General features: G+C 36.2%; 7 protein-coding genes and 1 pseudogene across 9 annotated transcripts in view; 4 read left to right on the top strand and 4 right to left on the bottom strand.

The window, feature by feature from the left end:
- Window positions 1-182, bottom strand: part of LOC126705633 (rop guanine nucleotide exchange factor 1) — a 5,432-nt gene extending 5,250 nt beyond the window's left edge. Inside the window, exon 1 of the mRNA XM_050404736.1 lies at window positions 1-182. This exon is cut by the window's left edge and continues 410 nt beyond it. The gene's annotated coding sequence lies outside the window, so the exon portion shown is untranslated.
- Window positions 183-24,552: 24,370 nt separating this feature from the next.
- On the top strand, window positions 24,553-27,940 carry LOC126707505 (uncharacterized). Its single transcript, XM_050407192.1, has 3 exons — window positions 24,553-25,238; window positions 26,587-26,706; window positions 27,571-27,940. Exons 1-3 carry the CDS (start codon window positions 24,678-24,680, stop codon window positions 27,580-27,582), a joined length of 693 nt encoding a protein of 230 aa, XP_050263149.1. The 5' UTR covers window positions 24,553-24,677; the 3' UTR covers window positions 27,583-27,940.
- A 2,450-nt stretch (window positions 27,941-30,390) lies between these two features.
- On the top strand, window positions 30,391-77,760 carry LOC126707508 (probable serine/threonine-protein kinase PBL21). Of its 3 annotated transcripts, none has more exons than XM_050407197.1 (7): window positions 30,391-30,885; window positions 30,975-31,084; window positions 31,159-31,951; window positions 32,237-32,464; window positions 32,543-32,692; window positions 32,874-32,951; window positions 33,062-33,140. In XM_050407197.1, exons 1-6 carry the CDS (start codon window positions 30,637-30,639, stop codon window positions 32,910-32,912), a joined length of 1,569 nt encoding a protein of 522 aa, XP_050263154.1. In that variant the 5' UTR covers window positions 30,391-30,636; the 3' UTR covers window positions 32,913-32,951; window positions 33,062-33,140. The 3 variants fall into 3 exon arrangements, with proteins under 3 accessions (XP_050263154.1, XP_050263152.1, XP_050263151.1); XM_050407195.1 differs by lacking the exon at window positions 32,874-32,951 and adding an exon at window positions 77,503-77,760 and having other exon boundaries at window positions 30,394-30,885; window positions 33,062-33,230; XM_050407194.1 differs by lacking the exon at window positions 32,874-32,951 and having other exon boundaries at window positions 30,394-30,885; window positions 33,062-33,742.
- LOC126707509 (GDSL esterase/lipase At5g03820-like) lies at window positions 34,205-37,011 on the bottom strand. The gene is made up of 2 exons (XM_050407198.1): window positions 34,662-37,011; window positions 34,205-34,580 (listed from the first exon to the last, which is right to left on the bottom strand). Exons 1-2 carry the CDS (start codon window positions 34,929-34,931, stop codon window positions 34,410-34,412), a joined length of 441 nt encoding a protein of 146 aa, XP_050263155.1. The 5' UTR covers window positions 34,932-37,011; the 3' UTR covers window positions 34,205-34,409.
- Window positions 37,279-61,823, bottom strand: LOC126707507 (disease resistance protein RPV1-like). The gene is made up of 6 exons (XM_050407193.1): window positions 61,637-61,823; window positions 59,513-60,049; window positions 40,832-41,969; window positions 39,806-40,090; window positions 38,778-39,547; window positions 37,279-38,664 (listed from the first exon to the last, which is right to left on the bottom strand). Exons 2-5 carry the CDS (start codon window positions 60,013-60,015, stop codon window positions 38,792-38,794), a joined length of 2,682 nt encoding a protein of 893 aa, XP_050263150.1. The 5' UTR covers window positions 60,016-60,049; window positions 61,637-61,823; the 3' UTR covers window positions 37,279-38,664; window positions 38,778-38,791.
- A 15,342-nt stretch (window positions 77,761-93,102) lies between the features above and the next one.
- LOC126705845 (L-ascorbate oxidase homolog) lies at window positions 93,103-98,725 on the bottom strand. The gene is made up of 8 exons (XM_050405062.1): window positions 98,436-98,725; window positions 98,222-98,331; window positions 95,902-96,172; window positions 95,581-95,683; window positions 94,724-95,069; window positions 94,098-94,463; window positions 93,721-93,799; window positions 93,103-93,623 (listed from the first exon to the last, which is right to left on the bottom strand). Exons 1-8 carry the CDS (start codon window positions 98,580-98,582, stop codon window positions 93,411-93,413), a joined length of 1,635 nt encoding a protein of 544 aa, XP_050261019.1. The 5' UTR covers window positions 98,583-98,725; the 3' UTR covers window positions 93,103-93,410.
- Window positions 98,726-109,926: 11,201 nt separating this feature from the next.
- Window positions 109,927-114,831, top strand: LOC126706830 (cucurbitadienol 11-hydroxylase-like; annotated as a pseudogene).
- A 15,863-nt stretch (window positions 114,832-130,694) lies between these two features.
- Window positions 130,695-132,178, top strand: LOC126705239 (uncharacterized). The gene is made up of 4 exons (XM_050404140.1): window positions 130,695-130,967; window positions 131,010-131,399; window positions 131,480-131,905; window positions 132,011-132,178. The coding sequence occupies exons 1-4, from the start codon at window positions 130,695-130,697 to the stop codon at window positions 132,176-132,178; spliced, it is 1,257 nt and encodes a 418-aa protein (XP_050260097.1).
- Window positions 132,179-144,179: the final 12,001 nt, after the last annotated feature.

Consider the following 144,179-nt stretch of genomic DNA (forward strand, 5'->3'; position numbering starts at 1 on the left):
CAGTGGAAAAAAGAAAGCAAGGAAAAAAGAAAAAGAGAGTTCGCTCGCGTGGTTTCTGAATTCTGAAATAGTAAGAGAGTTTGTAGAAGTGGTGGTGGTGAGGGATAAAGAGAAAAAGCAGAAGATACTATTGTTGCTTTTTCTTGTGTCTCTTTCTCTCTTTCGCTCTCTCTCTCTGCTTTTATATGTGAGAGAAATGTATAAACTGAATATTTGTGTTTTTTTTTTTTTAAGAAACTGTATGGTATCTGTAGACTGTAATGATAGTGCCACACTTGTATTACACAATACTCATGTTACACACTTACCGTACACATATTGTTATGTAACTAAAGTCGTATTTTTATTTCAAAATGCAATGAGTATGGGTGTCTAATAAGATTTTCCAGATTTATAAATACGAGGGTAATAACTAGTGCACACACAGTTGTATATGAAGTACACACCTACAAAATTTTGCAAAATCAAGACTCAAGAGTTTAGTGCAAAATCGTGTGATCTACATATTTTGTGTGTGTGAAATAAACACCATTCTAAATATAATAGTGCTATAACTTTTTTTTATAGCTATGTTGACATTTTAATGTAGAGAAAATGTTATGTTATGTTCATAATACTTTCAAAATAAGTTATAAATAGTAGATTGTTTCAGGTTTTAAGTAAGGAAAAAAATAATTTTAGTAATAAATTTAAATTAAAACTAATAACTGCTGACTACTTATAATTTTTGTAAAAGTATTATGAAAATGTCGTGAATATAACACTTCACTTTTAATATATGAGACTCGCTTCATAATAATTGGTTTTTATTATTAAATCAAAACACTGGTTTAATTTGAATATTTGTTGAGTTCAAGATCTAAATGTCTTATTCGTCGACAAAACAGTTTATCAATTCAGCTCACGGAAACACAAGTCACTTTAGTACATTATCGCTAAGCTTTTCTCAAAAAAAAAAAAAAAACAAAACAAAACAAGCTAAGCTAACTACAACACAAAGACAAAACTCTATTCCTATTTGTGATCATAAGTTGATTTGATAATGAGGCAAACTAAAGGCGAAAAAAACAAAAGGCAAAAAAGACTAGGAAAAGAAAGAGACGGCGTCGTCTTCTTCTTCTTCTTCTTCTGGAGTGTGGGTTGTCTTTCCGTAACAGCTGGGTTTAGCACCCGACACGGCCTTTTTCTGTGGGACCCACACAATACTCTCTGTGATATTGTAACGTACTAACTAGGCGAGTGGCTGACGTGGACAAAAACGGATTAGGATGGCCGTTAATTTTTGCTAGTGGGAAAAAGACGAAACGGCGGTTAATATTTTTATTTTTGTTTTGGCGGGTCAGGGTGGGGAGGTAGAGTTACGAAGCGGGTGTTCTTAGATTACGTGCCGTGGGCTCGCCTTTCTAAGCGTGGTTTTTGGAATGTTGATTAATTTGTTTTATTAAAGTTTGTTTTGGGGTTTTTATTGATTTCATCATTTTCAGTGCAAAGTCATATGCTTTTCTTTTTTAATCAAGATGCTTTTCGGTGCAACTCCATTTAATGCGAATTAGAAATTTGCTTTTAGTTAACAATTTTTTTGAATTTTTTTTTTTTGGGATTAGTTGATCCGAGGGCATAACTTTTATATAAACAATAGAGCAAACAAATACTGTTTTTTTTTTTTTTAAAAGGGCAAGCATATATTGGAACTTGGTTGATAATTTTTTATCAAGTAAACGTAATAAATTATAGTTAAAACTTAAGAAAAGTTTAAAATGCTGTATTAGGAAGGGATCTTCTCTCATTTAAACTCTCTAATTTTTTTTTTCAATTTAATCTAGATGTAAGACGCCTAGAACTCTTAAGGTCTTAAAAAATTTATTTAAATCACACAAAATCAAATAAATGTTATGTGTGTCACATCTAATTAAGAAATTTAAGGTGTTAAATGAGAGTGCATTTATACTACAACTTATGCTCTTCAATTCAAACACATAACTACACTAACCAATGTCCAACGCTATACTCTTTAAAAATAATTCATTATAGTCATACCTTTCAAAAAAAAAAAAATGTAATCACTTATTATAAGTTTGAATTTAATTAATGGACCTAACGTCTAACATCTAATAAACTACCACTATATTTTACCCCTCCTCCCTCCCCACAACCAGCCCCACTGACACACCTGTTGGGATTTAACACTTTTAATGTTTTGTACCATCTATGTTTTATCAATATAATATTTTTATAAATAAGATAAAATTTAAACCTTTAATGTCGTTCACAGTAGGACACTAGTAATGAAATTCTTTTTTGTAAAAATGTATCTAATGAAATGTTTATCATATCTCTTAATTGGATATTTATTTTCTATTATTTTATGTGTCTGTTTGAATATCACTTATTGTTAAAAATTAAAAACTGAAAATATTATAATAAAATAATTTTTAATAATGTAAATAGTGTAGTAAAACTCAATTTGAATTTAAAATTTACTGAATTTCGTATTTATAAATCTCATAAATAATGCACAAGATTCATAAAAATAAATTTAAAAAAAAAAAAAAAAAACACAAACACATTGCTATCCAAATGAACAGTATACCTCATAAAACCCTTGTTACAAACCGTTGGTACAATTTTGGACAGTCGAAGGACATGGCACGCTCACCAAGTATGTGAGATACTTTGTATCTTATGGACAGCCCAGGTCGGTCCCACTGGACTTTCCAGTTCCCACTCACCGTGGTCTCTCTGAGATTCTGAGTACTATTGTTGTTGTTTCAAAACTTTAAATTTCCCATCAGTTTGCTGATAAATCTGACATTGTGTAGAACACAAGTATTCTATTCCCCCTCTCTTCTGTTTACGTATAACAATCGTTCCTACGTACGTTAATCACTTTTTTTCCATATTAAGCTTTCAACCTGATGTGTGGTCTCAGATTCAAACATGGCATTATTAACAGGTCTGAGGAATCTCATGCTATTAAGCTGATTATTTTATTAGATTTTGGTTAACACAATTAATAAATTTTTTAATAATTAAATAAGACATTCAAGATTTAATCTTCGTTAATCTGAAAAATTGAGTAATATTTTAGACTGAAGATAAAGATAAAGAGCGAACGCTTTTAAGTTGAAATTTAAAAAAAAAAAAAAAATTGCAAAAATGTCTGGCCCAAAACAGATCAAATGGCCACGTGTCACGCCCGGACTTCACTGATTTTTTAATGGATCGGAGGGTTGAAATTGAGTTATCATAGTTTTAATCCTCGAGCCTACTTGTGGGGTCCAGCTGCCTATGATTATAGATTAGAAAAGTCCAAAAGAAGGAGGTTTTTTTTGGACTATTTGAGGACCACCATAGAGGCCCATACACGTGATGAAACCAACAGGGCTATTAACTGTAGGTCGGCTGGTCGGGTGTGCGATTATTGGATAATTTAGGCATAGTGTAGTGTGTCTGTGTGTGTGATGGTACGTGTGTATTATTTTCACTCAGAACAGAGAAGAAAGATACTACAATTCAATCATCATTTATAATTTATAAATTTATAATTGAGTACATATAGGACGAAGTTAATTTTAGATATATATCATTATAAGTTTTTTTTTTTGAATTTTTTTAATGTATTAAAAATACTTAATATTTAAAAAACAAAGTTTATAATTAAGAATGTAAGCCAAAAAAATAGCCATCCAACAATATGTGTAATTTTTTTGTAATTTTTTTTATTTTTGTGTCTATTAGACTTTCTTGGGAAAAAAAGTCTTAACGTTTTTCCAAAAAAAAGAGAGTCTTTAATTCATTTTCACCCAAATTGTTGATGTATGCCACTGTAATTAATGAGCAAGAGTTGTTAGGTCCATATAATTAGTTGTGGGGCATAGCTAATTTCTTAACTTATTAAATTTGTGAGATTGTGAATGATCAACTAAAAGTAATAAATCCATGTAATTAGTAATAGACAGAAAATATATGTCACTCACAATTGTACAAATCAACAAGTTGTGAAATTTGGAGTGTGCTTAAAAAAAAATTATTAGATGGCTATAATAACGTGATATTTTCTTCTCTTATATTCATGTAGATACTATCATGAATTTAATTAGTGGAAAAAGGCTAAATATTAGTACACACTTGCTTATTGCACTTAGCCACACACACTTCGCATTGAAATTTGTAACAATTAGTTAGGGAGGGTAACCGTACGCACACAAACTTTACTTATACTAATATTTCTCTAAGGCTACGTTTGGTTCAACTAAAAAATTTTATGAAAAATGTTTTATAGCTTTAGGAGTGTTTGGGTGGACTAAAAACATGGTTAACCTAAATTCATTTCCCTTTGACTGTAAAATAGGGCCGGTTTTGGTGTAAAATGAATTACACTTTTATTTTCATACATGACATTTTCAACATCACTTCTCACTCACACTTCTTTGAGAGAGAGAGAGAGAGAGAGATGAGAGTCTTGAACATAAATGAAGTAGCACATAGAGAGCAAAAAGGAGCCACTTATCAACTGATTGGACCATCGTGACCCAATCGAGTGATCCACCCATGAACTGATCAAACCACCATGACCATGAATCGATCAAACTACTGTGCCCAACCATGGTTGTCAAAATCGTGATTTGAATCATAGGATCGCATGATTTTATGATCCCACCTCACCAAAATATTTAGAATCACACAAGGATCGTAAATATTATAGGATCGCATGTAGGATCATATAAGATCGTAAGATCGTATGAGATCCTACCGATCCTACCAAAACATAAAAATCAGTTTTTTTTTTTTTTAATTTTTTATTTAAGTTTATCTTCATAAATGTATCAACTAAATGGTGGGACTCATATGGAGATGACTTTCTTGAATTAAAAATTTTTGCTATAAGAATATTGAGCTTAACATGTAACTCTTCAAGTTGTGAAAGTAATTGGAGTACATTTGGAATAATAAGACCAAATGACTTTGGAATATTATCCCCCAGTTGAGAATTCTCTATTAAAATTGGTACAACTTTAAGTACACTCAAAAAGGAGAAAATTGTTTAAACCAAAAAAGAAAAAGAAAAAAAAAAAAAGAATGAGTTGGTATTTGTTATGTAAAACTTGAAGATAAAAGAGAAAATACCTAAACCATCAAGTGCAAAAAAAGAAATTGGTTTGAAGAACTTGTCTTCGAATGATGAGTGGTTTGCAAAGGGTGTCGACCAGAAGATGATGGTATAGATTTTGATGAAGATAATGAAGTAACAAGTCTAATGCCTTCCTTTATAGATTTTTTTTTTATCTATAAAAAAAAAAAAAAAAAAAAAAGTTACATGTGTATAGTGTAAATGTGTGATCACTATTGTATCATTTGGTTATCAATGTTAGGTGATGATAAAGGTTTAAGAGCTGCTACTGAAAGAAAAAGTTTGTTAGTATTTTGGTACTTGGTTGGTTTCTAATTAAATATTCACTGAACTTTTTAAATACATTGTGTTAAAACTTAAATATATTTATTTCATTAGTATAAACGTAGCAATGTAGGACATGCAAATTACATCATATGATCAAAATCTTTATTTTTTTAATGGAAAATTCATAATTTACGTGATTATTCAATATATAAAGTCACTATCAATGTGTTTTTTGCTTCAAATTTGAAAATAGGTAGGATTTTAAGATCCACGATCCAATCTTACGATCTACGATCTTACCTACCTCTTGTGATCCTACGTAGGATCCCGATTTTGATAACCTTGCACCCAACTACTAACACCGACCACCCACCCCTAGATGTTTTCGTCTCTACATCAATCTTGTCACTACCACCTCTACATCAAACCACCATGTCCAAGTCGCTACCACCAAGCCACTACAGTCATCCGACCCACCCATGAACTGATCTCTTTCTTTCTCAATCTACCTCTCTCTCTTTCGCTCAGTCTCTCTCTCACTCCCTCTCTCACAATCAATTTGGTTTGAATCTCTTATTTTTTGTATCTTTTTTTTTTCCTTTGGATTTTTATATTATAAATTTTTAATTATAATATTTGTTTGGAAGTTAGGAAAATGTGTGTTTTCTGGAGCAAATTTTTGGAATACAACCAAGTACTTTATAAATATTTTCACTAGAAAACATTTTACTGTCAGAAAACATTTTAGTAATTTTAAATTGAACCAAAGGCAATCAAAATCACAATTTCAATATCAAGTGAGTTCAACCGCTAGCTATTATAAAAGGGGGAAAAAGAGTATAATATATTAAGTTGCGATCTTCAGGTTGAATCTTAGCCTGTGATCTTTATTGGGGCCCACGACCACAGAATAGTTGACCTCAAACTCTGAGTCTTTGTGCTTGGTTAATTAGTTTGTGAGTTACAAATTTTGGAGCAGCTGCTGCTGATTACGAAGAGAATTAAAGAATTAACAATCCCAACAACGTTTACGGGAATAATGTGAATATCACCACAGTTGTTGATTAATATGCATGATGCACATCTATTCAGCAAAAAAAAAAAAGGCATGATGCACACCTAACGTTGTTGGTCAATGCATGCTTTAAACTCTCTCGTGATCATGGATACAAAAACTAATCTGGGTGTGCAAAGTGCATGCCTTAGTATATTAATTATCACATGCATGCTCTAGTATTTTAATTATCACATTGATTAAACGAAACTTTTACTCAATACTCTACTAGTATTTTATTTCTCTAAGTTTTTTTTTTTTTTTTCATTAATGAAACTTTTACTTCTACTAATATTTTGTTTCAATAACAGTAACACCCCTTTGAAATTATTTCGTTTCATAATCCTTTCCTTTCTTGAGGTTTATTTTTCCTTTTTTTTCTTCTCTTTGTTATTTCATAATTCAACCAGTACAAACTTACAATAAAGGAAAATATATTCGAATAATAAATGTTTTTGTTAAAAACTTCAAAAGATGTCGGTTAAACTATAAAACTAATAACAAAGTTTAATTTTCTTACTTGTTTTATATCGTATAATTTTTAATTACTTAAAATGTATATTCTAATTTTTTTTAAAGACTTAAATTCTCTATAAAAAAAAAAAAGAAGAAGACTTAAATCTTTTGAAAATCAGCTTCAAAATCTTTTACTTAGTTAATTGAACTTTTTAAAAACCATGTTGATAACAATATGTATGAGCGTAACTAATATCTTGAGGGTACATGCATATACTTGATTTTGCTGGCACCCTTCTATTGTTGATAAATGTAGGTTTACACTACCTTGACACCTAATTAATATATTATTAATTAGTGATTAATGCATAATAAAAATTCATATAAAATAAATCTATATAAAAGTAATAATGTAATATTATTCTCATCATAAATTAATAATTTAGCAAGGTATGAAACTGTGTGTATCCAAAGATTGTTTTATAGTTTAGTCTCTCCCTTAAAAAAAGAAAAAAAAAAAAAAAAGAAAAGAAAAATCTGCATCTATCTTTTTCTCTCTCTTAAATTATGCAAGATATATATTAACTATATAATTTATATATTCATATATAGCTAGGCACGTAATAGGTATATAAATATTGCTTGACTATTAGCCGTTGCCTATAATGTTGCTCTAGGGGTGCTGGCAACGTACGCCTATGTTTCGTGTTGCGCGCAGTAAATCATTGAGCAGATAAGCTTTTTCTTTTTAATGATAAAATTAAACTTCCATTAATTAGCAGAGAGGCTAGCTGCAGCTTTCTTGGTAGGGAACATAATAATTATTGCTTGTTATGGTAATAAAAACTAAAAATATATGGCAGTGGCACTATAAATATGGAGGACCATTTTTTAGAATCTTGGTTGTTATGGTTAATCGATAAATAAATATATATATATATATATAGTTCATCAGAAAAAAAAAAAAATATATATATATATATATTAATAGTCAAAATTAAGAGAAAATTCAATTAAATTCTAAATTAGAGTCTAATTTTGAGCAACATGTCTTATTTAATTTTTAAATTTTTGTTTAAAATAAATTATTATGTGCAAAAATTAAAAAATCTAAATTTAATTAGATTCTAAATTGAATTTTAACTAGAGTTCAATTTTACGTCATGTGTCCCATTTAATTTTTTAATTTTTGAGATATATGAATTATTGGGTGCAAAAACTGAAAAAATGTATAAAATGAGAAACCATTACATATTTTAAAAATTCATAACTTAAAAAATGTGGAAGTTGTAATTCTTACACTAAGTTTAATTTGAACTCACATATATATGTAATTGTAATTTTTTTTTAAATGTACCAGTGTATGTGCATGGGTTATATACTAGTGTAAAATAATTAACAATGGTAACTGTAAGGGCACGATTTGTTTAACGGCCCAAGATTGACGTTGGGCTCACATGCAAAGGGCCCCAACAATATGATTTGTAGAGAGTGGGCTTGAAAGGCATGACCTTGGGCACAGGTGAACGGTTTGATCGTGGCGTCTATGGAAATTCTTGTACAGGCGGGTCTGGCTTGACTAACTAGGCCCTCCATTCGTGAGGTTTTTAGGATCCCCGTCCTCGGACGCTGTCCCCCCCTTTTATACTCATGTTTGTTTTCCTCTTCAGAGTCCACGTGTAAGTTTCACTTTTCTGGGGTGCAGACCTGTCCTGTCAACCCATACCCAGTATGGTTTGGGGTCGTTGGGAAAGTTAAAGGGTATGGTTTAAAGTATGGACTTGTCAGATACAGGGCTTGGTATTATGATGTTGGTAGCTTTTTCCCTTACCCTGCCCCTGAACTTAGTTTCCCCTTTTCTTCAGGCATTTCGTGAGGTGCCGAGCAAGGGGTTGTCCTCGGCAATGGCTCTCCTCGGCTTGGGCCCAAAACCCTGGGCCCCCATGTAGAGTGGGACTGAGCCGTGAATTCACTAGCCCCGCAATAGCCCCTCAAAATCCTGCTGCCCGACTTTTAGTTGGGGATGAGGATTTTGATAATGCTGGGCCCACATCACAACTAACTCAGACTATGTACTTTTTGATGTTTGGGTTTTTCCATTTGCATAGGAGATGCACTGGATTAAGAGGCATTACTTTAGTTTTTAGTCACGCGGTGCCCTTTGACGTTCCAGTGTTCGAGATGCGCCTTCACGAGAATCCTTTAATCTTATGGTTGCAGGTGGCGTTGGGAATTGAGCCGAAACCATTTTGTCTGTAGCGTTCCTTGGAACTCTGCGTGAATTAAATGTCACCTCCTTGTCTTTTAAATAAATAGGGTAGAAGGTTGCTCCACTTACGCACAAATCCTTCAGTTTTCTCCCAAACCATAATCCTTCAGCCATAATCACAGCTTCCATATCCGGTGTTATCCACCCTTAGTATAATATGTTTGAGACGCGAGTTGGGGTGAAGGAACTCCCTCCGCCACAGAGGCGCCGAGTCCTTCCGAGACTCAAGGTAGCGTGGTCTGGGCAAGGGAGGCACAGATTCAAGAAAATACTCTGTCTTGACAAAGGGGGAAATGGTGTTTCTCCTTCTTATAGTCAAAATCCGAAGCAGGTACTGGTCGCACCAGATTCTTGGTGTGTCAGAAGTAAAGTTTTCCGCCATCAGCGCCGTCTGCCTTGTCGCAGGCAAATTTTTGTGTAGGCTCCTCAACTTCCGGCTCTCTGCACCTTTTCTTCAACGGTGTGGGCCTCAAGTTAGGTTCCCTGCACCTTTTCTTCAGCTGCGCTAGTCTGAAGCTGGGCTCTCTACACCTTTTCTTCAATGGTGCAGGCCCCACGTTGGGTTCTTTTGCTGCCTGAGTTATGGGCATATAAAAGTGTTGAGGAATGATTTTCCTTGAACAAAGTCTTGAAGCAGCAGCCAACCTCTCCTCTGTACTACCTCCTCGGCTTTATCTTATTCTCTTGTATCTTTCTTTTCGATTATATAGTTAGGTTTAATATAAGCTGATTCCAGTTTTTCATTGTACGCTGTACTATTTCTTTGTTTTAATAAAAGGGGAATTTATTTACTTGTTTTGAATATTTTCCTTTTTTGCAACACTACTTTGTGAATGGGTGTGCTCCATGTGTGTTTTTCTTCAATGATACTTAGAGTAGGAAACCTTGAAACATAATCCAACTAATTCTAATTTACCGACATTACCAGGCATAATAACGATAATTCACAGTAAATTAAACTTAGGAAACTAACCGAGATAACAGCTGAATATTCTGTAATAAGTGCGAGGAGACCGTCCGAGAACGATAAACTCTAAATAATTCATCTGAGGGGGTAACTGAGCAGTAAGGGACTCCGATTGTGTTTTTGGTAACATATTACTCTATATTGCATCAATCCCTTTGGTACTGAGGATCCGAGAGCAGACTTGAGAATCCATGCAGTTTAGGAATTAACCCAATTGTTAATGGAGAGTTCTCCTCGGATAGATTCTAAGGTCCATGTAATGTAGTTTTTCTTTTAAGTACTTGACTTCCCCATTGGCTTGAGTCCGAGGACCATGCAAGGCCTTGGTTCTATCCAAAACTTGTGATTTTTCTTTTGAGTACTTGGTTTCCCCCTAGGCTGGAGTCCGAGGACCATGCAAGGCATTGGTTCTGTCCAAAACTTGTATTTTTCCTTTAAGTAGTTGGTTTCCCCAGAGGCTTAAGTCCGAGAACCATGCAAGGCCTTGGTTCTGTCCAAAACTTATAGTTTTTCTTCTAAGTAGTTGGTTTCCCCAGAGGCTTTAGTCCGAGGACCATGCAAGGCCTTGGTTCTGTCCAAAACTTGTATTTTTTCTTGTAAGTAGTTGGTTTCCCCAGAGGCTTGAGTCCGAGGACCATGCAAGGCCTTGGTTCTATCCAAAACTTGTAGTTTTTCTTCTAAGTAGTTGGTTTCCCCAGAGGCTTGAGTCTGAGGACCATGCAAGGCCTTGGTTCTGTCCAAAACTTGTATTTTTCCTTTAAGTAGTTGGTTTCCCCAGAGGCTTGAGTCCGAGGACCATGCAAGGCCTTGGTTCTGTCCAAAACTTATAGTTTTTCTTCTAAGTAGTTGATTTCCCCAGAGGCTTTAGTCTGAGGACCATGCAAGGCCTTGGTTCTGTCCAAAACTTGTATTTTTTTTTGTAAGTAGTTGGTTTCCCCAGAGGCTTGAGTCCGAGGACCATGCAAGGCCTTGGTTCTGTCCAAAACTTATAGTTTTTCTTCTAAGTAGTTAGTTTCCCCAGAGGGTTTAGTCCGAGGACCATGCAAGGCCTTGGTTTTGTTCAAAACTTGTATTTTTTTTTGTAAGTAGTTGGTTTCCCCAGAGGCTTGAGTCCGAGGACCATGCAAGGCCTTGGTTCTGTCCAAAACTTGTATTTTTCCTTTAAGTAGTTGGTTTCCCCAGAGGCTTGAGTCCGAGGACCATGCAAGGCCTTGGTTCTGTCCAAAACTTGTAGTTTTTCTTGTAAGTAGTTGGTTTCCCCAGAGGCTTGAGTCCAAGGACCATGCAAGGCCTTGGTTCTGTCCAAAACTTGTAGTTTTTCTTCTAAGTAGTTGGTTTCCCCAGAGGCTTGAGTCCGAGGACGATGCAAGGCCTTGGTTCTGTCCAAAACTTGTGGTCGTTCATTTATTTATTTATTTTCCGAAGGTTAGCTCTTCGAACAAGGTGGGGGGAGCTAGCTTGATGTTTGAAGCCCCTAGAATTGCCCATGCCATTGGCACTGCGAGGCGTAGCCCCTAGTGGAAATCTATGTCGGAGCAACAACAGCACGTCGCTGGAAATGGAGGAACCTTCACAGACGTCGCTGGAAATGTAGGAACCTTCACAGACATTTGCTTGACAGAGGCTCAACTCCACCGCCACCTGCGCCAATGCGCCAGCCTTTCCCACAGACGGTGCCAATTGTAAGGGCACGATTTGTTTAACGGCCCAAGATTGACGTTGGGCTCACATGCAAAGGGCCCCAACAATATGATTTGTAGAGAGTGGGCTTGAAAGGCATAACCTTGGGCACAGGTGAACGGTTTGATCGTGGCGTCTATGGAAATTTTTGTATAGGCGGGTCTGGCTTGACTAGCTAGGCCCTCCATTCGTGAGGTTTTTAGGATCCCCGTCCTCGGACGCTGTCCCCCCCTTTTATACTCATGTTTGTTTTCCTCTTCAGAGTCCACGTGTAAGTTTCACTTTTCTGGGGTGCAGACCTGTCCTGTCAACCCATACCCAGTATGGTTTGGGGTCGTTGGGAAAGTTAAAGGGTATGGTTTAAAGTATGGACTTGTCAGATACAGGGCTTGGTATTATGATGTTGGTAGCTTTTTCCCTTACCCTGCCCCTGAACTTAATTTCCCCTTTTCTTCAAGCATTTCGTGAGGTGCCGAGTAAGGGGTTGTCCTTGGCAATGGCTCTCCTCGGCTTAAGCCCTAAGCCCTGGACCCCCATGTAAAGTGGGACTGGGCCGCGAATTCACTAGCCCCACAGTAACTACTAGCTAGTGTGGTCATAGGAACATGATTAATATTTTGTTGGCCTATCCAATCTACGATTTTCTATGTTTTAGACTTTAGCAAATATTTTGTTAGTTATAATTTTAAGAAATAAATAAATATAGGAACATAATTAATACCATATAACTTGACAAGTTTTTGGGTAAACCGAGCTAAGGTCTTTCCTGCTCGTTCAAGACTATCCCAAATTGGGTTGTCTTTGGTGAGTTTGTGGTCGAGCTAAATAGGTAACTTGGTGAAAAAGGTCGAGCTAGCTAGTTAGATCCAGTGGACCAGGTGTTAGACTGTACCCGTACAAAATAGTATCTTTGGGTTGCAGATAACAAGAAACCTATCTATTTGAACACATCTAGCTCAATAAACATTGCTAGCTAGCTTTGTTCACTTCAACAAATATGGGCTCTGGATTGAAGGCCTACAGACATTATAGAAAGTTCATGAAAAATAAAAATGAAAGTTCATTTCTTTGGGGCCCAAACTCAATGAAGGCTTGAAGCACTTCCTGGTTCTATAAGAGTGTCGATCATGACTAATCATCATAAATTCCATAATCCTGAAAACCAAAAGCTAGCCCAATATCTCACTGGATATACCCTTTGTATAAACAAGAACTCCAATCTCATCCCTGTTCACAAAAACCTCACTAAAAATATTACAAATTTTTTTTTTGAGAAACAAAATATTACAAAATTAAATGCAAGAAAAAATCAAGTAAAATGAACATTGAGACACATTATACCATGATAATCAAAGAACTAATGGCATCCAAATAATGCTCAATTTTTTTTAGAGAGTTTCAACCTATGGCGTCATTTTTTGATGATAATTCTTTATCATCAAATTAAGACACCAATCGGTTTTTGGTATTGGTAGAAATTGAACGTAAATCTTTTATACAACCATAAGAGATATCACTCGTTGAGCTAATTAATTCAAAGCATCAATGTTTAGACTACGATCATTACAATTTACAAGGTGCCAATAGCTACTGCTTTGAAAGGGCTCCTTTACTATTTGGGCTATAGATCCACATCATGGGTCCATTTAAGTTTCAACCATTATAAAAATAAAATAAATAGATGAAAAATATTCTGTTGGGTTGAGATCTGAGTCTATGCCTTTCCTTCCATAATAATTTTATTTTTATTATAAGGGATAATTCGAATTTTTTGATGCAGACAAGATTTAAACTAAGGTGATTAGAGTCTTTTAGAAATGTGATTACTATATGAATTAATTGCTTTTTGGGTAAGTCCATATTAGGTCATTCTTGCTCTTTCATGACTTTCCCGAGTTGGACTATCTTTGGTGAGTTTGTGGCCAAGCTAAGTAGGTATTATGGTGATAAGGTCTGGTAAAGCTGGGCAGATGACCGGTTCTGATTTGAACATATAGTTCAACCATATTTTATTTTCACATAGCAAAAGAAGAGTGTACTTTGGTCACTTTTGCAAGTATGGACTTTAGATTTGAAAGGCTAGAACTATTTAGAAAATTTATGGGCAATAACTTTTCCTTCTAGTTCTATAATTTAATTTTATCTAGTGTATCAAAAAGCTCATAGAATTAAAGTTAATTTCTAGAAGGGCTTGATAACAACACATAAGCTCATGGAAATTGGCTTGATGCGGATCCTTCCAAGAAGGCTTCTTGGACATGGAAAAGTGTGGAATCAGTCAGGCATATTCTTATGGCTGGAGCTTGTAAGCAAGTTAACAATGGGGAAAGCATTCTCACGTGGGAAGATCCTTGGGTCCCGGACCTTCCTAACTATAAACCGGTTCCATTGTCTCCTGATAAGCTATCTAGTTGCTTGGTGGTGTCTCAGATTCTATCACCAGATAAATCAAGATGGGATGAGTCGAAACTCTATGATTTATTCACTGTAGAATCAGCCATGGCTATCATGAGAATTCCAGTCAAAGTGAGTCATAGGGTGGACAAATGGGTATGGGTTAAATCCCATAATGGCAAACTTTCAGTGAAGTCGGCATATAAGGAACTTCTTGATCATTCTGAGCCCAACGAGTCTGACCAGGTGAAGTCAAAAATTTGGAAATCAAAAATTCATGATAGACTTAAGATGGTTTTATGGAGAGTGGCTTCAGATATTCTTCCAACCAAGGAAAAATTGGCAAGATTCTTTCCAGCCATGGATCCTAAGTGTCCCCTATGTGATGCCTCACCCGAATCCTCCTTACATCTATTTGTCTACTGTCATGCTGCAAGATTTTTGTGGGCTGGCAATGAGTGGGGCTGCAGACCAGATGCATTGCAGTTTGACTGCCCAGGTCAGTTTATAAAATTTCTCTTATCCCCCCAAGTCTCTTCCCATGGCACTTTTGACAAGGAGGGTTTCCTTTTATTCGGGGCTTTGGTGTTGGAGAATCTGTGGTTTGCTAGAAATCAAGCTATTCACAAAGGAAGTAAATTCTCCCCAAATAAAGAAATCCAAGTAGTCTTAAAATTTTTTTTTGAACACCATGTTGCGCTCACTGATGTCCCCTTAGTGTTGCCTAGACCTTTTTATTCTTGGATCAGGCCTGAGCAAGGAGCTGTTAAAATAAATTGTGATGCAGCGGTGGGGCTAGATCACTCAGTTATTGCCATTGTGGCGAGAGATTGGAGGGGGGATTTGATTTTTTCCATGTCCAAACGGGTGAAAACCAACATCCCCATCCAAGCATAGGCTGAAGCCATTAATTTGGCGACTTGTGTTGCTGTTAACCGCGGGTTTGAGTTTGTTGTGGTTGAGAGTGATGCCAAAGCCTGCATTGATGCTCTCAAAGTCCCCTTTGATGAAGTGCCTTGGAGAATTTCATCCATCACAGCTGATACTCTTTTGCTGGCATTCCATGGTAAGAAGTTTGTTTTCAGGTGGAGTCCAAGAGAATCAAACAAAGCAGCCCATGTTTTAGCTTCTTGGTGCCTTGGGAAAAATGTATCTGGATGTTTTGGTCAGGGTTATGCTCCTAGCCCTTTTTTAGATGTAATTAATTCTGACCTCTTAGCAGCTGTAGCTGCTGCCTAGCCTTTGTTTCTTTTCTTTTTCTTCAATAAAATTTTCTGTTCATCAAAAAAAAAATAAGCCTTAATTTCAATCAATATAGAAAAGAAGTGATATAATATTTCTTTCTTCCTTTCTTGTTGCTTGTCAATGCAGAACCATGGGCACTTGGCAACTCACTCGTGGGGCATGATATCCCAAAATTCCTAAAGTACTTGCTGCACTTCCTGAGAAAGAAGTCGTCAACAGTTAATCCCCTTCAAATACTTACCCAGTAAAAAGGCTTGAGAAGCACACCTATAAGCCTCATCAATCAATCCTCTTCGATTTATGTTTGATTCTGTTCTCATGTTGGTCATGTCCTCCATTTCCTATAACAAAATCAAACAAACGAATACAGATTCCAATATCAAATCAAGATGATAATCGATATTTATCCAAATCAACAATCATCACCTAAACAGACTCTTCAAATACCCAAATCGGTTCACAACAATAGCAAAATCTAATATATTCCCCCAGGGCCCCAAATATATATTCATTTCTCCAATCATTAGAATAACAAAAGCGCCAAACTTAATGGTTTTGTCCCAATTTGCTGAAGCCCAAACTATTGTAAAAGAGCAAAGTGCCCCATGTCAACTAATGAGGGCTACGTTTGGCCCACATTGCAAAAATTCTGGACTTGGAGCATCTACATGTGTAAATTGTAATAATTAAATCCAATGATAAAGGAATAGCAAAGAAAATGAAATAGTGGTAACAATAAAAGGGCGGTTTTGTGTATTTCATTTAACTCAACTAGTAAAGTTTATGATTGTTGAATAAGAGATCTGAGGTTCAATCTCTGCATATACCAAAAACCGATTGATGTTTTGGTCTGATAATAAAGAGCTATCATCAGGAGCGAATGCCATAGGTTGAAACTCTCTCAAAAATAAAATAAAATGTTAGGGTCATATTTTGTGTAATTAACTAATTCTTTAACAAAATGCACTTTACTTGTAATTGGGTAGATCTAAGATAAGTTTAGTACTTCAAGAAACCTGTTGTTCAAGTCAAGTATTAAAGACATGAAAATCGGTCTAAGAAACAAGTGAAGAAATGCTGTTTATTAAGTCTCGACAGATAGCTCGACAGATGCCTACTATCGAGACTTAATGTGAAGCTCGATAGATAGCTCAACAGCAGCTCGATCTATCGAGAATTACGAATTCAGAAATTTCAGATCTGAAATTCAGCCCAGTCTTGTATATTTGTTTGGGTTTTCTTTTCTTACAACCCTAGACATATATAAGACTTATTTTAATGTCATCTCACAAGGATACAGAGACCAAGAGACTTATTTTCTCTATGTGAAGTTATTGTGTTTGTATGCTATAGGATTTTGTAATCGAGTGCTTCCGGATCTTTATTGTTGATGAAGTGAAGAACTTTGCAGCCAACATCTGTTCAAGTTACTGGAGTTAGTCACGTACTTAGGATCTATGCAAAATGGTTAGTCACAAATTGGAGGTTTGTGCATTAAGGGAAGGAAGGCTATTACAAGATCAAGTTTAATTGAGTATTGGAGCAAATGTTCAACTGTAGGATGGTATTTCGGGATAGGCCAGATTCCTTATACTTACAACCGCTTAATTGTTGATTGGTGGATTTTTGAGAGTTGTGACCTTAAAATTACTTGGTAGGGTTTTTGCTTTGCGAGGTTTGCCCCATTTGTCAACAAATTATCATGTCAAATTTATTTTCTGCTGCATTTAGTATTTTTGGTGATTTGTTGGTGCCTCCACAATTTGCATGCAATTGAACCCAATTAATCAACTTGGGTATTTAAATTAATTAATCGGGTTGAAGAAATCTTAACCCAACAAAAAATAAAAGTCCAGTTTGGTGTTATATATATATATATATAGACACACCATAGTAAAAAAAACCCTAATTATCCTTAAACTTATTAGTTGTTTCTACCTCATATAACCCCAAAGAGAATATTGCCTATGGATTCCAAGAGGACTGGAGGAGGCTTGAAGATTCTTGAAAATCTTGAGAATAATTTGGAGTTTTCTTCGGGAGTTAAAGGAGTTTTTTACTAGGTGTAGATTTGTGTAAGTGAACATTTAATTGACTAGTATAAAACTGTTATTTATAAAATATATTATTTTTCTTGCAAAATTTGATTCAATAATTCCAACTATTTGATTTAAGAAATCAACTATATTGCATTCCTTATTGAAATATTTGAATGAAAGAATATTGTCAAATTTTCTCATTAAAAAATTCTGCATTTTTTCAAAATTGATAATTAAAAATTTCGCTTCCCCAAATAATGGTATATAATAATTAATGATTCATTGGATATATGATACAAGTAATGTGCGGGGAGAGAAAGAAATAGCTAAATCTTCCTATAATGGATTTATAATTATTTTGTAATAAGGTATAATAATGTAATATACAAAATGTAACATTTGCTTCAAGCATTGTCCACTTTGGTCCTATTTGGTCATTTATGTCAATTTTGGTCCTATTCGGCTCATATCGGTCTTATTCGGTTTAGTGTGGTCTTATTCGGTCTTATATTGATCCACTTTCTTACTATTCAGTCCAATTCAATTTATTCTGTTCTCTTCACTCCAATTTGGTCCTATTCGGTCCAATTTAGTTATATTCTGTCCAATTTGGTCATATTCTCCTATTCAGTCTATTATTTCTACTTTGGTTCAATTCGGTCCACGTTGGTCCTATTAGGTTCAATTTAGTTCTATTCGGTCGAATTTGGTCATATTCGGTCCAATTTGGTCATATGCGGTCAACTTTGCTTTTATTCAATCCAATTTGGTCATATTCGGTCCTATTCTGTCGGCAGAGTCTTAAGACTTCATGCAGCAACCAGCTCTAGATTTCACATCCCATTTGATTGTTTGAATGATGCTCTCTCCAAAATTTATTTGCAACCATATGTGATGCACAGAAGCTGCCCAAGCCACCTTGCAAACAAAAGAATCCAAGACCCTTTCCCCTCAAAGCTTTGAAAACCCAACTTAAGATTTCAGACCAGCACTGCCTCTACAAAAAGCACTTATAGTCATAGACTCATATAGTCATATTAGTCTATCATGGGTTATCAATTTGTTTCTAAGTGCCAAACAGCATATGAAAGCATGTCTTGGAATAATAGGAAAATTCCATACAATCCTCCACGAATCAACTACTGGCTGCTTTGATCTACTAGCTTCTAAATTTTCTGCACAAATGAATGTACCAGATTACCTGATGCACTTTAATTTGAATGTTAACTAGAGCTTTAGATCTTGTTGACATCGAACACCAATGGCCATAAAAGATAACACAACAGCTCTAGCACTAAGGTTGCTCCCAGCATTATAAACAACCATGTAGCCTTATTTTGGATGTAGCATTATATAAAATAATGGGGTCGGAGTATTAACCGAGTTGGACTATCTTTGTTGAGTTTGTGGCCACTAAGTAGGTATTGAGAACAACAAATATAAACCTTATCAGTCAATCCCCTTCAAATGCTTACCTAGTAAAAAGGCTTAAGAACAACAGCACCTATAACCCTTATCAATCAATCCTCTTCATTTACTTATCCAGCAAAGAAGGAAAATAAAAAAATTACTTCTCTAGCAAAGAAGGAAAAGAAAAGAAAAAACAATAATGATAAAAAACACATAATTTCGCAACATATTAATGCAATTGATTGTAAGAAGTGGTCATCTTTTGTCTATTTTCATTTACATGGACCAACCACTTACACTCAATCACATCAACATTATATAAAATTAGACGTGTTTATAATATTCTTGAAAAAACAAAAAGGTAAATTTCATTAACCTACTGTTAGGGTAAATTTTTTTTTACACCTAATTTTATTTAAGTACTACCTATTTATTTTCAAACACCACTAATAAGTTATTGGGCTTTCACAGATATTTTTTGCCCTATTATTATGTTAACCACAAATATTTCATATCTTATTATCTAAATTGGGTCATGATATAAACTATCACAAAAAACCTAAAAAACTCATATCTTATCCAATTTTATTATCATTATTTAACTAAGTCCAATTTACATTGGTACTATTAAAAGCCCAAGCTAGCTACTTGGCACTATATAGTAAAAAGCCCAAGGTTATCAATGCTTGGAAAAAGACTATATCATAAGTATTTCACTTAAAGTCCAATGATAAACTATGCTTTAAGTTCTTAATCTCATTACTATAATATTACAAGCCCATGGAACCTATCTTTTAAAACTTATAGTAACAATTTATGTTACGTAACACTATTCTTTTTTCCAAAACCCATGGCAAACATATATCAAGCCCATGGAGAATTATGAATTTGTATTACTAATATAAAAGCCCATGAAAAATAATGATTATTTATTTTAAACCCATGACATTTATTTATTTCATACTATATTATAAATCCATGGTAACTATTTATGTTACGTAACACTATTCATTTTACCAAATCCCATGGCAAACATATATCAAGCCCATGGAGAATAATAAATTTGTGTTACTAATATAAAATCCCATGAAAAGTTCTGATTATTTATTTTAGACCTATGGCATTTATTTATTTTAACCATATTATAAACCCATGGAATTTATATAATAAGAACCCATGGTCACTATTTATATCACAACATTCATAATATTTATTTACAAAACTCATGGCGATTATTCTCCTTACAAACCTGTAGGGACACGGTTTTCAGCCCCGGCCCAAAATGTATGGGATACTGGCCCAGTGAACCCAGTACAATAAATTTGTAGAGAGTGAGTAGAAGAACTAGGCTTTAGTGAATGGGATAGCAGTTATAATGAGTCTCCAAGGCAATCAAACGGAAACGAACCAAGTTTGTACAAGAAAGTTTGTCCTCGGCACAATCCGAGGAGCTCTGTTCTAGTATATATTGGATGATAATGGTTATAGGAGTTCTTGAGATTTTTACAGTGCTTTCTCCCTTAATCCTCGGGCCTCCTCTCCATGGTGAGTCTCTCCTATTATATAGTCCCCTTTGAACGATCTTGGCCTTCCACTTGTTGATCATCCAAGCCTATACTTGAGTGCCTGTCCCATCAGACACCCTCTCTGGCGTTCTGTGAGTTGCGGTAACCGAGATAGCACTGTTCAAGGGTCTTGTCCACATAAATGCGGTGTTAGCAACTTTCCCTTAAATATTCCTGAGTTCCTAACCTTTAGAACTTCCTAGAAGGTCGCTCTGACTATTTAGGAATTATATCTGACCGTGCTTTAGCTGGTCCGAGGATATATTCCTCCTCGGACTTGGACTACCACGCTCTCGGCCAAAGCCTCACGCCCCATTGTATGATTTTTAGCCCATGACCCCACAAAACCCATTATGATTATCTATAGAAAAACCCATGAGAATATCACATTATTCCATTGTAGTGGTTGCTATCATATTTTATTTGAAACCCATGAATATTGCCTCTATTAAAACCCATGGTAAATATTATTCACAAGAAACATTGGAGGTTACTATTTAAAAGCCCCAAAGAAAATATCATTTACAAAATAATGCATGGCAAAAATGATGAGAAACTATACAAATTGATATTGAAAGCCCATGTAAATTAATACCCAAAATCTATCATAAATATTTATTAAAGCTCACAAATACATTTCATTTTTACTAACAACTAAAACCTATATGGAATAAAAATCCATGGCAATATATGATAGCTTTGTCCATTTTATAGGGCTCACAATAAGAAAGCAAAGGGATAGGCCCAAGTGAGAGAACCACCAAGTCAAAGGCCCATCGAAGTACTCAGCCCTCATGCCCAAGCCCAACATGAAGTCTCAGCCAAAACAGCCCATGTGTGCAAACTAACTCAGCTGGAGAACTCCATTTAGTTCTGTCGTCCACTAGAGATCACCTCAAGAAGAAACCAAGCTCCCAAACCAAATTAGGAGCTGGCCATTTGTTCCATCAACCTCTTTGCCACTACCAATTCTAACGTAAATAGTACCAGAGGCTAGGCTGACACCTAAAAGCTAATGGGTAATAAGTACCATTCTTCTCTAAGTTTTGGTCACAACTCAAGGAAGTCATAACCAAGACTTCCAAGCTCATGAAATCTTCAACTAAATAGTTTATTTTATTACTAAAAATGTATGTCATTGATTCATGAACCAAGCCCATGAATCCCAAAAGGGGAAAATTAGGGAAAAGTGGTTTGGAGGGCGTAATGGGGTGTCTAGCAGAAGCTTCCAACAAAGGTATCAATGGTTGACGCCTGGCTTGGAGTGTCAACCAACCCTCTTGAGCTCTGATCTTAGTGGCAGGAAGCAAGATCTATAGTCCTCATACTTGTTCTAATCCTATTTGACGAAATAAATTTCCAAATCCCAACATTTAATACTTAGATTAGGAGCATCTCAGCCTCCAGCTGCATTACCCAAATAAGCAAAACACCCAAAAAGCAAGTCTCACCATTTTTGGGCTAAATCTTAGAAAAGATATTCTAGGATTTTGTTGTTGTCAGACTTGGTTCTTTCTATATTTTGCTAATCAATCCTTTAAGCTTCACTATAAAAGGGAACTACCATCAGCTCATAGAAGACAACAATTTTATCATAAAATTCCCCACCCATCATGCTATTTTTAGCCAATAAGTCAGTCCCTTAGTTCAGAAACTAGCCTTTAGTCCATAAATGCTCATATACACATACCCATAAACATCACATTCCATCTTTTCAGAAAATTCCAATACCTTAAAATAGTCATAAACAATCCCTCTTTACACCATACCCGAAAATGGCTAAACACCACTTCATCTCTCTTCCATATTTCCATATATTCACTCATACTTTCCATAAAGTCATTCCCATTACTTACTATACACATATATTCATCATTATGGGCATGATATGGCACATGGAGATCTTGTTTAAACATTTGCTGCACTAGATGGACACTCTCTCTCTCTCCCTTCATTCCATCCTATTTTTTTCCTCTTTTACTTGTAATTATAAACCATTTAATCCTTTTTTATTGCTATTATAATGAAGACTGTAATGTCTTAGATACTATAAGAGTTTTCTCTTATGTTGACTTTGTTAGGTTCTAAATGTTTAGAACAATTGGTAAATCGTGAACACAAACTTGTCTAGATATAGATCTTAGAGTCTATAGGTTTTATTAGACAATGCTCAATATGATTCAAGTCAAAATTCAAGAACATACAAGCTTGTCTGGTTCGATCGATCGAAAGACAGGCTTGATCGATCGAAAGTCATATCTGCAGAATTTTAATTAAGCCCAAACAGCAGTTTAAGCCCATTTAGGATTAGGGTTTCTAATCTACTTCTCCCAGTATATAAAGGAAACCCTAAGCACATTTTTGTGTGGCTTTTCAGAGAGAAAAGAGTGTGCCTCTTTTGTATTTAGGGTTTAGTTCCTAAAAAGCTCTCTTATGTCTTCTACCGATGCTATTCATTGAAGAATCTCAAGATCCGGTATTGTAGAAGTTGCTGCCTTCTCTTGTCATCAAAGGTGTTGATGATCTAAATCTTCAAAGGTGGTCTTGGAGTTACAAACAGGAGAGTTTGTGTTGCTAAACCTTTGAGGGGGATCTCAAAGTCACAAACGGGGGTGTTTGTGTTTTGCAAAGGCCAAAGAAAGAAGGAGTCCGTGGATTCGGAGTTTGCACGTGGTCATGTCAGTAAGTTCTACTAGTGGGTAGCAATAAGAAGTCGAGCGTGAGGGCTTGTAAGTCTTATTGTATGAACTTCGATTCTTTCTAGTGGATTTGCTTTTTACCTTGAGGATAGCTAGGTTAAATCCTCCCCAGGTTTTTTTTACCGATTTGGTTTTCCTGGGTTATTATATCGTTGTGTTATTTATTTTTCCGTTGCTTTGCATGATATGATCTTTGTAATTGTGATAACCTAGATTTGTTTAAATTGGACTAAGTAACAACTTGGCTAATTACCTAGGTTAAATCAATTGTGTTTTAAGGGGTCTAAAAACTAACAGACTTAATAATAATGAGGAAAATATATGATTTTTATCATGTAAACACATTTATTAATTAATCAGACGTTACTGTTGTAAGTCTATCATATTCACTACTTGACCATTTTTCCTTTTGTGTACTTGTTATAATAGGCTCATTTTTATATTAACCGACTAGGGAGGAAATGCATAATTTTTACTATGCAAATACATTTATCAATTTTCCAAGTATCTATTGCTGGACGTTTCTCTTGTTTACTGCTAGATTATTATCTAAGTACTTATTGTGGTGGGCCATCCATTGTACTAACTTATCTTTGCAGGAGATATTTTTGGAGCCTTATTATGATATTTATTGGATACAACCCAGACCTTGAGAAAAATGAGCCTTTCACACTTCACCGATAGCCTTTGGGCCATGTTCCAAGCCTGAAGTCGAGTCTCGGTTTTGACTTCCCAAATATCATGTGGGCAACGAAAAAAATGCCCTCGACACCTACCCTGAGGTTTGGGCTAATGCCAAACAAGTTCAAGACATTTTAAAATTGACCAATTGGGTCCATAAACTCAACTTAGTCCCTAAACACTATTAGACCTGAAAGTCATTTTTCTCTTCTCTCTTAGGGACCAAATTAGTTTTTTTTTTTTTTTGATAACCTACAATGATATTAAGAAAAAAAAAATAAAAAAAGGAATACAAGGAGGGCGATCTTCCTTACAGCTTAACTCGATGACATGTGAAAGATTGTCATTGTTGAAAAAGAAAGATAGCCAAGATTAAACTGTGTATCTAATGGCTAAATGAGCTGCTGAATTGCAACATTTGCACACCCAACAAAAAAGAAAAGAAGGGAAAGATCAAATTAGCTAGTTTTAAAATATCTTGGACATGTTTGGTATCGGCCCAAATCTCAGAGTAGTAGGTTAATAGAACTTACCCAAAAAAAAAAAAAAAAAAAACCATAAAATTAAGAATAAACTCTTCATTATAAGAGGCCCATTATGTATTATTGACTCTAAGAGGCCCAATAAAGGCCCATTAAAGTAACATTTTTGGCCCATAAATTAGAACATTCTTTATTGTTTCATTTTAAGTTTTTAACCAGAGTCACCACTTTTTCTAAAATCCAAAACCGCCCTTTTTACCAGTCGGTGGGTTCTCACAAAAACACACAAACAGAGAGAGAGATTATCCTCTAGACGACGTCGTTTCGCGATCGAAACGATGCCGAAGAAGATGGGAGTGAACAGCAAAGCCGAGGCGGCTAGGGCGCGGAAGAGCGCCACCGAATCGGAGCGCAAAGACCGGGAGGCGCGTGAGAAGGAGGAGCAGTACTGGCGCGAAGCCGAGGGAGCGAAGTCACGCGCCGCCAAGAAGAGGGAGGAGGAAGCCGAGAAGAAGGCCGAAGCGGCGGCGCGGCGGGCCGAGGCGAAGAAGCAAGCGGAATTGGAAGAGAAGGAGCTGGAGAAGGCGGCGAGCAAGAAGGTGGACAAGAAAGCGAGCCGAGTTTCGATTCCGGTCTCGAAAGTGACCGAGGCTGAGCTGAGGCGGCGGCGCGAGGAGGAGCAAGCGGAGATGCAGAAGAAAGCTGAAGAGGGGAAGAAGAAACAGAGCCGTACGGCAGAGGAGGAGGAGTATGAGAGGACGGTGCTTGTTTCGAATACAAATCGCGATGATTCGATCATTGAGGCGAGGTCGGTTGAAGAGGCGATTGCTCAGATCAGTGTTGCGGATACCTTGCCGGTCGATCGGCACCCGGAGAAAAGGCTCAAGGCTTCGTTCAAGGTATGCCTAGGTTTTGATTGCTGTGAATTTGTGAAATTTGTGTTGACTTTCAAGTTTTTTTGTACAGTTAGGGTTTTTTTTTTGAATTTATCTTCGTATGAAATAGAAAAAATGAGCAATTTTTCATCGAATTGAACACAATTATATGGAATTGAAGCTCTTAACATGAAGTTTAAATTGTTGGTGTTGTTGTGGATAATTTATTTTTTTCTGCTATGGTTTATATTGTGTGAAATGGAGCTTTAGGTACTGTGAGAGTAGGAGATTGTAGAATTGTGACTAATGCTGGAAATTACAATGTAGGTTATCAAGGATGCAATTTTAAGTTAGTATTACTGCATTAATTGATGAGATTTTTGAGCTTTAAGATGAGTTCGGTAAATTCGGCAATGTTAAGTTAGTAAATGTGAAAACTTTTGCTTAGTTTGGGTGGAATTGTGTGTTAGATAGATCATAGATGTGTTGATTGTAAATTGGGGCGACGTAGTGTATCCACAAGAGAGCGTATCGCTGGGAGAGGTTGAGGGAATCAGACTCATATGGTAGCGGATGAATATCTAAACGGGAATGTTGTTTAAGTGGGTTAGGGGATGGCTGATATGAATCAAATTTGCGTAATGGGAAGGGACATAAGAATGGTTTACAATGAGGAGATTTTTGACAAAGAATGGACGATGATGAAGAGCTGGATAAGGATTGTCCAAATTTGATATAGAAAGAACTTGAAGCAGGAGATGTAATGTTAATATGCAATGACCTGCGACCTTTATGAACTTTGATGTCTAAGTGAAGCTTTGAAGGAGAAGAGAACAATGTACCTTGAAAGGATATGTTGGAGGTGCTGATGTTCTTAGCACTCTGTCTTGACTGTGTGCACATACACACTCATATTTGTTGTGTGCAGTGCAGATTGTTTCTTTATTTCCAACTCAAAGTTTGTGTCCCAAAAGAGAATATATAAATTATTTGCTCAACGTGCACTTCACACTCCCAATTCTAGTCACGTGCACCATACTATGAGTAGTACTTTGGAAGTTGGTTAATATATTTGATTCTTCATACATGCCAAAATTGTCATTTATCTGTCCTATGCTTGATATAATTTTGTTGCTGTATAGTTGCACTTGGTTTCGTAGCTTATTTGTTTTGGCTTATTCTTATTCTTATATAGCTTTGGAGTCTGTAGTTAGAAGCCTTCTTGTCCTTTTCTTTTGATAAGTTGGATGAAAAATATTTTAAGGGTCATATGCTACCTATTGGGGTTTAATAGTTAATTTATCTTTTTCCCAAGAACAATGAAAAAGACTTGTTGCTGGAAATTCAGTGTTGATTTCTTGTATTACTGTAGGCTTTTGAGGAAGCCGAGCTCCCCAAGCTGAAGGAAGAGAAACCAGGCCTTACTCACAATCAATACAAGGGCATGATATGGAAGTTATGGAAGAAATCTCCGGACAATCCTCTTAACCAGGTAAGTTTTTGAATTCATCTTCTCAACCATGGCCTTTGAGATGAATCTGAATGTTGATTTTATAAGATAATGTTTCCTTGTGTTACTTTCAGATGTTAGGTAGAAATAATATTGTCCTTGTTATTTTCCTATGCTTTATGCTTAAGTTCTACATGGAGAACTTGTGTGGACAAAGGGTGGATTTTTTTTTTTTTTTTTTTTATAAGTAGACAAAGGTTAGAAAATTAGAAATAAGAAATATATATATATATATATATATATATTAGGCTTCACCACCTAAGGTGCTTGGAATCACCACCAAACTTAGAGAACATTCTCCAATATGAAAATTTTTATACAAATTGCACTTATCAAAAAAAAAAAAAAAAAAAAAAATTCAAATTGCACTACTCAAAACATTTCTTGGAATATTTTAAAAATAAAATAGGGATTCCAGGGGTACATCCCATAAATTCATTACAACTAAATTCATCCCATAAATTCAATCAAGCAAAATACATCCCATAAATTCATCCTATGAAATTCTCAACAACATTACGACTAAATTTAAATTAAAAAAGAATCTAGTTCAAAATTCAAAAATTAAATCTGGAAAAAATAATAAATTCTGAAATAAGATTGATTGTGCTCCTTGCATTAAGAACTGAATAAAGGATCATACTCCATTGTAACATCCCTATGTCTTCATATCATATATGGTGTACAGACTACACTAAATACATTTTAATATTCAGGATCTTGAATTACTCAAAGAACAGACTATTCTATGGTTTATGGTTTATTTGGTCAACCGTCAATGTGTTGTTCTTAACTTTTTCCGTATCAAATCTGTCACTGGCTTACATTTAAATTCTGCATGTGCAGGTTTCTGAGTGAATGATCACAGCTGCTCAACCTTGAACAGTGGGCAAGTTTTCACAGCATTTTGACTTGTGGCAGAGCATTTGTAGTTTGTATACTATATGTGGCTCAGGCCTATTATACATGCAGTGTCCGCTTGCACTTAATAAAACCTGATTAAGAGAAACATTGCCGTCTTTACTCTTTAGCCTATGGGATTTCTTTCTATTCGGTTATAGCCGTTCTTTTTTTTTTTTTGTCCCCTATAAACAATTGACTGGTGTATATGCAGAGAAATGGTACTGGTATGAAAAAAATGTGAGTATTACTATTTTCTTTTCATTGTAAAACAAAGAATATGCTAAATGGTTACTTTGGAGGGTGTTTGTCACTTTGTCTTCCTCTCCATGGTGGATACTGAATATTGATATCGTGGGCATTGGGTCTGCAATTTGCATCCTAAACTTCCTTGCTGCTTTTTTGATGATGTGCCAATTCCCTAAGTAAGAAGTTTTGGGCTTGGTCAGTATTTATAAAGCCCCACATAGCTACTAAGGTAAGATGATCGTTATGATAAAACCCAATAAACAGTACACTGGGCCTGCCCTGTATTTTCTATGAGAAACTATCTCTTGTTACAAGCATATCAAGTTAGTCATGTGACAAAGCCAAAGAGTGAATACAACATGGGAAGTTAGTGAGACAAACTCCTCACATGTATTATGGTATTCACTCTTCCGGCTTGCTGCATGGCTGACTTGGTATGCCTATGACAAGGGTTACATTCTCATTATTTAACTAGCTTTATGGCCCAAGAGGCAGTGTGTCACTCGGGAGTTGGTGCTGTTAGAATGCTTGGACTATCCATTTGTATTCAGCCTAAAGTTTCCTGAAATTTTCCAAGACCATTTGTTTTAATTTTAAGGAGTTGCTACAGACCTTGTGCCACTCAACATAAATGTTTTTGGTAACAATAAATTTTGTTGGAGGGTTAGACCCACTGGATAAATGCAAGGGTGTAATGGCTTCTTGATCCAAAAGTGATAAGTGTACTCACGTGGTAGTTGTAGTTCTGGTCCCCTGCCGAATGGTAGTTGTATTACAATCTGAGGGTCATTTGCTTACCTATCAGTTTTAATAGCTTTGGCATTGTAGAACATATAGTTATGTTTTTTTTATCGAGTAGATAGCATACTATTAAATGCAACAATAGTGCATGTGCTCTAGTTGAGGCAACATCGGCTAGGTACATCTCTTATTAAAAATGTTCTTACCATCTTGAAACTTTATTGTGCTCTTTTTCTGCGGATTTCAAATCTAGGGTTAGATCAAACTTTAAAATAAATCTAGTGATTTTGATAGAAACCTTTGATATTAATGTTTGACTGTCTTAGTTGTTCGGAAGTTGTATTCATTTAAGAATCATAATAATTGTGTTTGCTATGTGCTCTAGGTCATAAATTGAGCCACCTTTGTTCCATCTTAAGCCAAGATGAAGTGGCACTTCATGGTATTTTTTGTTTTTCTTTTTTGGAACTACATATTATATTCTTACAGAACTTTACATGGACTATTAGCTCGATAGACTCATTTTAAAATAGTTAAGATTGCGTCTCAATAAAAGGGTTTTTATAATAAGAAAAAGGTTTGCTCCAAACTTTTTTTGAGCTTAGGCTCCAACCACCAATAGAAAGATGACATGTGTCTCATCATGTGCAATACACATAACTCACTTGGTTGGTTGAATTAAGTGAGTTGTGCAATGTACATAGTACATAATAAGAATAAATGTCATCTTCTTATTGCGTAAATTATATCAATCTGTCATCTTTTTTCCCATTTAATTTTGATTGCTCTTTTTTCCCATTTAGTTTTGATTGCAAAAAAGAAATGGACAATGATAATTTTTTAATCAACTTAAGATTTTATAAGTGAGTTTTGACCCCACTGGATGATATTGATACATATTTCTTTTTGTAATAAGTGAGCTACATCATAAAATTCTCATGCTACATAAGTTACCCAATATAACTCCAAAATGCCGTACGCCTGAATTATAATTTTTGGTGATGTGATTAATTGCTACATTGATGACACATTTGTGTCTTGAATGCCATTTTCTACAATTATGTTTCTTCAATCTGTACTCAACCAATAACTTCACATCTTGCCTACCAAATTCGAGTTTAGCCTCTCGTTTAGTTACTTGCTATATTGTTCCTGTTTAGTTGCCCGGATCAAAGGCACAATTGCCATTTCCAATTTCATCTCTCATTATGATTTATGGACCAAGATCTGAATAGTCTGGATTTTGTTTCAAATTTTCAAATCTTAGTCACAATTTAATAATCACAATGGAGCTAGTACATTCTAAAAGATAAACCTATGGTTTTTTGAGTTAAAATTATAAAAGGCTACTTAGGAAGTGCAATATTATCCCACTTCGTTTTCCCCCATCTCAATAAGGAGAAAGACCTTTTTCTGCTTATTAGACCAAATGATCAATATGAGTTACTTAATGCAACATTATGAATTCATTTATTTTTCATTCTTTGCGATGAAAGGTTGATCTAAAATGATTGTCCTGCAATCTGCATTCTTGTTTCTAAAATGAGACAATGGAATGTGATTCATGAATCATGATAATGAAAGAGAATCACACATGTTTATAATTTAGTGCAGTGAGTAATCTTCACTGACTTCTTCAAAAGATCGTTAGCCTTAAATGCATTTTACCTGTGGAGGAAAGATAAAAATTTATGGGAGAAGTTATGCAGGAAAATTTTCCGTCAGTCTTTTATACTGTACTATATAACTGCCGCGACATGTCATTACTTCCATCTTTTGGGTAACTTGAGCCTGGCTAAATTTTGTCATAAGTACCGACCAACTTTTAGTAAATGCTCAAACCCATCACCTAAAGGTGCATTTTATGAAAAATGGACTAGAAGAGATCACATTACATCAGTCTTAACACATAGCCAACAGAAAATCTAACGCATCATCAAATCAAAGGAGGGGAAAAACATCACCGAGGTCTAGAATGAGATAGAGATAGTGGCCAAAGAAAATAAGAGGTCCACATTGTTTATGATGATTGGAAGAAGACTTGGAATTGGTATCCGATTGCCATCACTCCTCAGGTCAAAAAAAGTGAAGAAGAAGACGATCATTGTAGGCTTAAAAGCTGATAATTGCAGTAGAGTGATACTACTTCAATTACTCAATTCAGTTGCCAAGCCAGGGGATAATGTGCTAGCTATTCATGTTCAGGTTCCAGATGATACAATTGATCCAAACACTTTCCAAATCCATGAAGATATATGCAAGTCTAAGCAGGTATTCCACATTTTGTAATGGAATGGAGATACTAGAGAGCAAGGTGATGTTTTAACTTGCTGCTTATTTATATTGGCTTATCTATGCAGGTGGATTTCCAAGTGAAGGTTAGTATAGGTGACTCATATCTATCTGAATTAACCCATCAAGTAAGAGTCAACTATGCAACTATCCTTGCACTTGGATGCAGCCCTTCAGGGTAATGAAACCATAAACCAAATCTCTCTCTCTCTCTCTCTCTCTCTCTCTCTGATGAGTCTATTTGCTATGCAGGCCCAATGACTTGGTTATTACTAATTTTCTGAAAAGGTTGCCTCCCACTTGCTCTCTTTTGGTCTTGGATGGCATAGGAAAAATCCTAATTCATATGAAGGGGACTTCCCAACAAGGCTCTTCAAGGGCAGTCCTTCAAACTTCTTTGTCATCTCCATTACATCACACTTGCTTTGATCAATACCGGCATTTGAGAAAGTCATTGACGGCACCATCTTGCTCAACGTCATCATCAGCACAACAAATTAATGAAACAGGATTATATAAAGTCAAGAACACAGCACAAGTCCCTGAGTTCATCACAAAGAAACTATTTCAGAGGTTGGAACTACTAGAAGAGGAGGGATCCTGCAGGCATTACACACCAGAAGAGCTTCATTGTGTGACTAACAATTTTAACCCTGATATGGTGATTGGAGAAGGTGGCCACAGTAATGTGTACCAAGCAAACCTGGAGGATGGCCGTACTGCAGCAGTGAAAATCCTTAAACTCACACATTGGTCAGCAGATGATCTTCTCCGAGAAGTAGACTTGCTGTCTGGAATAAAACATGAACACATAGTTCAGATGATTGGTTACTGTAATCACGAAGACATGCGTGCAATCATGTACAATTTACACAATGGAAGCCTGAAGCAAAATTTGAGGCAACTCAAGTGGAGTGAAAGGATGAGGGTTGCAGTTGGTGTGGCAAAGGCACTGGAGTACCTTCATCATTCTTGTAACCCTCCTATCATTCATAGAGATGCGAAGTCATCTAACATTCTCCTCTCTGACAATTGTCAACCACAAGTAAGTTCTTTTTTCATACTATCATCAATTTAATCAACTTAAATCCATTAAGATGGGATTTGTATATTGTAGAAAGGTATAACCAAGTGCTGCTCAAGTAAATACTAATTGGAGGTGATTACTTTTCTCTGAAACAGCCTGCTCATTTTCATTGCATGATTGATTAATTTCTAAAACATGATATTGTATTAAAAATACCTAAGTATGAAAATCTTTTTAAATAATCTACTTATGTATTTACATGAGTTTCCATTCTTACAAATTATTTTGGTTTTCTCCTGTCAGCTATCAGATTTTGGAGAGGCAATTGTACTTCAACAATCTCAGTTAGTCACAGAAAGGTCATTTAATGCTGTTGGGACCTTTGGATATTTAGCCCCCGAGTACATGATGTATGGAACAGTTGATGAGAAGACAGACGTTTACTCCTTTGGAGTTATGCTTCTGGAACTCATTACTGGCAAAGAGGCTATTCAGACCAACCAGGAAAATCATGAAAGCTTAGTACTTTGGGTAATAGAAGAAAGTTTGGCTTTGATGATACTTTAAAGAAAATATTCTTCATCTAAGTTCTGCTCCTTTGAGATGCAGGCAGGGTCTTTACTCAACTGTGGCATACGCGAACATCTAATAGATCCTTACCTGCATGAAGACTTTGACAAAGAAGAGATAGAAATAATGATGAGTGCAGCAAGCCTCTGTCTCTTGCATTCATCTTTTAGAAGGCCAACAATGAAAGCGGTAAAATTCTTGCTTATTGTTATAAGTTCTCTTCGCTATGCCAGTAACAAAAAATTTTAACTTTTTCCCAACTGCCAAGGTATTTTCAATCCCCAAAATTACTTCAATATAAACATGGTAGAAGCTCAAAAAATTGAACTGTGTACATTACATTGTCCTACTCTTTCTTAATCTGAATCAGGATTCATTTAGGCAGAATAAATTAGTCTGCAGAACTTGAACCTCATATTTTTCACGTTGTTGGCCACTTAAAAAACTGGTAGGACTTTATGTCATTGAAAAAATGAATTCTATTATATGCAGAAATTTTTACAGTTCACATTTAGACTGATTTTTCAAATTAACAAGGTTGTTATTTTGTTTTGGTAGATTGTGAAGTTATTTGAGGAGCCAGAACACTGGCTAAAGATGCAGAAGGAAAGAGATGAGTCACGGCATGAAATTAGTTCCACAAGTGAAAGCAGCCAATGGGGACAAGATGATTCATCCACTAATGAAGCTATGGACTAGTTCGAGACAATCTCTACAAGCTTTCAAGGCAATGTTTATAAAGTAATCTGAAAATGCAAGCTCAATGATCAAACAGTGACTGAGCTCCAAAATGAACTGATTTGCTAGTTGATCTCCGGTTTGTTTAAGACAGTAACTATATTAATTGCTAAAATTAACTTGACAGGCCTATTGTAAACAAAAATTTCTTTCTATTTTGGTATGATATCTCTGCGCTGTAAATGTCTCACAATTAACTGTACTATTTTCTTAATCTAGTAGTATATCATTGAAAACTAAAATCTATTTCTCTTCTTATATTTTACATAATAACTCAAAATCAATGCCATATATTTCTGGGAATCCAAATGATCAAATCCTGATGCCAATATGCAGGGTTTGTCAAATAGGAGGCTGAAAAATATATGCCTACATCTGAAGTATCAGGTTCTTTTGATAATCATAACAATCATCCAATTGTGGATTAAAGTTATTGAACAATGAGATCAAAATTATGCTTCTACATTTATTTGTGTCAGTGCATTACTAACATTATAATGACTGAAGCATACAAAGAAATCATAGAAAGAAAAAAAAAACTAAAAAAAGAGGGAAAACAGTTCTTTTTTGCAATACAATTGCTAGGAAGCCCCAAGGATTACTTTGGCTACTAGGCATTGGTTAACTGGAAGAAGTTCATAGGGGCTACGAATCTTGGTGGACTGCCATAGAGAATTATAGCTACAAACTCAGAAGCAGCCTGTGTCGGGTGAAAAAAATCCCAGAACAAGTGGTCCTTATGATTCAAACAAAGATTTTCTTTTGGATCACAAATGGATTCTGCATTGAACTTCCTCACTCAACAGCATGTGGTTTTTACCTCTTTAAAATCTGGAAAAGTTTAAAATGATTAGATTTTAGTAGTTTTCTTACTTGTTATGCTAATCATGTAAATATAAATGCACCAGTGGTAGAAGCACACTCTAGAATCTTAACTGGCAATTGGACATATGAGATTAAATAGACTGTCTTCAAAATAAGCAACTCAGTAGGTAGAAATGCCGAGGGGCCAATACATTGCGATTAAGAACAACTTTTCCTTTACATGTATAAATGAATGAAATATTTTTCTAGGAGCGAATTGCTTACTGAATGAAAGTGGGTCCTCAATAACACTGAGTGTCATCTCAAATGTATTTCCGAGAGAGTACTTCATGCCCTCAAATTCTTAGCTGAGGTTGCGCAATAGGGAATCAACAGTTGCATGAAAAGCTCTTGCTTGGTCATTCAACTCCTCTAAACACCCCCCAGTAGCATTATAGATTCTATGAGATGGACAACAACCAATTGGCGGAACACTCATAATGCCAAATTTCCTTGCTCCAAGATTGAGTAGATCCTGTCATATTAGCATGACCCAAGTAAAATATCAGACTAAATTACTGCGTGTTGGTGTGAGGGGGAGAGAGAGAAATATTACCTTTAAGTGGTTTTCATAAGTGAGTACTAAATTGGACATGAAATCCTGCTTTGATAGAGAACTGTTTGAATGGTAATATGCAAAGATATCATTGCTACCAATGCTAATGAAGAACAAAGACTTGGAAAGAAACTTTTCCATTGCTGCTTGACCCATTGTACCCATAAGATCGTTTTGGACTCTGGCAAATTGCAGTATTTGCACAGCCAAAGAAATGACATTCTTTTTGTTTTTGGATGAGGATGGAGTATTTTCTTTCCCAAACTTCATTGACGTTAACTGAGGACAATATGATAAACTCAACCAATACAATGCTTAAAGAGGAATAAAGATTTCATATATATATATATATATATATATATATATTACATCTTTCTTTAGGAAATAATGAGCCATCATGCCCTGGCAGAGTTCTTTGTGATACATTTTAAAACTGCCACTAGGCAACAACATTAGTTAGCCTTTCACAATATGTATGGTGTGATTATCCACCATTGATCAGAATATTACAACCTGTCACATCTTTATGCAATAACACAGAGATCGATTCATCTTAAATTTAAGTTCTTCACTATGACATCAAGGAATATATACGAAAACCAGAATTTATTCTCATTTAATCTAGACCGTTTCTCAATTTAACAAGGGCATGCTAAAGGTTCTGAGTACAGAGAGGCCCTCACCATTGATTGTCCTGTTATGTCCAAAATGCGGGCCCCTCCAGAGGCAAAGTTTATACCTTTGATGCTATGGTTCGTTAGACCAGATGAACAGTTTACAAGAGAAAGAAAAGGTGGTGGACTTTTCTAGTAATCCATTACCTTGGCTGACCAAGAAACCATCATTAAAAAAAAAAGGCAATGTCAACTTTAATTGAATAATGCCACTAGTTTAAGTTTAGTTTGAAACATGTGGCCTGGTTTTATGACAAGTACAATTTATTTTAACGTAAAGTTTGCTTGGGCTAGAAGTATACTAACCAAGAACATCTGCACTGTTAAAGCACCTTCCAGTGGGTCTAGAGTGAGGAAAATTGATGCCATTGTAAGGAAAATTGGCTCTTGCTGGGCTTCCTGGTATGAAATTGTTGGTCCCAACATCAGCGATTGAGTCCCCCAGTATAAAAGTTGTTGGTTAGTCTGCATCTGCCATGCTAAGGACTATAGCAGACAAGAATAGGAATAGAAGAGCCCATCTTTAGAAAGTGAGAAGAAACTGATATTTTAAAGTTTTTTTGTGTCGATCAAAAATATATTGCATGCTTCGAATTTTCAATGCAGCTTCTATAATTCATCAATAACATCTTTGGAGGATTTATAATCAAAGCTGTTTTACAAAGATACAACCAAGTGCAAGTAAAGCTGTCATTTCAACCAAGAATGTATACTTACATAAACAAAGGGTGGATGGGTTTTTCTAAGACCAGATCAACCATGACCAGAATCTGCAATTACCGAATGAACACTTCTTTCTTGTCACTATAATTACCAATAGCTTACTTATACACAACACCATAACTAGAATGGCTAAAGTATTTACAGTTGCCCGGTTTAATATTGTCAAAGATATTAAGGCCTATATATATATATTATATATATATATATATAAAGCCAAAGCTTAGTATTTATTGTTGCCACATTCCTGTTGAACCACATCAATGGTCACATCTTTCACTTATTTTCTACCTCTTCTTTTCTTTTTTTAAACTTTTACTCTCCCTATTATTAAATAATAATATAAAAAAACATTTATTCTCCTTATTAGTCCACATTTACTGTTACACTTCCTCCAATCTTTCTGTTTCCTCTTTGTTTCTTTATCTTCCCACTACTCTCTACTTTACTGTTATACTTTTTTCATCATTTCATATATTTTATATTTTGACTTTTCTTCTCTCCATTTTATTTTGTATAAATTCGATATTATCTCTCATTTAATCCATATATTTTCCACAAACAAATAGTGAGTACTCTCTCTCTCTCTCTCTCTCTCTATACTTTCTTTTGGTGGATTTTTGTTATTTCTTATAACTCTGATTAAGGTTAATTGTTTTTTTAATTATAAAAATATGTATCTTGGTATTGTATTTTTTTTCTTTTTAATTTTCCATCACAAAGTCTTCTCTCTTTCTTTTATAACTTTGGTTTGGATTAATATTTAGTTTTTTTTTTTGGAAATAAGAATTTGTGTTTATATCAAAACACAATTTACATTACTATGAATTTGAAGATGCCTACCAATTGTTTGAGTAATAAATTATTGTAAAGTTTATCTTTTATTCCTTTGATTTCATTTTAATTTTGGTTAAGATTACATTATAGTTTTGTGCTAAGTTTTTATTATTATGATGATCTTCTTATTCCTTGAGAGAGGAGAAATCTGAATAATAAATTTAAAACCTATAAAGTTTAGTTGTATATTAGGTAAATATAACACACTACAATAGAAGTTAAAAAAAATATGATTTTCATCTTTAAAAAAATATTAATCAAACATACAAAAAATAATAGTATGATATATTTAAAGAGATAAAAAGATTAAAAAAATATTTGTAGAAACCTAAAAAAAAAAAATAATAATAATACTTGAAATAATTGTTACTTTTTATATATTACAACTCATTACATAATATTTATATATTCCCATGTATGGCATGATTTTACGCCTAGTTCTAGTCAAAACTCAAGTCCAATCCTACTAAGTGCACAAGCAAGGAAACCTTAGTCCAATTTTACTTGGGGTGAAAGCAAAACAATCTTAATTCTACTTGTACTTCAAGCCTTGTAAGTTGTATTAATCTACTATGGACAAAACTTAGTTACAATACTTTAGGTACTGTTTCTTAGGTACCCCTCTTAAGATTTAACCATGTGGCCACTTAACTAAAAAATACACTTTTATCCTATGAGAAAAAATTCACATGACAGAATCTTAAAAGGAGAACTTAAGGAATAACACCTAAGTACTGTACCTAAGTCTTGCTCATCTACTATTTAGGCTACTCAATTTCATTTTAATACATAGTAAGATGTATTCATCAATAACTTTCTTTTGGAGACGTAGACCAAATGACATTATTCTCTCTTTCCCTTTCTTTCTTTTACTTTCGTTTTGTTTGCTACATTATTTTATTTTGGGCATTGAGTTTTGAACACCAATGACACATCACACATCACCATTAAGTTTGGACATACTCAAAAAGTATTGGGCTTGACCTACACTACAATGGGTTAAGTGTTTAGTGATGTACAAGAATTGGGCTTGGCCTACACTACAATGGACTCTAGATCTGCAACTTCTACGAATACCTTTCTTCAACTTGGCCCAAAAAAAAAAATTTCATTCATAACAAGAAGTACCAAAATTACTTCTACAACAAGAAATAAATTTTCTTAATAAAAAAAGAAAAAATCAAAATCAAGTGAAATTAGGAATTTGAAACAATTTTGTAACAATCCCCAGTGGACCAGACCTGAACCCTTTCAAGTAATGACACGACTTTTGCCACATTGTGCAATTGCTTGGCTGAACTCTTTCCATATCTTGCTCGTATATCAAACAAACTCCACATTCTCACACATCAGGCGTGGGCTAGAGGTCTCAAATAAAACCTTAATCTGATTGCATTCACCATTTTGAACAGTAGAAAACCAATCATCACTTGACAAATACAGTAGCCAAATTTGGTCCACACCAGAGCTAGAGAAAATTTTAAAGTCATGACTCACGCGTGTGAGGCATATCACCAAGGACTATCACACGAACTCTATTTATCAGCAGAAAGCCAGAAACAGGTGGATAAAATGCATCAAAACAAGCACAAAGAGCAAATCCCATCAACTTTTTATTACACCAATTTAGAGGCAGGTTTATGCTTACTGAATTCCTCAAGCTTTGATGAGTTAACCAGTGCGGAATAATTGTATGAAATGCAGTTACTCTTACTGATCCATTCTCTTTCCTTTTGGTAGAATTTATATCCGGTTTTCGGACAAAAGAGTCCCTGTACCATAACCACCACCCCAAACAAAAAAAAAAAAAAAAAAAAAAAAAAATTTGACGTTTAACAATTTGAGATTTGAGATTGGAGAGAAAGAGAGAGAGAGAAGATATTACCTGTAGTTAACAGTTCAATGATGTAATGCCACTCTACTGCTTTTTTTCTTTCTTTTATTTGGAAGAGTAATACCGCTCTGCTGCTGCGCGCTCCCATCATACCCGCTTTTTTTCTTTCTTTTTTTTTGAAGAGTAATACCGCTCCGCCGCTGCGCGCTCTCATCGTACCCATATACTTCCAATTTGAAAAGTTGAAAGATTCTCAGATTACGTACAGAGTAGTGGGAAAGATACCTATAAAGAAAGGAATGGCTAATTTCTCTCATGACATTTCCTCTAAACTGAAAATCCATCAAATGCTTTAATTCCCAAAGTTTCTCTGGCAATTTGGCAAGTTTTGGGGGTCCCAAAACACACAGATTTTCAAGAGACCTCAAACTAGAAATGTTGTCAGTTGGAAGAGCCATTGCATCGAAAAGAGTACGCATAGTAAAGATAGCGAAGCGCACGGTTGCATACTCACCCAAATAAAGTTTTGATAGACTTTTTAAAATTCCACCAAATTCAATCTCCTTTAATTTTGAGCAGTGACAAAGAATAAGAATTTTAAGGGACTCCATTTTAGAACTCATGCTAGGAAGATTGATAAGAGAGTAACAGAATCCCAAATCTAAAACAATAAGCCTACTGAGTTTCCCAATGGATGGGTGAATCTTAACCAAATTAATGCAATACCCAAGATAGAGTCTCTCAAGGCTCCCGCTGAATTCAGGTGTCCAAATAAGTTTCTTAGAATATCTAAGATCAATGAACTTCAACTTGTCCAAATACTGTTACAATAGAAGGGAGAAAAAAGGAATAATTAGTTTCCAATAAATGTAGAATTTAGTTTAATAGGTAAATATTTTTCAAATAAAAGATTATTAATGAAAGGATGAAGCTCAAATATATGGGGTAGTATATTGTGTGTGTGCCTGCTCCATGGAACCCATGAGATACTTAGTGCAAATACAATGGGAGTGCATTGAAGCACCTCCTAGAGAGAAAAATAATAAATAATAGAAAAAGCAATTAAAAGAACCAATTACCTTTATTCCTTCCCAAAGATATTCAATTTTGCTCCACCGTAAAGCAAGTTCAACAAGTTTTTCTGGTTGGAAACTGGATGGTAAACATTTTGAAGAATAGCCTTTCCAATCAAGATATCTTAGATTATTAGAAAGATAATCGAGTCCATTTGGGATGTGCACATTACCAATTCTAAGCAATCTAAGATTATACATCTTTGACAACGCTTTAGGAAAGGCTTCATCGTTCTGGACTCTTCCCACTCTAAAAGAGTTTAGAAATATGGCTTGAATTGCTTCTGTTGCCTAAGAATCAAAAGCAAAGGATCAATGAATTATTCGTGTAACAAACGATAAGAATTCTAAAATTACTCAAGTTTTATATTTGTCATAACCATTGATGGATTTAAGAAAGCTTGTGGGGGGCGGGAATTGTCCCATTGAGCCCTTCTACAACATCTTATGTAAAGGTTTTCTTCTTAATACCCTGTTTAAGAATCATATATTAAAATTTTTATCTTTTTAGTTTTTTTTTTCAAAACCATACATTAAAACTAGAAAGGTGCAATTCTAGCTTTTAGAAATTCAAGAAGCAGAAAAAAAAAAAAATTTTAACTGAAAAGGAAAAATAAGAAATTACAACATTATTTAAAGTGGTGAAAAAAAAAATAAAGGATATGAAAGATTTTTTTTTTTTTTTGTTATTAAAAAAAATCAAATATTCTTTTGACTTAGTTAGTAATCAAGACATGAATGATAGATTGATTGCATCAAGAAAAATGAATTCAAATTTACAAGGAATAATACAATCACATTATATTTTCAAAATATATCTCATTATGTTTTCAAAATATTAGAAACTGTCAAAGACAAATTAGCATGTTCAATGAAATTTTGTATTTTATACTTCCACAGTTAAGTACTTGGGTAGCAACTAATCTATCGGATCATTTTTTTCAAAGAACTAATATATTGAACGAAATAATGTTATTATACCTAATCATTCTTGTTTGCTGAAAAAAAAAATTCTAGTTTTGACATTCTTACCGTATTATTTGTCAATACATGAAGCAAATCCTCACGAAGCCATAACCTGCTGCGCTTTCCAGGTTCTGCTGATTCTCGACGGATAATTTCTCTACCCATTTCTTGTAATAAATCATGCATTTGCAATTGCCCGAACTCTATGGTTATGAGAGATTTATCCATAAGAACACTTATACCGATTCCTGCATCAAATCCACAATTCTCTAATCTCTCCATTACTCGATATTTCATCTCCCCTCTAAAGAAACATGCAATATCCAAGAATATCTCCTTTACCATTTCCTCTAGTCCATCATAACTTACTTTGAGTATATCAACTATTTCTCTTTTTGGGATTTTTTTTAAACTCTCCAATGCACTTTTCCATACATCAATTCTTCTTCCAGCCAAAAAGGAACCCAAAACTATAAGAGCTAATGGAAGGCCTTTAGCATGGTTTACAACACTATAGGAGATGTTTACAAAACCTTCTTTGGGTCGCTCTTTTTTGAAGGCTTTTGAACAAAAAAGTTTTAGAGCATCTTGATCTTTTAATGTATTAGGGCTATATATTTTATCTTCATCCACTCCATGTTCAACCAACAAATGTTTGTCTCTAGTTGTTATGATAATCCAACTCCCCGATCCAAACCAGTCATGCTTTCCAACCAAGTTTTCTAATTGGTCCAATTGATTAACATCATCTAGGACAAGTAAAACTTTTTTCTGACGTAGCGTTTTCTTGATCATGTTAACTCCCTCGTAAACATCCCATATATCTATATTTCTTTCCTCCAAAATTTGTCCAAGTAGCTGCTTTTGTAATGGAAGCAAACCATTTTTTTCACAAGCTTCCCTAACATTAGCAATGAAGCTAGAACCTTCAAAATGATTAGAGCACATATCATAAACAACTTTAGCAAGAGTTGTCTTTCCAAGTCCCCCCATACCACAAATCCCAATCATGTAAACATTGTTCCTATGGAGACGTAAATATGAAGTGATTAATTCATCCACCGAAAAATTTATTCCTACCAAGTTTTTGGTAACGCTTTCTTTTTTTTGTTTATAAGTAAAGCTATTTGGATTTATTGAGAATTTCAAGTGCAATTTATGGAATATCTGCCCCACAATGTCTTGGATAAATTCTGACTCATACCTGTGGAGAAGAAAGAACAATAATTAGGTGATGATCCAAACCAACCATAAACCCCCGGGAAGAAGAAAAATATTTGGCAATAATACTTTGGCAAACAAATATAAAATCATTAGCTCAAGTAACAGAACTACCTATATAAGAATTATATGATTATATATCAGATATACATGGCAAATGGACGGGTTGGGATGCTACCGATTTTGTTATATTTGGTTGAAAGATGAATTGTATATATTATATTATGGTGGAAGTTAAGTGAAAATTTAATTTAGAATCCAAATTAATGAACCAAGAAATTCCCTTCGTCCAATGAAACCATTGGACGACCAAAGTGCCATTAAAGAGCGTTTAATGCATGGGCCATTACACAGAGAAAGTATAGCATGTTCCGATAATACTCACTTAGCATCTGTTTTGGTATTTCCTACCCAATAAATGAGTGACACCTGTTTCAGAAAACCACATCAGACTACTCCAATAAATTAATCACAATCTTCTATACTATCGAGAAGATAAATTAATCATTTATTGGAGTAGTCTAATGTGGTTTTTTGAAATAGGTGTCACTCATTTATTGGGTAGGAAATACCAAAATAGATGCTGAGTTGGTATTACCGAAACATGCTATACTTTCTCCATTACACATAGACGAGCACACAAACCTAACCGTTGGAGGGGTCTTCAACTTACCTCATTAATCACCTAAAACATTACAAAGAAGTATTTAAACCACCATTGAAAGCCCCCAATGGCTAGTAAGGTTGAAACCTATATAAGCCACCTCATAACCCAAGCAAAGGCACAAACATAAGATATACTACTCTCAATCCTTATCATTATCTCTCTCTAAAACATCTCACTTCGTCATCGGAGGTTCATTGACTAGCACCACGCCAGTGACTTTTACAAGAGAACACTATTTTTGATCTCGTGTAGGAATACAAATAAATTGGTTCATACTTTGTCTGGACGAACATATCAACTAACGAATTTGGATTCATCAATTTGGTGCCGTTTGTGGGGAACGACTTTCAAACTTCAATTTGAAAACGTAGCTCAACCATTTTCAATATCCAGATGGAATCCAACATACCACAAGATTCAGTGGCATTGACCTTGCAAATCCAAATGCTCAAGGCCAATATAGAAGAATTAACTAAGCAGAATCAAGAAATGAGACAACGGCTACAACAGGAAGAAAATTGTTCACCAAGGAGGATAAAAAACAACAGGAATGAAGACGAGGTGCAAGACTCGAAGAATAGCAATAGAAGGGATGGCTTGAGTAGACCAGAATGATCCGACAGGGTGAGTGACAATCTACTTAGAAGCATGAGAAAAGAAATGGATGAATTGAAAAACGCAATGAAGGAGAAAACGACCAAAAACCTGGATGGAATGGTGAAAAGAACTAATTCGCCTTTCATGATGAAGGTTCTGGAATGTCCCTTACCACCAAAGTTCTGCCTTCCATAGCTCGAGTCATATGACGATTTGAAAGACCTGTTAGATCACATAACCACCTTCAGGATGACCTTGAGCCTACAGCAAACCTCGGATGAGATTGTGTGCCAATCTTTCCCATTGACCCTCAAGGGAGTAGCACAAGTATGGTTCAGCAAGTTGGCATAATCATCCATAAATGATTTCGAACAGCTGAGCAACCTGTTTGTATGTCACTTTGTTGGTGGGAAGTGACAAAAAAGACCAATGGATCACCTACTCATGGTCAGATGACAAGAAAGGCAACTAGTAAGATCATATGTGAAGCGGTTTAACAGGGAAGTGCTAGAAGTTGATAAGGCTAAGGATAAAGTGAAACTAACGCAGGTTTAAAATCCAAAGAATTTGTGGTCGCGCTTGCAAAGAGCCCTCTAGAGTCAATGATGGAGCTATTGTTAAAAGCCTAGAAATACACGAACGTAGAAGACGCTCCAGCAGCAATTAGAGTAGGAGATACTCAGAAAGATAGAAGACACGCTAAAGAAGACCGGAGAGGGAAAAAAGAGGGACAGAAAGGATCACTCATCCAGCCATGACAATGTCAAGCCTCGAAACGATAGAACCAGGAGGACAACGAATTTCACACCCTAGTAATGCCTATTGACAAGATCTTAAAGCAGATTAAGGACGACCATCCTCTCAAACGGCCAAAGCCACTGTACTTTTCACCCAGCGTTCGCAATAAGAAGAAAAACTATTGTTTCCACCGAGATCATGGACATCACACAAACGAGTGTAGAGACTTAAAAGAGCAGATAGAAGAATTGATCTAGAAGGGGAAGTTGTAAAAGTTTGCGAAAAAAGATGCACTAAGACGATACAAACATAATCAGCGGGCAAGATCGCAGGATAAGCCCAGAGACGAAGAAAAGCAGCAAGACCGTCCAGTGGTTGCCATTGGAGAAATAAGGATGATCAATGGAGGTCCAACAGCGGGAGGATCTTTTTAGTCCCTCAAGAACTCGCAACAAAGACAAGTCAACAACGTCCACACAACACCACTATTGAAACACGGAAAAAGAGACACCATAGATATGGTCTTCTTTGAAGAAGATGCTGGAGGAGTGAAACCACATGATGATCCACTAGTTATCATGCTTATGATACAACGATTTAACACTGGACGAGTCTTGGTGGACAACAGGAGCTCTGTTGACATCATATACCTTTTAGCTTTTCAACAGCTAAGGGTGGATCCAAAGAAACTTCATCTGTTTGAATCTCCCCTTATCAGTTTTAGTCGTGAAAGAGTATGCTTGAAGGGAATAATAACCTTGGCAGTGACAACCGGCTCGTACCCTTTCCAAGTAACCAAACAACTTAATTTCCTAGTTGTTGATTGCCCCTCGTCCTATAATGTAATCATAGGACGATCTACACTCAACCATTAGAAAGCTGCAATGTTAACATATTGCCTGAAGGTGAAATTCCCGACGGAACACAGAGTAGGAAAGATAAAAGGTGACCAAGTGTTGGCTCGCGAATGCTTTCAAACGATATTGGCCTCGAAGGAAAACCACACTTGGATGATCGAGAAGAAAAATTCAGAAGCCGTAGTAGCACTATAAATAGTTGAGTTGTTAGAGGAAGAGCCAATGAAGAAAACGAAAGTAAGGACGAACCTTGATCCCTCGACGAAGGAAGAAATAGTCAAGTTCCTAAAGAAGAATCTAGGTGTTTTTACTTGGAGCCACAAAGACATGCATGGTATATCCAGAGATATTATCCAACATCACCTGAATGTAAACCCTGAAAGAAAACCAGTCCAACATAGGAGAAGGGTTCTCGCTCCTAAATGAAATAAGGCTATGCTAGAGGTGTCATCACCCAAAATCGTCAAAAAGGTACAAAAACTAATGGAAAGAATTGCAGACCTTAATAGGTTTGTCTTTAAGGCAATAGACAAATTTATGCCATTCTTCAAAACTTTCAAGCAGGCTTTCGCATGGATGGACGAATGTGAAGTAGCATTCTAGGGGTTGAAATGTTGTTTAAGTAACCCACCACTTCCGAGTACGTCTAAAGAAGACGAGATCTGTTCTTGTATCTAGTTGTGTCAGCCACAGTTGTAAGTACAGCACTGATTCGAGAAGAGTCTAAAGTTCAACGCCTAGTATACTACATTAGCCAAGCTTTCCAAGGGGTAGAAGCAAAAGAATTAGTTAGAAAAGGTGACAAATGCTAGAAATATGAAACGTCCAACGAGTGCCTAGGAAGAAGATGACGACCATAACATCACCTAGGTCATTTACACAACAAAGAATCAACATAGTGGGTTCATTGCCCCAAGGTAAAAAGCAGGTAAAACTCCTACTTATAGCAATTGACAATTTCACGAAGTGAGAAGAAGCAGAAGCCTTAGCAACGATTACAGAAGCCAGAATACAGAGCTTTGTACGAAAGAACATTGTTTGTAGGTTTGGCATACCAAGGACAGTCATCTTAGACAACGGTCACCGATTTGACAGCCAGGGATCCAGGAAATTCTACTCGAACCTTTGCATCAAAAACCAGTTCTCTTCACCAGGTCACCCTCGGGACAACGGACAGGCAAAAGTAACTAATCAAACACTGCTGAAGATCATCAAAGTTCGACTAGAGGGAGCAAAGGGTGCATGGCCTAACGAGCTACCAAATGTCCTATGGGCCTACCGAACCACAGCTAGAACCCTTATAAGAGAAACACTGTTTAATCTCACCTATGGCACTGAAGTAGTAATCCTTGTTGAAGTAGGAGTCACTAGCTTAACAAGAGAGTTTCTCAACCAAAAAGATAATGATGGTCAACTGAAGATGAGCTAGGATTGTCTAGACGAAACAAGAATTGAAGCATCCCAAAGAATAGTAAAATACCAGCAAAAGATGGCTAGTTGCTATAACCAAAGAGTAAAACTCAGAAGATTCAAAATAGGAGACCTCGTCCTATGGAAGGTCACACCAACAACCAAGTATCTAGCATAAGAAAAGTTGGGGCCAACCTAGGAAGGCCCCTACAAGATTGTCCACTACCTAAGACAAGAAAGCTACCATTTGGAGTCCATGAATGGAAAGAGATTACCTCGTCCTTGGAACATTGAACACCTCAAAAGGAATTATCAATATGCATCCAATTTTGTAAATGTTGACATTTTTCACTTATGTTTTAAAGCAGTTTAATAAAAGAAGTATTCATTCATAATCTTTGAGAGTATGTCAGTCCAATTAACTAGTGATAAAAATCCTTACAAAGGATACAAATCACTTGACGAGACCAATGATAAAAATTCTTATAAAAAAGGATACAAATCACATGACGAGGCCAGTGATAGAGATCTTTACCCAAAAAGGATATAAATCACATGACGAGGCTGGTGATAAAAAGCCTTACCAGAAGGGATACAAATCACATGACGAAACCAGTAATATAAATCCTTGCCAAAAAGGATACAAATCGCAAAAACGACGAAAAAATTATATAAAATTTTCTCAAGGAGAATACAAATGACGAAAAGAGCAAGTCATGCCACTATCCAAATAAAAAAGAAGAGGCGTCGCTAGTCTAAGTGTGCAGAGTCTCATGTAACATCCACATAGTATGGAGGAGAAAAAATTAAATGAGTAATCACAGAGGCAAACATATGACGACCAAACATGCAGAAAATGAAAGAGAAATCAACTTCAACATAAATATTGTTCAAAGCAAGATCGGAGACCAAGCAAATGTTTGAGAATAAAAGCCCAAAAACAAGTAGGGCACCGAAAAAAAAAAAAAAAGACTTAAGTAAAAACGTCATGCAGCTGAGGCATCGTCTCCAACCATGGGCTCAGGGCCTCGTCCTCGGCCTCGGGTGCATTGCCTTCAGCAGTTGTGGTAGCAGCCTCAAGCCCAACAGCTTTGTCAGCTTCCACCTCTTTGTCCATTACCTCAAAATCAAAGTTTTCCAAATCAATGCCTAGATTAAGCTTCGTCATGTACCTCCTTAGGAGTTCAAAGCCTTTAAAGTACTAGTTGAATAGAATGACATTATACTCGTTAGAAAGCTGGAAAGCTTGTATAGACTTGGCTCCTATAGAGTCAATCTTTCGGTTGACAGACTGGAGTTGCTCATCCTTTTGCGTAGTCAGAAGCCTCTCCACCCTTAGCTTTTAAGACAAAGTCTTCACCCTCTCCTTAGAAGAATTCCTTTCATCCATGGCTGATATGAGATCTTTCCTCAGCCTAGAACTCTCAATTTCAAGTGCCTCGACCATGGAGTTGGCCATGACCACATTTTCCTCGTTCATAAGATATTCGATAGTGATGTGGATCGTCTCTCCCAGCACCTAACAAAGAAAACCCATTTATGAGAAAGAAGAAAGATATGTGCACATGAACATATGGACGAAGGGTACCTAAACAAGCTTGTGAATGTGGCGATTCACCAACTCATGAGAAGGGACCATAGCAAGACCCTTGAGCTCATCAAGAGTAACAATGTTATGGGCTCTCCCCAAGGCAGTTGCCACATCCTCCCAAATGGTAGCATCAATCTTACCCTTTCCCTTATTGCCACCGCGAGTCTTCTTTGGATGATGGGGAGTAAGCTCCTCAAGAGAAACAGTTAGGGAAGCAGCCCTGGGCTCTGGAAAAGTCGACACAAACGATGTTATTTCAACAACCTCCTTCCGAGTAACCCTAGGCCTCTTCTGGCCGATGCTAGACAAGGGCTCGTTCTTTTTGGCCTTAATCTGCGCATACATATCCTGTTTAAACCTGGTCGTCATCTCTAAAGCAACAATATGGAGAAGAGTTAGCACAAAATGCATGGATAAAGCTATGCACAAACATATTTTTGTTTTGATGAAGCTTACTCCTTTCTTCTTTTTCTATAGCCCGTAAGACGAAGGGGGAAGGCTCAGGACCTAAGAAATGATGATAAGGTTTGGGGATTGATGAGGTCGTCAAAATCATCAATGGTCCTAGTGTAATCAAAAGCTGCCTTAACCCATTCCTTATGCCTACTTTTCAACTTTGGACGAGCTTTAGCTTAATGGAAGGGGAAAAAAGGGCGAAGAGCAGCTAGGACCAGATTTGGATGACAAATAAAAAGTCATTAAAGGATTTCTTGCAAGAAATGATGCACCAAGTTTTAGGGTCTCTCATCTACGCAGCAACCTAGGAACATCACCCTAAAAGTCATTAGAGGGAGTCTCCCAATTGCCACCAGAAATAAGTACCTAGACTTCCAATAACGAAATGACGAAAGGAGATCGACGATGAGCCTAACCTTCCTATCCCAAGGTACAAGCTCATACTACCCAAATTCTTTCAGCTCTTTCAAACGATATAGGTGTATAAACTTTTCTAACCTGACCATATCCCTTTTAGTGACAATCGTCCATATCTCCATGCAACTAATGACGATCCTCCATGAATTTAGCATAAGTTGCCTAGGAGTTATATTCAAATGATGAAGGAGCTCCATGATAAATGGGTGGACAGGGAACCTAAGGCCACTCAAGAACGTAGCCTTGTAAAAACACACCTCACCATGAGTAGATGCACAAGCCTTCTCACCTGAGCAAGGGAGATAAACCTTAGTCTCATCGGGAAATTAAAACCTACCCCTAAACCTAACAAGGGTATCCTCATTTAAAGAACACTTTTTCTTAAGAACATGAAAAGCCCTGGGTTTTGTTTTCAAGGTATATAAAGAAGAGGGTTTCGAGGACAAAGGCATCGAGGTGGCAGTATCCTCCTCTATAGGGTTCTCACTAGACGATAAACCTGTTTCTAATTCGCTAGACCTTATTTTAGACCCCACCTTCTCTTCCACAGACATCTCTCGAAGGGATTGAAACCAATTTAGAGATTGACGTAGTAGAGGGTACAACTTGGTCAATACTAATCTAAAAGCACTATCCTTAGAAGCAAAATGCCCAACTTGGGGCAATGACCACCCGAAGACTCGAGAAAAGCCCCTAAACGAGCAAAGAAGAAAGAAACAGAAGGAGAGAGATGACTAACTTTAGAATAGTCAACCATTAGCGCATGAAGAAGAGTAAAAATCAAACAAGGAAAGACAAGACCATACCTGAGAAGAAGAAGCTAAGGAAAACTTGAGCTTGGAGGAAGAAGAGTTGCAGAAAAATGGAGAAGAAACAGAAGGAATGAGAAGAGAAGGAGAAAAATTTGAGGGTAACCTCAAAAACCGTAACGTGGGAAGCCCAAAGTTTTTGTCGAAAGGGACACCACGTTTAGCTAGTTAGAACATGACAAGTGGCCATTTCAAGAGCCATTTCAAAAACCGTCACATCGCATTAAATGAGAAAAAAAAGGTAATCTCAAGAGCCATGTTTGGCACGGAGAGATCTTTCATATTCCTAAGATCGTCATTACCCATAATGACGATCATAGAATAGGGGGCATTGGACGACCAAAGTGCCATAAAAGAGCATTTAATGCATGGGCTGTTACACATAGATGAGCATGCAAGCCTGACTATTGGAGGGGTCTTTAACTTACCTCATTAATCACTAGAAGCATTACAAAGAAGCATTTAAACCTCCATTGAAAGTCCCCAACGACTAGTAAGGCTGAGACCTATATAAGCCACCTCAAAACCCAAGCAAAGGCACGAACATAAGATATAATACTCTCAATCCTTATCATTTTCTCTCTCTAAAATATCTAAATTTGTCATCGGAGGTTCATTGGCTGGCACCACGCCAGTGACCTTTATGAGAGAACGCTATTTTTTATCTCGTGCAGGAATACAAATTCATTGGTTCATACTCTGTCTGGATAAACATATCAACTGGTGAATTTGGTTTCATCACAAATCATATATATATATATATATATATATATTTTATATATATTTATATAACTAAAGTCAAAGTTGAGAGAAAATCTAATAATATCTCAAACTAGATTTCAATTATTTTGTGTCATGTGTCCCTAGTTTCATAGTATTCTATTCATTACCCAAATATTAACAACAATAATATTATTATTAATATTTTTTTCATGATTAATAATAATAATAATCTACAAAATCCTAACAAATATTTGCAAAACTCTTCAATTTTTTCTTCTTTTTTATTATTTATTATCGTTCATTGTTTCCGCGCGTAAGCACATGTTACAAGCTAGTCAGATTCTAAAAGCACTTCAATTTTGTGCCAAGTATCATTCTAAGTGTCCTATTATTTGATGCCAACTATCTCCATATTTTAAATACAATACAATTTCATGCCAAATGTCCTTCCAATTATATTTGAATTGTGAGTAAAGTATATTAATGTGCAAATTCAAGTATAGAAAATATAAAAAGACTCAACCAGAATATATTATGCTTCTCAAAATTTATTATGCTTCTATCTATTACCATGAATGTGAATCATCTATTACTTATTAGGAAAAATGTTACATATGTGTGTGTTCTGCACCCTTGCATATGTTTAGTTAATAATAAACATTTGTTGTTCTTTCCTAAGACATGTGGGCCTTCCCAATCATAGAACCAAAAATACAAGTGAAAAAAACAGCAAAAGAGGGAGAGAAGACACTTTGAAAACCCCATGGGTCAATAATGTGATGGATTGAACTTAGGTCCTCTAAATTTAGGTCATACCCTAGACCAATGAGTCCACCACCAGGGTCAGCCCAAGGCCTAGGCAAGTTAGACCTAGGCCTAAGGCCCCACCCAAAAAAAAAAAAAAAATCACCTTAGAGAAAAAGGCCCCACATCCCATGATTAAAGGCCCAAATTTTTATAAAATTATATATATATATATATATTTAAAAAATTGTGCATTTTTTATTATTAGTGATTTTAAGGATACTATAAATTTTACTATTAGCTTATAAATTGTTATGTTACTAATCACAAAAAAGTAATTTAAACATTCGTTAGTTAAATTAAAGAATTTCATCAATGAGAGTCAATGTTACATCATATTGTGAACATTTTATAGTGCTTTCTCAATGTACAAGACTAATAGAACCCTAATCTAATTGAAACCCTAAAATGTTTCAAAAAAAAATGTTGCAAATGTGTTAAATCATCAATTATAGATTAATCTCCCCTAACAATTTGAGACTTTAATTTTTGTAAACTCATATCCTACAAAGTCATACACCAAATAATATCTATTTCTCTCGCTTAAAAACAAAATATAAAATTAAAAATTAGATTACAACTTTATTTAACTATGCATCATTGTATATCCAAAATAAAGTATCTTTTATAATTGTAATATATTTTTATTTCTTTTTATTAATATTTATGGTTCAACTATGATATTCAATTCTCTATATAAAATTAACATTAGTTTAGTTGGCATTATTCATCAAATTATATATTTCATGTATCAAATTAACCTTGATTTGATTAGTATTAAATAATTTTGTTTAATTAATATTTACATATTAAAAGCATGCATAAATTTTTCGCCTTAGGCCCCAAATTATGTTGGACCACCCCTGTCCATCACCTGGGTTACTAGGTACCCCCATGGGGAATTAATAGAATATCGTGTTGAACACGTTTAATATAAAAGCTTATGACCTTTTAAGGAAATAAAAATCTCTTGTTGCATTCTTAATTAGTGTTCAAGTTTATACCTTACCAACTACAGTGTGCCATGTGTCTGATTTTTTATTTGTTTTTATATAAGAAAAGAAAGAAAATTATAAATGGGAAGTTGTGATTGGTGGGCTTAATTAAATTAAAAGACTCAATAGGATAGAGGATTTATATTCCTTTTGAGGTTGCTTGTATATAAAAGAAAATAAATCTTGTGTCCCACAAACCATAACCTGTTGTCTATCTTTTTCATTTTTATCGTTCTAAAGTATCCAAAGTTTAAAGGGAAACAAAATAGAGACGTGATACCAAAATTGGTGGAAGATAAAGTTGAAGTACTTCCAAAATATTAATAACAATGACTTAAGACAAATTTACCAAAGTAGCAGCCAGAAAGCTGAAACTGCTTTCTAATACTTGAAAAAAAGAGTGAAGAGATGGTAATGTTTTTTTTAGGGGGAAAGTACTAATCTATATATCTATATATAAAATAATAAGTGAAACTGAGAGAAACTCAAATTTGAATTCCAAATTGGAGTTCCAATTTTGCGCCATGTGTTCTAAATTATTTATTTTTAAAGAGTTTTATTTCTTAATTTTAGAATCAAATGTGAAACCACATCATTAATATTCATCCAAGTGAGTTATTAAGTACAAAAATCAAAGAGTCTAGAATAAATGAATTGTAAAAAAAAAAAGTGCTTCACAATAATTAAAAATAAAACATGGATAATTTACATTTTATACCTAATAATATTCTTACAAAAATTTTTAAAGAGTTAACAAAATATAAAAATGACTATCAATAGTATTTAAATTATATATATAGGAATTATATTATGCATCTTATTTTATATCTTTCAATATATCTATGCATATGCATGAGGTTTCAAGCTAGTACTTGTAAAATGAGTAAAGAGATGTTAATGGTTTCTATAAGGGGGGAAAAAACAAGATTGAAGCCTTCGTGCCAACACTAACCCAATTTCTTCCCTCTTGAATCAAGGCCCAAATTAAGCTATGTGATTTTCATTGTTGAAGAGTAAAAAAAAAAAAAAAAAAAAAACTTCAGACGCTTTTCTTTTTTTCCTTCTTGTTTGTTTCAGTGATGAAGTTTTCTAGAAAATTATTCATTTTCAAAAAATTATGTTCTAAAAATCTATCTCATTTTCCTATGTTTGGGTAGCAACTTTAAATGAGTTGAAAAACAATCTCCTAACTTTCCCTATTTAATTTGCTATGAGATAAAGTTTTTTTCTAAAAACAATTAGTAGAAAAACAATCTCTAAAAATAAGCTATACTTTTTATGTTGACTATAGATAGTTTCCATTTGACTCTTTTTTTTTTCTTTTTTTTTTATGCCACCAAATACTAAAAATTATGAAAAAATATCTTTACACAATGTTTTTGATTGAAACAAACAGGGCGTTAAGAGAAAGTGTTCTTTGAATTTCTATTTCAATGAACTCTTATATATTGTACAGTCCTTGAGACTCTACTTCTTCAAAATTATGTTTAAACATCTTCTGTATAGAATAATATTAAATAAACAATTGGTTTGTGAATAAAATGGTTAAAATGTTCCTAAAAAAAAGGGGGTTGGGGGGGGGGGGGGTGCTTTAAGTTGACTTTGACTCAAAACAATAAGTGAGCCAAAGTTAAATCTTTTCACATGGCCACCATGAACTTATTTTTTATTTTTATTTTTTTTTAGAAACTGGCCACCATGAACTTAATCCAATCTATAACTTGGCATAAGGTAACTTTGGATCGTGAAAGCATCACATTGAGTTGTAAAGTGTTATAAATGTCTCCAAAATTGGTCGTTGATTGACTTAAAATTATTGGGGGGCCTGATTGAGGAATTGTTGAATGGTTGTGCAGCACCTAATTGCTTCGTCATGATGCAATGGAGCTGGTGAGAAGGAGCCAAGGGAATAGAGGACAGCGTGCACCTCTGACACAAAGATCATATCATCCTCATTAGTGTTGAAGCGGTTCACCCGTTCAATACCTTGTCCACCTCATCCATGTTCTTGAGGTAGACCAATGCCTTGTTTGGGCTAGCCTTGGAGTACGACTCCCGGTTTGGGGTTTGTTGTCACAGCTATGAGTTCAGTGTATTTTTTTTTTTTTTTTTCAGAGAGAGAGAGAAAGAGATTAGGTGTGATTTTGGGTTATTTGTTAATGGCTATGGGTTCGAGTTTTTGATTATTTGTTGTGATTTCGGATTTTTTTTTTTTTTTTTTTTTTGGTTTTTGGGGGGTGGGTGGGGAACTATCACCAATTAATTGTGTGAAATTGGCTTGATCAATTGGGTGTGATAGAATTTTTTATGTTAATTTGCTTTGATTCTTTTTCTTTTTTGAGAGAGTCTTAACCTATGGCGTCCACTCCTGATGATAGATCTTTATCATCAGACTGATTCTTATCAATGCTCATGTTGCTCTTAATTCTCAAGACTTTTGATTGGGTGGCACATTTGAAATTTAATTTTATACTTTGTATTTGTTTTTCTTAGGATTGTGCTTCTACCTTTTAATGTCCAATTCAACATGGAGAATCTGAACAATTCAAAGTCTTTAGAAACTCCTACAATTAATTTTACAGCATACTTATTAAAATTTTGTTGGTGATTGAATTTTGATTCTATCTTCTTCTCCCCCTTTTTTTTGTGGGGATTAGATATTGGAGGAGGAAGTGAAACAAAAAAAAAAAAAAAAAAAAAAAAAAAAAAAAGGGAAAAATTTGTCCATGTTGGGCTTTGTGGAGTTTAGTTTTGTTTGATCCGGTTTGACGACCCGAATAATGTTGCGTGGTTTTTAATGAGAGATTTACTGAGGCTTAGTCCATGGAGTGAAGGCTTAATGGAAAATTTTTTGGGCCCGTTTTGTGTAGAAAACGCAATTTGTTTATTAGGGTTTTGGCGTGGTCGTGTTTTTTTTTTTTTTTTGAGGAAAAGGTAAATGAAACTTTATTACTGAAAAAAAACAAACTAAACAACATTCTCCAAATCCCGTGGAAGTTCTTCTATCCACACATCGATGTCAGCAGATAAAACTGCTTGTCTAGCAAGGGCATGAGCAAGCTTATTGCCCTTCCGATTGACATGCACAAAATTACACAAAAACGAAGAAGATAACAGTCTTATCTCATCAATAATATGTCCATACAAAGTCTGCACTGGCCTAGTATCGGTAATGGCTTCAATAACTTTCAAAGAATCACCTTCAATCACCACATTGTGAAGGCTGAGTTCCTTAGCAAAGCTAATGGCTCTTCTAGCTGCCAAAGCCTCCACCACATCAGCCGAACCTGGGAGCCTCACTCTCTGGCTTACCGCAGCCATGACAAGCCCAGCCGAGTCCCTCACAACCACCCCTAAGCCAGCACAGCTCTGTTCCAGGAATAAGGCGCCATCAAAGTTTATTTTGTACACACCTGAATCAGGTGGCTTCCAACGCAAATCCATACTCCGGGTGACCATCCGAGGATTCACCAATTGAACATCCCGAAACTCCTACAAAAGCTCTGAAGCTCGGTGCATCACCAAATTTTGACCCCAAGTTCTCTGCCCCTCCCTCACTCTGTTTCGCCTCTCCCAGATACCCCAAGCAGCCATGGCGAACAGAGCAATCAGATTAGAGGAACCATGCGCACATAAAAACTGAAACAGATCACCAAAGTTAGAAAAATGATGAGCACGAAGAAAAGAAAACCGAGCATCTGACATCCAAATGGGTTTCACCGCATCACAGAACCACAGAGCGTGAATCCCGTCTTCACCATAGTCGCCACAAGCATCACAAATACCAGACCTTAATACCTGACGCCTGTGCAGATTACATTTAGTGGGTAACGCCTCACGAACCGCGCGCCACAGAAAATGTTTCACTTTGTTAGGAACCTTCAGCTTCCAAATACCATTCCATAACCCCTTACCGACCTCTACATCCGACGAACTAGGCTGATTCTGATACTGAAATGCTACCAATAAGCGATACGCGCTCCGGACTGAGTACACACCATCATCCGTGTGAGGCCATATCAGAGCATCAGCTGCCTCATGATTGCTCACGTGGATGTTTTTGATGGCTTCAGCTTCCCATGGATAGAAGTTCAAATCAAGAAGCTCCTCATTCCAGAGATTAGAACCAGGCAGCAGCAAATCCTTGACCATATTCAGAGAAAGGTCCCTTTGTGGAGACAAAATCCTTCCCCCACCGTCAAAAGGCAGCCAACGATCACTCCAGATTTTAATATCTTGCCCATCCCCTACCCTCCATCGAGCACCCCTCAAAACACCTTCCCTTGCTTGTATAATGCTTCGCAAAGCAAAGGAGCAAACCGGAGAGGCTACCGCATCAAAAATATTACCAGAAGGAAAGTACTTTGCCCGAAACACCTTATAAGCCAACGAGGTCCTATCATGAAATAAACGCCAAACTTGCTTCCCCAACATGGCATCATTAAACATACGTAAGTCGCGAAAGCCCATGCCTCCAATTGACTTTGAAGAACAAAGAGTCTCCCATTTAACCCAGTGGATCTTTCTAGAATTCTCAGAACACCCCCACCAAAACTTACGAATCATAGCTTCTATATCTTTAAGAAGACCAATAGGAAGCCGAAAGACATTCATAGAGTACGTTGGGATGGATTGAACCACCGCTTTGATCATTATTTCCTTGCCGGCCTGAGACAACAATTTCTCCTTCCACCCTTGCATTTTAGCCCAGATCCGTTCCTTGATGTGATTGAAACACGCTTTCTTCTCTCGACCCACAAAGGAGGGGAGCCCCAAATACTTCTCATAGTTTTGAATAACCGGCACCCCTAGCAAAACTTTTAATTCTTCTTGAACCTCCGCAGAAGTGTTTCGACTAAAGAAAGCTGTAGTCTTGTCCGAATTCACCTGCTGACCCGAAGCAGACCCATACCAAGCAAGGATAGACTGGATTTTAGCACATTCTTCAGGAGTTGCTCTACAGAATAACAAGCAATCATCGGCAAAAAACAAATGAGTAATTTTTGGACCCGCTCTACAAATAGAGTAGCCTCTGATCTCCCCATAATTTGCAGCTTGACTGAGAAGGGCATTCAAACCTTCTGCACAAAATAGAAATAGGAATGGTGACAAAGGATCACCCTGTCTCAACCCTCGCGAAGGATGAATAAGACCTGTAGGTTCGCCATTCACCAGAATCGAGTAAGATACCGTTGTGATACATTGCATGATCATGGCCACCCAAGTATCTTGAAAACCCATCTTCAATAAAATTTTCTCCAGAAAGACCCACTCCACTCTATCATAAGCTTTGCTCATATCAAGCTTTAACGCCATAAAACCTGTCCTCCCAGAACACTGAGTTTTCATATGATGCAAAGACTCAAAAGCAATAAGAATGTTATCTGTAATAAGCCTATCAGCAACAAAGGCACTCTGAGTCTCAGAAATAATGGACTTAAGAATAGGTTTTAACCTATTAACAATGACTTTACTCAAAATTTTATAGATAACATTACAGAGACTGATGGGCCTAAATTGAGCAACAGTTTCAGGATTGTTTACCTTTGGAATCAAAGTAATAAAAGTATGGTTTATAGACTTCAAAAGGTTACCTGAATTGAGACAAGAGAGGACAGCATCTGAGACTTCCATACCAATATCAGGCCAAAAGGATTGATAAAATAGAGGGGGCATCCCATCAGGACCCGGGGCTTTTAAAGGAGCCATATGTTTTATAGCCATCTCCACCTCCTCCCTACTATATGGACAAGTCAAAGCTTCATTCATGGAGGTACTGACCACGGGCTGCACACCAGCCAGTACACGATCCAAATCTGAAGGACTTGAGGATGTAAACAATCTAGTGTAAAAATCAACAAAAACCGCCCCTACCTCCCTATCATCCGAAACCCAAGCACCATGAGAGTCTCGAATACCTTTAATGAAATTCCTCCTTTTTCTTTGAGTGGCTACCCCATGAAAAAATTTTGTGTTCCGGTCTCCACAAGCCAACCATTGAGCTCTAGAACGCTGAGCCCACATACGATTCTCCTTATCTAATAAGACATTCAGCTCTCGTCGCAATTGTACCACCACCTCATAGTTACCTCCCTTGGCCGAATCCTCCTCAGCTTTCCAAAGCAATTCTTTTTTCAGTCTAAGCTGATTTTTAATGCTTCCAAAATGATCCTTGCTCCACGATTTCAGCATTTTTTTACACTTCTTAATCTTGGTCACTACTCGGTACATCTGATTCCCATTCGGCTGAGTCTCCCAAGCCCTTTTAACTGTTGCACCACATTCTTTATCAGCCAACCACATCTCTTCAAAGCGGAAAGGTTTGCGCTTCCACCTAGTTGCTTCCCCATTTGGATCAAACACCAACAGGATCGGTCTATGATCTGAAGCTACACAGTGAAGATGTCTAATGGTAGCTGCTGGGAATCTGGACATCCAGTCATAGTTAGCAACCCCTCTGTCCAGCCTCTCCCTTATAATTTGCCCATGTCTATTGCCCTGCCAAGTAAACTCCGGACCCGTAAAGCCTAAGTCCATAAAACCACAAGTGTGAGAAGAAAAAAAAACTTGTGCCGCACTTTGTACTTTGAATTTTCCTTTCTCCCTTGATAATAGTGAAATCTCTGCAACTCCGTAGACGTAGGCAAATTGCCGAACCACGTAAATATTGTCTTGTGCGTGTGATTGTTTTCTTTGACGTGTGTTTTTTCTCTATTTTTCTGTTTCTCACAACTTGGAAATTCAGGTTAATTCCCTACAGTCCATATGTTGCAAATTCTATCTATTTGGAGAAAACCAAGATAGATTCATTTTTGTCCAAACTTTAAGGGCTTGAATATAATAACTGAAAATTCACATATGAAATTGTGAAATGATTAAACCACAAAGATATATTGTAATTCACCCCAAAATAATATAATGAAGATATATATATATATATATATATATTTGATAAGTAAAGAAAATATACAAAACAATCAAATACACAAATCATAAATTGAAAAAATAGAATGACTTCCTATGATAGAAAAATAGTAATAAATAAATTTTTTGAGTTTTTTTTTTTTAGAGTTTCAACCTATGGTACCAATTGGTTTTTGGTATTGGCGGGGATCGAAATATAATGAAGATAATAAACAAAGTTAATAGATTATGCTATAAAGAAGAAGTTAATAAATTTATAATTCATAGAAAGTTATGCTCTTGAATCAAGTAGTTCTGTTTTAATCATTCTAAAGGAGCTTTTCTTAAGTCCTAAAGGCAAGGGGTCTCAAACTACTTGAAATAGTATAAGCACCACTTGCACAGAGTCCCAAAAATACAACTAATTTTAACTAATATATGTAATATTTTAATCTGTGCATATTAAGATACATCCTATAAAGCTATTTATGTATTTCGTGGTACGAAAGAATTATTGTCAAGTATTTATCAATAAAAATAAATTTGTCATAGAAATTACCTATCTTGTAAATGCCAACCGAAGAGATTGGCCACTTCTCTTAAAGCAGATCTCCATGTTTTTATTTTTTCCATGTTCTCTTTAAAACGTTCTGCATGTTCATTAAAAGCTTGTCCAAAAGTTCCCATTTGTTTCCGTACATCACACGGATCCACATCATAAAAAATCGGCAAAACTGTCAATCCTGTCTCTTTCATGCATTTAACAATCTTTGAAAGTTCATCCAAGCACCATGTTGAAGATGCATAGTTTATTGAGAAAATGACAATAGCAAACCTTGATTCTTCAATTGCTTTTAAGAGCTCCGTTGATATATGTTTTCCTCTCTCAAGTTTTTCATTGTCCCTAAAGGTGAAAATGCCCTTTTGTTTCAAAGCAGCATATAAATGGTCTGTAAAACTTCTACGGGTGTCGCTGCCTCTAAAACTGAGAAACACATCATATTTCCACTGAGCTGTTGAAGAAGAATCCAGTGATGAAGTTGGGGCTCCTCCAGTCCCCATGGAAACTGATGGAAATATCCTTTTAAATCTTAAACTACAATATAGATATAAATCAAGCACGTTAAAAAATAATGATAATAAAAATATAATATAATTAAAAAAAAAAAAACTGAAGGGTAAGAAATTAAAAGGAAAGTAAATTAAGGAAGAAGAAAGCAATTTGATGTGGATTTTCCACTTCAAGGACAAAGCGAAATGAAAGAAATAGAAGTGATGAATATGTGTGAAAAATGACAACTTACAGATTTGGAAATTGAAAATACAACAGTATTAATCGAAGCTTTCTTGAAGCAACGCCGGATTCAATTCTTATTAGTGTTTAATTCACATGGGTTTTGAGTTTTGAATATATATATATATATATATATATATATATATATATATATTTACGCCCATTAAAAATAAGATTTAACCCCTATCTTAGTTGTTGAACTAAAAACTTGCCCAAACAACAACACAAATCAGCCAATTTAAGGGAAAATAAAATAAAATAATTCCCCTCCCGAAATTCACACACACAAAAAAAAAAAAAAGGGTCCGTTTGGCCCCGTAATTTCAACCGAACAAAGGCTGTGTTTGTTTTGGCTTCAAACTAATTTCAAAAATGCTTTTCTGTAAAATAGGCTGTTTGGTTGGTCCCGAAAATTGGGTCAAATGGAAAATAACTTCCGTTGACCGTAAAATATGCCCTCTGACCCTGTAAAAGCATTTCTGTTTTTATTTTACCTTCAAATCACTTCCAGAACTCAGACGCGCAAAGAGAGGAACTCACAGATGCACAAAGGGAGAAAGAGAGAAAGAAAGAAGGACTCACAACCGCAGCGGAACGGCAAAGAGAGAGAGAAAGAAGAGAGAGTAGGGAGAGTAAGCAGCGGCCCAACCCCAGACGCAGCGGCGAGATCGCGCCGTCGAGTTCGTGCCCCCGAGTTCTCAGTTCGCGCTGCCAATCTCTCTCTTTCTCGATCTCCCTCTCCCTTTTGAGCCGGGTCTGATCGTCGCCGATCTACTTGATCGCCGATCACTCTCTCGCCAATCTGCTCTCTCACCGATTTGCTTGATCTCTTTGATCTCTGATTTTGTTGTTGTTGTTGTGATGGTGTGGGTGGTGGCGTTTTGGTGGTTTCTGTGTTGTGAGGTGGTGGGTTTTGTGTGAATAGTGATGGATTTTCCGTGGGTGGTGGTGGATTTTCTGGTATAAAATTGTTTGGAAGCTGAGAAAATGGCTGAGAAAGTGTGAAAAATTTGTAGGAAAATAGCATTTTCAGAATATTACCAAACACTGAAAATTGTTTTCTAATATAATTTTTACAATGCAACCAAACACTTAAAAATATTTTCCTTTCCCGAAAATAGCATTTCCGGAAAATAAAATTTTCCGGAAAATATTTTACATTAAACCAAACACAGCCAAAGTTGCGTTTTGTAATGAACACACCACAAACAGATCGTTTTTAGCTTTGCATTTTGTAAGAAATTGCGATTTTAAAACGCAAAAGAGCTTTGTTTTGTTTAGAATTCGCAGCTCATAAACGCTTGTAATGTGATTTATCAAAAATACACCCATCAATCTCAACGGTAACAATGCAAAAGCAGAGAAAAAGAAGAAGAACAAGAGATAAACCTGCTGTTACCCAAAGTCTCCTTTTTCTCCCTCTCCGTCTTCTTCAGAGAACGCCAACCAACAGTATTTTTTTTGTTTAGAATTCGCAGCTCATAAACGCAAAAAAGCTTTCTCTCTCTCCGTCTTCTTCAGAGAACGCCAAGCCAACCAATTAACAGTATTTTTTGTTTATGTCCTCAAAGCGAAGACTTCAGTGGAAGACTTCTATTATCTATTACTCAAAAGCGAAGACTTCACTGGAAGACTTCTATTATCTATTACTTACCAAAAGCGCGTAAGAGCATATTCGGCAGCATCTCCAAATTTTGTATTGTTGTATTGAATGAAAGTGAACAGTTTTTTATTTTTATTTTTTAATTCCTTATTTTTTAAAATATATTTTTTAACCGAATTTTTTATCTTTTTATTTATCTCATTTAAATATTATTTTTTCATTATTATTTTAATCTTTCTTTGTTTGTTTTATTGTGAAAATATTATAGTAATACTAGACTCATTATATGCGCTTTACGCGTACAATAATTTTCTTTTTTATTTATTTCTCTTTTTGGTTTAGTATTATAATGTTTAAAAGTGATATATAAATAACTGTGTGTACTTTGTGTTAGGACATATGTGTTTCACTTGTTAAGAACATGTGTCATGATTTTATGTAATTGGTTTATCCTTTGACAAAACGCACTTTACTTGTATTTGAGTAGATTTAGGATGTTTTAAATACTTCAAGAAACCTTGTTTCAAGATCAAGTATTGAAGCTTTCAAGTCTGTTCAAGAAAACAAGTTCAAAGTGCAAAATCATTAAAGCTCGACAGCTACATCTATCGAGCTTAAGGAAGCTGTTCTTCATTCGGTGTGCTCGACAGTTACTCGACACCTGCTATCTGTCGAGGTTTAAGATTTTTAGAATTTCAATATGATTTTTTTTGGGATCCGTGAATGTGTCTTTGGGCCTTCTTTTCTCCTAAACCTAGACATATAAAAGGATCAGTTAAGGGCCGTCAAAATGTTCACAAGTTGCACAAGCTTTGAGCAAACTCTGTTCAATCAAATTATGACCGGAGACGAAGTTCTTGCCCTAGTTCATCTCTCTCTCTTGAAGAAGTTGCTGTTTATGTGCACCGTAGGATTTTGTGACCAAGCATCTTCTTGATCTTCATCGTTTGGATGAACTGAAGAACTTTGCAACTAACAACCTTCTTAGTTGGTGATTAAAGTCGCGTACTGGGATTCGCGCAATTGGTTAGTCACGTACTGGGAGTCGTGCATCTGAAAGGGGAACTGTCATTACAGAACAAGTCCAATTGGGTATTGGGGTAAGGGTTCAACTGTAGGTTGGTAAGGTACTAGGATTCCTTTACTTGTAACCGTTTGTTGTGATAATAATGGAGACAATGAATGTTGTTATTGATGAGTCTTCATATTCTAGTTCTCAAAAAAGTATTAAGGAGTTACCTAAAGAAATTCTTCCTCTTGAGCCTAATAAAGTTCAAGAACTTATTGAACAAGAACTTGCATCTCCAAGTACTCCTAGTACTCCCAGTGTTTTGGAAGATTCTGTAGACATACCCACTTCACCAGATTCTGAGTCTCATGAAGAGAAAAGACCTTCATCCAGGGTTAAATTATATCATCCTCCAGAAGATATTGTGGGAAATATGAATGAACTCACATTAAGGAAACGAACTGTTGATAAATGTGTTGCTAACTTTGTGTCTTATTCTTGTTATTTATCACAAGTTGAACCCACAAAAGTTGAGGAAGCACTTCAGGACGAAAGTTGGGTTGAAGCAATGCATGATGAACTTCTTCAATTTTAGAGGAATGATGTTTGGACCTTGGTACCTAGACCGGAGGGTGAACACATCATTGGTACAAAGTGGATATTCTGCAACAAGACTGGTGAGGAGGGCAATGTGATCCGAAACAAGGCTCAGCTTGTAGCTCAAAGAGACTCTCAAATGGAAGGAGTAGACTATGATGAAACATTTGCTCTGGTTGCCCGTATGAAGTCCATCAGAATTCTTCTTGCACTGGCCTGTCAATTAAAGTTCAAGCTTTATCAAATGGATGTGAAGACTGCTTTCTTAAATGGATTTCTCAAAGAAGACATTTATGTGGAGCAACCAAAAGGGTTTATTGATCCACACTTCCCAGATCATGTACTGTACCTCAAGAAGGCACTCTATGGGTTAAAGCAAGCCCCCAGAGCTTGGTATGATCAGCTTATACAATACTTGGTGTCACATGGGTTCACAAGAGGAAAGGCTGATCAGACTCTTTTCATCAAAAGAGAAGATAGCGAGCTAATAGTTGCCTAAGTCTATGTTGATGACATCATCTTTGGATCGACTAAGGATGAACTTGCTCATGGTTTCTCAAAACTCATGCAGGCAGAGTTCGAGATGAGCATGATTGGAGAGCTAACTCACTTCCTTGGGTTGCAGATTCGTCAACAAGATTCAGGTATATTTCTATCTCAATCTAAATATGCTAAGAATCTTGTGAAAAAATTTGGTTTGGAATCTGCTAGTTCTGTCAGAACCCCTATGAGCCCAAATGTTAAACTCACTGTTGACTTGTTAGGTAGAAGTGTTGATCCTTCTCTATATAGAAGCATGATAGGTAGTCTTCTTTACCTTACTACTAGTAGACCTGACATTAGTTACAGTGTTGGAGTTTGTGCTAGATATCAGGCCCTAAAGAGTCCCATATGACTGCTTTAAAGAGAATCATAAAGTATGTCAAAACCACTGCTGAGTTTGGTGTGTGGTACAGCAAGGACACAAGTGATGTCCTAGCCGGGTACTCTGATGCTCATTGGGCTGAGAATGCTGATGATAGAAAGAGTACTTCAGGAGGTTGTTTCTATATGGGTAATAACCTTGTCTCTTGGATGAGTAAAAAGCAGAACTCCATCTCATTATCCACTGTAGAAGCTGAGTACATTGCTGCTGGTAGCTGTTGCACCCAACTCTTATGGATGCAAAAACTTCTCCATGATTATGGTATTTGTCAAGAACATCTCACTATCTATTGTGACAATACCAGTGCCATTAATATCTCTAAGAATCCGGTTCAACATTCTAGAACCAAACACATAGAGATTCGACATCACTTCATTAGGGAGCTTGTCGAAGATAGTACTCTCACTCTTAAGTTTATTCACACCGATGATCAGAAGGCTGACCTGTTTACCAAACCTCTTGACAGTAAACGCTTCGAATTCCTTCATCAAAACATTGGTGTTATCTCCATGGGATGATCTTCCTCTCTTTTTCTTTCTTCCTCATGCATCTGCATCTAGTTTTTATGCTTTGTTTGTTTAACATGTTTTTGTTTGGTTATTTTTCAGTTTTTGCTTTGTTTTGTTTTTCTTTATAAAAATTTAAAAAAAAAATTGAAAAATCAGAAAAATACAAAAACAATGTGTGTTTTGTGTACTTTGGTACCTGTATGCCTTGGATGGCCATTGAAACAAAGTCTTCTAAACTTTGTATCATTTGTAGCTTAGATGAGCATCTTCATGCACAACTAAGCAAGTGTGCTTTGTGACTCATGTTTGTGGTGAGTACGATTAAGTTGTCTCTTAAACTTAACACTCATATCACTCTTTTTGACGGGAAGGACTAAAAAATTCTAAGAGAAAGGCATAAATAACCATCTCACCACTGTTGCCCACCAATCATAATTTGACACTTGTATGCTTCGGCATAGCAAAAATGCAATGTCAATGACATTTGTGTGCTTATACATAGCAAAATTAGAATGTCAAATATCATTGGGTATTTCTTTTCTTCCTCTAATATGCCCATGCATGATATGTTTAAAAGAAAAAATATGCAAAGAATCAAAAGCAAAAAGATCAAAAATGCTTTAAACATGATTGCAAGCGTGTATTATAGGATGTACCTCAAAGGTGATAGTCCCCATCAAGCAGTTATGATTGTGTGTGAGTTAAAATGATTTTTTCATATCTCAAATCGTCATAACATGCATACACTTATGCAATCTTGCGATGTTTTTCACACACAACATGCAATATTCTTTGCTATTCTTGATACATGTGCAGGTACAATGTGATTTGGCCATCACAAGGTTTTACATGTGTTGATGTATGCTCACTAAACTGTCTGGACTTATTTTGAAATATAAAATTGGTTAGACGTGTTTAGTTTGTGTGTGTGTTTTTGAAGATCCATGTGCTAAATTTTTTCATTTGAGAGATGTTTTTGAGAGCTTAATATGTTGATTGGATCATTGGTTGAGTTGCATGTTGAATTGCATTCATGTCTGTGTTTTTCACATCTCGAAAAACTGTTTTTGAAAGCTGGCTCGACACCTCCTCGATACCTCCTCGATAGCTGGCTATTTGTCGAGCTTCCTTAAGCTTTTTCTTATCACAATCTCGCCTGAACCTCGATACTTGGTGGATATATCGAGATTGGGTCTGTATGCTCGATAGCTTCTCGATACTTGGTGGATTAATCGAGCTTCTGTTCTCAATTCTGGTGTGTTGATCCTTGATACCTCCTTGACACCTCGGTTGTCGATGAGTATTTCCTCGACAGATCGCTCGATACCTGTCGATACCTGCATCTGTCGAGATTTACTGGCTTTCCTATATAAAGCCTCTACGCGATCTGGATCTCATTTCCATCTCTCTCTCTCTCTCTCAATACTTCTTTATTTCTCTCCCAAAAGCACTCCAATCTCACTCCTATCTTGGTTCTCAAGGATTTTACAAGGTTTTTCAAGTTTTTTCTTCACTTGGTAAGCTTCTAATCCTTTCTCATTCATGCATTTCATGTTTTGAAACCTAGGATTTGGGGTTTTTGGAAATTTTTGGGGTTTTTCAAAATTGATGAGATTTCATTGAAATTTTGGGTTGGGTTTTCACTTAAATGTGTTTAAAACCTCATACATTGCATCACATTAGCATTATAATGGTATTGTCATGCATTTAGATGTGTGCTATATGTTTGTATGCTGATAGGTTTGGATTGGGCAAAGCCCATGATGCGATTTACTTTGCATGTCACATGTTCATGCATTTCCCATGCATACGTACTTCTTTTCAATATACTTGATATATTTGAAAATGTTTGGGACTTTTCTGATTGTCATTCTTTCTCTCCCTCTCTGTTAGTTTACATTAGTCGTGTCTATGGCACCTAAACATAAATCCACTCTAGCCCGGAACCCTCTTCGTTCCGGTGCTTCTTCTTCGTCTGATCCTACCCTATCTTATATCCAGTTCCGTGATGATGATGCCTTTAAGGCATTTTCAGAGAACTTTTCTAGACGAGGCATTCATTTGGAACGCCAAGTCATCTTGACGGATTTTGTAGATACCGACCTTCCCTCTGTCATTCACAGTAGGGGATGGGAGTCACTGTGTGACGTCCCGGTCACCTGTCCTCTCGTGCTTATCCAGGAGTTCTACTCTAACATGCACGGGATTGATCGGTCAGTACCTCTTTTCTTCACTCGCGTTCGGGGTACGCGCATTCCTATCACACCGCAGTTGGTTGCGAATGTGCTTCGAGTCCCTAGGATAGAGTTTCCTGACTATCCTGGTTGTGAGCGTCTGAGGACTGTGTCCAGGAATGAGCTCATGTTTGCTTTCTATGAGCGCCCTACTGCTTGGGGTGAGCGTCTTTTTACACCATGTCGACCTTTTGCTAAAGGTCCTAGATTCATGAACATGGTGATGACTTTTGTTTTGCATCCCCTCTCTCACTATAACTCCATCATAGAGCCTCGTGCTTGATTTTTGTTGTCTCTTCTTGAGCATCTTACCATAGACTTCCCTTCTCATTTCATTTTGTCTATTATAGATGTTCGTCTAGATTCGGCGTCCTGTGATAAGCTTATCTTTCCTTCTGCTATCACGAGGATTCTATGCCATTTTTCTGTTCCTTTTCCCTCTTCCGACCACTTTACCGTCATGTGTACCATAGATTACGCTACCATTAAACGTAGCGAGGCCCAGCTTCGGTTGCGGCAGTCAGATTCAGCAGGTCCTTCCTCCCGTTCCGCTCTGTCCCGTTCGGCTCCATCCATATCGACTCCTCATTCTTCTTCGGGCAATGTGTCTCTAGGAGATATCATGGTGTAGCTATAGCACATGGATGCTCACCTCGATACACTTTCTACGGAGTTGTATCAGGTGAACATTCGTGTCGGTCGTATTGCACGACCACAGGCGTCTATGGGTGGCTTTGCTCCTGAGGCTACTCCTTCACCACCTTCTCCCATGGCTTCTGCTTCTAAGGATGAGGATGATGATGATGGTGATACGATGATGCTTCAGATGATGATGATGGAGATGCTAGCTATGCTGATGAGATGTCTACTTGACACTCTTACCCTTTGTCATTCGTGACAAAAAGGAGGAGTAGTTTTGGTATGAGAGTAGTCCATCTTAGGGGGAGAGTTAGTATAGGATCATTTTGTTAGGGGGAGTGTTGATACATTTTGAGAGATGTAGTGAGGATAGTATGTATCTTTTCTTTTCTTTCTTTTTAGATACATTACTCTTGTACATGAGGTCTTGTGACCATTTATAGACATACATTGTACTTATCTCTTTATTTATATTGATGTATGTTTTTCTTTCACCTACCCTTTCATGTGTTGTTTTTTTTCTCTCTTTATACACATGTTTCTTATACTTGTATGCAATCTATTATTTCTGTTTCACACAAAGATGCCTTGATGAGTTTTGTTTAAAGTGTTTCAGAAATACAGGTTGTCAAAGTCTACTTGCCATAAACTCTTTTCTTGCAAAGTTTTTCAAGAGTTTGTGTTAGGATAGATTTTATTGTATTCAACAAGTGAATATGAGTTGAGTGATTTATGACTTCTCTCATATATTCATTTGTTTGTTGTGGTTTTGTCACGGATTGCCAAAGGGGGAGATTGTTAGGACATATGTGTTTCACTTGTTAAGAACATATGTCATGATTTTATGTAATTGGTTTATCCTTTGACAAAACACACTTTACTTGTATTTGGGTAGATTTAGGATGTTTTAAATACATCAAGAAACCTTGTTTCAAGATCAAGTATTGAAACTTTCAAGTCTGTTCAAGAAAAAAAGTTCAGAGTGCAAAATCATTAAAGCTCAACAGCTGGCTCGACAGCTGCATCTATCGAGCTTAAGGAAGTTGTTCTTCATTCGGTGTGCTCGACACCTGCTCGACACCTACTCGACAGCTGCTATCTGTTGAGGTTTAAGATTTTCAGAATTTCAATATGATTTTCTTGGGATCCGTGAATGTGTCTTTGGGCCTTCTTTTCTCCTAAACCTAGACATATAAAAGGATTAGTTTAAGGGCCGTCAAAGTGTTCACAAGTTGCACAAGCTTTGAGCAAACTCTGTTCAAGAAAATTGTGACCGAAGACGAAGTTCTTGCCCTAGTTCATCTCTCTCTCTTGAAAAAGTTGTTGTGTATGTGCACCGTAGGGTTTTGTGACCAAGCATCTTCTTGATCTTCATCGTTTGGATGAACTAAAGAACTTTACAATCAACAACCTTCTTAGTTGGTGATTGAAGTCGCGTACTGAGATCCGCGCAATTGGTTAGGTAAGGTACTGGGATTCCTTTACTTGTAACCGCTTGTTGTGATAATAGTTGAGTTTCGGGAGTGGTGACCTGAAAATCACCCGGTGAGGTTTTTGCCGTTAGGTTTTCCCTATTCGTAAACAAATCACCGTGTTATTTATTTTCCGCTGCGTATTTAGTTTATTGGTGATTTGTTTGTGTACCACACGTTTGCATGATAAATTGATTAATTAATGACTTGGCTAATTAATTAATTAATTTCGATCACAAGGGGTCATTCAGTTTGTGGCCTATCACTTTGTTTTTTAAAGAAAGAGATAAGGTAACGTGAAATAATGTTTAAAAATGAGATAAAGATAACGTCTTACATTTTAAGCTGAATGGAAAAGATTAAAGAAAATTCCTAAAATTTAGGAAAAGTAAATTACTCTTTTAACCTGTTTGTTTTTTTTTTTAATTTAAAATTATTTAACTAAATGATAGAGGTATTTTATAGAGTTTAAGAATTTGTGTGAATGTATTTTAGTACGCAAAAAGTTGAAAACCAAACCGAAAATTCTGTTATTAATAATATAGATTTTTCAATTTCAATTTCTTATTCTTTATTTTATTTTTCCATTCCTCTAATTATTATATTTCAACTATACGATTTCTTCTTTTCTTTCTTTTTTTCATCTCTATGTTTTCTCCTCCACACATGTATCCCCATTCCCCACTCCTTTTCTTCTCTTGTTTCTTTTTATTTTTCTACCTCTTCTCCTCCAGGACCTCCGCACTATCTCTATCCTCTTTGTTTTTATTTTTCTACAGATCGGCAAACTGCTGCACACCTTTGAGAGAAGGCCGGTGGAGATCGAGAGTAACCAGAAGGACAAAGCCATCAGAGTCACCATGCAGCACCACCTCGTCCTCCTCCCCACTGCTAGACAAATCGGCTTGTCTCTTCTTTTCTTTTACTTTTATTCTTTTTTCCCTATTTTTTTGTTCTGGTTCAACTTTGTTGTTATAATAAAAAATAGATTTTGTTTTGTGTTTTGATTATGTGAGACATTTGAGTTTCTGAGAGAGAAGCAAAGAAACTAAAACCAAGAGATGAGAGGAGAGAGAAATGATTATTTTTTATTGAGTTGTTTATTTTTTTTAAGTGGAAAAATTCATTTGGAGTTGCTACAGTGTTCTCTAGATCAAGAGAACTACTATAGCAACTTCAAAAAAAAATTTGAAAAAGTTTTGCTTTTAAAGAATCTATTGGAGCTATGGTTTTAAAAACCGGTATGGACAAAGAACCGTAAAAGGGACCAATTAACATTTTTTGGTTTGACCGGAATCGAACCGATAATGTCATAATTAATAATTTTATAATTAAAAAAATAATAAATAAATTTTATAATAATTTTATAGTAACTAATAATATTTACTTTTAAAAATTTATATCATAAAAATTTAATCAGAATCATTAAAAACATACTTATAATAAAAAATAGATAACTCCCCTACTATCCCGCCTACCTCCATTGGCACTAAATTTTCTCCACCTACCCCCACTTTATTCTCCTTTTCTCATTCAGTGAATCTGTACGTGATCATCAATTCAAAATTTGCTTGCATTAAATTTTCTCCACCTACCCTCCTTTTCTCATTCATTGAATTTGTACGTCCCCACTTTATTCTCCTTTTCTCATTCAGTCTGTACGTGATCATCAATTCAAAATTTGCTTGCATTAAATTTTATCCACCTACCTCCACTTTCTTCTCCTTTTTCCATGAATCAGTAGTTGTTTCTGTACAAAATTCAAATTTAAAGAGGTGTTTGGTACATGCACTTAAAAACTGAAAATATGTGTTTGAAAACATGTGTGGAAATATATGTAGGTGAAAAAGTGTGTAAAAATGCGTGTAATGTTGTTTAAAAACTGAAAACATGTGTTTGAGTGGGTGTATCAAACGGGACCTAATTCTTCATAACTCTTCATTTCTTCTCCTCATTTTACACATCTTCCTCTACCTTTCTCTCTCTCTCTGCCAAGCAAAGTTCAACCTCACTCCATAGCTAGCATGTTCCCAAAATATCATTTCTTTTACAACAGATCAACATTGCTTCTTCCCTAAATTTCGTTTCTTTTAAAAGAATTGAAGATGAGAAAAGATTAATTGTTCTTCAGTTCAATTCTTATCCTTTGAAGCTTGTTCATCTGCTCAAAATACCACAAGGCCGAGAGAAAAAGGAGGCAGAGGTAGAGGCGTGTGAGGGAAAAAGGCGACCACCAAATTCCAAAGCCGAATAGAGAAGACGAGAAAGAGTGAGAGAAAAAAAAATTCAGAGGAAACAGAGGTTAAGAGTGTGAAAGAGGGTTGTGAGGGAAAGAAAAAGAGAGGATATGAGTTTTTAGGGTTAGGTTTCCCCAAAAAAACGTAGTTTTAGGTTGGGAAAAAGGTCAAAAACAGTGTAGTTTTCAGTCTCAACACAACCGGCCAGTAATCAGTTCAACCGTACCGATTTTCGGTTTCACGGTTAAACTGGCTAGTTTTTTACTATTCCCGGCTTTTAGTGATTTTTTGGTTTTTAATCATAACCGGACCAGATTAGTGGCCAGTTCCCGGTTGAACCGATCGGACCGGCCGGTCCAATCTAGTTTTTAAAACCATGGTTGGAGCTGATTTTTTGGCTGTACTTTCCAAAAAATGATTTTGGCAAAACTACCATGTGCTTTTCTCAAATTGCATAATTTTAACAACAAAAACCATGTTACCACCCAACACTTTAACCAAAAACCATGTTCAAGGGCTTGCTTTTCTTTCTTTTTCTTCCACGGGCCACCACTTTCTCCTTCTCTATTCTTTTTTTTTTTTTCTTTCATTTTCTCTCTTCTTAGAAAAATAATATTCTTTTCATCATTTAAAAAAATATATATTTACATACCAAATATATAATTATGTTTTTTTATATTTTAAAATAGGTTATTTGAAATATAGTATCAAATACATTTTTTGCATTATGAGTGTTTTTACAACACTTTTTAAATAACAATTTTCACATCATTTTGAACAATAATACTTGAAAACTGCTACCAAACAGGCTCTAAACTGCCCTTTAGCTATTGCTTAATTCCTAAATGATTAAAGTTCCATTTGGATACAGCTTATTTTGATGAAAACTGAAGACTTTGTAACAAAATAATTTTAAAATATGTGATTAGTGCCGTGGGACCCATTTTTAATGAAAGTTTTGTTGAAAAAATAGGTTTGTGGGTCCTGTGAATAATGCATGGGACCCACTGAACAGTGCATAATCACATGAAAACTGACTTCTCAAAAAAAAAAAAAAAAAACGTGAAACACAAAAACGCAGGGATGTGGACATGTATCCAAATGGATACTAAGTATTTGTTTGGGAACAGCTTATCTAGATTTTTGTTGGAAGTATGCTAAAATATACTTGTACCTTGAAAAAATTTTAAAAAGTGAGAAAAAGTGGGAAAAATTGAGGTTTTAAAAAGCTATACATAAAAGCTAAAACTTAAAACTAATTCCAAACACACTCTAAGCAAACAAAATTTGAAAAACATTTTCCCTAGAATGTTTGCTTTCGGCAAACTTCTTGCTTAAGGACCACCAAAGTATAAAAAAATTCCCTCCACACTTAAATACCACGAGTTGAGAGCTTGAGTCCCATTGAAGGTATGAAAACCAATCAATCAATATATATATAAAAGCAGAGACCATATGCAGGAGTGCATGAGATCCTGCCAAGTGGCACTCTAATTTTGCATTGTGCATTTTTTTTTTTACCTCTTTCATTAAGTGTTTTTACTGTTATGCAAAAGTTCATATTAATTTATCTTCCTGTTAGCTTATTAATGTCCCATTAATTTACTAAACTTACACCACACCTTTCTCTATTCTTCATGTCTTTTAGCACACCCACCATTTTAGTATTTTAAAAAAGGCAAAAAAATAATAATTAAGGACTAGTAATAATAACTAACCAGATAAGGCCTTGAAGAAAGATAGAGAGACACAAAAATGTTGTGGATTGTTATATAAAACGCACTGTTTCACTATATATTACAAAAAAAAAAAAAAAAAAAAAAAAAAAAACCTAAGACTGACAAAACATTTGAAAGAGAAAGAAAGAGGAATCTAAGGGGTTACTGCCTTTGTTATACAAGCCACCCACTACCATCAAGACATTGAAACCCCTACGAGTTTTTTTTTTTTTCCTTTTTCTTTTTAAAATTAGTGGCTTAAATATGATTTAGGTTTACAAATATAAACATTAACATGAGCATGAACATGAAGGTAGATTTCTATTCATTTTCTTGAAGAAAAAATATACTTACAAAAAATTCCAAACTTTATTAAGTAAAGAAGAATCAAGTTATAGATAGCAAAATCAACAAACCAAAAATTTTAGGAGACTAAGAGGAGCCATTACTCATTTGAAACAACCCAAAATACTCAAGGACTATAAAAAAAAAAAACCATCCACTCCACACATCCATTGCAACTACTTTAGCTCAAGGAAAACAATATATATATATATCTTTTTTTTTATTTAGAAATAATTACAGTATCTATGCTAACCCCGCAACTTGAACCTTTTCCCCTTGACTCCCACAATTTGAACATTTTCTCCCTTAAACCCAAGACACTTTGTGTATGGGGAGGTGCCAATTCAGTTACATGGCCCTCGACATATATATATCTCATTCAATAAATATAGAACTTCCTTTAAAAAAAAATTAATATGTTTATCATAATTAAGGGAAATCCTAATGGGTACTTCACTTGAGCATATGTGAAAAAGGCATATACATACCACAAATGGCAAAGGAGAAAGAAAAAGTTGCTAATCCCTTTTAATATGGTTAATTGCTTTGCCTCAATTAGTCACCCAAACAACATACCGCTTATTCATTCCACAACCACAAATGACAATGCAGCATTGGCCATCGGTAATTGCTTATCTGAAAGTATAGATTTCTTTAATAGCTCTACCTTCGTTTCTTTTGGCTAATATGTCTTTACCAAATCAAAATCAAACCACAAAAATCATATAAAATCACCAAATTAGAGTTTAAAATTATAATTAAATTTTAAAAAGAAATGTAGGCACAATTGCACAAAAATTCCATGTAACTAAATCACACTTAGGAATATTGGACCCTTTTTCCTTTGTATATATAGGGGGTCCCAATGGGATAAGGGGGCTAACAATTTTCTCTCCAAAACATTTATTGTAGGAACATAAAAGTTTTCCATCATAGACTTTTCACACTTAAAGAACATGACTTGCCAACTAATCAACCTATAGTTTTTAGTACCCACAGAAATTTCACAACATCAAGAACAAACCCCAGTGTATACAGTGTCAAATTCCATAGTCTCCTATTACATCAAATGAGTGTTTAATTTTTCTCGCAAAGTATTGAATAGTAAAGCTTCTGGGCCATAGTCTCAACTACAACTCTCAATCATGTTGGACTTGGATGACACCTTTCCATAATGTATCATAATGAGATGCAGAAAAAATTAGGAGTGTACACAACATTTAGTATGGATGGGAAGAAATTTCATCCTATTCCAATTGGTTAGGTCAATAAGGGACCTATTCCAATTTAATGATCTTGGAATTTTGTATACAAGTAATAATCAAGGAAACTTCCACCTAAAAGTTGGACTTTTGGCAAGAGAGAAAATTGATGTCTAGACAAATCAAGCCAACCAAAATGGACCATATTCTTAATTTCTTATCTTGATTTGTTCCATGTACAAGATTTACAATCAATGCTTGATGTATAAAAGTTGAACATCTTATCTAAAGTTCATCCTTTGAAAGTTTGAGAAAAAATTCATTTAAACCAACATAATATATAAATTATAAAGGAATCAAAGAAAAATTGTCAAAAATAATGAAAATTTAATTTGTGCTTAAATTCTTATAAGGATGAGCACAATAACAATATCCTTTTTTATTTATTTATTTAAATAAAGATTAAAAAAAATCTATGCTTAAATTCTTATAAGGATGAACACAATAGCAATATCCTTTAAAAAAAAAAGATAAAAAAAATCTATGCTTATTTTGTACGTATGATAAAGTCCTATCACAAAGTTTTTTTAGACTCATGCTGATTAGTGATTAGGAGTTATAAAGGAATAATCATCAATTTATATATATATAAAGCAGAGATCTCATGTGGGAGTGTATGAGGTCTTGCCAAGTAACGCTATAATTTTGCATTTAGCATTTTTTTTTTTTTACCTCTTTCATTAAGTTTTTTTTATTGTTACCCAAAAGTTCATATTAACTTATTTTACTGTTAGCTTATTAATGTCTCATTAATTTATTAAACTTACACCACACCTTTCTCTATTCTTCATGTCTTTTAGCACACCCACCATTTTAGTATTTTTTAAAAAGCAAAAAAATAATAATAATTAAAGACTAATAGTAATAACTAACCAGATAAGGCCCTAAAGAAAGATAGAGAGACACAAAAATGTTGTGGATTTTTGTATAAAACGCACTGTTTCACTATATATTACCAAAATAAAAAACCTGAAACTGACAAAACATTTAAAAGAGAGAGAAAGAGGAATCTAAGGGGTCTCCGCCTTTGTTATACAGGCCACCCACTACCATCAAGACACCGAAACCCCTACAGGCTTTTTTTTTTTTTTTTCCTTCCTTTTTCTTTTTAAAATTAGGGGTGGGTAATTTGGTTGGATAGTTTTTGTTTTGGGTATATAAGTAGAGAGAATATTTAGTGCATAATGTAAAACCATATTCTACCATGGTTCAATTTTAAATCATCTATAAGACACATGCATACACATTTGTCCAAACCATGTCATAATGTCGCACTATCGATAAGTGGAATACAGTCAGAGAGTTGGACAAACTTTCATTTCATGAGATGAAATATGTGAACACAACACAAATTAGTTGATTTTCATGGTCCCGTTACTCTTTTGCATTTATTTTTGGTTTCATGATTAAAAATAAAAATAAAAATAAAAAAAATCTTACCTTAAGAAGGGTACAAATATGCAATGAAGCTACTAAACTAATTTTTAATACCTTAAAATGTATATGTTTCTTTACTCTAATTTAGCTTACTTTTTCTTTATAATATATATACACAATATTATCCAAAACCATCTTACATAAAATATTACAAAATTATCCGTGCATCGCAAGGGCAACTTACAAGTTATTGTAATCGTACAAGTTTCAATGGTTGGCATCCTTTGCAAGATGTGCTGCATCCTAGTCCTCACACATGTCCCTTAGAGCAATTCCCATTCTTACTTCTTAACCAAGTAATTCCCATTCTTAATTCGTGATTGCGTGCTTAGAGGTTAGTATACCATAATTATAATTCGTTTTTGTAAGTATGACACTTCATGACCTAATCACTATGCACAATTGCGTATTACAGTGTTTCAAAGCAAATTGGCACCCCCAGTCCACAGTTTTTCAAAGCAAATATAATCACTATAATTATATTTGTCAATTAGCTCTTAAAACCGAGTAGTCATACTTATCTTCCTTGTTGAATTCGTTTTATCAGTAAATTTGAGAAAAAAGAAGAAGGTTAGAGTGAGTGGCACAGTGAGATGAAGTTGCATACTTGAACATCTAATAGATCCTTACCTGCACGAAGACTTCGACAAAGAAGAGATAGAAATAATGATGAGTGCAGCAAGCCTCTATCTCTTGCATTCATCTTCCAGAAGGCCAACAATGAAAGAGGTAAAGTTCTTGCTTATTGTTATAAATTCTCTTCGTTATGCCAGTAACAAACAATTTTTAACTTTTTCCCAACCACCAAGTTATTTTCAATCCCCAAAATTACTTCAATATAAGCATGGTAGAAGCTCTAAAAATTGAACTTTGTACACTACATCGTCCCGCTCTTTCTTAATTTGAATCAGGATGCATTTAGGCAGAATAAATTAATCTGCAGAACTTGAGCCTCATATTTTTCACTTTGTTGGCCACTGAAAAAACTGGTAGGACTTTATGTCATTGGAAAAATGAATTCTATTATATGCAGAAATTTTTACAGTTCACATTTAGACTGATTGTTCAAATTAACAAGGTTGTTATTTTGTTTTGGCAGATAGTGAAGTTATTTGAGGAGCCAGAACACTGGCTAAAGATGCAGAAGGAAAGAGATGAGTCACTGCATGAAACTAGTTCCACAGCTGAAAGCAGCCACTGAGGACAAGATGAATCATCCACTAATGAAGCTATGGACTATTTCGAGACATTCTCTACAAGCTTTCAAGGCAATGTTTATATAGGAAAAAGTAATCTGAAAATGCAAGCTCAATGATCAAACAGTGAATGAGCTCCAAAATGAACTGATTTGCAAGTTGATCTACGGTTTGTTTAAGACAGTAACTAGATTAATTGCTAAAATTAACTCGACAGGCCTATTGTAAACAAAAATTTCTTTCTATTTTGGTATGATATCTCTGCACTGTGAATGTCTCACAATTAAGTTAACTGTACTATTTTCTTAATAGTATATCATTGAAAACTAATATCTATTTCTCTTCTTATATTTACATAATAACTCAAAATCAATGTCAAATATTTCTGGGAATCCAAATTATCAAATGCTGATGCCAATATGCAGGGTTTGACAACTAGGAGGCTGAAAAATATATGCCTACATTTGAAGTATCAGGTTCTTTTGATAGTCATAACATTCATCCAATTACAGATTAAAGTTATTGAACATTGAGATCAAAATTATGCTTTCACATTTATTTGTGTCAGTGCATTACTAACATTATTATTACAGAAGCATACAAGGAAATCATAAAAAATAAAAAATAAAAACTAAAAAAGAGGGAAACCAGTTCTTTTTTTGCAATACATCCCAGACAAATGGTCCTTAAAATTCAAACAAAGATTTGCTTTTGGATCGTATATGGATTCTGCATTGAACTTCCCCACTCCAAAGCATGCGGTTTTTACCTCTATAAAATCTGGAAAAGTTACAAATGATTAGATTTTAGTAGTCTTCTAACTTATTATATTAACCAGTCGTACACTCACGCGATGAGTGGGAATAAATAATTATTTTGTAATTACAATATAATTTATAATTTGTTTTCTAAATTTTACTGAAGATAATTTATTCTTCCTAAAAATTACACACTAATTGAGTCTTAAAATTGATTCCTTTTGTAGGTTGTCTTTTCAAGTTTAGCTTAAAAATTCATTTTTTTCCCTTCATTTTTGGGTTGAAAAGAATGAAATTTTATTATATTTGAGCTAAACTCTTTAGTTTTGATTAAAAAAAAAATACCCAAAAAAATATAAATTAGAAATTAAAAATACTAGTTGCAGACCCACGCAATGTGTAGGAATAAATAATTATTTTGTATTATAATATAATTTATAATTTTTTCTCTAAATTTTTTTTACTATAATTTATTCTCCCTAAAAATTAAACAATTTATATTCAGTCCAATTCGATCCACTTGGTCAATTCCAGTCCCCCTTCAATCCATTTTAGACTAATTGGGCCTTAAATTGATTCTTTTTGTAGGTTATCTTTTTAAGTTTAGCTCAAAAATTCATTTTTTTTTCTTTATTTTTGGGTTGAAAATTATGAAATTTTATTATATTTGGGCTAAACTCTTTAGTTTTGAGTTAAAAAATACAAAGAAAAATATTCAAATAGACATTAGAAATTAGAAATATGAGCCCTAAAAATGATAAATAATCAAAAGTCTTATTCGGTCCACATTGGTTCTATTCAGCCTAATCTGGTCCTATTCGGTCCATTTTGTCCTATTTAGTCCATTCTTTCCACTAAAGTCCATTCGGTCTTATTCAGGCTACTTAGTGCATTCAGTCCACATTGGCCTTATTCGGTCCATGTTGGTCCTATTCAGTCTAATTTAGTCTTGAAAGTTCAAATATGTGTAGAAACACCCTTGAACGTTTAGACCCCCCAAATTACAACTTAACCAATTCAAGTAATATGTCAAACAATAAGTGTGCGGAAAATTAACATAAGCTATAATATGGAATTGGTAAAACTATCTAAGCCAAATTAAAATCACAACACACAGCAGATAATAAAAAGGCAAAGATAAAGAGGAAGGAAGATGCAAACACAAAGACAACACGCGATGTGTTATTGAAGAGGAAACCGAAGCCCTTGGCGTAAAAGCTCTCCGCCGCCCTCCAAGCGGTAAACAATCCACTAGAAAATATAGTTGGGATACATGGACAGCAATAGACCCTCCAAGCCTAATCTACCCAGTGCACCTAAGCTCTCCAAGCTTCTTGCTCCAACGAGGTTACGCCGAACTTTTTTCTTTTCTAGCTTCCCGGATTCCGCTACTAGACCGTAGCATCAACCAATGAAGATTGGTTCCTTCCTAACTGCTTCCCAGAAATCCAAACAGCTCTCTCACAGTAATGAAAATGGTGAGAACAAGGTTTGGTAAAAGGCCTCTCAACGATTTGACAATGGAGAGGAAGAGAGTTGAGGAATTTGAAGAGATTCTAATGTATAGATTGTTGGTGAATCAATCTTGTTTTTTTTTAGGGTTTCTCTCTCAAAAATCTCTCTGGAAGCTCTCTTACAATCGTTGGTAAAAGGGATATTTATACTGGAGTGGGAAAGGAATGTGAAACGTCAGGTTTTACAAAACAGTCGCGAGATAACCGTATGGCCAGTTGTCTTGTTTTGTCCTGTAGTGCTCTAGCTAGCATGACTGTTCACCTTCCGGCATGCTTGGCACGTGTGTTGCGTCTGGCAGCTTGTAGCCACGAGTCACCCGCGAGGCCAAGCCGTGAGTCTCTGTTTTCTTGCACACTATTGAGCAAACTTCACTCTATCTCACTCACTACCCTTACAACAAGCCCACCTAAATACAGGGTTACTAAATGCTGAAATACAAGCAAATTTGGCACGGAATAAAGCCAATTAGATGGTTGAATAAATTCAACCTTGCAATCTCCCCCTTTGGCTATTCCGTGACAAAACCCTAAAACAGACTCTAGACTTAACATGTGAGTTGGGAACAGTTGAACAAAACTCACTCACACCTAACTCTAGAAGCTGTGAAGTACTTGAATTATAAGAACATGAAACTCCTGAAACACAACAATACACCATGATCATTGTATGCAGAAAAACATGAAATGCATATGAAACAAGCTTAAGGTGATCAAGCAAAGATGGAGTTAAGAAACAAACCACGGCTTGATCAACCAAGTAATCACTACAAGGTAGTGACCACAATGCTCATTCACACTTGGAATGAACACAAGGACATACAAGCTAACAAGCACAAGGCAAGATACTTGTATGCTCAACACTCAACCAATGCATAATACACAAGGTATATGCATCTAGGAACAATCCTACAAGGGCACAAGAGTGACAGTAAATAAATCAGAATGCAAGACATTTAGATATAAGTACTGATTTCAACATAGCATAAAAGGTTGTAATAAGCAAGGTACAAACCATAAAGCCTACATAAATATGCATAAAACATTAACCCTAAAAGCTTACAAAAGCACATGGGTACAAACCACAATATATCCTGAATAACATCAACAAAATATATATAAGATTAAACCAAGAGTATAATTTATGAGTTAGAAACAAGAATACACCAAAACCACAGTGTATCAAACCCATATAAACATTAAATAGTCCAAAAACATAAACCTATAAGTTTAGAGGATAAGACTTAAAACAAAAGTATGACAAAAGTATGTGTGTACTCCCCCTATCACTATGCACACTTCCCTTTGAACTTTCTCCCCCTTACTGAATGCTCTCCCCCTTTTTGGCACGAATAGCTAAAGGCTGTCATCCAACTTTTGTTGAATAGCGTCTAGCTGATTCTCCATAGTCTCGAGACGCATTTGAACATGGTTGTTTGTGGAGTAGAGAAGTGTCACAATCTCATCAATGCGTTTCTGAATCTGTTCAAGTAAACTGTCCACTCTATCAGTATAAGGATCAGTCTGTGCTTGCGGAATACTAGCTTGTGGAACTTCAGGAACAGCATGCGAAGTAGATGTGGTATGTGCGGGTGTCTCTGAATCAGGAGCAGATGGAGTAACCAGAGAGATGTGTGCACTCTTTGGTGTCTTAGAAGAGTGACTTCTGCTAGCTTGAAGAGTGTACATGGAAATAGGACGCTGACGGGTCAACATTTTTCCATCTGTGGGAGGAATGATGCCTTCACGAAGAATGAGCTTCATGATGAGACTACAAAATGGAATAATTCCTCGAGCTACAGTTCGAACCGCGGTCTTCCTCAAGGTGTAATAGATGTGAGCACATATATCAATGGGGGCTCCTGTAATAAGATCACAAAGGAATAGAGCTCTCCCAAGATTGATGAATGTAGTGTTGGACAGTGGGTAGAGATTAGTGAACATGATCAACTTCAGTGTGGTCAGCTCTGGTGCAAACTTTGCGGTGCTGATGGATGTTCCTGTATTGGATACTTCATGATCGGATCCTAGGATTTGTAGAATTTCTTGAATCTCTGGAGTTCGATCATCGTACGGAGTTAGATCCACATTCTGAGGTCTAGTGATGCCTAGAAGATCTGCGATGGAGTTTGGGGAAATGCCAAACTCTTTTCCTCTGACCTAGAAAATAAGTTCAGCTCCAAGATCAATTGCATTGGAGAAGCATTCTTTGACCAGTTCATCCATTGGATCGTCAAAGTTCCCAAACAAGTTTGCCCAATCTTGTTTCTCAAAGATTCGAGGGATAAAAGTAGTTCCTAAGGTGTTAAACTCCACCACCCGTTCCACTATAGGAGTTGACTTGTCAAAGATGTTTGAGTAGATGTGTAAGGTAAGCGGAGTTCTGAACCTCTCCTCATTGGGGTCCTAAGATGCTTGTGATGATAGTCGAGTCCTTTTAGCAACTAGTGTCGTTGGATCGTCAGCAACAATGTCTTTACCCCTGGAAGATCGACGAGACATCTGCAAGAGAATAGGCCCACAGCAAAGAACCAACAACAGTACCACACATGATAAATATCAACATGATTCGATGCAAATAGAAGTGAAAAACAGAGATTTCAATACATAAATACAAACTGAAGATAGTGCAGACCCAACCAAACTTCCATCAATACTAAGGTGCACAATATGACAGGTGCAGCAAAATGGTGATAGCACAAAACGGCATAGAGAGACAACTTCAAACAAAACTGTCAATGAGACAGTTTATCATGACCATGATATGCAAACAAAGACAGCATTCGAACATTAAGAACAGATATCATAAAACATACCACATAAGATATGAACATGGGAAAAAAATTTCAAAATGAAGGATTAGAGCACCCAAGCTAGAGCACATGACTGTGAGGCACAACATTCAGAAAAAGAAATTGTTGAAAAGGAATACTTTCAAGATGCCAACATTCACACGTTATGTTAACATAAAAGCACATTAAACCAATGCCGTAAACCAACAACAACACACAAACAAGTGAAATGAGCAAGTCATATAAATATCAAACCCATTTAACAAAAGATTTTCAGAATCAACAATAGGCAAATATCAGAACAATGAAAAAGCACATTGTGACCACTCAATTTGAAAATGGATGAAATCAACAACAAACATAACAAGCCATACCCATTACACAAAGAGAGGAATGTTTCGAACACAATATCAATCCAAATGGTAAGCAAAACATCCATGAAATAGGGAAAATGAGATGAGGAAAAACAAGACCTATACCTTTTCTTGATGATTTGGATATGAAATAAAGCACCAATGAGGTTTGAAAATGGGTACACGGAGTGTCTGGGAAGGAGACAGTTGAGAAAGAAGATGAACAGTCACAAAAGTTTGAGGGAAAAACTGAAAAAGATTTAAAAACTGCCCTGATTTTTGCCAAACACGCATTTTTCGCGACTTGAGTGAGTCGCCACAAAGTCGCCAGTTCAAGCCGCCAAAACACTCAAGGACAAAAATTTGAAAAAATTTTCTAAGTGTTTTTCGCGACTGGAAGGTCTACCCGTGAGTGAGTCGCGAGATGAGCCGCGAAAATCTCTGAGTAACCCTCGCGACTGGACCTTCCACTCGCGAACAAGTCGCCAAAAATGACCCGCGAAGAAGCGACTGAGGCCCGCGACTTGACATACCCGCGACTGAGTCGCCAAAATAGGGCAAAACTGAATATTTGAAATTTTCAGATTTTTCAAACAAAATACTTTCCAAAAACACCTAAAACACTCAAAAATCTTTTTGTGCTTGAATTAACAAAGATTGAGCATGTGAAAACACATTTCATCAAGTACAATCACACAAATGAATATGGCATTTATTGAACATAAACTTGTGTGTTGTGTGTGGATATCAACAATGAGATAGTCCTTAGTCTAATGTGAAGTTTCAATGATCAATTCAACCAAGGCATACACAATTAGCACTAGATCATGTGACCCATCTCAATTATAGAAATATGTATATATGACCTCCCACAAAACTTGATAACATAACTTGGAGCTTTACATTTGACTCCACTTTTAATCATAACATTTGATCATTTTGATCTTTTGAGGCAATCACCTCTCATTGTGAGAGTGATATTTGATATTTCACTTTAATGAACAAGCCTTTGGCTTTTTGAATAAACATTTTCTTTAATATAAGGTCGCTTACCCTTTTTCCTAGTCGAATACTAGAATGTGCGACAGGCTTTTGCAGCTCAATATCTCTTTTCATTTGGAGATTTACATTTGGAGAGCTCTTTTTAGCAAAAACAAAAATAAAGAGTGGGAAGATATATAGACACAAGTCTATGCATGTCTCAAGATCAACATAACCATTCACTAATCATTCATGACAAGTTTGAAGATCTATTTACAACAATCACATAGATTTCAAGATTTCTCCCACAGAGATATGAGTGCAAAGAAACAAGCAATGCTCGAAAATGCACAAAGCCATTAGCACAAAGGTACAAGGCAAAACAGGTTTTGAGACAAAAACTCAACAATGCCAATCAAACTTTTTGATTTTCTAATTTTTATGTGATTTTTGGATTTTTGACACTAGAAGAAAAAGACTGATAAAAAACAAAATAGATTAAAAGTATGCACAAGTAGACAAGCAAACAACCAACAGCAAAAACAACAAGCAAACAAACAAACATCGTCGCAAAGCATAGGAAGTATTAATGCATAGACATGTTGTAATGCTTATGCATGAGTACCCTTTTTCACCCACACGTCACTTGCGTTTGGGGTGATTTCCTTATAGGATTGGGTACGGGAGTTAGGGCTTTCAAACCTTCGTGAGAAGCTTTCCAAGCAGTTGGTGAATGCACCAATCATCTTCATCACGTTCATCATTTCGGGATCACCATTCTGATCTCTAGATTGTTCACCTTCCCAATTTCTTCTATCATTTCTAGGTCCTCGTGACCTTTGAGGAGTTGCATTATTCTTTGCTCTCAGCTTTTGGCAATTTGGTTGAGTATGCCCTTGAAGTCCGCAATAATGACACACATAGGTTGATCTAGGACCTCTTTGTGGTCGTGGACGAGACTTGGCACGAGATTCAGACCTGCCCACATACTGATTGCGGGGATTCAACAACCGTTGGTTCTCCACATTCTTCTTCTCCTCCATCTTGAGCTTCTCAGCAGTAAGGTCAACTACAACTGGATCTTTAGCCTTTACAAACTTCACCTCTTTAGTGACAGTTCCAGATGAGCTACTTCCTCCGGTATATCCCAATCCGGATTTGTCTGAAAAACTCTTTTGAGATGAAATAACATCATCTAGCTTCTTGGTGGTGACCCTCTCTATTTTAGCATTTGCTTGCACAACCTCTTGCTCAAGAAATCTCACTTTTGTGTAAGCTTCGGACAGCTCACCATTTAGAGTTTCTATCTCACATTTGGCCTCCCTATATCGGATTAGGAGACTTTTGTAATCCTCCTCTGCCTTCTTCATTTTTCTCACAGCAGCCTTGGCCACCCTTGTGTACTCACCCGACTTCTCCAGGAGTGAGTTATAATTCTCTTGTAGATTTGCTGTGTTTTCATCTTCTTCAGCATCTGATTCTTTAACAATTCCCAGTGATTCTTCATCACTATGTTCTCCAAGGTCTCATACAAGCAGATTCAACTCGTCTGAAGACTCTACATGAGCAATAGTCATAAAAGCTGAATAGTTCCCCTCTCCATCACAGCTTTCTTCAGATTCTGAGTCAGATGAATCCGAGTCACTCAATGTCGTGGCATACACTTTGCCTTTCGATTTCAAATAATTTGGACATTCTTTCTTAAAGTGTCCATGCCCGTTACATTCGAAACAAGTGACACCTTGTGTAGGTTAGGATTTTTTTCCATCTTTCTTTTTGAATTCCCTTTTCTCCCTTCCAGAACTTTGGAATTTTCTTTTATCATCAAATTTGCCATTATTTTTGAATTTTAAGAACTTTCTGAAATTTTTGACAAGATATGCAACATCTTTGTCAACTACATCTTCTCCCGATGAGTCTTGATCTTCCACCTTCTCATTAATGGTCTTAAGGGCAAGAGATTTACTCTTCCGTTGATTGGGTAGCGACATCTCATAAGTCTGAAGAGAACCAACCAGCTCCTGGACTTTGATGTCATCAAGGTTCTTGCTCTCTTCAATCGCTGTCACTTTAGCACGAAAACTTTCCGGCAATGATCGAAGGATCTTCCTTACAATTTTAGAATCCTCCGTTTTCTCCCCCAAATTGAAGTTGCTGACAACTACCTCATTTAGCTTCCCATAGAAAGAGTCAAAGGACACATCCTCACTCATTTTGAGCTCCTCAAACCGAGTGGTCAGCATTTGCAACTTGGTATCTTTCACTTTCTTCGTGCCTTCGTAGGTGGTTTCCAATATCTCTCATGCTTCTTTGGCAACGGTAATGTGAGAATCCTGTGAAATTCATCTGGAGACACACCATAGAAAATAGCATTGAGTGCTTTACTGTTAGCATTAGATGCAGCAAGTGCTGCCTTATCCCAAGTGGATTTGGCTGCCTCAGGTCTGGTCCAACCAATCTCAACAGCATCCCAAACAGATTCATCAATAGAACACAGAAAAGCTCTCATGCGAACCTTCCAAAAAGTATAATTACTACCATCAAAATATGGAGGTGCATTTAGGGATTGAGACCGATCCATCTCAAAAGGGAGTCAAGGATCATACAATGGTATTGAAACCAATAAAAGTGTACCCACTCTGATACCAAATGAAAGTTCAAATATGTGTAGAAACACCCTTGAACGTTTAGACCCCCAAATTACAACTTAACCAATTCAAGCAATATGTCAAACAACAAGTGTGCGGAAAATTAACATAAGCTATAATATGGAATTGGTAAAACTATCTAAGCCAAATTAAAATCACAACCCACAGCAGATAATAAAAAGGCAAAGATAAAGAGGAAGGAAGATGCAAACACAAAGACAACACGCGATGTGTTATCGAAGAGGAAACCGAAGCCCTCGGCGTAAAACCTCTCCGCCGCCCTCCAAGCGGTAAACAATCCACTAGAAAATATAGTTGGGATACATGGACAGCAATAGACCCTCCAAGCCTAATCTACCCAGTGCACCTAAGCCCTCCAAGCTTCTTGCTCCAACGAGGTTGCGCCGAACCTTTTTCTTTTCTAACTTCCTGGATTCCGCTACTAGACCGTAGCATCAACCAATGAAGATTGGTTCCTTCCTAACTGCTTCCCAGAAATCCAAACAGCTCTCTCACAGTAATGTAAATGGTGAGAATAAGGTTTGGTAAAAGGCCTCTCAAGGATTTGACAATGGAGAGGAAGAGAGTTGAGGAATTTGAAAAGATTCTAATGTATAGATTGTTGGTGAATCAATCTTGTTTTTCTTTAGGGTTTCTCTCTCAAAAATCTCTCTGGAAGCTCTCTTACAATCGTGGGTAAAAGGGGTATTTATACTGGAGTGGGAGAGGAATGTGAAACGTCAGGTTTTACAAAACAAGGGTGGCTCGCGGCTTGACCTCGCAACTTGACTAAGTAGCGAGATCCAGTCGCGAGATAACCGTATGGCCAGTTGTCCTGTTTTGTCCTGTAGTGCTCCAGCTAGCATGACTGTTCACCTTCCGGCATGCTTGGCACGTGTGTTGCGTCTGGCGGCTTGCAGCTGCGAGTCACCCGCGAGGCCAAGCCGCGAGTCTCTGTTTTCTTGCACACTCTTGAGCAAACTTCACTCTATCTCACTCACTACCCTTACAACAAGCCCACCTAAATACAGGGTTACTAAATGCTGAAATACAAGCAAATTTGGCACGGAATAAAACCAATTAGATGGTTGAATAAATTCAACCTTACAAGTCTATTCAGTCCACATTGGCCCTACTCAGTCCACATTGGTCCTATTTTGTCCACTTCAGTCTTATTAGGTCCACTTTGGTACTATTCGGTCCATTATATCTACTTTGGTTCTATTTGGTCCTATTCAGTTCATTTTGTCCACTTTGATCCACTTCAGTTCTATTTGGGCCATTTGTCCACTTTGGTCCTATTCGGTTCATTTTGTTGACTTTTGTTCCATTTGGTCCATTCTGTCCACTTCGGTCCTATTCAAATCCACATTGATCCTATTTGGTCTAATTTGGTCTTGTTTAGTCATATTCGGTCCATTCGTTCTTATTTGACCTTGTTCCTATTCGGTCCATCGGTCCTATTCTCTCCATTAGGTCCAATTCGGTCCATTCAAAAATCACTTCAATTAATTTTGGTCAACTTCAAACTATTTTTGTGCATTTACATATAAAATCTTAAACTCATAATATAAATCCAAAAACACCCCATCTAAATCCAAATTTCTTATTAAAAAAAATCTTAAACTCGTAATATGTAAAATCTTAAGTATAGTATTTATTGTTATTGAGCTTTTGTTGAACTACATTAATGTAACATTTCAGTCGGCTAAATTTATTATGAACAAAATGATTTTGCATTATTTTGCTGAATCTTTGATAAAGGCAAATGTAAAAATATCTTGTCATTACAATAAAGTTAAAGTGGCAAGCCATCTTTCATCTTTTTAAGACTGATATATGTGATTAAACAAATTTGGTTTTTGAACTGTAAATTGTTTAGTGGGGACTTGCAAAAGCTAACTTCATTATGACATAAACAAGGAGGACAAGCCAGTGGCTAGTTGTCTTTTGTCGGCACTGCAATAATACACAACGATTTCATTAATAAATCAATGAAAGAACAATAAGCAAGAGGATGAAAATCTAAGAAAGGCTTATAACAATATACTCCTTTGATTTACCACAAGCTTGCTTTAATCAACACAGCAAAATGAGTTGATAAGCCAATATGCAGGGTTTGATAACTAGGAGGCTGAAAAATATATCCCTGCCTCTGAAGTCTGAAGTATCAGGTTCTTTTGATAATCATAACAATTATCCAACTGAAGATTAATAGTCCGTTTTGATTGAGGGGGAGTAGAGTAGAGTAGAATGGAATTGGTCCCAAATTAGTCTATTTTCAGCTAACTCTACTCTACTCCCATTCACTCCCTCTCCCTCCCCCTTCAATCCAAACGGACCCTAAAGTTACTGAACATTTAGATCAAAATTATGCTTTCACATTCGTTTGTGCCAGCATTAACATATTTCTGACAGAAACAATGACACAATAGAAAGAAAACACTAAAAAAAGTGGGAAAACAGTTCTTTTTTGCAATACAAATACTCTAATCAGGAAGCCCCAATGACTACTTTGTCTACTAGTCATAGGCTAATTGAGAGAAGCTAATAGGGAATGCAAATCTTGGTGGACCACGATAGAGGGTATTAGCTGCAAGCTCAGAAGCTGCATGTGCTGTGTGAAATAAATCCCAGAACAAGTGGTCCTTATGATTCAGACAAAGATTTGCTTTCGAATCACAAATGGATTCTACATTGAACTTCCCCACTACACAGTATGCAGTTTTTACCTCTGTAAAATCTGGAAAAGTTAAAAATCATTAGATTTTAGTAGTCTTCATACTTACTATACTAATTGTAAAAATAAAATGCATTAGTGCTAGGAATCAGAGTCTAGAATCTGAACTGGCAATCGGACATATGGGATTAAATAGATTGTCTGCAAAATACCTTGTGATTTAAGCAAAAACTTTTCCTTTACATGTATAAATGCATGTTATAATTTTCTACGAGTGAATTGTTCACTGAATGGAAGTGGGTTCTCAATATCATTGTATGTTATCTCGTATGCATTTCCTAGGGAATCAAGCATTGCATGAATAGCTCTTGCGTGGTCATTCAGTTCCTCCAAACATCCCCTGGTAGCATTATAGGTTCTTTGATTATGGAAAAGAACCAATTGGTGGGACACTTATAATGCCAAACTTCCTTGCTCTAACATTGAGTAGAGTGCCAAATTAGCGTGATGTCAGTAAAATATCAGGCTAAATTACTGTGTGTGTGTGTGAGAGAGAGAGAGAGAGAGAGAGAGAGAGATGTCACCTTTAAGTGGTTCTCATAAGTGAGTCGTAAAGTAAACATGAAATCTTGCTTTGGTAAAGAACTTTTTGAATGGTAATAACCTAAGACATCATTACTACCAATGCTAATGAAGAACAAAGACTTGGAAAGAAACTTTTCAGTTGCTGCATGACCCATTGTAGCCATAAGAGAGCTTCGGACTGTGGGAAATTGCTGTATTTGCTCAGCCAAAGGAATGACATTCTTTTGGTATTTTGATAAGGCATAAAATGGAGTATTTTCTTTCCCAAACTTCATGAATGTTAACTGAGGAGAATATAGGAAAGTTCAATCAGAAACATGCATAAAGAGAAATACTTTTTTTTTTTTAATTAATATAAGACATCTTTCTTAACGAAATAGTGGGCCTTCATGCTCTTGCAGAGACCAGAGAGTACTTTGTGATGCATTTTAGGCTTCCACCATTGATTAGCCATTTAGCCTATTACAAAAAATTCCTCAGAGAGGTAGTGTGGCTGTAAAATGGTTAGTAATATTGATGCACACTTGACTTGGGAGTGTGGCTTTCACACTTGACTTGGGAGCCTCCCCCTCTAGGTTTGATAAAGATCAATGTTGATGCAGCTGATAAAGTTGCTCTCCTCTCCAAGCTGAAGCCGCTGCACTCTTGTGGGCGGTACAGATTGCTGCTAGTGAACAATGGAGCCTACGTCCTTTTTGAGGGTGACTCTAAAGGCTGTCTTGATCCCTTAATTTCCAAAGATCTCCCACCTGACTGGTCCATAAGTAATGTAATTACTAATATTATTAAAATCTGTGAGTCCCGTCTTAGTTTCAGTTTTCATTGGGTCAAGCCAGTATGTGCAACTCTGTGGCTCAAACAGCAGCAAAGATTGCTATACGCTCCAACATGTCTTTTTGTTTCAATGATGATAATCTGTCGGCAGATCTTGTCTCTGCTTATAAGGGTAGACTATCCTCCTTTCCCCCTTGTTTAATGTTAATTGAAGATTATCAAAAAAAGAAAAAAAGAATCGTCCTTTCCTTCTAAAGTTTTTTACTTTTTTCATCCGTGACATCTTTATGGTTTTCTTTCTTTTGTTTTGCGCTGGTGTAGAAATATTAGATATTAACTATGCTTCACACCTGGCAGCTCAAACCCCGGGTCCCCCGGTGTAAATAATAATTTCTCCCATCCCAAGTCTAATTTTATGCTTGAATATATAGATATAGACTAATCTTTAAATTTAATTTCCTTCACTACCACTATGATGTCAAGGGATATATACAAAAACCAGAATTTATTCTCATTTAATCATGACAAGGACATTATCATTTCTCAACATAACATGGGAAGGCTAAGGCTTTTGAAAAGAGAGAGACCTCACCATTGATTGTCCTGTTATGTCAAAAATGCCGGCCCTAGTAGAGGCAAAGTTTTTACCTTTGAAGCTTTGTTTCTTTAGACCAGATGAACTGTTTACAAGAGAAAGAAAGGGTGTGGACTTCTCTTGTAACCCATTAGATTGACTGACCAATAAACCATCATCAAAAAAGGAAAATGAAAATTTCGATGTCAACCTTTTGGAATAATGCCACTTGCTATTTCATTAGTACGAATGCATGCATTATGCAGAAAATGTTCTGTTTGAAACATCTTGTCTTGTTCTGTAACAAGCACAATAGATTTTAACATGAACTTAGCTTGTGCTAGAATTATACTAACCAAAAAAATTAGCACTGTTAAATCCATTACTGAACCTTCCAGTGGGTCTAGAGTAAGGAAGATCAATGCTAACGTAAGGAAAATTGGCTCTTGCCTTACTGCCTGGCAAGAAATTGTTGGTCCCAATATATATCAGCTGTAGAGTCCCCCAGTATAAAAATGGCTAGTAATGCTGCATCTGCCTTGTTAAAGTCTATAGCAGCCAAGAATAGGAATAGAAGAGGCCATCTATTTGCCATTAGAAAATTAGAAATGAAACTTCTCTTTTCAAGTTTTTGTGTTTATCAAAGATATATTGTACGTTTCATAATTCTCAATGCAGTTACAAAGAAGTTTTACAAAGGTACAAGCAAGTGCCAATAAAGCTGTCGTTTTCAACCAAGAATGAATACTTAAATAAACAAAGCCATTCCTGGGAGGATGGTCCTTGAGATTTTCTAAGGCCAGATTAACCATGATCAAAATCAGCAATTACTGAATGGTCGCTACTTCCTTGTCACTATAATAAATCTGCTTTGTTGATTGTTAGGAATTAGGATGGCTGATAGCTGAATTATAACACAACACTCCATAATTAGGACCACTAAAGTACTTAAACTTGCCTAGTTTAATTCTGTAAAAGATATCAAGACTAAGTCCAACTATATTTAACGCACACTTGCATCTTTCTTTTGCACCTAATTTTCTGTTTTGCTTCTGATCAAGCATCCTCAAGCATCTTGGTCAAATATCATAAACCATGTTGATCGATAGCCTTCTTTACTGGCATTCCTTTTGGTCATCATTAGGCTGCATAACTCAGACCGCACCTCTAATCAGTAGATTTTATTAGCTTTCTATATAAACATGCGTGATGCATGTTTATCATTTTCAAGCTGTGTTACTCAAATCACACCTCTTATAGTCTCTGCATGTATAATATGCATTATGTTCACCATTCAAGCTTTAATCATTATGTATACCTGACCTTCGTTTGAACTTGTCATCTGGACTTCATTTGGTCCACATTCAATTTTATATGTTCCAATTCCATCATGATTTCCTTCAAAGTCTCACTTTTTTCTCCAAACTCAAGTTCTCTTTAAGCTTTCACCTTAAGTTTGAGGGTTATGTTAAAGATATCAAGATCCAAATCTAGTCAAGACCCAAGTCCAATCCTACTTGGTCTGTAAACAAAGATATCCTAATTCTACTTGTATACAAGTCTTGTAACATGAGCTTAATATGTAGTCATCAAGAGTTTTCCTCAATAAACGCCAAGTCAAATCTCTCTCTCTCTCTTACTTCCACTTTATCTCTCTATATTATTTAATTTTCTTCCTTCTATTTTCACAAATGTATGTTGACTAAATTTTATAGATGACTGAAAGTAAGAAAGCGATATGAACAAAATGATTTTGCATTATTCTGCTGAACCTTTGATAAAGCAAAGGTTAAAATTTCTTGTCATTACTCAAGTGAAAGTGGTTGGCCATCTTTCATCTCTGTATGACTGATATCTGTGAATAAACAAATTTTTGTTTTTGAACTGTAAATCATTTAGTGGGGACAGGCAAAAGCCAAATTCCTTGAGATCTAAACAAGGAGGTCAGGCCAGTGGCCGGTTCTCTCTTGTCCTCATTGTAATAATTCAAAAAATGATTTCATTAATAAATAAATCTAAGAAACGCCCAAGAAAGGCTTATAACAATATAATCCTTTGTTTTGCCACAAGCTTGCTTTAATAAACACAGCAAAATGAGTTGGTAAACGTTTACAGAGAAAATTCTATCTAGTTTATTCATCAAAACTAGATTGTATCCAATTAAATGCTAAAAAAAAAAATTCTAATACAAGAATTTATTGCTGGAACAATAATTTTACATAATTATAAACCAAGCAAAACTTTGTAGCAAAGAATGCAACCCCAAGTTGAGGTTGATTATATATAATTGTAATGGTTAATTCATTCTTCTTCAGCTTTTTTGCTTAAAGAGGTCTTGTTTCTCTGCCTGCAGCCTTGCCACAGAGAAGAGCATTCTTTGGAATTGGATATTCATCCCTCATTGACTCAACGGGTGAGTATACGCGGAGATAAAATTGTTGTCCAAGGTATTGCCGAGCCCAAAACTCAGTTCTCACATTCCACATTCCCACATTATCAAGTGCCATGTAAATAGCAGTCCATGACTTGGGATATACCTGTGCCACCAACAATAAACCATTTAGTACCATAATTTACACGTTGGTTAACTTAGAATACTATGATTAATGCATTAATTCAGGACACAAGACTAACCTGTGTGGTGGATCGTGAAACTGCATCTCTTAGATTGTACTGTTTTCGACTAGCTGGTGTCCACACTCCTCCATCCATTCTGCATTACAACATTCCAAGGTTAGTACTCTGAGTGTGCATTAGATAAAGGAAAATGTTCAGATTTCTCAATTTTACTAAAAAAGGAGTTTACAAAACAGCAAATGTTGATTAGTAACATATCAACAATATAATAAATACATATTCTAAGTACTTATTTGTTCTATGTTTCAAAATTGATGCATCAGATTGTATGACTCATGGTAAAATTTGTAGTATCGCTAGTATCATTTTTAGGTAAAGTATTGTAAAAGCATACAGTTGACATAGTAAGGTTCAAAAGTTATGCACATTCTTACCCAACAACCCAGAACGCGTATCCATCAATGTGCCAGCTCTGAACAATGTTCTCATGGTTTTGAAACACAATCTCAACGAAGGCTCTAAAATCAGCACCCATGACTGATGTGTCAAGGTACATCTTTTTATAAGGGGGACTATCTGAGATGCTTCCAACGCGAAAAACGTCTTTTATCTTGAAGTAGTCTGCAATCTTAAGGGGTGTGTCAGCTGGGACAAAAGACACACTATTAACTGCATATCTTTGCTTGCGATCAACTTGAGCAGCAGAGCTCTCTAGTTTGATAGTCTTGGTAATGTTAACTAGACCATAGTGGTATGATCCCTGTGGGTTTGGTCTTGGTCCACTTGCAGTAAGGTTAGTCCTGCAATGCACAAAAATGTACGTACATGTCACATTCATGTGTACAAGTCACTTAAAAATGTTGTACCATTTCTTCATTGAATTGGATCATATCATATGGCCAACACGACTAAAAACATGTCACTTAAAAAAATAATATGATATAAACTCAAAATTTGTGTAAAAAAAAATTAATTTTTGTATTAAGTGACTTGTTTTTGTTAGGTTGGAGTACTATATTAGTAGTACTTTGAGAGTATCTAATAAGATCTTTAAGATTACCTGATTGACCGAGCTTGCCTTATAGACCAATCAATTTGGGTGGTTGGTCCTCCGGGAATTGGGCCGGAAACTGGTCGTTTGGAGTTACTGTAGCGAAGGGTTCCTGTGGTGGTGATGACCCGGGTAGAGAATCGGTTTGAGACTGCAATGAAGTAGTCCTGAGCTGGCTGATCAGCTGTGATTAGCACAGAATAAGATTGGCCCACATGGATGTCAAGCTCTGAATAGGTGGTTTGGATTGTGTGAGTGCCCTCAACTTCAACAAGCTTCATCTTGTGTCCCTGAATTCTGAAGTTGAGTGTACTTTGAAGACCCACATTTGAAATCCTAAGCCTGTAAGTTTTTCCTACGACAACAAAAGAATAGTGTCATTCACTATAAAATAACTGGTGTAAGTTATAACAATAACAACAATTAAGGGTCCGTTTGGATTGAACTTATTGTTACTGAAAACTGAAAACACTGTAGCAAAATTATTTTTAAATGTGTGAATAGTATCGTGGGACCCATTTTTAATATTTTTTAATCCATAAACAGTGTCAAACAGTATATGAACAGTACTCAACAGTATGTGAACAGTAGTCTTGTCCCCCTAAGGCAGAAACGGTGCAGAAAAAAAAAAAAAAAAAAAAAAAAAAAGTAAAACACAAAACGTGAACACAGGTTTCAGCTGAAACCAAACGGGCACTAAGTATAGTTTCAAAATTTGGAGGTCGACTCTAGATTCTCAATAGACTTATCAAGTTTCGGCTCCATGTATTCTTTTCTATCATTCTATTTTTTTACTCATTTGTTCATTGGACTTGAATCAACTCACTCAAATAATGAAAGAAATACCATAATTTTTGAAAAATTACCTTGTTCAACAGTGAAAGAAGTACCATTTGGTCCTCGACCGTTGATTAGAATGCCACTGGGGGAGGGAAGCCTGTGACCACGATCTAAGACAGCCTTCAAGTTCTGAAATAGTAACATGACAATGAGAATATACCTATTAAAGTACCACTAAATAAGTTTAACCAAGCTATGTTACATTTTCACACTAATGCGCTTTAGAGTGACATGAAAGTTTTGCATTTAAAACATGCACATTGTTAAATTAACTATACATTAGTATATGAAGTTAAGTCATGTAGCAAAAATTGACAATAAAATTTGTAGAGGAATTAGAGTATTACTGTGTGATTAGCCTTGTACCAATCTCCAATGAGAATAGAGTAATCCCCAGCTGGTTCAGGAAATGGAACAGGAATTCTAGGCCTGCTGAGGATTTTGATGGGTCCAAAGCCACCAGCTGCCTTGTGAAATGCAAGAGATGGGAAGTAGAAGAAGCTACCAATCTGATCTTTCACCTGTAGTGTGTAGGTGAAGTTCTTGCCTGGTGGGATAGGGCATGTGGTTCCATACACTCCATCTTGATAAGAATTTCTTCTGTGCTGAATCCCATTCCTATTTACATTCTTACAATTTAGTTTGATACCAAAAGCCATCACAACATTCTACAATTGTGATCTACATTTTCAATACAAAAAGTATATGATTAAATTTTTCACAAATGTTTACACCACTATATGTATATTATGATCGGTGCATGATAAAACTTGTAGCAATAGTCGGGCCATATAAAAATAATGTTCCTCTAATTATGACATAACAGGTTAATGACAGGTTAATAAATGATGAAAAGAATTATTGCTATTTATACTGTTTTGCTATAGGTACACACATAGTCCAATTAGGTGTCCTAATCAAGCATAAAGTGGACCAATTCACACCCTTTAGGGCTTTTTATACAGTTTATTGCATGAGCATGAAGCAAATCACTAGTTGAGTAACATGGCAACAATTTAACAAACCCAGAACAATAAGTGGACCCATGTTGGGCCCTTCTTGTCTGAGCCCACTTTTTATTTTTTTTCCTTAGCCCCCCATGTTCAATGTGAACTAATTCAACAAAGCAATATGAACAAAGATCACAAGACAACTTTTGGAATATCCATCATAAGTGATAAAGACCCACAAATTTTTTTTTTTGGAGAAAAAATATTTGCAATTTGGTATGTCTTATGTGAGGAAATTTTAATATTTATAATTTTATTTTAAACCTTTCTATAAGGTGGACAAAAAAAAGTTGACACATCTTCTTTAGCCACCAAAGCAACCTACCAATCACATTACATGTTTGACTAATATTGTTCTTCATAAGTGCATGCCAACTGTAAATTTGAATTAGTTAAACATCAAAGCAAGACCTAATTTTGCCCCTGCTTTGGGTTTAGAATTAACACAACGCGGAAATATTACCAAAGCTCAGATTAATTGGCAAAAAAAAAAAAAAAATCATACAATTAGCTCAAAAGCCAACAACCTAGAAATGATAAAATACTACCTCTCTTTAGCTTTACTAAAGTGTGTGTCTATATATATATATATATATATATATATATATATATTTCTTTTTTTTTTCTTTTTTATGTGGCTCTTATTAAACAAGATCTGGTTATTTTGGTAATCATTGCATTTGCATGTTACCCCACATAATAGATTATTACGTGACAGTAACAATAACTAGAAGGCAATCCTCTTTTAAACACAAGAATCCATAACCATACTTAATATGTGATGCAACGAATTGAAATAGTATTAGCCTAACTAATTCTCTAATCATTCTTGGCACACAGAAAGTAAAGTTTGAAAGGGAAAAGTAAAAAAGCTGGTTACATAAATAATGGTGAATCGTGGAGTAATTTTTTGTATCATAATATAAATGGAAGGAAAATTATACCACTAATTTATATAATTGTGCACTTGTCTTGCCATTTCTTTTAAAGAAATGTATTAATTGAATTTATTTCTTGCTAAATATTATTATATATTCTTCTAAAAAAAGTCTTCTAAAAATAAATTATTATATATTAGGACAATATTCTGGATATTGATTACATAAAAGAGAATGATGGACTAATTATTCATATCAAAATTTATTTGGAAGGAAAATTACACCTTATTATTCATAGCAAATTTTATTTGGAAGGAAATTACATCTTATTATTCATATAAAAATTTATTTGGAAGGAAAATATGCACCTAGTCCACTTGCATTTGCTACCATATAAAGACAAGTATTATTTGACTTTTATTTCTTGCTAGTTATTATGCTATAGAACAATATTCTGTATCTCTATAGTCACCGAAATCTGCGCTTTCTTGGTAAATTACTAAGATTAATTGAATGTATGTTCCGGATTCAAAACCAAAACAAAATAACAATTTTTTTGTTTTAGCTCAAGAATGTGTAATCAGCGTGTTGAAAAGTGTTCATAAAATAGCAAAAAGTTCGCTTTTGTATCATGACCTATACGATTCCCACTAACCACGTAATGCTGATTAATAGCAGCAAGAGAAGTTGAAAAGCAAGAAAAACCAAAAAAAAAAAAAAACATTTTCCAGAAAAATATTATGAGAAAACAAAGAGAGATTTAGAGAATAATTTCTTACCATGACAAAAGGAATGGTTCTTTTAAGCTGTTATGCACATTTATGATTAAATTGTCATTGGTATTTGAGTATATCTCAGGCCCTGGAAATTGGCCATTGATAAGAATTCCCTACCACCAGAAAAAAAAATATTAAGATTAAGTAGGTATGATACATTGAAAAAAAAAGTGTATATCGTAGAATTCTCTTGAATACTTTATCAAGAAGTACAAACCTGTTGACGAACACCGAGGGGGTATATGTCACCATAGGTGACATTCCAGTTGAAGAACCTATAAGGATCCTCAGCACTAACAAAACCCAAAAGAATAAAGATGGTGTAGAAAATCCATGCAGAAACTCCGGCTAGTTTTAGCAGCATCTTTAGCAGGAGAAGATTGAAGGAGATAGATCAAGATTGTGAAAGAAAGACTATGAGAAGAGAAAGAGAGAGAGAGTCTCTCTTATGGGTTTAAGAATTGTTACAGAATGAGACACTTTAATGTGGCTAGTGATAACTGACCATGACTCCTATGACATATTTAAAGTACCATGGAAGGGAGGGAAGGCCAAAGTGGCAAAGATTGAAAAAGAACAAAAATTAAAGGGCTAAAAAGAAAAGAAAAATTAAATAAAAGTTGGACAATTTGGTGTCGGTTTGAACTCAGGACCAAGAATGAACCATATGGGATCAATTTTGGCTTGTGGGTCCTCTCTAAAACAGCCAATGTGAGCTTGACACCTATGCAAAAAAAAATGGGGTTCTATTTTTTTTATTATAATGGTGTTGAATAGTTTGTGGAAAAAAAATAAAATAAAAAACTCATACAAATACAACCGCGTAAAAGCTTAGCTTGGCTATCTCATTCATGTGCTGGATCATGATAGTGTAAATGCCCGTGATTTCTGACGCGACACACGGTCTTCTCATGTTATGTTGCCTTAATTTTCTTTTCTCACCTCCCAAACACGTAGCCCACCTTCTGAAAGCTTTGATTTGCGGTCTACTCAATTAATTCATCCAAAGGTTCACATTGATTCTATTGTGGGGTCTATGTCAGATTGAGGGTCAAGATGGAGAAAATGGGCCAACAAAGAATTTATGATGGGAAAATTATGGAAAGCTTAAAATAATATAATTACACGCGGAAACTATAATGATGGATTGGGTGGCTTTGGCTTCTGGGACATTCTCTTATGCTTTTTGGGCTGTTTGACAGAACATTTTTAATTAATCGAGATTGTGTTTTGGATGTTGCTAGGAAAAGACATAGTTGGTGCCGTAATCTAATTACAGATTTTGACTTGATACTTTGCCATAAACAATTTATTTTTTATTAGGAAAGGTATCAATTTGGCATGGTGTTGACTATGACTTATATGGAAAGTTAATGAGGGGTAAAAAAACTTACACAGTTACATAATATTCTATTCATGACCAAAATATATATATATATGGTAAATTATATATTAGGTTTTAATTTTTACATTATATTTTAATTTAATCCCTAATTTTTCATTTGTGTTAATTTGATTTCTAACATTTTAATGTTGTGTTAATTTAGTTCATACCGTTATATTTTAGATGAAAATTGTTGACATAGTAAATGTCAAAATAAAATTTAAGTTTATTGTCACATCAATAAAAGCTAATTTTTTATTTTGGCTATTAGACACGTCAACTTTTCATCCAAAAAATAACAGTAGAAACTAAATTGACACAGTACTGAAAAATTAGGGACCAAATTGACGCAATTGAAAGGTTAAGGATCAAATTGAAATATAGTGTATAAGATAGAGACCAAATACATAGTTTACCCAAATATATATTATACTTTTTTTTTTTTTTTTTGCTAATTTCACTTTTTTTTAAGAGAGTTTATTACGTCCGCTCGCTATTTCTCATAACAATTTTTTATTATCAGACCAAGACACCAATCGATTTTTTATGTAAATGGAGATTGAATCCAGATCTCTTATTCAACCATTAAAAACTTTACCAGTTGAGCTAACTGGAACTCACCACTTTACCCTTAAAGTGTAAGTAGATGTAAATTATAACCTTACTAGACACGCTAAACATGTTAGCGACTTTACAGTATAAATAGAGAGTGTTTCTCCATACCTTAATTCTGTAATTTTATTCAACATTAGTTGAGTTTTTCTTAATATTACCTTTTTTGTTCTTCTCAAACCAAAAAAAAAAAAAAAAAAAGATTATATAATAATCGTATAATATTCCTATTAATTGATTGATATGTATAAATGTCTTCTTTTTTTTTTTTTTGGTAAACATATAAATTTCTTTTACACTTAACAAATGTCCATCAAAAGATTTATCTCATGGTGAATATAGCAAGGCCCAAAAGTTCCAGTCTGTAGGGCCTTCATGGCCTTATCTCACAATAAAAGTAGCTCAACATACTCAAACTCTTCAAGGGCCCATACATTGTCCAATAATACCAATCTTCAAACACATGAGCAGGCCCATATGTCATTTGAAGACTAGGCAAAGTATACATAAGACACTAAGAATAGGCCTAAAGTTCATTGTCATGCATGTGTAGCCAAAAAAATACTCCCAAAAAAAAAAGAAAAAGGATTTATGTGGACAAGCCCAAAATGAAAAAACACAATTGCAGAAATGCCAACATGGCAAGTGCCAACATTGTCTTAGAGAGTCCTTTATGGAGCCTATACGTTCTCCAATTAGACCAACCCTGAAACAAGTGGACAGGCCCAATATCATTAGGCAACAGAGGCTAGGAATGTCAAATTATAGTGGAACCCATGATTGTCACTTTACGATTAAGCCTTGAGCCCACTAAAGCATTAAAAATCAAAACAAACAAACAAAGGCATGAATGGTATTACTCTTATCATTTTTTTTTTTTTTTTTTTTTTTGGGACAGGCTGAACATAAAACAACCAATCTATTACAAAAGAGTTGCTTTATCAAAAACTACCAGATTATCCACCATAGACAATGGTTGATACAAAATAAGAAAGTCAATTAGCTAAATCACTCCCATTTTATCAAGCCTATCAGCACATCTATTAGCTTCTCTAAAAATATGAGTCATTGTGCAATTAGAAAAGGCTCTAATCAGGTTCATGCAATCATTCAAAAGGGGTTCTAACATGAGATTAATAGAGGAAGGGTTAGTAAGTAAATGTACAAGCACATCTATTATAACAAAACCAATGTATATATATATATAAACGAAGGCATGAAAATTTAAGCATATTACTTGATGAATTTTTTAAGTCACTTTATGTACAACATTTTAAAGCTTAATTTTATTTATTTTTAAATACACCCAACTTATTTAAAGTCAAATAAAACTAATAAAATTAAACAATCCTCAAAGAAATGCAAGAGTCTTGTATTTCAATTGATTGACACCTCTTGATAATTTCTACGAAAACATGTAGTGTTCAAAAAATATATATCTATACTTTTTTTTTTTTTTGGTTAATTGCACCCTTATTTTCGTTAATTTCACTTTACCGTTAAAGTGCAATTAGATTATATAATCAAGCAATATTCCTCTAATTGATTGATATGCATAAATGTCCCTTACACTCACAAAATTTTGTCAATTTTTATCTTATATTTATTTTACGAAAGTATGATTTTTTTTCAAAATCTGGGTACCTCCATCAAAACATTTATCTTATAGTGGAATGGATAGAAAGGCCCAAAATTCCCAGTCTGTAGGCTGTCAATCTGTCATGGCCCATAGTAGCTCAGGTTACTCAACCCTTAAAGGGCCCTTACACTGTCCAATAATGCCAATTTTTAAAACTATAATATCCGCCGACGTTGTACTCACTAAACCACTATCCTAGTGCCATTTGGCCCAAAGTCTATGCGTAAAACAAGCTTTCCTCAGGCCTCAGCAATGAACTTTGGGCCATGACTTTTTTTTTTTTATTATATAGAATATGAATTAAGAAAATTGAGTTTGGATATATATATATATATATATATTTTTTTTTTTTTTTTTGAGAAGAGAGTTTGAAAACATTTAAGGAAAACATAAATATTATATAACAAAATGAGTATTATAAATAAGTTTTAAAAAAAATAAAAATTATTTCAAATAATTTTGCAATGTATCCACGCATCACAAGAGAAATTATCTAATGTTCCTAACAGTATAACAAACATTCATTATTTCGATATTGGTAGATATGATTTCTGTAAATAGTGTATTTATATCCAAAAGCGATCGAATAGGATCCGTTTGGTCCTTTACAATGGCAAATAGTGGTTTGTTAATTGGTAGTGCCATCTAGCTCTCCCCCAACCAAAATGGATGTGATATAATATGAGTACTTGGAAACAGAGATTGGTAATTCAACCTATATCTTCTCTGCTATTACTATTGACTTATATATAAGGGTATATATATGGATTCAAAATACAGTCATGAGATTGCTTCATGAGTTCATTCATCTTGGGATTGAGATTGCTTGATTCGTGGGATAGAAATCAGAAGGTTGATATGATGCGAAACCTTTGATTAGATGGCTTAATATATTACTTGGTTAATAATAAGAAAATAATTAAATAATTAAGTCTTATGAGAACTATTGGATTGGTGGTATTTAAATATATAATATACCCACATGTGGAATAAATTATAAGAACAAACCAGATGTGTACTTTATAAACTAATCATAATCACTGGTTCTTAAAAAAAAAAAAAAAAAAAATCACCCTAATCATAATTCTTAAACACGTTTATATAGACTACTGGATTTTTTATTAATTGTTCTTTGATCAACTAAAGAAATATTTACATTTTGATATATAAACCATTAGAGCATCCGTAGCAACTGTTGCAAAAATTATGCCATTTTACCACACCAAAGGCCTACTTTATTATTTTACCACATCATTTTACAACATCTCATTTATCAAATGTTTTATCATTCAATTCTATACATTAAAATAATATTTACTACACATTAAAATAATATTTACAACTCATCAACACAATCAACAGCCATCACACTGCTGCCAACAACCAACAGCCACCACCACATCCTCCACAACCAAAAACACAACTCAAAGCAAACCCAAGCAAATCCAGCCAAATTCCACAACAAACAACCATAACCCCAACCTAAACAACCCATCAAATCCCAGCCAAATCCTTTACGACCCAAACAAATCCTAGCCAAACCCCAACCCAAACAAATCCAGCCAAACCCCAACCAAATCCTCTGCCACCCATCAACTGCCTTAACCAATCACCAACCCAAAACCCTAACCCAACCAACCCATCAACAAACAAACTCAAGTAACCACCGGACCAAAACCCACAACGTTGCCGCAGCCAACCTCGACCCACAATGCCGCCGACCCAAAACCTTGACCCACAACCCATAGCCCACCAACACCAAATCGGAAGCCCCACCACCACCACCACCTCAACCACAAACCCCGACAAACCCACCGCCTCCACACCCTTACCCAAAACCCAAAACCCAAAACCTTCATAATCCAAGTCAACCCAGACTCCAAACCCACCATCTTCATCGTCGTCATTGTCATCGCCGACTTACACAACAAACCCACACCGACATCGCCGACCCATAGCCTAGCCCATCCGAACCCACCCACCTCCATTGGAACCGAACCCATCAAACCACAGCCAAAAAAAAAAAAAAAACCATTGCTAGAGAGAGATCGGTGTCGACATGGAAGTGATCGTCGGTGTGGGCGTTGGCTTGGACGTGGAAGAGCAGTGAGGGTTGGGGTTTGAGAGGAGAGGATTGGGGTGAAAGAGGTGAGACTGATGGAGAGATGAGAGAGAAGGAGGAATAAAAAAAGAATAAATCAGTTTGCCACACGCGTTCCGTACCATTGCAAATTTGTGACTTTACTGTAGCATGTTGCAAAAAATATGAGATATGACACATCTGATAAATGGGGTCAAATGGTGTTTGGTGTGGGATATGTGCCAAATATTTAGCATTTGGCACATATCCCATATCTGTTGTGGGTGCTCTTACATTACATCTATTCTTTGCTTTGGTTACTACAAAATCTTGAGCCTACTTGTTAACCTCCGTCATCAATCAGAGAGATAGGTATATACACAATAGAAGTATTTGCCTTTTTTTTCTTTGGTGATGGTGGTGGTGTTGTTACTCTCATGTATATGGTCTTCAATTCATTGTCTTTACACAGATCAAGGAAATTAAATCTAGATGTGAAATAGAATCTCTTTATTTTGAGTGTGTTGAGGACCATTTTTTCAGCCCATTTGGCTTTACTTCATTAGCAACTCATACCACATCAACATATAATTGATTTTTTGGGTAAATCTATTTAAAGCCCAAAATAAGCTCATATCTCATTCAACTATATGGATTGGGCTCACATGGCCCGCGAGATCCTTACTTCAAGAGGCGAATTCATGGTCCACATTTCCTCTTCATCAACTAGGATCATAACCCCACGACATCATCAACATCAACATATGGATCGGGCTTAAGAAATGAATCAAAACTCACAGCCCATATAACCTCTCTTATATTCATGACAAGCGGCTTCTTCAACAAGAGCTCATATTTACACAAAATGACAATAAAACCCAAGGTACATCATCTCATCTTCGACTTATGATCCAAGTTTATAAGTCTCTTTAGGGAAACTTTGGGAGTCATGGTTGAGAGGGCCAAGAGATATGTTCAGTAAAGTTCCAACGGTTTGAAGTTAATAAAAGAGACATGTTGCTTGGTGTGTCTTCTCTAACTCCTTAAACTCTGACAAGTCCGTGTGTAGCAGGTAACATATGGTAAGCATCTCTTATCACATAGCACTTTAGATGATAAAAATTCCTTATTGCTCTTTTTCTAAAACTTAATATTCATCATGTGACAAATACTCAATATCTCTAGCCATCTAATTGCTGGGAAGATAACTGTTCATTCAATCTCCAACTGTTACTATACAAATTTAGAAACTTCATTATATTATTCTACATAAATCTACATTACTACTTTTAGCTAAAATCCAACTCAAACACATGGCCTAATCTGATTGGCTATCTTTTATCTCCAAATATATACAAAATATTCATGATATCTCTCATACCCAGCTGCTATCTGCCACAATTAGACCATATATTTCTCTGCCAGCTGCCAGAGTGGAGCATTAAATACTCTTCTTGCTCACCAAGATTATGTCACAACACAATGAGATTTTAACTAAATCTCTAAAGTTTCATTAACTTTCAACCAATCCTTTTATTACTTACTAAAAATGTGTTATAATGGAACCTTGCACCAAAAACACAAACACCTAAAAAGAAAACATTTCCAGCTGAACCCCAGCAGTGTATTCAGCACTTGACACCTAGCTGGAAATAATATCATCAGCCATTTAATGTTGAAATCCGAACAGTCAGCTGCTATACCCAAAATGGCAAAATACTCTTGAAAGTGATCTTACCATTTTTCAGCCAAATCCATGAAATGATCTCTCTAGCAGTCTAAAATCACCCAACTAACCTCATTTGCTTCTGCTCAAAGCAAATAACTGTCTTCTGACAACTGTGACAGCTATCTCAGGATAGCTGTCACAGATTTTCCCTAACAGCTGGGATAGCTTTTTCAGAATAGCTGTGACAACTGACCCAGCAGCCTAAGCATTACTAATTTTTTCACATTTGACTAAAACCAAAACCAACTAAAGAAACTACCTTTCTCTTGCTAAAATACTTTCCTTTTTTGCTACTCTTTCCCCAGCAGCTCTTACCTGAAATAGCAAGAACACCTTAAACCTAAACATACCATTTTTGACCAAATCTTAAGATGGATTCTTTGAAAATTCATTACTATTTGGGATAGATTTTGACTGATATTCTTTGCTAAAATACCCCCTTAAACTCAGCTCTAAAAGGGAACCCTTCATCAACACCTCAAAAAAGGGGACACCAATGGAGGAGAACTCTCTCATGAAACTTCTCTATTCTCTCTTCCCCTAATGATTTTCTTAAGCTCTCAATGAAGTACTGAGTTTTAGGGCTTTTAGTTCCCAAATTAGAAACTAAACTCTCCAGCCCTTAACCCATAAATGCCCTTCATAAGCCCTCATACATCCTCCAGTAGAAAATCCCAACAGTTTTGCTAAACATACTACAACACCATTACTCTCTTGTACTCATTATCTCACTCTCTATATTTTGAAGATATATATATCTTGCTGCCCATATCTCTAAGGATCTCTTTCGCCACTTCTCTTACGCAATATCATACACACTTACTACACCATCACATATAACACACCACAACTCTTTTAAGCTCCACTCTCATTCTCTCTCACTCTAAAATTCTATTGTTTTGCTACCCATAAACACATCTCAATGCTCTTCTACACCTATCTTACTACTCCTATCTCCAAATACCTAAACACATCTCCATACCCTTCTCTTACAAAATCTTTCCTCTAGGAAAGTAATCTCTACAACTTCTCTAGCAATTATAATCCCATATTTTTACTATATTTAACCTCCATACCTCTCATACTTCCATATACCATACATATTACAAATATTACATCCCACAAAATATCTATTCTTTTACCATCTCCACACTTATCAAAAGATATCAAACACTCATACTAAAGGTCCTTCTCGTGGAAGGCATAAACTTCTAATGTTAAAGCCTTTCTCCTAGAAGGCACTACTATCTCATATCAAAGCCCTTCTCATGGAAGGCACAAATCCATCTTACATAAAACCCTTCTCTTAAAAGGCACAAGTACTCCATACAAAAGCCCTTCTCATGGAAGGCAACACTATTCATAACTTCACAACAACTAAAAGAGCATTGCCAAAGGAGAAAACTCATTTAAGTGCATGATAAGAGAGGCAAGTTTAACCAGCCCCTACACACAGGTGGACATACTCTCTCTCCCTCCAGTTGCACCCATTTTTCCCACTCGATCTTGAAGTTATCATGGCAAACTGCCTCTCTACCGCTAGGGTCACTTTGCTAGGATATTATCAACTCACAGAAGCTGTACAACTGGAGCTGCAAACCATCAGAGATAAGTGACTCTGCTTTCATATTTTTAAATTTACATAATTGAATACATGATTACTTCACATTTAAATACATATTACTTTATTTCAACTACTATTACAACTATTAACCAAAGCTTAAACTCATTTAAATGCATGATAAGAGGGGCAAGCTTAACTAACCTATACTACTGGCATTTTGCTTTAATGGTTTTGTAGGCTTAAAAATATGCCGGTAGCCATTGGACCACATGGCCCAATGTTGAGTTTCGGAGGCAACTTCCCAAAAAGAACCCGGGCCTAGTAAGGTCATTCCTTTGACGAACCACACGTGGCTAGGCAACCGAAAAAGGCCCCCGAACAAAGTGAAGTGGAGAGAATCCCATTTCAAAAAGAAGAAGAAGAAGAAGAAGAAGAAGAAGAAAAAAAAAAAAAGGAAAAGTAAAGGGACATTTTGGTATTGTTTCTTTCCTTTGTGTATGTTTTGTATAGTATAACTTGTCATATCCTCCCTTAAAGTTACCATGGCTTTTGAGTGAAATTTGTAATGTACTTTTGTATTAGAATCTCATTCTCTCTCCTTTATATGTGTGTTTTTTTTTGTCTCTATAAAAAAAAGATTTTAAAAAATGAGATGATTGTCTCACATTGCTTAAAAGAGTATGTTGTGTATAATATAACTTGTCCTATCCTCTCTTAAAGGTTATCATAAATTTGAGTGGAATTCATGATGTGCTTTTGTGTTAAAACATTATTCCCTCTTCCTTGTGTGTGTGTGTGTGTTTGTTTCTCCAAAAAAAAAAAAAAAGCAAAAAAAAAAAAAAACACAAACAAACAAACTACAACAATTGAACAAAATGTTCAACAAAAAGCTTATTTAAAAAAAATTAAAAATAAAGACCCCTAATCATTCAAATTTGTAACTTACTCGGCTCAGCTTGCAATCGTAGCAAGTATCAATTGTAACTCCCTCTCTCTCTCATTTCAACATCATAGTTTTCACTTATCGCTCATTACTCATTGGTCCCTTTTTGCTTTTTTATTTTACTAGTATAAAAAAAATGTAAAACTTCATGTATTTGCATTTATTTATTTATTTATTTTAATTAAAGTTTTCTTTTAATGATTGCCATTCAAAACTAGAGCCGAACTAACCTCAACAAGTTATAACAGCGCAAAGACTTAGAGCAAATTGATACTTTATATGAATCTATATGATTTAATTAAAAACAAACATAATGTAATAGCATATCATATATAAAAAAAAAAAAGAAAAAAAAAAAGGAGGAAGAAGATAATGTGTTGAAACTAAAAAAATACACATTAAGGATTGACACATATAAAAATAATAATAAAAAAACTCATGTGAATCCAAGACCTAGTAAATCAAAGAATACCTATAAACTAGTCTGCCATTACCTATATGAAATGACTTAAATGAGAAAAATAATGAGCTACAGGAAAGGTGGATGCAGCATTATCAAAAACTAGTTTGCCCCTATCAAAAAAGGAAAAAAAACCTAGTTTGCCATTATCCCCAAAAAAAAAAAAAAAAAAAAAAGAAGAAGAAGGATAATGGCTGAAAAGGTCGCCACGGTAGGAGCAAAAAAAAAAAAAAAAAAAAAAATTGAAAAGCTGAAAAGTGGGTGATGACATGAACATTTGAAAGAAGTTAACGAAAGTAATACAAATTTGAACTGTCAAATGCATTTGATACTTATGTCCTTTTAATATTAAAAAATATATAAAAATCTATTTGATATTTAAACCGTCCAAGTTTACGAGGGTAGTGTCAGGGCACACCTCCACACTTAACAAGCTTTGATGAAAAGAAAATGCAAAAGGCAAAGAAAGTTCAAAGAAACATTAGTCAGTAAGAAGTGAAACAGAAGTGGATGGACGAAAGATGAGGAAGAAGAAGAAGAACCAAAGACAAAAAGGGGATGGACGATTATCGGCGAAGTCGCGTCGCTACGAGAAAAGTGGAAGCGACAGTAGGGATTTGGGTATCTTTTTTTTTTTTGTTGGTTTACACTTTACCGGCCGATTTTCATTTTCCTGCCGATGTTCGGTACTTTCCCGGAACGGCCGGTACGTCCCGGCATGACCCTGTATTTGGATCGGAACGAAACAGCTATGTCTCTGTTCCGCCTAAGCACTGGTACGGCAAATTCCGACGGTACCGGCCCCTACGGTACGTAATCGACTTTATTAACTTAAAGCCTTCCCACATCATTCAAGAGTTACTGGCATTTATATGTTGTGAGTTGTATGAGTATTAAACCTTGGTTCCCACAGCTGTGTGTGTTAGTCTATCTGTTTATGTCTTTCTCTAAAAATTTTTAAAAAAAAAACAGAAAAGAAAGAAGGAAAGAAGTGAGTGATGCCTAGTTGTGTGTTCCTATACAGATTTAAAGCCTTTACACAGCATTAAAGAGTTACCAGCTTTTGTATATTGTGAGTTGTGTATTAAACCTTGGTTGCCACTTGCCACTTCCCTGTGTGTGTTAGTATATGTCTTTCTCTTAACAAAAAAAAAAAAAAAAAAAAAAAGAAAAAAGAAAAAAAGAAAGAAAGAAATGGGTTATCCCACTTTGCCTAGCTGTTACCAGCTTTTGTATGTTGTGAGTTGTGTGATATTAATGCTTGGTTCCCACTCCCCTGTGTGTGTTAGTCTATGTCTTTTCTTGTATATTTCATCCATTTCTAAAGAAGGAAAGCAAGAGATTTACAAACCAAACCACTACTTGCTTCTAAGGGTTCTACAAAACATCTTCAACCAAATCTACCAGAAATGTGGACAATTGGATTATGTATTGTAGCAGTACTGGTCATATATTTGGGTTACAGGCTTAACAAATGGAGCAATCCAAAGTGCAATGGAGTCCTTCCTCCAGGTTCCATGGGTCTACCCCTTATTGGAGAGACCCTTCAGTTGATTGTTCCAAGTTACACTCTAGACCTCCATCCATTTATCAAAAAGAGAGCTCAGAAGTACGTAACATGCCACTAATTGTGTGTCTCTATTATTATAATTCTTTTTTGGTAACTAGTGTGTGTGCATGTGTTTTTATAGTATATATCACTGTTCTACGTACAAGTATGTATTTATGTATTTACGTATGTATAAGTCTCTTGTTAAGTTGTTATGGGCAAGGGGATGAAACAGAAGATAGAATATATGAATATACTCGTATCTACTTAAGACCAATATGAAATAAAAATATCATCTATGTATGTATTGAGTGCTATTTTAATGTAAGAAAACCTTCGATGACATATTCATTATATTTTCTTATATTTTCAGCATAAGTAACCCGTTTTCAAATTTTTTGTTGGATGTCAAAATTACATGTATGAATTAAATTTTTTTAAGAGTTAGATATACACTAAATAAAACTTAAATTTATGTTAGTATGTAATCTTCCCAAATTTTTATGAAGGAAAAAAATAATATATAATTAATTTGAGGTCATATTAGGGTTTTTATTTTTTTTATTTTTTTTTAGTATTACTTTTGAAAGATAGCAACTGATTGCAGGAGCCTCTTGAAGCAAATCCCAAACAAGCGTGTGCTTCATGTCTATCGTGAAGCTAATCAATGTGCGGATGCTTTGGCAAAGTTTGGAGCACAAACCGACTCTAATTTTGTAGTTTTTTGTAACCCACCGCCTGTGGTGGGAAGTTTGTTAGCTTTTGATAAAGCTAACATATTTTGTAATAGACTTGTTAATTCTTAGTTAATATTATATCATGGTTTACCCCAAAAAAAAAAAAAAAATATTGTTCTTATTTTTCTCCATTTGTCAAAACTCTAGCTTTAATTTTTTGCCTCGTTTACCCTACCTTCATTTTATTTTTACAGGTTTTAAACCTTAAAACATTGATAGAATTTGAAACATTTTTTTTTAATGAATTTTGACATATAAAAGAGGTAATAGTGTATTGATTATAAATCCGATAAAAAAATTAGAAAAAGTATAGTGACACAACATTTTGAACTAGTTGATTGTGAGTAATGAAAATTAAAGTGATGTCAGGGTTAGACATGGCAAAACGGGCGAGTCGGGTCGGATCAATCGGGTTGCGAGTCAAACGGGTCACGGGTCAAAACGGGTTATTTTAAGCAGGTTAAAACGAGGTTCGGGTCAATCGGGTTGCGGGTCGGGTCGGATTGACTTGTATTTTTTACATGATTTTTTTTTTTAAAATAAAGAAAATAACATATATTTGCCATTTGAAAAGTTATGCAATAAATTACTTAATGTAAAATGCATTATTTTGAATTCACCACTTATATTAAGAATGAACTCAGTTAAACTTATTAATACTTATTAAATAATTTTAAAGTTATACAAATCCTAACATTGTTATCTAAAACAAAATAATACAAAGATAAGTAAAACAAATATATAAGTTTTATTTCTACACAATATCAACATTCCAAAATATAAAACAAAATCAAAAATGACTTATTGGATAACCCATTTGATAAAGAATAAAAACATAAAAGAAATTTACAATCTTGAAAATTAATTTTATAATCTATTATTAATTGTGGTTGGCACTCTATTTCAATTGAGATATACATTAAAGTTTGATTGCTTACTTATTTATACATGGTCGCTTTTATGAATATCATATCATTGTTAAGCAACACACACACTAGGAAATATCATAATTTATTTTGAAAAGCCATTTATTTTGGACTTAAATTGTTAAAAAAATAGGTATAAGCATTCATAATTTATGCTAATTTGATACTTTGGCTTCACTATTTTCACACTTGTGAATGTTTCTCACACATGTCTACAATTTTAAATCTATGTTTTTAACTCTACTGTAACTAGATTATCTTGGCATGTATTTTACTATTTGATATTTAAAAATCTTTACTCATTACAGAGTGCTCAACCATTTATCTTTCAATTAATTTGCATGCATTTACGTAAATGCATCAATTGTTTCTTTAAAGCTCACAACAAACAATTAAACCAATATCTAGTCAGGGTTAAGTTTATGGAAAAGTGATTATATACCACTCACATCTTGCTATCTTAACAAGTAGTGAAAAAAAAAAATTATGTTCATAAAAAAATGAGAAAATTTTAATATATTAATAAGATATGCCTGAAAAAACTCACAAAAAATCAAATTATAATTAGGAGGGGGCAAAAGTTGTAAAATCACTCTTAAGCTATTGTCTTGTCTTTTAATTTTGTTTTGGTGGGCTAGGGACAATTGCCCCCACCGGATCTGGATCCGGTGAACTACTTGCGCAATACCACTAATTCATCTCACATTAATTTTTACCATCTTATTTTTTAACTTTAACTTTTTAACTCTTTAACATTTTTTTTTTTAACTTTTTTAATTCAATGTTTGAGATTAAAGGTTGAAAATTCAACTTTTAATTTCAGCCATCCAATGCAGGTGCAATACCCTAGATATTGCACCTGATCTCAATCAGGTGTGGCTTGTGTCCATCTCAATCCTGCCCCCACCCATGACTTCCTAGCTTGCCTATGTCTAGGAGGTCCCTGCACTGATCAAGCAAAATCTGCTTTGGGCAACTTTGTCATGTCAGGTCCAACTATCATTAATAGCCCCCTTCAAATAGTATTTATTGTAAAGGATAAGCACTTTGATTAGACAAACCAACTGTCATTAATGATGTCAAGTTGTCCCAGAAGCTTAAACTATCTATGATGAATCTAATTATTTAATCTAACAAATATAATTCTTCTTTCTTTTTTTCCCCTTTTAGATATGGGCCAATATTTCGAACTAGTGTGGCTGGTTCACCCATAGTAATATCAATAGATCCTGAATTCAACCATTACATCTATAAACAAGAAGGAGAATTAGTTGAATTATGGTACCTGGATTCATTTTCCAAGCTTTTAGCGATGAAAGGTGAAAATAAGATAACTGCAATTGGTGTTTTCCACAAGTACTTAAGAAGTATCATATTGAATCACTGTGGTGCTGATCCACTTAAGGAAAAGTTGCTTCCTCAAATTGAAGAATTTGCTAACAAAACCCTACAAACATGGTCAAGTCATCCTTTAGTTGAAATGAAACATGCTGCATCAGTGGTAATTTTCAACTTTCCCCTGATATGGACTCATTTACTCAATGAGCATTGTTAAGACAGTATTTTTCACAACAAATTTCTCACCTACTCATTTGGTAGGTTATTATTGATTCTTATATGGGCCTACTATTGACACTACGTTATTATTCATCATTAATAACTTGACACTTTAGATAGTAGTGAATTTTGTTGTGACTATAGACCTATTGTTACTATAGACTTATTGTTACTTAATAGTGTAAAATTTACTGTCGTTCAAGTTATGACAAATCTATGTTTCTGCGAAATTGCAGAAGATATTTGATTTCACTGCAAAGCTATTCATTAGTCATGATGCTGAAAATTCACCTATGAAAATGAGCGAGAAGTTCACTAATATCCTGGGAGGTTTCATGTCATTTCCCTTGAATATCCCTGGTACTACATTCCATAAATGTTTAAAGGTAATCAAAATAATGAGAAAGTACAAACTTATCCGAAAAATATTCATTTGAAATGACCTAGATTCATTAATTTAAATTTCACTTTTCATTTTTTAGGACCAAAATGAAGCATTGAGTATGTTGAGGAAAATATTTAAAGAGAGAATCAATTCACCAAAAAGACATTTTGAAGGTTTGCTTGATAAAGCTATAAATGACAAGGATAAGGAGAAATTCTTATCAGAAGACCTCATCATCAATTTGGTTTTTGGGTTCTTATTCGCTAGCTTTGAGCCCATTTCGGCAGCATTGTCGTTAACTCTCAACTTACTTGCCGACCATCCTGCAGTTTTACAAGAGTTGACGGTATGTAAATGTACAAGAACATTTTTTTAGCACACAACACTGATCATGTATCATTTGTTAGCATCTTGCAGTATTACAAGACCTGTAACCTAACGCTGATCAATGATCATGTATCATTTGTTAGGATGAGCATGAGGCAATTCTTAAGAATAGAGAGAGTCCAAATTCCATACTCACATGGGATGAATATAAGTCGATGACCTTTACTCATCAAGTCAGTTCTACAATCTATGAATATTCTGATCTCTCTTCAAGGTGTTTGATGATTCTAGTTATCATATAAACCCAAATATTTTGTTGTGTGGAAATTATAGGTAATCAATGAAGCTCTTAGGATAGGAAGTGTTGCTCCTGGGCTACTACGAAAAGTGCTGAAAAATATTTTATTTAAAGGTATGTTCTTACATGCATATGTTCTTAAATGCAACAGGATCTTGATTCATTGTTTGTATCTAAGAATTTCATGCCTTTTGGAGGAGGAATTAGACAATGTGTTGGAGCAGAGTATAGCAAAACGTTCTTGGCTACCTTCCTCCATGGTTTGATCACCAAATATAGGTAATGTGTTCCCCTTTACGATCTAACTTGTGCAATTGTTGTAACATAATGTTTGCTACTGGGTTTGTCATGGGATAAAAGAAACCTCTCAATTGAAATTGATCTATTTCATGATTCAAATCAAACATCATAAAATTAAAGAATTATTTATTTATTTTTATAATTCGATTGTCAAGGAACATGGGATTTGAACTTTGGACATCTCTATTGAAAATACCAGGAAGGGTGCTTATTAAGGTACAACTAAATAAAATCTTACCATACCGAAAATAAAATCTTAATTGTAATTTGGATAACTTTAAGATGCAACTAATATGCAATATTCTACCCCACTAAACCTTTGTATAATTTTTTTTTTTCTTTTAATAGGTGGACAAAGGTCAAGGGTGGAACCATTGTTCGAAATCCTATCCTCGGATTTACAGATGGCCTCCACATTAAATTCTCTGCGATAAGTAATTAAAATACATTTTTATTTCATGCAAATGTAAGTATATATTATCCAAATGTAAGTATATATTTTCTTGCCTCATTGTGTATGTGTTTTAGGGCTTTGATTGTGTCATATCCAATAATACATCATCTATAAAATGTGCCCACTAGGTGCAAAACAGTATATAATCGAGTATGTGAAATAATAATTTTCCTTTAATTTATGTAACTTCCCTCTCTCTCTCTCTCTCTCTCTCTCTCTCTCTCTCTCTCTCTCTCTCTCTCTCTCTCTCTCTCTCTCTCTCTCTCTCTCTCTCAGTATACTATTAGCAATTAATGTTTTTGACGTGTGTGTATGTGTGTGTGTGTGAGAGAGAGACTGGAAACATGTGCTAGTTTTAAGCCATATCAACATCTCAATGTCAATTCATTGTTAAAGTTTGTTCAATCTATGTTTTACTAACAATTCATTTAAATAGAATGTTCTTATTTTTATTATTTTTTTTGCTAATACAATAGAATTTTGACCGATGACGTTAACTAACTAGTTTGAAGACAAGAGACTTTAACTATATAACTAATTGGTTTTTGTTCAATTTATATTTTGATGAAAATTGGTTTAAATGGAATGGGAATTATATTAAGACAAAGATTTAAAAAAGAAAATATTTTTCGATTAAATAACTCGAAAGAATACCAAATATTTTTTCTAAAATAAAAAAAAATACAAAATAATTAGACAACTTATTGAAATGTACCAAGATTGTCTTGTCTGGTTTTACATTTATTTCATTCTATCTCTCTAAAACTTTCATGTTTGCCCTATTTTTTATTTGAGCATGAGGAAGCATGTTGTGCTGCGACCTATGTGTATATTTTTTAAGTTGGAAATAGCTTAGGTCTTGTACATAGGAGCACTGGACTCATTGAAATGCTAATATATGTTAACATCCCAATGGATCTTGTACTCATGTGCATTGGGCCTAATCCTTATCCATTTTAAGCCATATCAAAACTTCTCTATTTGAATAACTTATTAAAGTTTGTTGAATTCACATTCCACTAAGAATTCATTTGGATTGAATAGAATTAAAGGTTAATGGATGGAATTGTCATTGCAATTTAATGGGTTTAGTGAAAGTAAGTGCTTTTGGGTGGGCTTCTTTTTGAGAGAGAGTGAGAGAGAGGGGACTTGGCAAGAGGGCATAGACAACTTCAACAAGGTGATGAGGAAATTGGGTCTTTTGAGGATTAAAAGAGAGATTTTTTTTAATAAAAAAAAAATAATTTTAAGTGAGACTTTTTAAATTTATGAACTTGTATTCCAGCTAATTTGGTATAATTAGTAAGGTTTCTGATTTAATGATAAAAAGCAATCATAATATATATATATATATATATATATATATATATATATATATATCATTGCAGCACAATGATATTGGGCTTGTCCACTTGCTTTTGGATTGGCCTTAAGTGTTGTGTTAGAAAACGTTGCCACTTGCCATGTTGGGATTTCTGTAATTGTTTTTTTTGTGGGGGTGGGGGGGGGGGGGGGGGGGGGGGCCTTGTAAAGGGAAAGGTAAAACAATGGGGGACACATTTGCATCCTAATTGTAATTGGAGGCTTATCGATCTCTTTTGGGTCCAATAGGGTCTTTAATCCAAAATACCCAACTAGGGGTGGCAACTGGGTGGGTCGGGTAGATTTTGGATTGGGTCCTAAATGAATCGGATATAAAATAACCCATTTATTACCCATTTAAATTTATATTATTTACCCATTACCTACTCAACCCATTTAATAACCAACCCACCCATTTAACCCATTAAATTCAAAAACTTAAAATTTCCTACCTCTCTCTAGTTTCTCAGTATCCAAGAAAAATTTTAAAAAAAATCAACAACTTAAAATTTCTCATTCTCATGCAAAAAAAAATAAACAAAATAAATCACAACAATACATCAAACAGTGAGTTTTAAGAGAAAAAATCACTATAATCTTTGTTTTACAATTTGCTAAAATAAGCAAAAATTAAAAATCAAAACAAAAAATAGCATGAAAAATACTGAAAGTGAATAACATCTTCCTCCATACCATTTCTTATATTTTCTTTTCTAAGCCTAAGATTTCTTGGCAGCCAAACACAACCTTTACAAAACAAAAAGAAAATTTTTAGATAAGAATTTTGCAGAGATGAACAAATCTGTTTTGTCCTTGTTTTGCAATAGAGGACAATCTTTCTTCCAATGCCCATTTTTGTGACAATAGGCACACTCATCTTTTTCAAGTTTCTTATCATTAGACATACCCTTAACAATCAAAGCCTCAGTCATCATGTCCCTTTGAGCTTGCTTATCTTTCTTACGATACTCATAATTAGTCAAAACGTTGGACACATCATCATACTTAATCTCATCCTTTCCATACAATAGCGTGGTAATTAGATGATCATAAGTATTAGGCAATGAATTCAATAACAAGAGAGCTTTATCCTTGCTGCTAAAATCAACTTCCAAATTTCGAAAATCAGCAAGTATTTTATTGTAATAATTCAAGTGCTCAGACATAGAAATACTTGCGCGATATTGGAAATGAAAGAGCTTCTTCTTCAAGTAGTAATGATTCTTGACACTCTTGGTCATATACTTGTCCTCCAATTTCTTCCAAATCTCTTTAGCCTTCGTTTCCCTCATAGCAAAATATTTTTAATTCTTGGCCAAACACAAATGCTGCTAAAATCAACTTCCAAATTTCGAAAATCAGCAAGTATTTTATTGTAATAATTCAAGTGCTCAGACATTGAAATACTTGCACAATATTGGAAACAAAAGAGCTTCTTCTTCAAGTAGTAATGATTCTTGACACTCTTGGTCATATACTTGTCCTCCAATTTCTTCCAAATCTCTTTAGCCTTTGTTTCCCTCATAGCAAAATATTTTTAATTCTTGGCCAAACACAAATGAATAGTGCCACAAGCTTGTCTATCAATCTTTTCCCAATCCTTGTCTAACATCCCTTCAGATTTGTCTTCCAATGTAATATCCAACTCTTGTTGGGCCAATACATCCATAACTTCGCATTGCCACATGCCAAAGTTATTTGTTCCATCAAATTTCTCTACTTCAAATTTATCATTAGAAACTATAGTCCTAACCACCAAAGATTTTGTAGAAAACTCTGCCAAAGCTTTTCAAGAGGAATCCAAAGGAGATTTTGTAGAGGAATTAGAGGGTTCACTTGACATCTTTTTCCCTAATAATCAGATCCACAAACCAATCATCAAAATCTCCAAAGAGAACAAATTCAAATGCCTAGGTTGTGAACCTTGGCTCTAATACCAGTTTGTTGTAAAATAGTGGAAGCTCAAATTTACCAAGATTGATTGTGAAAATATTTAAGGCTTGAGAAAGATCTCCAAACAATTAATAGGAACGAAGAAAATTAATCCAAAAGAAAATAGACACAAAACACTAAGAATTATGTGGTTCAGCAATAGTCTACATCTATGGGCGACGACGAACAAATTTCACTATAATAAATTTGGGATCATACAAATTGGTGTAAAGGCACTCTCACAAACCCAAATCCCAAATACATCCAAATAGCTCTCTCTCACAAATATCAAAGAACCAAACAAGAAAAAGCCTCTTTTTCTCACACTCTCAAATATGCCGCAATAGCACTATGCTTATATTATATAGGAGATTTGAGTCAACTAGCATATTCAAAATCAAGAAGGACTAGATTTCTTTTCCATGCACAAAAGAGAATCACTCCTATACCAAATAGAACTCAAAATCAAGTGGTAGACAAGACTTATAATAGAGCTTGATAACTTTAAACAACAGTAACTTAGAAAAAATAAAATTCATTTCTTATCCAAATCCAACAAGGAGTCGAATCCCTAATTCAAGCTATATTCTACAGTTGGAAATTTCAATTCTTTAAATTTTTATGGGTTATTGATTATTAAATGGGTTGGGTGGATAATGGGTAAATAATATAAATTTAAACAGTTAATAAATGGGTTAATGGGTAATTATATATCCGACTCATTTAGGACCCAACCCACCCAATTGCCACCCCTAGTTGGGTACTTTGGATTGAAGCCCCTATTGAATGAAAAAGAGATAAGCCCTCCCACAATTACAGAAATACCAACATGGCAAGTGGCAACATTTTCTAACACATCGCCTAAGGCCAATCCTAAAACAAGTGGAAAGGCCCAATATCATTGTGTTGCAATGATATATATATTCCATCTCCAGGCCAAAGTCCATTTACTCCGCCTCTTCAATCTTGCTCCTCGTTGAAGACCACCTTAATGGTGTTTGGAGAGTGAAATTTATATATTAAAAAAATCAAAATTTTTAATATGAATATGAGCAAAACTTCTCTACCCAAATTACTTTTCCTCTAGTACTACTTCAACTTCTATTCTACCCTTTTATCTCTTATATTTCGCAAATCCATTTCTATGTCCTTAACTGTGTCAAAAAGCAAAAACAATATAAAGAGAAAAGATTACATAAATACGTATGAGAGAGAGAGGGAGGAAGAGGGAGAGAAATAAGTATACCTTTTTTGGGTTAAGAGATAAGTATGGAATATCATAAATAAGGAATAATAAATGAGATCCTCCTAATCTCATTATTAATGAATGTCTTTTTTAAACCGTTGGATTTACTTAAATCTAATGGTTTAGAAAAGATGTAACTCTAAAGAGTTACACCAGGTGTAACTTGAACCTATCTCTATATTTGCTGAATAATTTAGTTGGAAAAATTGAGATTTACAACGAAGGCATGAAAATTTAAGCTTATTAGTTGATTTTTAAAGTCACTTTATGCAAAATATGTTAAAGCTTAATTTTATTTATTTTGAAATACACCCAACTTATTTTTCCAGCTAGATAAAAGTAATAAATTTAAATAATTTTTAAAGCAAGCCAATAATCTTGTATTTCAATTAATTGACACCTCTTGATATTTTTAAGAAAGACATCCAATTCAAATCTCCTACCAAATTATCAACAAAAAAAAAAAAAAAAAAAAAACAACAAAAAAAATCCTCTAAGCAAATGATTATATATATATATATATATATAATTTATTCTTGTTACCTTTCTTTAGAAATAATTTTAGGCCAAGAGCCTTGAACTCATCGGACACTTTTTGGTGTTAGTTTGAGTAGAAACTAGCTTTTATATTAGTTGAAATGATATGAAATTATCAAATGTAATTATTTGGCCTAAAGGGTAAGGTTCAAGGTTCTGTAACACGGACACCTAACTTAATAGGATGTTTTGAGAAATGCATAAATTAACAATGTGAACAAGGAAACAACCTAAATTATGGAGCCTAAATTAACAAGCCTATCTCAAAGTGAAAATGAAAAGAGCAGTAAACATCCTACAATTAAGAACTAAAGTACAAACTCAAAGTATAAAAGCCTATTTGAAGCCAACCGATTATCTACAGACTATTTGATACAAAGAGAAATGATATTCTAGATTTTTGTGTTTGATTGTATGCCACTCCTATTGAATGATCATTTCTATTTACACTTGAGGCTTTTGACAATTAATCTTGTCCCTTCTACCACGCATCATGTTTTTTTTTTTTTTTTGGAGAACAAAACCATCACTCATTCATTAATATGTAATAGATCATGATGCAAAGCATCTACAACAGGAATGGGCTCATCTTCCATCCAAAACCTATCCTCCACGATGTTCCTAGCAAATCTAGCTAAAGAATGAGCCACCTTATTTCCTTCCCTTTTAACACAACTAAAACCAACAGGTTGTCTACCTCAAATAAAATGTCTAATCTCATCCACAATATGGCAAGGAAAGAATTATTAGGAACAGTACTCGAAATTGCTCTCATCACATTTGAGTTATCACCCTCAATCACCAGATTTTGGAACCCGGCCTCTATAGCAAATTCGACGGCCTTTCGACATGCCAAAGCTTCTGCGTCATCGCTATTTTGCACATATTCCCCCCTTGCTGCCATTCCAGCCATCACCTCACCATCAGAGTTTCGAATGATCGCGCCAACTCCAGAACAATTCTAGTCCGAGAATACTGCTGCATCGAAGTTCAGCTTATAGACATCCTGAGGCGGAGTCTTCCAGCAGTTGCTGCCTGTTGCTGCGCTTGAAATCCCCAAATTCGTTCGAGCTTTTTTATATTCTTCTAGCAGTTCAGCTGCACGATTTGTCAACCACTGCGGGTTCTTCATTTGTCCTCCATGCACCACCACATTGTGTTGATTCCATATGAGCCAAGCTTGAACAAGGAAGATCTCCATCTCCTTGAGGTTAATGTTATAATACCACGCATCATGTCTTAATTGCATTTGTTTCCATAAACTTTGCTTGAGAATCCTTTTGTAATTGCCTCGAGGTAATTGTTGCCTTTCCCAAGCTTCTAATGTGTTCTCACTTAAGAAAAACCGTTCGAAGTAACCGCCTATCTTTGGTCTCCAATGGGTTAATGTTATTTGTCCTTCTTTGGAGCTTCAATCTATTGTTTAGTTACTAATGACATGGTGGCCTTGTTGGCATTCATTTTTCGCAGGACCACTTCTTGTCTTGCCATGTTTTAAACTTATAAATTAATTATTTGACCCAACAGTGTTTATAACAAACATCTCCAAAGTTCGAAACTTCCTGCACCAATTATTGAATTATATTAAAAAAAAAAAAAAAACATTATTTTGGAATATTGACCTAATATGTCACAAAGATCAGTTAAAAAAAAAGAGAATGAATGTCAAACTTTTCCAATTTGTCTTCCTCTTGTTTATAAGACAAAATTTAAATTTGATCTACCCATGGTAATTAATCCCACAACTCTCTTTTTACAATAATCATCTTATACATTTTACATATGAGCCATAGCCTACAGTGAGTATCACACAAATCATATACAGCAAATAAGGGCATTTCAAAGTTCATTAACACGTGATTGGCATCTCTTAGTGATTTCAACCAAAACATTGAGTGTTCAAAAAATATATATTTATACTTTTTTTTTTGGTTAATTGCACCCTTTTTTTTTTGTTAATTTCACTTTACCGTTAAAGTGCAATTAGATTATATAATCAAGCAATATTCCTCTAATTGATTGATATGCATATATGTCCCTTACACTCACAAAATTTTGTCAATTTTTATCTTATATTTATTTTACGAAAGTATCATTTTTTTTTCAAAATCTGGGTATATACCTCCGTCAAAAATCAAAACATTTATCTCATAGTGGGATGAATAGAAAGGCCCAAAATTCCCAGTCTGTAGGCTGTCATGGCCCAAAGTAGCTCAGGTTACTCAACCCTTAAAGGGCCCATACACTGTCCAATAATGCCAATTTTTAAAATTATAATATCCGCCGACATTGTACTCACTAAACCACTATCCAAGTGCCATTCGGCCCAAAGTCTGTGTAAAACAAGCTTTTGCCCTCAGCAATGAACTTTGGGCCATGACAAGGTTTTTTTTATTATACCATATTACTAGTATTATGCCCGTGCGATGTACGGCTTAATAAAAAATATTTTGATAATATAAGTAAATTTAATAAAAAATAAAATGAAAAAAAATTAATTTAAAATTTAAGATTAAAAAATACATTGTACACGTACACTTAAAAGAAATTTAAATTTTATTTCTTATTTTGATATTTAAATAATTTGTTTTAGTATTGATTTCATTCAAATGGTTATAAGTTATATCAATCCTAAACCTACATATGTGTTAGGTTCTAAATGTTTAGAACGATTGGCAAATCGTGAACACAAACTTGTCTATATATAGATCTTAGAGTCTATAGGTATTATTAGACAATGCTCAAAGTGATTCAGGTCAAGATTCAAGAACATACAAGGTGCAGGAAGAAGATTTCATAATCTATCTAGTTCGATCGATCGAAAGACAGGCTCGATCGATCGAAAGTTGTATCTACAGAATTTTAATTAAGCTCAAACAGCAGTTCAAGCTCATTTAGGATTAGGGTTTCTAATCTATTTCTCCCAGTATATAAAGGAAACCCTAAGCACGTTTTTATGTGGCTTTTCAGAGAGAAAAGAGTGTGCCTCTTTTGTATTTAGGGTTTTGTTCCTAAAAAGCTCTCTTATGTCTTCTACCGATGCTATTCTTTGAAGAATCTCAAGATTCAGTATTGTAGAAGTTGCTGCCTTCTCTTGTCATCAAATGTGTTGATGATCTAAACCTTCAAGGGTGGTCTTGGAGTCACAAACAGGAGAGTTTGTGTTGTTAAACCTTTGAGTGGGATCTCAAAGTCACAAACAGGGGTGTTTGTGTTTTGCAAAGGCCAAAGAAAGAAGGAGTCCGTGGATTCGGAGCTTGCATGTGGTCGTGTCAGTAAGTTCTACTGGTTGGTAGCAATAAGAAGTCGAGCGTGGGGGCTTGTAAGTCTTATTGTATGAACTTCGATTCTTTCTAGTGGATTTGCTTTTTACCTTAAGGATAGCTAGGTTAAATCCTCCCCAGGTTTTTTACCGGTTTGGTTTTCCTGGGTGATCATATCATTGTCTTGTTTATTTTCCGCTGCTTTGCATGATTTGATCTTTGTTATTGTGATAACCTAGATTTGTTTAATTGGACTAAGTAACAACTTGGCTAATTACCTAGGTTAAATCAATTTGTTTAAGGGGTCTAAAAACTGTCAATATGTATCCATATGTAACATTCTAAATTAATAATAAATAAAAATATAATACTTTAACTTAGTGTAACATTCTAACTTACTAATAAATAAATATAACACCCTAATTTTTTTTTTATGAGAATAACACAGAATAATACTCTAACTTAACACCCTAACTTAAAGTAATGTTTGTAATTATATTGTGTTTTAGCCTTTAAGAACACATATATTATTTTTTTATCATTAAAAAAAACACAGATGTTAATATTACACATGAAAAAAATAATGAATTCAATAATTGAAACAATTGAAAACAAAATTAAGCCAAAACCTCAATTCATTAATGAAAAAATATCCAAATTTTTAACTTAAAAAAAAATACGGAAGTTAAGTAAAGATAGACTTAATAGAAATTTGGACGGATGGATTCTCTAACATCCAATTTCATGTCTGATAGCAAATTTTGCTTTTAATTAAAGAATATAGATTACATGGAACAAAGCACCAAACAAAAGCCATAACAAATTAAATCCATTATAAAATATTGACGTCAACAACAAATAATCATGTAATAAGAAATTAAAAAATACAAATATATTGCTTGCTATATTGACTTCTAAAAAAAACACTAAAAGGTGTGATCAAACATAAAATTTCAGCCTATCTATAAAACTTGTTGATAAAAATCATATTATATATAATAAAAAGGCAACAAATACACAAAATCTATTCAATTTGATGAAAGAAAAAAAAATTACCTGCAAGGTTGTAAGTAGGGCAAAGAGGAGAAAGGAAGAAACACCAAAAAACTCTGCATATATATAGTAGGAATTTTAGGTTGTGAAGAAGATGATATGAACAAAAAGAAGTAGTTTAGGTGTGTTGAGGGTCATTTGTGAGAATCCAAGTAGAAAGAAGAAAGCCCAACGACAAGGGCAACAAAGAATTGGTAAGCAGATAGCAAAACTATTAGGCCTAAGCGGCAGAAATGATGGATCACAGGCCCATGAAATAAACAAATGGGCATTGAGGAGGCAAGTGGGCTTAAAAGAAACCCGAAAGGAGAGAAATAGCATACTCATGGGCAGTATATGATGTAGAAAAGTGAGAAAAGGCCACTGCAGACCCAAAGTAATGCAAACAAAGAAAGTAAGGGGTTAATGGTAGGCCCATGAACCCCAAGGATGAGAATAAGGTAATTGGGCCAGGAAAGCCCAATGAAGTTAGTAAAAACCCATGGGAATGCAGAGTTAGTAAAAGGACCAAGGAAGCCCAAAGAAAGCAAGTGAGCCAAAGATGCCCAAGAGAAAGACAAAAGGGACATAAGAGCCTATAAGTAGGAAAACCAATGGCCATACCAAGCCACTAGGGAAAAGAGTAAACGGCTAGCCCAAAAAGGCCAAGCAAAATTGAGTCATTGCAGTAGGAGTGACAAAGTAATATAGCAGGAAATGAGGATAATCAAGAAATGGGCCGAAAGAAATGTAAAACCCAATATCAAATGAAGCCCAGCTCCTCAGGGGAGCGCGAAATCAAAAAGCAACTCACATAAAAGGTCAAAGAAAATGGATAGCAGGCTATGTAGGCAAACCTCCAAACCACGGCAGACGAATGACCAAAAGACAGATTTTGGACACATGGAGGAAGGCACACGCAAGGCCCAGGCACCACTAGCCTGTACCCAACCAACACAGGGCATGGTAAGGTCGGGGGTCAGAGATTCAGAGGGCATAGTTTGGTGGTGGGGAAAGGGGAAAAATCTATTTTTGAGATTCCGGCTTAGGTTCTTTCGAGGAAGTGTCATGTTGGGATAACTTACTACCCAAAAGAAGCAAGTTGAGTTGGAACCACTAGGTGCATGCCATAAGGGATAGAGAGAGAGAGAAAGAACCCAGACCGTAGCAAGAAAAGGTGCCACAGCAGACAAACAAACAAAGTACCCTTCTTTGTTTGGTGATGGGGGGTGGCACACAGACGAACCAGTGGTGGTCGGCTAGTACACCCAGACCAGACAAAGGAGGTTAAGGGCTAAAATAGTAAAATTCGGTTGCGGCAGGCACTATAAAGAGAGGATCTTGTCGTGAACAAAAAACAGAGCAACAATAGGAACCATAACTAAGAAATAGGAATTTGAAAAGAGAGACCAGAAAATAGAAAAGAAACAAGTGGGAAGGAAAGAAAAAAAATAACCAGAAATAAAATAAAGTGAGAATTAGAATGACAGGCATGCATCAGTAGATTGATTCCCTCTCTCTCTCTCACGAAATCCTACTCTCTGTTAAAAACCAAAAGGGGCCTCTGTGCACCAACCATTCAAGTCCGTTTCCCTCAGGGTAGTTAATCTCCACGGAGGAATTTTTCCTGAGAGATTAATTGCGTTGAAAAGGAACGTTCTTTCCTCTCTGGTTTTGCTCCTGCAGACCAGATTTAAGTTGATTTCTTCATCTTTTGATCAACCCATACATATTACTATTTGCTCCTTTTGTTCTATTCTTTTCTTTCTGTAAAAGTGATTATTATTATTGTGATTGTGTTTATGGATCATTTGGTCATTTCCTACTAAGTAGCCAGATATTTTATTTTGTTTTATTATTATGTCTGTCTGCCACAACTTGTCTGAAATAGTTCTGCTTGCCACAAGCACGTCCCTGGCAAATCAGGCATAATTTGCGTACAAGCCGGACCAAATTGAGTTGCAGCTGGACCGGTCCCAACTCCCTTATCCAAAAAACTTGGGACTAGTGCAGCAGGAAGCAGCTCAACACTACTAGCACAGCCCACCACTTTACAAGGTGAAACTCAAATACTTTTTTTTTTTTTTTTTAAATTAGGAAAAAGATGACATAAGATGCAAATTTATCCACCAAAAAAAGAAAAAAAAAAAAAGAAACATAAGAAAACAAAAATGCAAGTTCTATCTTTTTTTCCTTTTATGTTTTTTAAAGAAATGTAGGAAAAATATGCAAATTCGATCTTTTTTTTCTTCTACTTTTTTTTATCTCTCTTTTTTATTTAAATTCTATCCTTAGGTAATTCTATTCTATTGATTTTAGGCTTTATTGATAACATTTTAGATAGACACAACTGTTATAATTGTAAATCAAATACTACTTTCTTTCATTACTTAATTTGTCATATTTATCCAAAAAATATGTATATATCTATTCTTAAAATCTAAAAATTTATTAAAATTTACAAAAAGTAGTTTAGGTGAAACTCTTTTTTTTTTTTTTTTTTTTTTACTTTATTATTAGAAAAAAGATGACATAAGATGCAAATTTATCCACCAAAAAAAAAAAAAAAAATGCAAGTTCTATCTTTTTCTTCCTTTTTCGTTTTTTAAAGAAACGTAGGAAAAAAAATGCGAATTCGATCTTTTTTTTTTCTTTTACGTTTTTTATCTCTCTTTTTTTATTTAAATTCTATCCTTAGGTAATTCTATTCTATTGATTTTAGGGTTTGTTGATAACATTTTAGATAGACACAGTTGTTATAGTTGTAAATCAAATACTATTTTCTTTGATACTATACAATGCTCTATGTGGGAACATAACACCTCCTTCCTCAGTGGTAGCTGTGGTTTCGGGTATGACAATAATGTGTGGGGACCTTTATCGCGTTGAATTTTCACATACTCGTAGAGAAGGGAATTGACCAGCCCATTTACTTGCAAAACATGCTCAATGTATTGTTGATTTTATTACATGGATGGAAGAGAATCCTAGCTTTATAGAATAGGCTCTTACAAATGATGTATTGACGCTATTATAAGTCTTAATAAAGTTTTACAGTCTTCCTATAAAAAAAAAACTATTTTCTTTCATTACTTGATTTACCATATTTATCCAAAAAATATGTATATATCTATTCTTAAAATCTAAAAATTTATTAAAATTTCTGCAATTTGGTGAAGCCACTTGATGCAATCACGGCGTCTAAACCCAAATTTTATTATATATAATAATAATAATATGATATATATATATATATATATATATATAATATAAAAATTAGGCTTAGAAAACGTGATTGTGCCAAGTGGCTTTACCAAATTACAATTTTTTTTTAAGATTTATATATATATATATATATATATAATTTTTTTTTTGTTCTTATCTTCTTCTCTTATAATTTCTAAGTTGATAAAATCTAAATTTGATTAAAATCCACAAAAAGAAAAAAAAAATGCAACGTGAAAAACAGCAACAAGTATATGATTTTGTTCTAAAGATCTATTTTAAAATTCTACTTAACTACTTTTAGTGTTTGAATAAAACACTAAATTCCCTTCACTTTTTTTTTTTTTTTTTTTTGGATAAAAAACAAAAGCTTAGTTAACACCAACCTTTTTTTTTTTCTACACAGTTTTACTTTCTTTTTAATATTTTGTGATATAATTTTTTTTTTTTAATTCTATCGTATATATTACACAATTTCTTCTTCTTTTTTTGTCATCTTTTTTATACGTTTAGTTTCACAATTAAAAAACAAAAAAAAAAAAAAAAATCATTAGACAATTGATACAACTTTTTTTATAGGAATAATTTTTTTTATGAGATTTGGACATGCTGCAGTCCATCTCTCTCTTCAATTTTTTCCTTATTTATAGAAATTGAGTTGAACTAAAACTCTACTACAACTCTACTATGCTATTTGAGAAAGCTAAAATCAATCAATAAAAAAACCAATATTAAGTGAAGAATTACAAAAGGAAGTGTAGGGACACGATTTCCATTAACGCGGTCCTGGACGATCAGGCCCTGGCCCAAGAAGTCCCACACAATGAAGTTTGTAGAGTATGGGCTGAAGAACTCAGTTCCAGTTGGCTCAAATGGTTCGTTGCATGTTCTTAGTGGATGTAGAAATGTAAATCAAGAAAATGTATGTGAAAATGGAAGTTCTATTCATGGACATGCTTTCATACAATGACTTCTTTCTTTTCTCTCTTCTCTCCTCCCCTTTTTTTTCCGTCCCCCTTTCTGGGGGACTCTTACATATGATATAGGCCCTCTTTTATCATTTGGGCCCTACACTTGTTGATTATCCAAACCCCCACTTGAGCACCTGTCCTATCGGACGCCCTTACCAGTTCTTTGTGAGTTGCAGTGACCAATGTAACACTGTTCAGGGGTCTTCTCTTTATTAATGCGGCCAGGAGAGTTGTGGTGCATTTAATGTGGTGGTGACAGCCTTTGCTGGGATTTTGAGCCTTCTTTCTTTTTATGCGTTTGGGGTGAGGGCTACAGTAACTGGGATGCATCATTGATCTGGACTTTGGGATGTCCGAGGAGGAATCACTCCTCGGACGTGTTTTCTTCGCCCAGTTGGCTTGGGCAGGGATTATGGGCCGTGACGTCTCCTCGGACAGGATCGTCCTCGGACGGGCCCAAGGCCCAGCCAACTTGTTATTCTGGGCCGGTCCCTACAATAGCCCCTCAAAACTCCGGTTTTGATCTCCCTCCGAGGAGAAAAGCGGGGTTTTGACATTTATGAAGGATGGAACGGATGAAATCTTGGTTCGCATGCATGGGCGTTTACTTTTGACGCGTCACAATTTACGAGGCGCGGCCATTTACTCTAGACAACTTATGTCCCCTTCATCCAACTGCGAGATGTGGATCTGACAGCCAGCATTGCTCCTTGAATTCGTGAGCGGGTGGGATTTTTTCTCTCTCCCTCCTGCTATATAAAGCGCCTAAGAGGCTCCTTTTTTCTTTTTTATCCACACATCAGAATAGAGAGCTCCAGAGAACTCCAGCGCCCAGAAATCCTTGAGCGCCTCCGTCCTTCAAATCTCCATAATCGTTTCTGCGAAGCGTCCTTCCTAGAAGAGATTTTCGATCACCTCACCGGTCATTTGTGAAGATATCTGTAAGTTCCATTTGCTTTGTCGCTTCGATTTTCTCCTCGGACTTTAATTTTCTCCTCGGTCTTTGTTTTCATTACTCCAGTTCAGCTTAGATGGGTAGATTCAAAAAACTAGTAGACACTCCGGCTGCTATGGAGGCTTTTAGGGCAAAATACCACATCCCACCGGGGGTGGTTCTGCGGTACTATCCCCCAGAAGGAGTACTGTTAGATAGAGGCGTGGGTGAAGTGGTCATTCCCATGATTGCCTTTATACAAGGGGGAATGACACTCCCCATGCGTAGGATTACCCGGGACTACTTGTTCCACCATAAGTTGACGCCACACTAGTGCGCTCCAAACATGTTCAGGGTACTAGGCTGCATAGATGTCTTGAACGAGCGAATGGGTCTGGGTCTGACCTGGTATGATGTGGTACGCATGTACGAGTGCCACTACGTAGAGAATGGAGGGTATTACCTTAAATCTCAATCCGAGGTGGTTAGGCTAATCTCCTGTCTCCCTATATCCAATAAGACCATGAAGGATGACTTCCTCATTGCCTCAGGAGAATGGAGCGATGGTCTTCATTGTCCAACTTAGGCAGGAACCCCAGGTGCGGCGCCTTTAGGCCCAATCTTTTAGGGAAGGGGCTTAGCTTCTTAGACTTACTCTCTTTTCCATTTGTCATAAATCTATTAGTTTAATTCTGATTTTTTTCTCGACTGTATTGCAGATAAAGCTTTGGTTGCTCCCAGGCTGAGCCACGTGAACGTTTCGGACCTAAATTATCTTTTAAGGTCAGAAATCTACGTCCACAAGGACGGGCAGCTGCGTGCGTGTCATTTGGTTTTGGGCTATCAACCACTAACCCGTGCTTTCCAACCCGTTGGCCACGCCATTAGAGCCGGTAGCCCCCGATTAGCTAGGATTGACGTGTCCCAGCCTAAGTTTTTGGCCCGAGTAGATCTTAAGCCAGTTGTGCTACCTTGAGTTTGGGATCCTCCACCGATCGTGCAACTGCCTCTAGAAGACCTTGAAGTCGCCATGCCAGCTGAGGAAAAGGCCGAATCATCTCGTCTTTCCCTTGAAGAGGAAATAGATGAGTTTTATTTTGAGGAGGAGGTTGACAAAGCCCCCGTAGTTGAGCTCTCAGACCCTGAAGGAGAGCAAGATTGCAACTCCGTGGCTGGCGGCCCAGTCATTATAACTTGCTCGGACGATTCTTTAGACGAGGAAGTAGGCGATATGGCTGGTAAGGGAAAATCTTTGCGAGAACTGATGTCCAGCCGAGGAAAGGGTCAGTCCTCAAAGGCGCCTGTTAAGGCACAAAACCAAGACCCTCCTCCAATCACCCTATAGGTTCCTTTCGACCCTGGCCTCAAGGTTAACCCTGACCTAAAAAAGAAGAGGCCGGCTGACGTTCCTGAGGAGGGTGAAGTGGCCCCTCGCCCGGCCAAGCAGCAGAAAGCCACTCGGGGACAGAGGAGTAAGAGGGCTAACTCCACGGAGAGCCGGGATGAGGAAAATCGGGCTGAGGTGCGCGTTAATCCCCGTGCATGGAGTCCGAAGATGGAGCTGGATGGGGTCGCTATCCCCTATACTGCCTCGGTTCGAGAGTACAACAGGGGCAGAGCGGGTTATATAGCTGAGGCCCTGGAGCAGCCAGTGCTCCTTTCTCGGGATATAGAGGCCTACAAGCGATTCTCCCAGCCCGAGCTTTTTCTGTCCCTTAAGAGGGACCTTGCGATGGTAAGCCCTTCTTGCATCCTTTTATTAAGCCATCAACATTGTTGCATTCTATCCTAATTCTAGTTTTGTTTTGTTGGCAGATCACCCAGCAAGTGTTTGTGGCTGAGGAGTTTTGCCGCAGCAACCGCAGCTTGGCTGAAGCTGAGGTTCAATCTCGGGCTGAGGTGGAGAAGACCGTGGGGTTCCTCAAGCAAGAAATCTTTGAACTGACGGAGAAGTTCAAAGAGTCGGAGAAACAGTGCAAAAGCGCGGAGGTTGGCCTGAAGAGTGTTGAAACCCAGGCAGAGGATCAGTGCCAGAAATTGTACGTAACTGAAACCAGTCTTGCTACTGAGAAGCAGAATGTACTGGAACTTAAGGCCGCTTTGCAAAAAGCTGGGGATGAGACGAGGCGGGCTAAAGAAGAGGCCCAGCTAATCCGAGAGGCTGCAGAGGCTGAAAAGAAAGCTTCTCACCAGCTCGGGATCCAAGAAACAGAGGCCAGACTATCCGAGGAGATCCCCGAGGTGTGTAGGGACTACTGCAGCATCTCATGGGCTCACGCCCTTGATGCTGCAGGAATTCCTGCGGATTCAGTGCTGAGACTGCCCGAGAACGTCTTCTATCCTCAGGAGATCCGAGAGAATCCTGATGGCGCCCAAGTGGCTTCTGAGCAGGACTTGGCGGTGCCTGATGCCGTCCCTGTGCTTGATAAAGCGAAGGATCCTGCCATGGACTCTATCTCCGAGGCTCCTCCTCCTCAGCCAGAGCAGAAGAAGGATCCTCCTACTAAGGCTTAGCTTTTAGGCTTTTAATTTTTGTGCTTCCCCTTTTTTTTTTGAATGAGAGTCGTCCTGTTTTTGTGTTCATTTGTAAGGACCTCTCTTTGTATTGACCTCGGAATATTAATATAGAATGTTCTCTTTGCTTTCTATGGATGTATGCTAGTACCATCCCTTTATTAAAGTTTGCAATTATATAAATAAATATAAACGGTCGAGATAAAAAGGATGTCGTGTAGCGAATTTGAATAAGGGTTGCAATGATGCTAGACTGCGTGCACACCTTGAAATGATTTCCCTTAAGTAATAATTTCCCCCAAGTCTGTGGTCCGAGGAGCCATGCAGAATTTAGGTTCTGTTTAAAACTATGAATAGTTGCCATAAGTAATAATTTCCCCTAAGTCTGTGATCCGAGGAGCCATGCAGGACTTAGGTTCTGTTTAAAACTTGGATAAATTGTCATAAATAATAATTTCCCCTAAGTCTGTGGTCCAAGGAGCCATGCAGGACTTAGGTTCTGTTTAAAACTATGAATAGTCGCCATAAGTAATAATTTCCCCTAAGTCTGTGGTCCGAGAAGCCATGCAGGACTTAGGTTCTATTTAAAACTTGGATAAATTGTCATAAGTAATAATTTCCCCTAAGTCTGTGGTCTGAGGAGCCATGCAGGACTTAGGTTCTATTTAAAACTATGAATAGTTGCCATAAGTAATAATTTCCCCTAAGTCTGTGGTCCGAGGAGCCATGCAGGACTTAGGTTCTGTTTAAAACTTGGATAAATTGTCATAAGTAATAATTTCCCCTAAGTCTGTGGTCCGAGGAGCCATGCAGGACTTAGGTTCTGTTTAAAACTATGAATAGTTGTAAATAGACTAGTGGGCACAGGATAATCATGAAACAAAACATGGGTGAAGCCATTTTCATTAATAATAGTATCTTCTTAGGTTATTTACATTCCATGGTTGAGGTACAGTTTTTTCATCCAAATCTTCTAGATAATAAGCGCCTATCCCAGCCACGAATGTGATGCGATACGGTCTTTCCCAATTGGGCCCCAACTTGCCCCAAGAGGGATTTTTTGCGCTGCTGAGAATCTTTCTCATTACGAGATCACCCGGACCTAAAGGTCGCAGTTTAACATTGGCATCATATCCTTGTCTTAGCTTCTGATGATAATAGGCCATATGGATCGTTGATTTTTCCCTTCTTTCTTCGGCTAGGTCTAGACTTCTTCCCAATAACTCGTCGTTACTGTTTGGGGTAAATGAGTTAGACCTCAGTGTGGGAAAGTTGTTCTTGATTGGGAGCACGACCTCAGCCCCATAAGTCATCGAAAAGGGGGTTTCACCAGTTGACTGTCGCGGCGTTGTTCGATAGGTCCATAAGACGTGTAGGAGCTCTTCTACCCATCTCCCCTTTGCCTCATCCAGTCTTTTCTTCAGTCCATTCACTATGACCTTGTTCACGGCCTCGACCTGCTCATTTCCTTGGGGGTAGGCGGGAGTGGAGTATCGGTTAATGATCCCAAACTTGCGGCAATACTCCCTAAAGCTCTTGCTGTCGAATTGGAAACCGTTGTCCGAAATGAGTGTGTGCGGAGTCCCGAAGCGGGTAATAATGTTCTTCCAGATGAATTTCTGGGCATCCACGTCCCTAATTTTGGCCAAAGGTTCAGCCTCCACCCATTTGGTGAAGTAATCGGTTCCGACTATTATGTATCGCTTGTTTCCCGCAGCTTTGGAGAAAGGACCGACAATATCAAGACCCCATTGTGCAAACGGCCAGGGGCTAGAGAGAGGGTTGAGGACTCCTCCGGGTTGGTGGATATTTGGGGCGAATCTCTGGCACTGATCACACTTCTTAGCGTATTCTTGGGCCTCTCTTTGCATGTTCGGCCACTAGTATCCTTGGGTGAGTGCCCTGTGTGCCAGCGACCTTCCTCCGGTGTGACTTCCACAAATCCCCTCGTGTAACTCTTCAAGTAGAGACTCGGATTCTTCTGGATGTATGCAGAGTAGGTATGGCCCAGAGTAGGAGCGTCGATATAGTTTGTGGTCCTCCGATAGCCAGAACCGAGGAGCATTCCTCCGTATCTTCTCGGCCTCCAATTTTCCCTCTGGTAGGATGTCGTTTTGGAGGAAGTTTTTTATGGGGTCCATCCAGCTGGGACTCTTTCTGATCTGATGGACCTGGGCCGGGTTTCTTCTAATGGGACTTGCTTGGACTAGATCTTCGACAAGGATCATTCGCGGCAGATTATGCGCTGAGGACGTGGCGAGAGTGGCCAACGAGTCTGCATGGGTGTTTACACTCTTGGAAATGTGCGTCAGATTGAAGGACTCAAAACTCGTCTGTAGGCATTTGACTTGTCCTAGATACTCTTGCATCCTAGCATCTCTAGCTTCCAGCTCACCCATCACTTGGCCGACGACCAATCTGGAGTCCGAGAATGCTTCTATTACCCTTCCGCCCAATCTTTGAACCATCGTCATCCCTTGAAGTAAGGCTTCATATTCGGCTTCATTGTTCGTAGCTGAGAACCTGAGTCTCAGTGATTTTTCAATGGCAGCACCGTCTGGCGATATTAAAACTATCCCAACTCCAGATCCTCTCTAGTTGGCTGCGCCATCCACGTAGACCTTCCAATGCAAGGTTCCCCCTGCTGAAATTGTACCAACCGATTTTCCATCCATGTCTTTCTTCTCGGTCATTGTTTCTACAGAGGGTTCAGCAAACTTCGCTACCAAGTTTGCGAGGACCTGACCTTTGGTGGAGGATCTGGGCATATATTTAATATCAAAGGCCCCCAAAAGCGCACTCCACATGGCGATCCTTCCTGTGTAGTCAGCGCTTCAAAGCACCGCTCGAAGGGGAAGTTGAGTTAGAACGATGACCGTATGCACCTGAAAGTAATGAGGGAGCTTCCGGGTGGCATGTACTATCGCCAGAATTGCCTTTTCCAAAGGTAGGTATCGCACCTCGGCCTCATGTAATGATTTGCTCACATAGTAAACCGGTCGCTGCACCCCATTATCATCCCGTATCAGTACCAGGCTTACAGCATGGGGAGCTACAGCGACATATGCAAACAGCACCTCATCTGCCTCAGGGCTGGACATGATGGGTGGTCGTGATAGGTATTCCTTAAGTTGCTGGAAGGCCCGAACACAATCCTCCGACCATTCAAACCCTTTCCACTTATTTATCAAGAGGTAGAAAGGTCGACATCGATCCGCTGATCGTGATATGAACCTGTTTAATGCTGCGATCATGCCAGTGAGCTTCTGCACTTCTTTCGGATTCCGAGGAGCCTGTAGGCTGTTAATTGCTTTGATTTGATCGGGACTTACCTCGATTCCCCTGTGGGTTACCATATACCCCAAGAATTCCCCAGACCTGACCCCGAATGAACATTTGGAAGTATTGAGCCGCAGCTTGTGCTCCCTTAAGACAGCAAAGATTATTTCAAGGTCTTTCACGTGCTCGGACACCACTTTACTCTTTACGACCATATCGTCTATGTAAACCTCAATGATTTTTCCCAGCTGTGGCTCGAACATCCTGGTCATCATCCTTTGGTAGGTTGACCCTGCGTTCTTTAGTCCAAACGGCATCACCTTATAGTGATAGTTTCCGATGGGCATCATGAAAGCTGTCTTCTTCTGGTCTTCTAATGCAAGGGGTATCTGATGATAGCCCTGGAAGGCGTCCAGGAAACTCATTCGAGGGTGACCCACGGTTGCATCCACCAATCGATCGATTCGAGGTAAGGGAAATGGGTCCTTTGGGCACGCCTTGTTTAGGTCTGTGAAGTCCACGTAGACTCTCCACTTCCCTGTTTTCTTCCTTACCACCACCGTGTTTGCCAACCATTCGGGGTAAAAGACCTCTTTAGTAGTCCCTGCTTTTTTCAGTTTTGCCACTTCGTCTCTTACGGCACTAGCATGTTCCTTTGAGGAGCGTCGGGGTGGCTGCTTCTTCGGAGTGGAAGAGGGGTTAACATTCAGGTGGTGACAAATAAGGCTAGGATCAACTTCCGGGGCGTCGTAGGCGTCCAATGCAAACACATCGACATTTCCTCTGAGAAATCTGACCAGTTCCTCTTTTTCTTGAGAAGGCAACTCGGAGCCAACCTGGAAAAACTTCTCCGGAGCGTTGTTGACAGCGAATTTATCTAAACTTTCACACCTTATCTCCTCGGCTAGCCCATCGCCTTACCTTGCCGAGGCGGCTGGTTGCTATAAGCTCTCAGGGGCCGAGGACTTGGCATGGGACCGATGTAGGATGGCGGCCACCATACACTGCCTGGCCATGGCCTGATCTCCACGAACCTCTTCTATTTGTCCTCTGGATGGGTATTTTACTTTTTGGTGAAGTGTGGAGGATACGGCTTCCAGGGCGTGGATCCATGGCCGGGCAACTATCGCGGTGTAGGGTGAGTAAGCGTCGACCACGATAAAATTTACCTCCACCACCTCCACTCCAGTCTGTATGGGTAGTTTGATCTGCCCTTTTGGCGTAACAGTCTTCCCTTCGAAGCTGATAAGGAGGGAGTCATAAGTTGTCAAATCCTCCGGCTTCAGGTTTAGCCCCTTGTATAGATCAGGGTACATTATCTCTACCGCACTTCCTGGGTCTACTAACACCCTTTTCACATCGAAGCCTCCAATTCTTAACGTAACCACTAAGGCATCGTCGTGAGGTTGGATAGTTCCTCTCTTATCCTCGTCCGAGAATCCTAGTATCAAAGAGCTTCCCTTTTTTGACCTTTTGGGTTCCCTTTGCCTGTCCTCGGAGGGGAGCCGATCAACAGCCAGTACCCTAGGGAGGGGTGGCCCAGTTCTTCCTGGTGCGGTGAGGATGACATGTATCGTTCCGGTGGGGGGTCTTAAGGACACATCCTTTCGAGGCTCTTGTATTGCTTGACCGGGATGGCCGTTCGAGGGGTGCAGAAGGTGACGTAACTTCCCTTCTCGGACCAACTGATCTAGGTGATTCCATAGATTCCTGCAATTCTCAGTGGTATGCCTATGGTCCTGATGGTAGTGGCAGTACAGGTTCTGGTTACGTTTGGAAGGGTCTCCAGCCATCTTTCCCGGCCATCTGAAATAGGGCTCGTTCCTTACTTTCTCCAGCACCTGTTGTACTGGCTCCCTGAATACGACATTCACCGTCTGCGTGTTGCTCTGTCCAGCCTATCGCGAAAAATCTCTCCTCGGCTGGTTATGGTTATATCGTTCCGACCTAAAATCATTTGCTTTGGGAGGAGTGACCTTCTCCTTTCCCCTTCATTGCAGCTGATCTTCCTCCACCCTTTTGTACTTATCGATCCTATCCATCCACTGATGAACGTTGGCAACTGGTTTGCCAGTGAGGGATTTCCTTAAGCCATGCTCGATGGGGAGACCGCTTTTGAACGTGCTGATAGCAACATCATCATGGTTGTCGTCTAACTTGTTATACACCTCCCAATATCTATCCGAATATGCTTTCAGGGTCTCTCCCTCGTGCATGGATAAGGACAATAGCGAACTGAGGGGTCGAGGGACTCTGGTGTTTGTAATAAAGCGGGAGCAGAAAGCCTGAGTGAGCGGCTTGTATGAGCCTGTGGAATTTGTCTTCAGGCTGTTGAACCACCTCATCGCCATTGGTCCCAAGCTGGATGGGAAGACTTTGCACATCAGGGCTTCATTTTGCGAGTAGATAGCCATTTTTTGGTTAAACTGGCTCACGTGCTCTACCGGGTCTGCTCGGCCGTTATAGATGGCGAACGCTGGTTGGTTGAAGCGTCGCGGCAACTTAGCCCCTTCGATTCTATACTTGAAGGGTGACCTTGAAACCTGGTCTAGTGCCCTCTTCATAGCATCGTTTCCCGAACCCTTGTTGGATGGGCTCTTATATTTCCGTACAGGGCATGGTTCCTTTTCGTAAGAAAAGGTTTCACTTGGGGGGGGTCCTTGACCTCCGTCGGTAACTCGCATCTTCCCCATTAGAGGACTCATCTGAGTTAGAAGGAGATCGTTTTCGCTGCACGCGTCGTAACTTCCTTTTCAGGTCATCTATCTCTCGCTGCATGGCCTGATGACTATTTCGCCTCTGGGATACGTGACTACCTATCCGAGTGTGACTCTGGCTCGTCTGGATAGTATGCACACTTCCCTCATGATTCCCTTTGCCGCCTGGGTTGGCAGGGTTATTTTGCCTCTGGGACTCAACGGGTTGTGTCTGTTGGGAGTTAGCCTGGTGAGGATTCTCCTGGTGTGGACCTAATTCTGCCATGCTCAACCGTTGTGCTAGCTGATACCCTAGTTCTTCCCACAGACGGTGCCAATTGTAGGGACACGATTTCCGTTAACCCGGTCCTGGACGATTAGGCCCTGGCCCAAGAAGTCCCACACAATGAAGTTTGTAGAGTATGGGCTGAAGAACTCGGTTCCAGTTGGCTCAAACGGTTCGTTGCATGTTCTTAGTGGATGTAGAAACGTAAATCAAGAAAATGTATGTGAAAGTGGAAGTTCTATTCATGGACATGCTTTCATACAATGACTTCTTTCTTTTCTCTCTTCTCTCCTCCCCTTTTTTTTCCGTCCCCGTTTCTGGGGGACTCTTACATATGATATAGACCCTCTTTTATCATCTGGGCCCTACACTTGTTGATCATCCAAACCCCTACTTGAGCACCTATCCCTTCAGACGCCCTTACCAGTTCTTTGTGAGTTGCAGTGACCAAGGTAACACTGTTCAGGGGTCTTCTCTTCATTAATGCGGCCAGGAGAGTAGTTGTGGTGCATTTAATGTGGTGGTGATAGCCTTTGCTGGGATATTTTGAGCCTTCTTTCTTTTTATGCGTTTGGGGTGAGGGCTATAGTAACTAGGATGCATCATTGATCTGGACTTTGGGATGTCCGAGGAGGAATCACTCCTCAGACGTGTTTTCTTCGCCCAGTTGGCTTGGGCAGGGATTATGGGCCGCGACATCTCCTCGGACAGGATCGTCCTCGGACGGGCCCAAGGCCCAGCCAACTTGTTATTCTGGGTCGGTCCCCACAGGAAGGATTTGGCTCTTTCAATGAGAAGAATTACTTTCATGTGAGAAGAACTATCTTCTTTTTATTTTTATTTATTGTGTTTCTATTTTTCTATTGATGTAGTACAATAATTGCTTAAATTCTATGATTTTTTAATAAAATTTTAGAAAATGCAGTACATCTTAATTATTGATATATATTTTTGATTTGGCGTTCTTAATTGATTGTGTAGATTACTTCCTCACTAATAATAATATCAAAATGGCTAGACGCAAATGTCAATATCAAAATAACTAGACATGGGTAATTTATATTTAAACATTTACATTTACATTGCAATCTAGTATTTGTTTTCATTTTATGTACCTTTATTTATCTATTTCTGAAATTATTTTGAGTGTGGTACCCTAAAAGGTCTAGATACTAACGTAGTTCAATTAGTGCTTAGATGTTATGATTTTTTATAAAACATTTAGATAATGCAATTCATCTTAATTATTGATATTATTTTTTAATTTGTTGTTCTTAATAGATTATGCTGTTTATTTCCTCACTTACGGTAACATTAAAATCACTATGATTGGTAATTTATAAGTAAACTTTTAAATTTACATTGCAGTCTAGATATTTATATTTTTGTAAATTATGGAATTTTTTTTGGGTTATATATGCAAGAAATTTATATATAGTTAGCACTTCTACCACTCTACATGTTAGCAAGTATAATGAAAATATTTTTAAGTGTGACATATATATTGTAGGGACACGATTTTTAACGACCCAAGGATGACATTGGGTTCGTATGTAATGGGCCCGACCAATATGATTTGTAGAGAGTGGGTTTGAAAGGCCTGCCCTTGGTCGCCGGATAACGGTCCGGTCCTGATTTTATGAGAGCTCATACAAAGGTAGATTTGGCCTGTATAGCTAAGCCTTACATCGATGTAGTTTGAAAGGTTTGACTCCTTGAACTTAGTCCGAGGAGCATCGCATTCTCACCATGCTTCCTCCTTTTTGTAGGATCCCCCCCCCCCTCCTTTCTTTCAGCTCTCTTTCCCTTTTATACTAGTATTTACTTCCCGTTCTTCATCTACGTGTCAGTTTTTCCTTTTTTGGGGTAATTACTCGTCCTATCAATCCATACGTCAGAGTGGTTGGGGGTGGTTGGGAAAAGTCGAATAGCATGGTCTGGAATATGGGCTTGTCAAGTGCTGGGCTCCACATTACGGTGTTGGCAGCTTTCTCCCTTGTACTGCTTTTGTCATTTTCTTCAGGTGTTTTGTGAGGTGTTGAGCGTGAGACCGTCCTCGGCCACATCTTTGGGCCTTTAAGGGGCTTTCATCATACGTCCTTGGTAGTAGGGCTCCTCGGCCTAGGCTTTGGGCCCTTAATACAAGATGGGCTGAGACCGCAGATTTCGGGCCCCACAATAGCCCCTCAAAATCCTACTACCCGGCCTTGTTGTTGGGGAGGAGGGTTTTGGTTATGCTAGGCCCAAACCATGATTGGCCTAGCTCAACATTTCTTTAATGCTGGGGTTTTTTCGTTTGCCTGGGGGGCGCGCTAGATTTGTGAGACATCCCTCTGGGTTTTCTCACGCGGCGTCCTCAACGTTTCAGTGTTCAAGGCGCGCCATTAATATGTTTCCTTCACGAGGTTATTCAAACCTTGCGGTTGCAGATGGTGTTGGAAATTGTGCCAAGACCGTCTTGTCTGTAGCACTTATTGGAAACTTGCATGGATTAAATGCCACTGGTTTGCTCTCTATATAAATAGGATAGGGGGTCACTCCCCTTGCATATAAACCCTTCTGCTTCCTTCAGAATCATAATCCTTCCGCCATACCCACAATCTCCATTTCTAGTGCCATCCAGCCTCAGAGCAATATGTTTGAGGCATGGGTGGGGATGAAGGGTTTTCACCCGCTTCAGAGGCACCGAATCCTTCCGAGACTCAAGGTGATGTGGTCTGGACAAGGGAGGCACAGATTCAAGACAATCCTCCGTTTTGACAAGGGGGAAATGGTATTTTTCCCTCTTTCAGTCAAAATCCGAAGCAGGTACTGGTCGCACCAGATTCTTGGTGCGTCAGAAGTAAGGTTTTCCGCCATCAGCGCCGTCTGCTCTATCGCAGGCGTGGTTATGTGGAGGCTCATCAACTTCCGGTTCCCTGCAGCTTTTCTTCAGCAGTGCTAACCCGAAGTAGAGCTCTCTGCACCTTTTCTTCTACGGTGCAAGCCCCAAGTTGGGTTCTTTTGCTGCCTGAGTCGTAGGCATGTAAAAGTATTGGGGAATGGTCTCCTTAGACAACATTTCGGAACGGCAGCGTCCCTCTTCTCTGCACCTCTTCTTCGGCTTTTTCTTCACTTTTTTGTATTTTTTCTTTCTGCTTATGTATTTAGCTTTAAGTGTAAGCTTATTCAAGCTTTTCATTGTACGTTGTACTGTTTCTTTGTGCTAATAAAAGATGAATTTGTCTCCCTTTAAATATTTTTCTTTTCTGCGGTAATTACTTTGTAAATGAGTATGCTACGTGTATATTTTCCTTTATTGATAGGACAGGAAACCTTGTGACAAAAAACTACAAATTTGAACCTATTGAAACTATCAAATGTAATAACACCAATCAACAGCAAATTAAGCTTATGAGACTAACCGAGATAACGGTTGAGTGTACCGCAACGCGCGTGAGGTAGGTGCCCGAGAATGAGGAACCCAAAATAATCCGTCCGAGAGGGTTGCCAAGTAATGTGAAACTTTGGCCATGCTTTTGATAATACCTGGCCTCTGCTCCGAGGACCGAGGTTTGATTGTACCGGGCTGTGCCCAAAACTTGTATTTTTCTTTTAAGTAGTTGGTTTCCCCATAGGCTTGAGTCCGAGGACCATACAAGGCCTTGGTTCTGTCCAAAACTTGTATTTTTTCTGTTAAGTAGTTGGTTTCCCCATAGGCTTGAGTCCGAGGACCATACAAGGCCTTGGTTTTGTCCAAAACTTGTATTTTTTCTGTTAAGTAGTTGGTTTCCCCATAGGCTTGAGTTCGAGGACCATACAAGGCCTTGGTTCTGTCCAAAACTTGTATTTTTTCTTTTAAGTAGTTGGTTTCCCCATAGGCTTGAGTCCGAGGACCATACAAGGCCTTGGTTCTGTCCAAAACTTGTATTTTTTCTTTTAAGTAGTTGGTTTCCCCATAGTCTTGAGTCCGAGGACCATACAAGGCCTTGGTTCTTTCCAAAACTTGTATTTTTTCTGTTAAGTAGTTGGTTTCCCCATAGGCTTGAGTCCGAGGACCATACAAGACCTTGGTTCTTTCCAAAACTTGTATTTTTTCTGTTAAGTAGTTGGTTTCCCCATAGGCTTGAGTCCGAGAACCATACAAGGCCTTGATTTTGTCCAAAACTTGTATTTTTTCTTTTAAGTAGTTGGTTTCCCCATAGGCTTGAGTCCGAGTACCATACAAGGCCTTGGTTCTGTCCAAAACTTATATTTTTTTTCTTTTAAGTAATTGGTTTCCCCATAGGCTTGAGTCCGAGGACCATACAAGGCCTTGGTTCTGTCCAAAACTTGTATTTTTTCTGTTAAGTAGTTGGTTTCCCCATAGGCTTGAGTCCGAGGACCATACAAGGCCTTGGTTCTGTCCAAAACTTGTATTTTTTCTGTTAAGTAGTTGGTTTCCCCATAGGCTTGAGTCCGAGGACCATACAAGGCCTTGGTTCTGTCCAAAACTTGTATTTTTTCTTTTAAGTAATTGGTTTCCCCATAGGCTTGAGTCCAAGGACCATACAAGGCCTTGGTTCTGTCCAAAACTTGTATTTTTTCTGTTAAGTAGTTGGTTTCCCCATAGGCTTGAGTCCGAGGACCATACAAGGCCTTGGTTCTGTCCAAAACTTGTATTATTTTTTTTTTTTGTTACTTATTTACTTTTCGAAGGTTAGCCCCTCGACCAAGGTGGGGAGAGTTAGCTTGTTGTTAGAAGCCCCTAGAGCTGCCCGCGCCATCGGCACTGTGAGGCGTAGCCCCTAGCGGAAATTTATGTCGGAACAACGACTACATGTCGCTGGAAATGGATGGACCTTTGCAGACCTTTACTTGATAGAGGTTTGACTTCACCACCACCTGCGCCAACGCGCAAGCCTTCCCACAGACGGCGCCAATTGTAGGGACACGATTTTTAACGACCCAAGGATGACATTGGGTTCGTATGTAATGGGCCCGAACAATATGATTTGTAGAGAGTGGGTTTGAAAGGCTTGCCCTTGGTCGCCGGATAACGGTCCGGTCCTGATTTTATGAGAGCTCATACAAAGGTAGGTTTGGCTTGTATAGCTAAGCCTTACATTGATGTAGTTTGAAAGGTTTGACTCCTCGAACTTAGTCCGAGGAGCATCGCATTCTCACCATGCTTCCTCCTTTTTGTAGGATCCCCCCCCCTCATTTCTCTCAGCTCTCTTTTCCTTTTATACTAGTATTTACTTCCCGTTCTTCATCTACGTGTCAGTTTTTCCTTTTTTGGGGTAATTACTCGTCCTATCAATCCATACATCAGAGTGGTTGGGGGTGGTTGGGAAAAGTCGAATAGCATGGTCTGGAGTATGGGCTTGTCAGGTACTGGGCTCCACATTACGGTGTTGGCAGCTTTCTCCCCTGTACTACTTTTGTCCTTTTCTTCAGGTGTTTTGTGAGGTGTTGAGCTTGAGATCGTCCTCGGCCACATCTTTGGGCCTTTAAGGGGCTTTCATCATACGCCCTTGGTAGTAGGGCTCCTTGGCCTGGGCTTTGGGCCCTTAATACAAGGTGGGTTGGGACCGCAGATTTCGGGCCCCACATATATATATATATATATATATATATATATATATATTACTACTAAGTGCTTAAAGAAATTTAAAACTTGCCATAATTTTTAAATTTTTAATAATATTTTATTAGTAATTAAATTTAATTACATTATCAAAAAATTTATATTTTAAAATTTATATACAATTTTTTTATT

The sequence above is a fragment of the Quercus robur genome, chromosome 11 (assembly GCF_932294415.1).
Source record: "Quercus robur chromosome 11, dhQueRobu3.1, whole genome shotgun sequence".
Classification (NCBI taxonomy): Eukaryota; Viridiplantae; Streptophyta; class Magnoliopsida; order Fagales; family Fagaceae; genus Quercus; species Quercus robur.

What these genes read in the sequence shown, in the direction of transcription:
- LOC126707507 (XM_050407193.1), bottom strand. Translation starts at nt 60,015, where the DNA reads ATGGGGACTGGAGGAGCCCCAACTTCATCACTGGATTCTTCTTCAACA. An exon ending in GGTTGGCATTTACAAGATAG is followed by an intron (nt 41,970 to 59,512) that starts GTAATTTCTATG and finishes TCTTCTCCACAG; the next exon opens with GTATGAGTCAGAATTTATCC. An exon ending in ATGTATTGACAAATAATACG is followed by an intron (nt 40,091 to 40,831) that starts GTAAGAATGTCA and finishes TTTGATTCTTAG; the next exon opens with GCAACAGAAGCAATTCAAGC.
- LOC126707505 (XM_050407192.1), top strand. Translation starts at nt 24,678, where the DNA reads ATGCCGAAGAAGATGGGAGTGAACAGCAAAGCCGAGGCGGCTAGGGCG. An exon ending in GGCTCAAGGCTTCGTTCAAG is followed by an intron (nt 25,239 to 26,586) that starts GTATGCCTAGGT and finishes GTATTACTGTAG; the next exon opens with GCTTTTGAGGAAGCCGAGCT.
- LOC126707508 (XM_050407195.1), top strand. Translation starts at nt 30,637, where the DNA reads ATGATGATTGGAAGAAGACTTGGAATTGGTATCCGATTGCCATCACTC. An exon ending in ATATATGCAAGTCTAAGCAG is followed by an intron (nt 30,886 to 30,974) that starts GTATTCCACATT and finishes TTATCTATGCAG; the next exon opens with GTGGATTTCCAAGTGAAGGT. An exon ending in ATGAAAGCTTAGTACTTTGG is followed by an intron (nt 32,465 to 32,542) that starts GTAATAGAAGAA and finishes TTTGAGATGCAG; the next exon opens with GCAGGGTCTTTACTCAACTG.
- LOC126705845 (XM_050405062.1), bottom strand. Translation starts at nt 98,582, where the DNA reads ATGCTGCTAAAACTAGCCGGAGTTTCTGCATGGATTTTCTACACCATC. An exon ending in CCCTCGGTGTTCGTCAACAG is followed by an intron (nt 98,332 to 98,435) that starts GTTTGTACTTCT and finishes TTCTGGTGGTAG; the next exon opens with GGAATTCTTATCAATGGCCA. An exon ending in AGGCAAGCTCGGTCAATCAG is followed by an intron (nt 94,464 to 94,723) that starts GTAATCTTAAAG and finishes TGTGCATTGCAG; the next exon opens with GACTAACCTTACTGCAAGTG.
- LOC126705239 (XM_050404140.1), top strand. Translation starts at nt 130,695, where the DNA reads ATGCCAGCTGAGGAAAAGGCCGAATCATCTCGTCTTTCCCTTGAAGAG. An exon ending in TTAAGAGGGACCTTGCGATG is followed by an intron (nt 131,400 to 131,479) that starts GTAAGCCCTTCT and finishes TTTTGTTGGCAG; the next exon opens with ATCACCCAGCAAGTGTTTGT. An exon ending in TATCCGAGGAGATCCCCGAG is followed by an intron (nt 131,906 to 132,010) that starts GTGTGTAGGGAC and finishes TTCTATCCTCAG; the next exon opens with GAGATCCGAGAGAATCCTGA.
- LOC126707509 (XM_050407198.1), bottom strand. Translation starts at nt 34,931, where the DNA reads ATGAAGTTTGGGAAAGAAAATACTCCATCCTCATCCAAAAACAAAAAG. An exon ending in CTTATGAAAACCACTTAAAG is followed by an intron (nt 34,581 to 34,661) that starts GTAATATTTCTC and finishes CTAATATGACAG; the next exon opens with GATCTACTCAATCTTGGAGC.